Source organism: Anastrepha ludens, chromosome X, assembly GCF_028408465.1.
Source record: "Anastrepha ludens isolate Willacy chromosome X, idAnaLude1.1, whole genome shotgun sequence".
Classification (NCBI taxonomy): Eukaryota; Metazoa; Arthropoda; class Insecta; order Diptera; family Tephritidae; genus Anastrepha; species Anastrepha ludens.
In genome coordinates this window covers 26,937,549-27,081,727 of record NC_071503.1, presented here as the reverse complement: position 1 = coordinate 27,081,727, position 144,179 = coordinate 26,937,549, and the positions used below count along the sequence as shown (strand labels likewise).

Here is a 144,179-nt window from a genome sequence, read left to right as displayed (position 1 = left end):
GACTTAGATCCCAAAAAATTGAGCAGGAGAAAGTTTTCAAAAGAAGCATGTCAAATACTAATCTAACGTACATTTTTTTATTAATTGGATAATCCCATACATGAATTTATCTTCTATAAGAAAACAAATAGGAATGAATTTGAAATTTTAATAGTACGAAATGTCGAAGACGTAAACTTGTTTTAAGCTAACGGCGGTTTTTTTACATCATTAATATAGTGCAGAAGCAACGCACTTAACACACAGCAGCTAAACAATCACCATTTGCTACGACTATCGCCATTCTGTCACGCATTTAGCAGACATATTTACATTCATATGGATATGCGTATATGTGTATATGTTAAGTGAAAGTGATAGACCGAAATCTGGAGAATGTCCATTTTCAGCGGTGAATGTCAACATTCACATAGTCGATTGGTGTGTGTCCGAAATATTTACTAAATACCCTTATTTCTGACTTGCACCGATGTTGACATTCAACATACACTAATGGTGAATGTTGAATATGTTCGAGATTTACTTATATTTTCTTCTCCGTAGTTCAGTCGGCATAGAACGCCACAAGGATAACGTGACTTTTTCGCCTCTCTTTCTGAAAGGAATGACCAAGAATTTAAAATACACGGTACATTCTACATGAGAAAAGAAAATTATAGTACTAAAAAAATACTTACTTATGTGATTTAAATCTTATTTATTGCAACAACTTAAATATTATGATACTTTGAATTGCGCAAGAGTCCCTTGCTTTCACAACCACATTTATTTGTAGAACACTTCCTTTTGCAAGGGCAGCATCTATAGCCTTGTCCCCCGCTACTCGAATTAGCTGTAGCTGCTTCTCTCAGCGACATTTCTTAAAAAGAAATCTCATCTATGGAAAGTAACTTTTCTTTACAAATTACGAACTTATTACGTGTGTAAAGCTGCTTGAGGGTACCATTTTTATTTGCCAGTTTATATAAGTCGGAGTCTTCTATTCCAAGAACAACCGCTAAGACATTTCCGTTATCTGTAGGACCACGGTCGACATCAGGGACTTGTATTCGTGCATTATGACCAATAAATTGTTTTTGCAGTAGAAGATTTTCTTTCACGGCCGCTCTTTCTGTAGAAATCAACTCATGTTTTTCAGTCAGAATTTGATGTGAAGACGTTGTAGGTTGTAGGTCCTCTTCAATATTTTTCTTTGGAATATGGTTTTCGGTATGACCACCGCTCAATTTTTTTTATTAGCATTAACAGTTCCTTCAAGTTGTTCTTCGATTTCAGAAGTATAGGCAAATTCTTCAAGTTGTTCTTCAGTTTCAATATTTGCGATTTGTTCGACAGGCAAACAAGGCGACGCTATGTCTCTTTTTGCTTTAACGCCAAACATGGCTTCATAACGACTTTGGCGTATTCCTTCGTGGTATGTAGTGTTCTTGGCAAATTGAACAAAGACCATTTATGTATTTGTGTAGTTGTCGTTCATCCATGCAGTTAGCATATTCTATATATCCTGATTGGCCCTTTCAACTGAGCCTTGTGTTTGACTGTGACGAGGTTTTCCATGAACTATTTTAACACCTTTCCACACAGCGCATATTTCGGATATCACTTGATTACTAAATTCTCTGCCATTATCTGATTGCAATATTGCTGGTGCACCAAATGTTAAAGATATTGAAAGAACGTCATGCGCTACTTCTTCAGGTCTTTTAGTTTTCAAAGGTCGTAGCTGAACAAACTTAGTTAAATGATCTTGATACACCATTATGAACTTATATTCGCCATCTTTGTTGACTGCAGATCTATCAGAGCAACTTGACATCTTGAGTTTAATTCAGAACTAACCATTGGCTTCACAACAATACCATTCTTAGGTGCTCTGTGTTTCATTTGACACTGTTTGCATAAATTTAAATACAACATTACAACTTCATTTGTAATATTTTTGTATTTAACTTGCAACTCTTTAAGCATGCATGTTCTTCCTCCGTCTATTCTAGCGTGAGTTTCATATAATATAGTATACTGCACAATTCTTAATTGGCAACATAATACCGAATGTTCGTTTCCCCTGGTTTTAATGGTACAATGAACTTCTCTTCATCATTAATTTTTAAAACATCAAAACGTTTTAATCGTCTGTAATCCAAAGGTGTCTTGCATTTAATTTTAGCAGAAACCCCATCAGAAACTATTTAAGAATACTTTTCTTGCGAAAAATAAAAACAATTGTCTTCTCGTTTACCCGCCATTAATGCATTTAACTTTTCCAGAAAAAGATCGCGATTTACTGCGTTATCCATTTAGTATAAATTAAGGTATTGGAAGCGTTATCAAAGCTTGTATAAGACTGACACAGCCCGCCACTTGTTTTTTGACTCTTTTGTTTTGGACCTCTACTAGAGCATATCTGTGATTGTCGACACACACCGGAGAGGGTCCGAATGTACAACAATGTAATGAAATATTCGATCTTATCTGTTGACATTCACCGGTGAAAGTCCACATTCTCCAATTTCGGACATTCACGGTAACATATATACGAAGATGTCGGTACTTGGCAAGACAAAAACCACCAAAAACTTTCGTCTCTGCGTGAGAGAAGATGTGGTGGCCTCGTTCTATGAATAAATGAGCCTAGCTTTGAGAAATATGCGCTTTCGTTTATAAATGAAAAAGGTTTTGTTGTATTGAAGAACATTAAATGCTGCTTCTGCGCCTATGAAGGTATTTGGTTTTTGTAAGTACAATATTTGGAATATCAACTGGGGACGGTAAATTTCGTTGAATAAGTAATAAATAAAGGTCATATATTCTTATTAACCTTTATGGATTTATACAAATATTTATGTAAATGTATGTATATAAGTCACCAAATGCACCAAATCTTTGATCTCTTGATATATAAGATCCTCCTAGTTGGAGCATAGAACGTCTAATGGTAATGTATGGCAGTGATAAGGCTGTTTTTATTGTGCCTTAGCAGAGATTCTGTGCGTTTAGCATTGAGACTCGGCCACAGTTGAGGGGGGATTTTGCAGGTGGCTTCATTACGCCGTCTTTCGTTTGCTTTCCTTACGATTTCTTCTTTGTTAGGGTATACCTCTGTCATTGTCTGTGTACTCATTGGTCAATTTGGTGCCGAGTATCGCTAGTTCATCGGCTCTGCTGTTACCCTCAATGTCGCAATGGCCAGGAACCCATATTATCCTTAAGTGAAATGACTCAGCCATCTCGTTAAGAGATGTGCGGCATTTTATGGCTAGCTTGGAGGTTGCCAACTGCTGTTTGAGGGATCTTATTCCCGCCTGGCTGTCAGTGAAAATGCAGATATCATTTCCAGATATCGCATCACATTGTACCAGTGCCGGGGATTTCATTATTGCCATCAGTTCCGCCTGGATAACAATACAGTAGTTGGGGAGCTGAAAACTGAAGGAGATCCCCAGATGCTCGGAGTATACACCTCCGTCCACCCTGCCCTCGAGCTTTGAGCCATCTGTGTATACATGGATAGACTCGTCCCGTTCCAAATCTTCCCTTGGAGTAGGAGGGTCGTGAACTTTGTAATGGAAAGATTAGGCGGAAGTGCATAGTCCTCCAATCCGGGAAGCTCAGAAGTGCCAGCCAGGATTTTGCCGTGACCGTAGCCTTATTGCCGTACTACGCGCTATATATTTTGTCTGCAGATCTACCGACAGGAAAATTAATGTCGCATATAATGCTTTCGATGGTGTTGTTGACATCGCGCCAGTTATAAAAACAGATGCTAGTCCTTGAACCTTGTCAAGTTTTTTGATGTTCACACCCTTCTCAAGGGCATTTCAGCACATTACAACATCATAGTAAAGAATAGCGCTAACCACTGCTGTGTACAGCCAGTGAATCATTCTGGGTTCCAATCCCCATTTCTTTCCAATTAGCCTCTAGGTGTACAGCGTCATCATAGATTTGCGCACTCTATCTGCGACTGTGAGCTCCTAATTGAGGTTCCTATCCAGTACAAGTCATAGATATTTCACCTTTTCTGTTACTCTAAGTGGTTTCCCTCCTAGGAATACGTGTTTAAGAGCAGGTGTTTTATGTTTCCTGCTAAATAGTATCTCTTCTTAATTGGCGCTATAACCGCTTACGAGATTTCGGCCGAGCTCAACAAAGCGTTTCTCGCGTTTCTTTCTCGTGCTAACCGGCGCCAATTGGACACACCAAGTGAAGCCAAGTCCTTCTCCACCTGATCTTTCCAACGCAGAGGAGACCTTCCTCTTCCTCTACTACCACCAGCTGGTACCGCATCGAATACTTTCAGAGCCGGAGCGTTTGTATCCATTCGAACAACATAACCCAGCAAACGTAGCCGCTGCATCTTTATTCGCTGCGCTATGTCTATGTCGTCGTAAAGCTCATACAGCTCATCGTTCCATCGCCTGCGATATTCGCCGCTGCCAACGTGCAAAGGTCCAAAAATCTTACGCAGAATCTTTCTCTCAAACACTCCAAGCGTCGCTTCATCGGATGTTGTCATCGTCCACGCTTCTGTGCCATACGTTAGGACGGGCATGATGAGAGTCTTGTAGAGTGTTAGTTTTGTTCGTCGAGAGAGGACTTTACTGCTCAGTTGCCTACTTAGTCCAAAGTAGCACTTGTTGGCAAGAGAGATTCTACGTTGGATTTCAAGGCTGGCACTGATATCCGTGTTAATGCTGGTTCCTAAGTATACGAAGTCCTTAACAATCTCCAAATTATAACTGTCAACCGTGACGTGGGTGCCGATACGCGAATGCGCCGACTGTTTGTTTGAAGACAGGAGGTACCTCGTTTTGTCCTCGTTCACCACCAGACCCATTCGCTTTGCCTCTTTATCCAGTTTTGAGAAGGCAGAACTAACAGCGCGGTTGTTAAGGCCGATAATATTAATATCATCGGCATACGCCAACAATTGAACGCTCTTATAAAATATTGTGCCTGAGCGATTTGGTTCTGCGGCTCGTACGATACTCTCCAACATCAGGTTAAAGAAGTCACACGACAGCGAGTCACCCTGTCTGAAACCTCGTTTGGTATCAAACGGCTCGGAGAGGTCCTTCCCAATTCTGACGGCGCTGCTGGTGTTGAGCAACGTCATCTTGCGTAGCCGTATTAGTTTTGCGGGGATACTAAATTCAGACCTCGTTGCATCTAAGTAACTCCTTTCCGTACTGTCGAATGCAGCTTTGAAGTCGACGAAAAGATGGTGTGTGTCGATTCTCTTTTCATGGGTCTTTTCCAAGACTTGGCGTATTGTAAATATTTGGTCGATAAGGTCCAATCAGTTGGTTGACGATTGGCTTCAGCCTTTCACACAATACGCTCGCGAGATCCTTATAGGCGATATTGAGAAGACTAATCCCGCGGTAATTGGCATAGATTGCAGGATCGCCCTTCTTATGGAGTGCGCAAAGCACACTTAAACTCCAATCGGCAGGCATGCTTTCATCCGACCATATTTCGCATAGAAGCTGATACATGCACTTTACCAGCTCCTCACCGCCATGTTTGAATAGCTCAGCCGGCAGTCCGTCGGCGCCTGCGGCTTTGTTGTTCTTTAGACGCGTTATCGCTATTCTCACCTCGTCATGATCGGGTAGCGGAACGACAATTCCGTCGTCACTGATTGGGGTATCGGGATCTTCACATTCTCTGTGACATGCAAAGCTGTCACTATTTAATAGGTTCCAGAAGTGTTCCCTCCATAATTTAAGAATGCTCTGGATGTCAGTCACCAGATCCCGTCTTTGTTCTTACAGGAAAACGCAGCGGTCTAGAAACCTTCAGTAAGCCGCCGAACTTTCTGGTAGAATTTTCGGTCGTTGTTCCTATTGGCCAGCATCCCAAGCTCCTCGCACTCACGTATTTCGGCCTCTCGTTTCTTCGGTCGGATAATACGTCTCTCTTCCTTTCTTAGCTCTCTATAGCGATCCCACATGGCTCGCGTTGCGCCCGATCGCAACGGGGCTCTATAGTCCGATTTCTTCTTCGGCGCCGGTACGTAGAGAACGAAAAATGTTGCTCCATTGTTCGTGCATGCCGGTTTGTTGGGCTGTACTCTCTAAGAGCAGGAGTGAGAGTCGAGTGGCGAATCTTCTGGCTGTCTGTTGTGATTGCAACTTTTCGATGTCGAACATTCTTTGTGTAGTTAGATGTACGCTTTTCGCTGCACAGAGGCAGTTTGGCTGCAACAAGGTAATGATCCGAGTCGATGTTGGGTCCTCGGATCGTACGTACATCTAAAACACTAGAAGCGTGTCTACTATCTATTACAACATGATCGATTTGGTTTCGCGGTTTCCGATCAGGAGACAGCCAGATGGCTTGGTGTATTTTCTTATGCTGGGATCTGGGGCTGCAGACTACCATGTTCTGAGCCCCGGCGAAGTCGATCAGCCTCTGTCCGTTACCGGATGTTTCGTTGTGAAGGCTGAATTTTCCGACTATAGGACCAAAAATTCCTTCCTTGCCCACCCTGGAGTTGAAGTCGCCAACCACGATTTTTATGTCGGGGCGGGAGCAGCTCTCATAGGAACGTTCCAAGCGCTCATAGAAGGAATGGGGTTTAAGTGGCGGGTCTCAAACCCAGCGCACAACCAGCTATCCTGGAATATTTCGCCTTCTCACTTTAGCTCACTCCCAAACGGGGTTCGGAAGCTAACCAGAGGTTACTTGGGCTAATCCTGGGAGTTGTGAGCTGCTTGAACAATCTGCAAAAGAATCGTCCTGGCCACGCCCAAGTGAATGGCGATCAGTAACTTTCCCCACTTGCGTGGACTTCTACATATGGAACCATCCTAAAATAAATAGCATCAGATCCGTTTTTGCCGCTGTGAACTATAGGTTTAGTTCTGCTGTCTCCGTCCAGAGACAACTTGGAAAGTTTGTCTGCATTAGCAATTCCGGTGTTTCTTCACTACTAGTTGTCCAATTGGCATTCTCTTTTATGAGGTAGTTAAGGTTGCTAGGGCTCGTTGATAAAACTTTCCGGACTCTACTGGTCTAGGAAACACTTTCTATCTTTGACAGAAGTCTCTCCAAGACGTTGTTTTTGCTGCCCTTATGACATACTTATATCTACGTTGGCATTCTTTGTATCCATCCCAATTATTTCTCCTCGCTTTGTTATACATAGTTCGGCATTCCTTTCTAAGATCTGCTATATCAGTCCCTCTCCCGTCTTGTAAAATTTGCGCCCCTCGTTCATTGACACAAGTGATGCCTAGAATTTCCCTTCTCGTAGTTGTTACAAAGGTAGGGATATCACCTGTATTACTAATATAAAGATTATTGCACATAATGAATTCAAAAATGTACTCACCACGTGTGTTTGTGTCTGAACTGTCCCAGATATGATGATGTGCAGTACCATCTGCTCCCAGTATGAATGGGGTACCACATCTCGATGCTTTCTCAACTGCACCTCTTATGAGTGGTAATGGAGGAGGTTGCTTCGCGGCGTGTGCCATGTAAGAGGAGGCAAGCCATATCATCCTTCCGCAGGACTCCATCGATATGATGGCGTTATCCGCATCGCTAAATTGTATTAGTAAATAAACAATAATACATTTTTTTACTAGTATGCACCGCATGGGTATACCTTTGTCAGTGACATAGACCAATTTGTATTCTGGATTTGTTGTTCAAACCGCAAACCCGATCTTTTACGACCCATGGAAATTGGATAAGCACGATATCCTCTTCTCTTTCTGAGAGACGGAGGATGAGTGCGGGCTGAGGCCGCCTTACTGTGGTGAAGATTGATTTGTATAACCCTCACCATCGCTGGTATGTGTTATTGAACGGCAGCCAACCTCGGTTTGGTCAGCGTTCTCTTCATCGGATGTATCGGGGAGAGACTCCTCACCCTCCATAGCAGAGAGATCAGAGTCGATCGAAGAGTTCGCCAAACATGCCGCAGTTGTCTGTAACAACCTCGTTCGCCTCTACAGATGCAGTCGTATTTTCTGCGGAGGTGTTCTTGCTAGCTACATCCTGTCTGTACACATGGTGAGTCAGTATTGCAAGCCATAATTTATCTTCCATTTTCTGTGGGCGAGTGGGTCTAATGATTCCTCGTTTAGGACTATCACGGCTGGTCTTCCTTTGCCATCCACTTCGCCAATCTTTGCTACCTTCCAGATGTCCCTTCTACTTGTTTCGTGTCACACATCCTTTTTGTTGGCTTTTGCCAATGATGAAAATCAAAAATTTTAGATTTTTTCGCGGCCAAACGTCATGCACCCGACACGCACACATATAAGCTGGACAGCAAATGCATGAGCTGGTCGGCGTAGCTTTACTTAGGACGTTGGCTACGTACTCATTTTTGTGCGTCATTTTAATTTTTGAGAAAACCAAATATAATGACTGGTTCAGCTTGTCGTAGCATGTACAGAGAACGTAAATTCATAGAGAAGGTTCAGTCCTGGCCCGTTCCTCATTTTGGGCAGTAACAAAACAAGGGTAAGAAATTCAACTCAGAAACTACTTCACCACAAGTTAACAGTAAGAAATTAATTAATATGGCTGGCGGAGAGAAATGAGAGGGAGAGCGTCACACCCAAGTGTGAAAAAATGTAGTTTACATTCGCTTACATTTATTGCGTACATAATATATTTGTTCATTTGATATGTCCATATGATCTGTATGCAAGTTTACATATTAGATTTGTTCTTTGTGGTTTTTTTATGAAAATTGTAAGTATGCATGTTTATATATATGTATATTAGGTTTATATGAAAGTTGCGCCAAATATTGGAAAAAATGTATGACTGTATCAGATTTGATTTTGATTGGATAAATGTATGTTTACATATATATTACTAATTGTAAATTCGGTAAGGATGATCAAATCAAATTAATAATCGTCATAAGGAGATACGAAATGGGACGCTATACGCTTGAACAAAATTGGGAAATATTGAAAACCTATTTCCAAAGTGGTGAGCCTTCTTCTTCTTTTCTGATTTTCACATCGGTGGCTACGTCAAGAAGCAAAATTGTCGGATTTGGGGCTCAGAAAATCCACACGTTTCTGTAGAAAAGCAAATGCATCCACAACGAGTCACTGTTTGGTGCGGTTTTTGGTCTGGCGGCATCATCGGGCCATTTTTTTCCGAAAATGAGCGAGGAGCCGCGGTTACAGTAAATGGCGAGCATTACCGTGACATGCTCAACGAGTTGTTTCCAAAAATTGAAGAGGATGACATGGACGACATTTGGTTTCAACAGGACGGTGCAACTTGTCACACTGCCAAAGTTACACACGAACTTTTCGCTACCGTTTTTGAAAACCGAATAATCAGCCGAAATTCCGATATCAATTGGCTGCCTCGGAGCTGTGATTTAAGCCCGTTGGACTATTTTTTGTGGGAAGCCGTTAAGGACATATGCTATGCAAACCATCCAGAGACGATTGATGCTTTAAAACACGAAATCGAAGTTGCCATTCATGAAATTTGAGCCCAAACAATCAAAAATTTGCTTAAAAATTGGGTTGATCGAATGGCCTACTGTAAAGCCAGCCGTGGCAGTCATTTGAACGATATTATTTTCCATTCATAAATGACAATGTTCAATCTACAAAATAAAAAACAAAGTTTGAAAAAATATTGATTAGTTTTTTTTATAGCCGATTCAAAAAGCAAATTTTACATGGCCCACCCTATACAGATGTTTTGGTGCACTTTTTATCAATTTGAAAACTACATACGTAAAATAACATACTAATTAATTATTTACCTATTATCAAAGAACATTATATAATGGCTTTGAGATTTTCTGTATTATTGAAATGTCCGATACAGAACTCTTTTAGAAGCTACTTGCTGATTTTGTCTGCAACTTACCGTACGCTCAAGCGCACACTAGACGCACAGGCTCCGCGAGCACTATAAAAAGAAGTGGAAACAATTAAAGAAAGCCATTATAAGCAGCAAGGCAGCCATCTTTAAAGAACTGTGCCAGAATGTGGACGAAAACCCGTGGGGTGATGGCTACAAACTCGTTATGGCCAAGGTCAAAGGGGGTAGAGGACAGGCGCCAACATTCTTTTAGAAAAGATTGTACAGACACTCTTTCCAAAGCAAGACACGCAACCAAGCCAGACCCAGTTCCACGCAGCAGAAAATAGTGTCACAATCAGTGAAGCAGAGGTGATTTTGGCGACGGAAAGTTTCGGCAATGCTAAAGCTCCAGGACCTGACGGCATTCCGAACAAGGCGCTGAAGATCGCTATCAGGCGCAACGCAAAGCCATTTGCAGAACACTTCACCAAGTGTATAAATGAAGGCATGTTTCCGAAAGTATGTAAGAAGCAACAACTAGTCCTACTTCAGAAACCAAATAAACCAGCGGGTGACCCAAGTTCTTATCGGCCACTCTGCATGATAGATACTATGGGTAAAATCTTGGAGAAACTAATCTGCACGCGCCTGGAACAGCACCTGGAGAAAGTGCCGGCTGAACTGTCCGAACATCAGTTTGGTTTCCGAAAAGGTCGTTCAACCATCGATGCCGTCAGGAAGGTGACAAACATTGCAAGCAAGGCTATTGAGGGTGACAGGTGGATGCATGGTGATAAAGAATACTGTGCAGTTGTCACTCTGGATGTCAAGAACGCCTTCAACTCGGCATACTGGCCCCGTATTATAAAGGCTCTTGAAGAGAAAAAAATACAGATGAAGGTCCAAAGAGATATGCAGTGACGGGCGGAGCACAGCAGGGCTCTGTACTGTGCCCGATGCTATGGAATGTATTATATGATGGGGTACTGCAACTCCCAATGCCGAGGGAAGTGCAAATAATAGGATACGCAGACGACATTGCGTTGACCATAGTCGCCAAAATAATCCCTCAGATTCAGAGTATCTGCAGCGAGGCAACAACAAAGGTCAAACAATGGTTAACGGCGGTTAAACTCCAGCTAGCCGGGCAAAAACAGAAGCAGTTCTCATTACGAGTAGAAAAAAGTTAGAAACGACCACACTAAACATTGATGGGTTCAACGTCACAACACAGGCGGCACTACGATATTTGGGTGTAATGATCGATGCTCGACTAAGCTACAGGGAGCACATTAAAAAAGCATGCGGAAAGGCAGCCATGGTGACAGCGGCATTGTCAAGAATTATGGCCAACATCGGTGGTCCTACTCAGAGTAGAAGAGCGCTCCTGGCTAAAGTTACCCAGTCTACACTCATGTATGCAGCACCCATATGGGGTAAAGCCCTGATACAGAAAACATATGCGAAAAAGGCGGAAATAGTTTTTAGACTTATTTCCCTTAGAGTTGCCTGTGCTTTCAGGACAGTGTCGTTTGAAGCAGTATGTGTCATATCGGGTATCATGCCACCAGACATAATGTCCTCTGAACTGAGTAGAGTGTACGACAAAGCCAAAAGCCTAAACAGGCGATTAACGGCGGAAGAGCGTAAAGAAGAAAGACGGGGGAGCATAATTGCGTGGCAAAATCGCTGAAACCTAGCAACAAAAGGGAGATGGACCCATAAACTTATCAGAAGCGTGCAGGCTTGGGTTAAGAGAGGGCATGGTGACACAGATTACTACCTCACACAGTTCCTGACGGGGCATGGATGCTATAGAGAGTATCTCCAAAGACTCGGCCAAGAGGACGCAGCTGACTGCTCGTTCTGCGGCAACGGTAGTGAGAACGTGGAACATGTCTTCTTCTCCTGCCCGAGATACGCATCTGAAAGAAGGTGCATTGAAGAAATCATAAAAGAAAAAATAAAACCGGGCAACATTGTAGATCACATGTTGCAGTCGAAGTTGGTGTGGGCCAAGGTGAAAGAATGGTCCGCAAATGCGTTACAGGAACTGCGGAAGAAGGAATGGGAACGCAGTAAGGAAAGAAGATAAAGAAGTAATGAAGGGTAGACGGAGAGAGAAATATAAATGAAGAGCCATAATGGCTAGCTTGGCCCTGCAATGCAATGCTTAAACGGCGGTACCGCAGGGCAAACTAAAGCTACAGAGGTCGGAGTTAGGGTTTAGTATGTAGGTGTACTGTTTCGCAAGTCCAGTTTAAGTAGTAATACTGACTGTGCGTGGTCCCGAATGAGGTGCCCCATTAGCGATCAGTATGAATCGTGCATGCCGTCTGTATTGACGGTATCTATGTAAGATTCCCTCTTCGAATAAAAACAAAAAAAAAACACTAGACGCACAGCAGTTGCATATACATACATACAGTTTATTTCAGTATTGACTATTTTCGAATGGTCGTCTGTGATTTTTTCAATCTTAGTGAAAGGATTTTTTCATCGTTGAGAAAAATTGGCATATGGGCGGCTCGTTTTATGAATGAGAGTACTTGGCTCGCAAAAGTATGCGCTCGAACTTATCAATGAATTTTCTCATCATGTTGGCCTCCTTGCCGCGGGGATGTGGCTTAAGTGGTGATTTAACCCCCATATCATGAGGAATGTCATGTGATTTATGATTGTAGGTATTAACTCGCAATCGTGGTTTTACTTCTTCTTTGTTGACAAAAATTGATAATGTAGTCTTTTTCTTAGAACTAAAAGTCGTGTGTTTACGCTTACAGATGAGAAAAGAGAATAAACGAATTTATTACATAAAAACGCATGTAGTACATATTATATGAGTATGAGAATAAAACGATGCAATGAACACAGCGCACAATCAGCTGTTTGTGTGCCTAACACGTCCACTTTCATTGAACAGATTATCCATTTTCAAAAAATTAACAATTTTTCAAGAGTGACTTAAAATTATTGAAGTTTAAATTCTTTAGAGGCTTCGTGAAAATATCCGCCAGCTGTGTATTTGTTGAGCGTGAAGCCTTTGTTCTCATACACCTCTCTGATAAAATGAAATTTGGCCTCAATATGTTTGGTCCTCTTGTGTTATTGTGAACTCTTCACCAGTTTAATTGCGCTTTGCTTGTCCAAACAAAGTTCTGATATTGTGCGATTTCCGGACATTTCCTCCAATAAACGACGAACCCAAATTAATTCTTTTACCGGCTCACAAGCGGCCATGTACTCTGCTTCGGTTGTTGAGAGTGCAACTGTTTGCTGAATTTTTGATGACCACGAAATATCACCGCCGCATAACATGATTACATAACCTCCAGTTGATCACATTGTCCCCAAATCACCAACAAAATCCGAATCACTGAAGCAGGTCAAGGACAAATTATTAACTTTTTCGAATAAAATACCTTCACTGAAAGTACCTCGCAGATATCTGAAAATTCGATTTATCAAGACGAATGTTCACTGGTATAAGTGTCCAGAAAACGACTTGTATACGACACCGCATAAGCTAAGTCAGGCTGTGTCACTGACTGCTTTCTGTGTTTAAATTTGCACCTTCTGCTGGAGTTGTGACAGGCTTGGCGTCGAGCATTCCAACACTTTTGTTGCGTATGCTTTTTGTTGAATAAATATTTACCCAGATTTCCTGACAACTTCCACCCCAAGGTAAAATATCGACTCAAAAACTTAAATGTCGAAGTCTTTCGTGAGACGGTCGATCAGCTTACAAAATGCTTCTGCTGACTGCGCTGCTATGATGCCATCGTCCATATAAATTGCAAGAATTAATTTCGTACTGTTAAAACTCCCGATAAAAACGTATGGATCCTCTGCACTGACTTTTAGATTAGAAGTCTACAGCATCTGAGTAAATTTCGTATTCCAACACCTCGATGCCTGCTATAAGCCATAAAGACTTTTGTTCAGCTTACACACCTAGTCAGTTCCATCTTCGTAACCAGTAAGTTAATGCATATAAATCTCCTCATTTAGAGTACCGTAGAGCAACGCTGTCTTCACATCAAACTGCTTTAAAATCATGTCAAGCTCAACTGATATCGCAAGAATCATTCCAATTGACGTAAACTTGGCAACAGGGCTGAAAGTCTCGAAATATAACGTTCAATTTCCCCTTCTTTTCCACGCTTGACTTTGTAGACCCATTTGTAAGAAATCGCAGTTCTACCTGTAGGCAAACTTACCAGGGACCAGGCTTTGTTTGTTATTAACGATGTCAACTCCTCATCCATGGCACGCTTCCACTGCGCACAATGGTTACTAGACACTGCGTTCTCATAGCAATCTGGCTCATCAGCTTCAGCAACATACGCAAAGCTTAGTGCAACTTTACTTTCAATCTCTCTTCTTTGCGAACGTGTCATGATCTACATGGCTGCGGTTGATTAGTTGCATCTTCGTGCTCGTGATTGTCACAGCTGTCAGTTATGGTTTCTGGTTTGCCAGCATTCGTAGTTGGTTCTTCCACTGACGATTCTGCTTCAGCGTGTTCTTCGTGTACATATGCGGTGATTTGTAGGTTTCTTTGATTATAAAATCTCTTGATACTTAAATTTTTCTTTCATTAGGTATCCAAACCCTATAGCCCTTGCAGTTTTCCTCGTAGCCTACAAACACACCTTTCTCGGATTTCGCATTAAGCTTTCTTGGCTTTTTCTGTGGTATATGCACAAAAGCCTTCTATCCAAAAACTCGAAGTACAGACAAGTCAGTCGGTTTATTAGAGCACAATTCAAACGGTGATTTACCATCCACTTGACATTTACCACTCCGATTAAGAGAGTACAAGAGATTGTTCACTGCTTCTCCCCAGTATTTCAGGCTCAATTCTTTGGCGTGAATCATAGACCGTGCACTTTCGATAACTTTCCTCATGCCTCTTTCTGCGCGGTCATTGTGTTCTGGCGTATATGGTGTTGATTTTTGATGAACCACTTTTTTGCTATCAAATATTTCTGCCTCGTCTTTGTTGACGAACTCTAGTCCGCTATCGGAACGGATGCACTGTACTCGCTTTCCAGTTTCTACTTCAGCTTTATCCAAAAAACGTTCAACAACAATGCAAAATCTGCTTTTGACTTTATGCAATAGACACATCGATAATTTGAAAAATCATCTCAAAATAGCGACATATGGCGCGCACTACCATATGAAATCTCTTGCATAGGGCCGCATAAATCAGTGTGATCAAGCTCAGCTATCGATGCTGTTTACCGAATACACATCCCTCACAAAAAAAAAATCATTACTATTAAAAGAAGTACTTCGTTGAGTTAGTATGCTCTTCACATGGTCTTTAGCTTGACACATGCGTTCATGCCAAAGTTGCAGCGACTCAGATTTTGCACTAAAATTTGCCTCAGCTTCGAAGCCGTCATAACCATACTTTGCCTTGAATTTTGAAATAGCAAGCGTTGCCCTTCGCTATCAATGAGTAACCTTTATCTAAACATGCGTTGGATGAAAATAAATTCATTTTAATACCAGGTACATATAGCACATCAGCCAAGTACTTTGCGTTCCAGACGTTGCCATTCTAAGCTTCAACGTGTGGGATGTAGGGCAGATCGCCTACGCGTGGTTCACCCTGGGTAATGCCAAATGATCTGCGGCCTTAACGGCCTTTAGCCTGAACGGTGCCCACCCTGCATTCTCTTTGGCTACGCTTGCATTATCTGGATTTGATCGTTGATCCATGCGCTGGTGTTTGCGGCATTCTGCCACCTGAGTACGTTGGGGTGAAACTCAACCGAAATGGCTGGTGAGCCAATGCCGTGACTGCCCCCGTCCCTTTAAAACCCTGGCAGACCTTGGAGTACGTTCGAAACTCGTCGCCATTGGGTTGGTGGTGTAGGTGCGGTTGAGATGACTCCCGCTTTGCGTCCGATCTGGCTCTGAACGCATGCCTTTTAAGGGTATGCAACAACCCTAGCACGGCCTCCCTTCCTCGGCACAGATAACCGTGGGATCACTTAGGGACGACTACACGTTCGAGTCTTGGATAACGGCTCCGAGTGGGGACCCTTATAAAACATAAACAAAAACAAAAATCAAAACGCAATAATAAACCCAAAAACTTTAGGCGGCAGTGGGAATTCGGAGCCTTAAGGAAAGAGGGGTAGAACCGCCTTCTCTAACCAGCTCTAATCGAGGGGCAGCCTCGGGGGACAAAACAAGTAGGGGCGGAAGGGTGTCGGAGTCGACGCTCAAGGCGTCATCTGGGCGGAACTCTGGGAGGAGGTCGGAATCGACTTCGAGCACCATCCCAGTAAGGGGTTTTCCCCAAACTTTCCGGGGGTTTCGAGGACTTTTCTTTTGGGATCCCTCGTTAGGCCTAAACGGCAAGCAGGACACAGCAGGAAAGCCTTCTCTGACCAACGCATAGCCACTAAAATCCTGGTACGCTACGGCGGCCAAAATGCTTCACAGGTACCTGAGAAGTATTAAAGGGCGCTTGAGTGGGCCAGGATGGTACTTAGTGGGACAGAGAAAGGCCGGGCGGAAAGGGAGAGTGCGGTAGCGCAGCCAGTAGAATCGGCAATGAAGCGGCAACGCTCTCAAGAGGAGGAAATTCTCCAGTCGAAGAAACCGAGGACTGGGAGTGGTCCGCCGAAATATTTTAGCGAATTCGCTAAGCAGGAGGGATCCCTCAATCTGGGGGTGGTTGACAACAGCAGTGAAGACGGCGCCATTTCCAGGGATCCGTGGAAAGTAGTGAAATCCGCCGTCTCTGCGGTTTTTGTGAAAGTGGTAAGGGAACCTCCAACGTGCTGTGAGCGTTCCGGGTGACACCATGGTACCTTTAAGCGTATTGTGTGCGCCGATGAGCGGTCGGCCACAATGTACAGAGCGGCAGTAGCTCTGGTGGGGGAGGTCTGGAAGGGAGCCCGGCTGGAAGCTGTGGACAAAAAGCACCTACCTCTTCATCCGCGCGCCCGCGTCTGGCTCCCCTCTGAGCCCTCTGCTCCAGAGGATGTGGAAGAAATCCTCCGTTATTGCAACCCCAAACTTCTTACGCACAACTGGAGTGTAGTCAAGGTGGAGAAGTCCGAGAGACATTTCCGGCAAGCGCTGATTCTGCTAAATGCAGAGTCCCTCGGGCCTCTCGCTGCTACTGAATGAAACATCACCTATGGTTTCGAAAAGGTAGTCCTGCAGGTTTACCAGACCGACGCCAGGTGGTATGTCTCTGCAACTCCGGTAGCGTTGGGAGGGTATCAGCCCACGGTAGAGGAAGCTCCCGTGGAGATGGATGTGGAACCTGTCATGTCGGATGGGGGCAGTGCTGACGATGCCCCCTCTCTAGCGGGTCAGTCTTCAGTATCAGGCAACTGTTCGACAGGGCGGAGGAGGAGGGGCTTTTGGCCTCGGATAGTGGGGATGCTGACCTCAGGATGTTGGAGGAGGTAATCGAAGATGAAGATTCTTCAGATAAATCTGCAGCACTCTAAGGCAGCTTCTTCTTCTTCTTAATTGGCGCTATAACCGCTTTCGCGATTTTGGCCGAGTTTAACAAAGCGCGCCAGTCGTTTCTTTCTCGTGCTAACCGGTGCCAATTGGACACACCAAGTGAAGCCAAGTCCTTCTCCACCTGATCTTTCCAACGCAGAGGAGGCCTTCCTCTTCCTCTGCTATCACCAGCTGGTACCGCATCGAATACTTTCAAAGCCGGAGCGTTTGTATCCATTCGAACAACATGACCCAGCAAACGTAGCCGCTGGATCTTTATTCGCTGCGCTATGTCTATGTCGTCGTAAAGCTCATACAGCTCATTGTTCCGTCGCCTGCGATATTCGCCGCTGCCAACGTGCAAAGGTCCAAAAATCTTACGCAGAATCTTTCTCTCGAACACTCCAAGCGTCGCTTCATCTGATGTTGTCATCGTCCAAGCTTCTGCGCCATACGTTAGGACGGGCATGATGATAGTCTTGTAGAGTGTTAGTTTTGTTCATCGAGAGAGGACTTTACTGCTCAGTTGCCTACTTAGTCCAAAGTAGCACTTGTTGGCAAGAGAGATTCTACGTTGGATTTCAAGGCTGACATTATTATCGGTGTTAATCTTCTTCTTCTTAATTGGCGCTATAACCGCTTACGCGATTTTGGCCGAGTTTAACAAAGCGCGCCAGTCGTTTCTTTCTCGTGCTAACCGGCGCCAATTGGACACACCAAGTGAAGCCAAGTCCTTCTCCACCTGATCTTTCCAACGCAGAGGAGGCCTTCCTCTTCCTCTACTACCACCAGCTGGTACCGCATCGAATACTTTCAAAGCCGGAGCGTTTGTATCCATTCGGACGACATGACCCAGCCAACGAAGCCGCTGGATCTTTATTCGCTGCGCTATGTCTATGTCGTCGTAAAGCTCATACAGCTCATCGTTCCATCGTCTGCGGTATTCGCCGTTGCCAACGTGCAAAGGTCCAAAAATCTTACGCAGAATCTTTCTCTCGAACACTCCAAGCGTCGCTTCATTGGATGTTGTCATCGTCCACGCTTCTGCGCCATACGTTAGGACGGGCATGATGAGAGTCTTGTAGAGTGTTAGTTTTGTTCGTCGAGAGAGGACTTTACTGCTCAGTTGCCTACTTAGTCCAAAGTAGCACTTGTTGGCAAGAGAGATTCTACGTTGGATTTCAAGGCTGACATTGTTATCGGTGTTAATGCTGGTTCCTAAATAAACGAAGTCTTTTACAACCTCAAAATTATAACTGTCAACAGTGACGTGGGGGCCGATACGCGAGTGCGCCGACTGTTTGTTTGAAGACAGGAGGTACTTCGTTTTGTCCTCGTTCACCACCAGACCCATTCGCTTTGCCTCTTTATCCAGTTTGGAGAAGGCAGAACTCACAGCGCGGTTGTTAAGGCCGATGATGTCAATATCATCGGCATACGCCAACAATTGTACGCTCTTATAAAATATTGTGCCTGAGCGATTAAGTTCTGCGGCTCGTACGATGCTCTCCAACATCAGGTTAAAGAAGTCACACGACAGCGAGTCACCCTGTCTGAAACCTCGTTTGGTATCAAACGGCTCGGAGAGGTCCTTCCCAATTCTGACGGTGCTGCTGGTGTTGAGCAACGTCATCTTACACAGCCGTATTAGTTTTGCGGGGATACCAAATTCAGACATAGCGGCATACAGGTAACTCCTTTCCGTACTGTCGAATGCAGCTTTGAAGTCGACGAAAAGATGGTGTGTGTCGATTCTCTTTTCATGGGTCTTTTCCAAGATTTGGCGTATTGTGAATATTTGGTCGATGGTAGACTTTCCAGGTCTGAAGCCACACTGATAAGGTCCAATCAGTTGGTTGACGGTGGGCTTCAGCCTTTCACACAATACGCTCGCTAGGACCTTATAGGCGATATTTAGAAGACTAATCCCGCGGTATTTGGCACAAATTGCAGGATCGCCCTTCTTATGGATTGGGCAGAGCACACTTAAATTCCAATCGGCAGGCATGCTTTCATCCGACCATATTTTGCATAGGAGTTGATGCATGCACCTTACCAGCTCCTCGCCGCCATGTTTGAATAGCTCAGCCGGCAGTCCGTCGGCGCCTGCGGCTTTGTTGTTCTTTAGCCGTGATATTGCTATTCTCACCTCGTCATGGTCGGGTAACGGAACGACAATTCCGTCGTCAACGATTGGGGTATCGGGATCTTCACATTCTCTATGACATGCGCAGCTGTCCCCGTTTAACAGGTTCGAGAAGTGTTCCCTCCATAATTTAAGATTGCTCTGTACGTCAGTCACCAGATCGCCGTCTTTGTCTTACAGGAAAACGCCCTGGTCTTAAAACCTTCTGTAAGCCGCCGAGCTTTCTGCTAGAATTTTCGGTCGTTGATCCTATTGGCCAGCATCTCAAGCTCCTCGCACTCACGTATTTCGGCCTCTCGTTTCTTCTGTCAGATAATTGCGCCCGACCGCAGCGTGGCTCTATAGGCGAAATTCCTCGTCGTATCAATTGTTTTTTCGGGCTCGCCGGAATCCGATTTCTTCTTCGACGGCGGTACGTAGAGAACGAAAAATGTTGCTCCATTGTTCGTGCATGCCGGTTTGTTGGGCAGTACTCTCTGAAAGCAAGAGTTAGAGTCGAGTGGCTAATCTTCTGGCTGTCTGTTGTGATTGCAACTTTTCGATGTCGAACATTCTTTGCGTAGTTAGATGCACGTTTTTTGCTGCACAGAAGCGTGTGCGCAGTTTGGCTGCAACAAGGTAATGATCCGAGTCGATGTTGGGTCATCGGATCGTACGTACATCTAATACACTAGAAGCGTGTCTTCCATCTATCACAACATGATCGATCTGGTTTCGTGTTTTTCGATGAGGAGACAGCCAAGGGGCTTGGTGAATCTTCTTATGCTGGAATCTGGAGCTGCAGACTACCATGTTTGGGCTTTGATGCGGATTGTTGCGAGACGCTCGTCCACCGGAGTGAACGACAGTACTTGGCGAAGAAGTCTCTCTCCCACAACAAATCCAAAATCGAATTTGCGCTCCTTTACATGACAGCTAGTAAACGTTACAAGGTCCTACTCTTTTCTTACCTTGTCCCGTCCATCGCATCTCTTGAATGGCAGTGATGTCAGCCTTTACTCTCACGAGGTTATCAACCAGCCGGGCAGTGGCACCTTCCCCATTGAGGGACCGGACATTCCAGGTGCCTGCCCTCAAATCTTAATCCTTATTTCGTTTACAGTGGTCGTCATCAGTATAGGAAGGTCTCATCCGAGGCTTTTTTAAACTTTTCATTGGGGGAGATTTTTAAGCGGTGGGTCCCAAACCCAACGCACAACCAGCTATCCTGGAATGTTTCGCCTTCTCACGTTAGCTCACTCCCGAACGGGTGTTCGGAAGCTACCCAGAGGATACGTGGGCTAATCCCGGCCGTTGTGAGCTGCTTGAACCATATGCAGAAGAATCGTCCTGGCCATTCCCAAGTGAATGACGATCAGTAACTTTCCCCACTTGCGTGGACTTCTACACATGGAACCAGCTTCTACTAACTTAATAATCCAACTTGAGCAAGGTGGAGTTAACGTAGTCCTGATCCAAGAGCCGTGGCTAAGCAGTAACGGTATATCTGGTATTAGGACGAAAAATTACTTACTGGTGGTTCAAAGTGGTGCAGGTAAACCAAGATTCCGTATACTCATCAGAAAAGAACTAAAAGCCTGGAGAGCACTACCGGGAGACTCTGGCTGATGTCAGCCTATATGGCGCACGATGACGAGGTGGAGCCACTTCCGATGCTGTTAAAGGAGGCCCTAGCTGAGGCGAGGCGTAGAAAGATTGCCGTCTTTATCGGAACCGATGGAAATTCCAATCACACTTGTTGGGGAAGTTCGGATATTAATTCAAGAGGTGAGTTACTTTTTGATTTTATTTTAAGCGAAGACCTGGTTATTTGCAATAGAGGTAGACCTCACCTTGGCCTCTTCTACACTAATGTGTCGAATATCTGATTGGAAGGTGCTCAACGCTCATTCTTTTTCGGATCACAGATACATCCAGTTTTCTCTGAATGGAACCAAACCGAATAGATCCTCCTACAGGAATCTTAGGAGCACGGACCTTCACTACAGAAACCTGCAGGTTTTCCTTCCGGAAGCACCGCAAGGAAGTGCGGCTCTCGGAAGAATCTATAGATGTACTGGTGGAGACATTCAGCTCTGCGTGTAACAGAGCTCTCGAGAACGCTTGTCCACTGAGACCGCCCCCCAAAAAGGAAAAGCTGCCTTGGTGGACAACCGAGCTCGCGGAAATCAGGGCTTGATGTAGGCGGCTCTTTAATAAAGCCAGAAGAATTAAGTCTCCCTCGGGATGGGAACTGTATAAAGTAGGACTAGGAATTTATAAATCCGAAATAAGGAAGGCGAAGCGAGACTCATGGAGTAGATTCTGCCAAAGCGTGGAAGGCTGTCATAACTCCACGAGATTCAGACGTATTCTCTCGAGGGGTTCCACACCTATGGGGTACCTAAAAAACGGCTCGAGGTGCTGGACGATGAGCAGCGAGGAGTCACTTAGGTTACTTCTTATCGCCCATTTTCCGACAAGTCCGGACTCGCTTAATATCGGCTGGAATAGGATGCATAGCACTCCACACACCCACCCGACGCCTGGCTTGGGCGATTGACTCTTTCGGGCCCTTCAAGTTACCTGGGCCCGATGGCATTATACCGAGCTGCATAGATAGGGGCTACATACCTAGGTCTTGGAGGACTGTGAGAACTACTTTCATACCCAAGGCAGGTAAGATCTCACACGTATCCCTTAAAGTCAGATCTGCTTTGCATACTTTTGTTAAGGACATCGAGGTGTCCCTACATCAGAAGGAGTTCACTGTAGGCGCCTTGCTCGACATTGAGGGGGCTTTTAATAATGTCCTCCCGGAGGCAAACACCAGGTCGCTGGGTAAACTAGTAGTCGGAACCGCACTTATAAGGCTTATCCACATGATGCTTAGCGATAGAACGGTCGTGGCAGAATGGGGCGACACCTCTTTCCGACGGCAAGTGAACAGACGCATTCCGCAAGGCGGTGTTCTCTCGCCACTATTCTGGATTGCCGTACTTAACGGTCTGCTGGAGGGGCTGGAGAAGTGGGGCGGTAAGGTGATTGCCTACGCGGATGACGTTGCACTTATTGTCAGAGGCAAGTTTTTAGATACTTTGATGGAACTGATGCAGAATTATCTGAATCTAGTTATGAATTGGATCGCAAATTGCGGCCTTTCGATAAATCTTCTGAAGACTGAGCTCGTCTTATTTACGAGGAAATACAAAATACCTAGACGATTTCTCCCCTCAATAGCGGGCGCTCCATTGGTGCTCTCTGACAAGATGAAGTACCTGGGACTCATCCTTGACAGTGGTCTTACGTGGAAACCACACATTGATGAGAGAGTTAGGAAGTCAACAGTCGCCTTGTATGATTGCAGGGCCGCTATGGGCAAAAGATGGGGCCTCTCGCCTAAAGCCACTTTTTGGCTTTGTAACACGATTATAAAAAAAATCTTGCTATACGCAGTCCTTGTCTGGTGGAACTCGCTAGAAAGCATGGTATCAGTTAAGAGGCGTGACCTAGTACAAAGGTCTGCCCTCATTGGAATCAGTGGGGCACTCCGTACCACTCCTACTCAGCGCTTAACGCTATGCTAAATGTGGCACCCGTAGACATTATAGGAAAACCCACCGCTGCACGCGCCGCAATCAGACTAAGGTGTTCGGGCCATAGGCTAGACTTGAGTTACGGACACTCTAGCATCCTTAAAAATTTTTAGTCCATCCCATGGTGCTGGATCACTGTACACCCACGCTAGGTCCGAGCGGACCGTTTTCTACTCATATTCTCTCAAGGGATGAGTGGGCGGGGTGCAACATTTGGCGGCAAGGCATGCCAAACATGTTCCCGGATGGCTCGAAGTTGGACGGAAAGGTTTGTGGGAGAGCATTCTGTGAGGAGCTTCCCATCAAACTTAAATTTAGGCTTCCGGACCACTGTAGGTTTTTCCAAGCGTAGGTATACGCAATTAAGGAAGCGGTGGACTGGTTGCTCACCTCGGTTATTACCGTTAAGGAAGTACATATATACCCCGATAACCAAGCGGCAATTAGGGCCTTGGGCTCGTCCCTTGAGAACCTGTGGTCTACTCCTGGAAAGATGGGCCTCGAGTCAACTCAGCGAGCGCTGGGCTAGTGCGCAAACGTGCAAGGTAGCGAGATCCTTCTGGCCACGGGTAGATCGGGGACGCTCGAGGGATCTCATAAGGCTACCAAACCCCAGCTCTCGAATTTGGTGGGTATCCTTACCGGACACTGTCCGCTAGGTGTTCATGCCGCGAAACTTGGGATTGCCTCAAGTCCGTTCTGTAGAAGCTGTCTTGAGGACGAGGTGGAATCGTCTCAACACCTTCTTCTCAGCAGCCCTGCTCTCGTTTACAAAGATTTAGACATCTGGGCTCTCTTTTTTTCGCTATGCCTGCGGATATAGCGGGTCTAAATATCATAAATTTGGTGAAGTTCATCAGTAGCTTGTTGGGGCTAATTACGAACGCAAATCAGCCACCGTCTAACTCATTGAGCTCACTGAGAGCTAAAAAAGGAAGAGAGACGTATTATCCGACAAAAGAAACGGCAGGCCGAAATACGTGAGCGCGAGGAGCTTGAAATGCTGGCCAATAGGAACAACGCTCGAAAATTCTACCAGAAAGTTCGGCGGCTTACAGAAAGCTTTAAGACCGGGGCGTTTTCCTGAAAGAGCAAAGACGGCGATTTGGTGACTGACGTACAGAGCAATCTTAAATTATGGGGGGAACACTTCTCGAATCTATTAAACAGTGACAGCTGCGCATGTCACAGAGAATGTGAAGATCCCTATACCCCAATCGTTGACGACGGAATTGTCGTTCCGCTACCCGATCATGACGAGGTGAGAATAGCAATAACGCGGCTAAAGAACAACAAAGCCGACGGAATGCCGGCTGAGCTATTCAAACATGGCGGTGAGGAGCTGGTAAGGTGCATACATCAGCTTCTATGCAAAATATGGTCGGATGAAAGCATGCCTGCCGATTGGAATTTAAGTGTGCTCTGCCCAATCCATAAGAAGGGCGATCATGCAATTTGTGCCAATTACCGCGGGACTAGTCCTCTAAATATCGCCTATAAGGTTCTAGCGAGCGTATTGTGTGAAAGGCTGAAGCCCACCGTCAACCAACTGATTGGACCTTATCAGTGTGTCTTCAGACCTGGAAAGTCTACCATCGACCAAATATGCACAATACACCAAATCTTGGAAACTAGGGAAGGAGAATCGACACACACCATCTTTTCGTCGATTTCAAAGCTGCTTAGATGTCGCGATGTCTGAATTTAGTATCCCCGCAAAACTAATACGGCTATGCAAAATAACGTTGTTCAACACCAGCAGCGCCGTCAGAATTGGGAAGGACCTCTCCGAGCCGTTTGATACCAAACGAGGCTTCAGACAGGGTGACTCGCTGTCGCGTGACTTCTTTAACGTGATGTTGGAGAGTATCGAACGAGCCGCAGAGCTTAATCGCTCACGCACAATATTTTATATGAGCGTTCAAGTGTTGGCGAATGAAGATGATGTTGACATGATCGGCCTTAACAACCGCGCTGTTAGTTCTACCTTCTCCAAACTGAAAAAAGAGGCGAAGCAAATGGGTCTAGTGGTGAACGAGGACAAAACGAAGTACCTCCTGTCTTCAAACAAACAGTCGTCGGACTCGCGTATCGGCACCCACGTCACTGTTGACAGTAATAATTTTGAGGTTGTAAAAGACTTAGTGTCTTTGGGAACCAGCATTAACACCGATAACAATGTCAGCCTTGAAATCCAACGCAGAATATCTCTTGCCAACAAGTGCTTTTTTGGACTAAGTAGGCAACTGAGCAGTAAAGTCCTCTCTCGACGAACAAAACTAACACTCTACAAGACTCTCATCATGCCCGTCCTAACGTATGGCGCAGAAGCTTGGACGATGGCAACATCCAATGAAGCGACGCTTGGAGTGTTTGAGAGAAAGATTCTGCGTAAGATTTTTGGACCTTTGCACGTTGGCAACTCGAATATCGTAGGCGATGGAACGATGAGCTGTATGAGCTTTACGACGACGTAGACATAGCGCAGCGAATGAAGATGCAGCGGCTACGCCGACTGGGTTATGTTGTGCGAATGGATACAAACGCTCCGGTTCTGAAAGTATTCGATGCGTAAGCGGTTATAGCGTCAGTTAGGAAGAGAAGAAGAAGAATCAGCCACCGTGGGCCTCGTAAAATGCATGGTCATCATCGTCGCTAATCCCAAGGCTTCCTTTCACCTCTCCCATGTATGGCATCACAACGGACGAATTTTCAATATTTGTCCAAGTGTGCCCTAAGCTAGGGCAGCCATCTAACCTAACCTAAGCTTCAACGTGAATATATATCCTACAATATGCTTGCACCATGGAACCATCCGCAATGCGAACATCGTTTGGAGTATCAATCTTGACATAATCATGAAACCATACTTTGCGATAAGGCATGTGATCGCTAGCACCAGAGTACATATACCAACGGCTCTCACGTGATGTGCTTGATTGCACAAACATAACCTCACTATCAAAAGCATTACCACGTGCTAATTTTTTACCGTTTTCTTTATTTGGACAGTCTCGCTTGAAATGACCAAATTTTTTGCAAAGGAAACATTTTCCTTTCTTCTTATTGTCGCCTTTACCTCTAACTTGATTAGCTACGAACGCTCCTTGTGTATTTGGCTGCACACCCAATCTAGATTCTTCCGAGCACATGCTTGCTGATAGCATTTTCAACGTGCGGCTCTTTTTCTCTGTTGCTTCCAACGCCGGAAAGAAATGATTATATGGCTCCGACAATATCATTAGAATTTTCGTTACCAGCATATTCTGTGAGATTTTTGCCCCCAGATCTTCTAAATGCCTTGCAATCTGCCGCAGCTTCGCCATATGCATTGCAATGCTTGCTCCTTTTACGTTTTAAAAAATTGGTGTTGTAGCAAATGAATTGATGTATCCGACTTTTGGTCGTAAACGCTCTCCAGCGTAGCAAACATAGCAGCAGCAGTCTCACAGTTTATAACATACATCAGCGGTCCTTCGCCCATTGAAACCACTAGAATGATCTACTCCTTTGCATCATCTTTTATCCACTGTTTTCTAGGTTCACCATCAGCGTCAGGTTGCGTTACAGCCCCACTTACAAGTTCCCATAGGCCACCAGCTCTCAGCACCACCTTTATCTGGAACTTCCATAAGGTCTAACGGTCCTTCAATTGCTTCCATATTAAGCACCACAATATTCCAAGAAAATTTCAGTTTTACATACTTCTCACGCATTGGGCACGCGCTGGGCTCATAACCTCTAGTCTTTTTCTTAGAATTTAAAGTCGCGTGTTTACTCTTACAGATGAGAAAAGAGAATGAACGAATTTATTATATAAAAACGGATGTACATATAAGTATGATAATGAAATGATGCAATGAATGCAGCACAAAACAAGCTGTTTGTGTGCCTAACAAATAAGCCGCGCCGCTTCAAGTAATTTTTAATTTTCATAATCCTAGATTCACTCAACTTTGCAATTTTTAGGATCCTGTTTTGTCGGAAATTATTCAACAATACATCATACATTATTTTGCTACGGCGGCTGAAAAAACAATGTCTGCCGTTCGGAGTCAGCTTAAAACTTTAGATTCCGCCATTTGTGGAACGACATCGAGACACACGCCACATATAGGAGGCGGCGCTCGGCCAAAAACCCAAAAAAGGTGCCAATTATATATGCATATATATATATATATATAATGTCCGAGATTGTGTCTTATTAAAATATTGTTGAAATATTAAGTCTCTTACAATAACTCCTCCGAGTCAAATACAAGTCTCAAATTAATGTTCACGTAGTTGCTTCACTTTATTTCCAACACCTTAGTTTACATGCACACGTTAACCTTAAGACTGGAAGCAGACATGCTCCATCAGGTGCTCAAAGGTCGCTGGTGAGTTACAGAATCCGAAAGGCATTACAGAAACTGGAACTGACTGCCTGCAATACTTCTGTGGTAAAATCCTTGAGGGAGATAACTCATGCAGTAAATTTGTCTGCAGTACTCCAGAGATTTTGCTGTTGCTGTTATTTCGGACAATTGTTGAGGACGAATTGTAGTTCACAGAAGCTGCATCGGCTTCAGCTTCAATCGTTTTCAATTGCGCCCTCATATGTGTCTTCACAGGATCTACCTCAACCTCAATCACTTGTAATTGCCACATCATATGTGTTTTCTCAGCTTCTAACTTGGATATACGTGTATCCTGTTTTTCGAGTTGCGCATCTGACTTTAGTGACAACTCGGTTGACATTTGTGATATCTGAAATGACATTTCGGCCGATATTTGTGGCGTCTGTGATATTCGTGATGCCGTTTGCAAAGACCGCGACGATATTTCTGATGATATTTGCGAGGACATCTGCGATAATGCAACCATAATCCCTCCCATGTCTATAGCTGGTGAAGATCATGTAAGTTCTGCCTTCTCTTTCATTTTGGTCGATGACTCCTCAGCCGAGTATACATGTGCCTAATAACTATCGTAATTTCTAGATCTGGCAACTCGTATCTTTTGGCGAGTTCTGTTGTCGCAGCAGCTTACTAGTCAACAGTCGTCTTCGTCTAACTCATCAAGCGGTATGCCCAGAAAACGTGCACTGTCTCGCTATCTACATACTATTGCCATCAAAGCTAATTCATATTCTTGTTTTGGCATCTCGTTCGGTTATCCTGCCGGTCGGTTCTTGAAGGTTGTTCGTACGCATCATTACGTTAACTTAATTTTGTTTAAACAGTGTCTACAATATTTAGTGGCAGTTTTGTATAATGAAGGAAAATAAGAACTAGTGATCCAGTTATGTAAATTCCAAAAATTGCCAATTTTTCGGAACTATTTATTTTAAGCCTTTCTTTTGGAGTATTAATATATATGTATTTAGTTATTATTATTTAATGTATATTATATATTCGACCCGAAACGCGCCCATTGATAATTTTTGATACATTTTCACAGCGCGTTGTAAGCTAGTTAATTATTATTTCAAATAATGATAAAAATATATGTGAGTACATTTATTATATTAAAATTTGGTGAAGATAGAGTTTTACGAACATATAACTTTAAAACTATTTATAACCGAATAGTTAGCGACCGCCGTAACCGAAAGGCTTTATATGCGACTAGCATTCGGGTGTTTATAGGTTCGAACCTCCGTATATGAAACAGTAAATAATCTAAAAAATATTATCTAATAGTGGTCGCCCCTCGGCAGGCAATGACAAACCTCAGGCTGCTATAAAAACGCTCCTCCTAAATGACAACTGTGGTTTTCTTCATTTGTTGAACAATAGAAAGACGTGGTGGGCCATATTCATATTTTTGTTTTCATTTGCAGGCATCCGGCAACACCATACTTTTGTCATTCCAATCTTCTTCTTATTTGCGTTTAAAATTGCAAAGTGATTCTATGGAAAAATGCATTTGCATTTAATTTTAATGAAAATAATTCGAATATAAATATAAAAGTAAGTAAAAACAAGCGTGTGAGTGTATATTTAGCGAATTTTAGTGAAGTGTTAATATATATATAGTGTAACGTGCCAAATTATGGCGACGTTCCCGAAGGCACTTTGAAGGCAAATAATTACGAAATTATTATTTCCCGAATAATTTGGAGTTGTAAAAATTGTTCCTTAACACCCCCCTAACATCTCCACCAATTTTCATTAATAAAGACATTATAGTTCGCCAAAAATTGTCCAATATACATCATTGCGAGTCCTAGCCGAAAATTTCTGATATATCTCATAAAAAAGCCAGGGGCGTATCTTATAAATAGCCATCCACACACCACATACTGCAGAAATATGTTTGACGCTCATTTAACATTGAAAACAAAACATCAAAAGGCCACACATGGCAGAAATTGCAGTAAGTATGCATATTTCGTCAGAAAGTTGAGCGTGTAAGAGCAGCTTAATGTGAGCGTAATTCCGAATTGGCCAACCTGAAAATAGCCTAACTTTCAGTGCTGTGAGGTTCTACTTTACCTTTCTTTAGGTGTCTTATAGTACGTTATTTCCAGTTCGTTGCTTAAAAGCAGTTCGGCAAAATTTTAGTCTAAATTTAAGCGTTCGTATTATTTCTGCGGTATATGAAATTTTACTTCTCGAATATAGGTCAAAAGATGTTTGGTAAATCCAACCAATCTACGATATAGATTATAAATTCTACATCCATACATTCCGAAGTATAGCAATTTCTTGTTACCACAAAATTTTGGTACACATATGTTCGGCATTATTTATTATTCGGAACTAAAAAAGTTACAAAATGATTGTCACCGTCAAAAACTTGCAGCAACAGACGTTCACAATTGAGTTCGATCCTGAAAGGACGGTAAGCGTACAATATTACATGTTTTATGCATAGTAACACAGTAGTTCTTATAACTGCTACACTTTCCCTTGCGGCCGCAATGCATTTCGTTGGAATTGGCGGGGCACCACCACTCCCATTGCAAAGATCAAGGACCCACCATTCTAACAGAAAATCGCAGTCCATGGGACCCATGGGAACCGCCAGGAAAACGTAAAAAAAAATTGTGTCAAAGCTTTCCATTACTACCACGATATATTTGAATGGCTGGCGGTGGGGGAGGGGGCGTGGCACCGCCCACTACGCCCATTAGAAAGAGTAAGGTCACACCATTATAACTGTGAAAGTCCCAACTTCTTAGGGTCCCCCAGGAGAAGTTTAAAAATTAGGTTTTTTTCTGACCGCATTTGCAGTTTGTACTGAAATACAGTTGAAGAGAAATGTATACAGCAGTCGTCAACCCAGCAAGCATTTAACTTAGGTTTTGAAATTTATTTATTTAGTTTTTACGGTCTTAAAACCTAATTTATACAGTTATGTGCTTATATGCTAAGTAGTATGAATGAATCGTAAAAGTTATGAGTGCCGCTGGCGAAAATTTAGGCTAAAAATTGTCCGATTTTGCACTATTTCACTATAAAAATATTTTTTGTAACATATGTGTATGTATATTTGAAATCATGAAAGCGCCGCAGGCGAAAATTTGGATTAAAAATCGCGCGATTTTTATTCCAAATTTTCAGTATTTGTAAAAATAATTGTTTTTGTAACATGTATGTATATTTTAAAGCAAAAACGCCCCGCAGGCGAAAATTTGGACTAAAATATTCCAAATTTTCAGTATTTCTAAAAATACATAACATAAAAAACATACGTTCATTTTAAAACAAAAATCCTGTAATTTTTTTATTCCAAATTTCCCTTTTTATGAAAAGATTATCGCGATTTTTTAGTCCGAATTCTCAATGCGTTTGAAAATATGGTTTTATCGAAAGCCAAAGGTCAATTCAAATATTTTAAAAAACCACAAAAGTTCCATCGAACGTCAACTTGTTTGGGTTTTTTCTTATTTCGCTTTATTCTTTTCTCACTATTGCACTATTGCAAAAATAGCTTTACATCAATATTTCAATTAATGAAGAGTGTTTATAAGTGAATATTCTTATTTTTCGGTGTTTGTATATTAATATAGTTAAGTAAACTAAGCGTCTGTAAAAGGGCATTTCTGCGAGCTTATGCAAAAAATAAGCATTTTTAACGTTAAATTATGCTATTAATTCCTACTGGTAATTTATATTTTTCTATTGGGTATTGAAATAGGATTTTAAAAATAGTAGTAGTAAAAATAATTCGGTTGGTGCGTGATTACCATTCGGAAATCACAGAGAGTACGTTGGATCGAATCTCGGTGAAACACCAAAATTAAGAAAAACAGTTTTCTAATAGTGGTCGCCCCTCGGCAGGCAATGGCAAACCTGCGATTGTATTTCTGCCATGAAAAAGCTCCTCATAAAAATATCTGCCGTTCGGAGTCGGCTTAAAACTATAGGTCCCTCCATTTGTGGAACAACATCAAGACTCACACCACAAATAGGAGGAGGAGCTCGGCCAAACACCCGAAAAGGGTGTACGCGCCAATTATATACATATATAATATATATATGCAAAGTGTAAATGCTTTGTGGATAAACCAGCTTCTATTGAGGCATTGGAAGCCAACATTACTAAAGTCATTCACGAGATACCGAGTTGAATCCCTTTAAATACTACTCGGACCTATATTAAATGGAAGGCTTTATTTAGGCAAAGAAAATAAATACAGGACAATATTTATATAGTGCAATGTAATTATTTTGAGTATTTATTTATTCCAATTTATTAAATAGTTACATTTATCATATAACAGTAAGAATTTGTACAGATACTTATTTGTGTTACCATTTAGAAACCTGCCGAATACGATGAATTTGCGTAAATGATGTGATACGTGAAATAACGGGCGATTTATTAGCTATTATCTTTTGAAACAGTTGGTTTAAACAGCTGACGCACGTTTCGAATCTTGTTTCACTTTCAAACTTCTTCAGTTTGGTCTATAATTTAACCATGAATCGTCTTACAAACTAACAACGATTGCAAGTCATTGAATTTTATTATAAAAATGCGTGTTCTGTTAAGAAAGTTTATCGCGCGCTTCTTCCATTTTATGGTCAGTTTAATCGACCCACTGAAGCGGCTACTCGAGCTATTGTGACTAAATTTAGAACCAAATTTACATTATTGGATATCAAACCACCAACTCGCTTACGTAGAGTGCGAACTGAAGAAAATATCGCAGCTGTATCGGCCAGTGTTACTGATGACCATCAATTATCGATTCGTCGCCGTTCGCAGCAATTGGGCCTCTTTTACTCGACAAGTGGAAGATTTTGCGAAAGGATTTAGGTGTGAAGCCTTTCAAAATACAGCTGGTGCAAGAATTGAAGCCGAACGACCTACCGCAACGCAGAATTTTTGGTGAATGGGCTCTTAGATAGAAGATCCACTTTTTTATCGAAAAATTGTGTTCAGCGACGAAGCTCATTTTTGGATCAATGGGTACGTAAATAAGCAGAATTGTCGATTTTGGAGTGAAGATCAGCCAGAAGAATTGCAAGAGCTACCAATGTATTCAGAAAAGGTCACAGTTTGGTGCTGTTTATGGGCTGGAGGTATCATTGGACCGTACTTCTTCAAAGATGCTGCGAATCGTAACGTAACTGTGAATGGTGAGCGCTACCGTGAAATGATATCCAACTTTCTTGCCCAAAATGCAAGAGCTTCACTTGCATGACATGTGGTTTCAGCAAGACGGTGCCACATGCCACACAGCACGCGTAACAATGGACTTGTTGAGAGGCGAGATCGGTGAACATATTATTTCACGTTCGGGACCTGTCAATTGGCCTCCCAGATCGTGCGATATAACGCCTTTAGATTATTTTTTGTGCTGCTATGTTAAAGATCATGTCTATTCAGACAAGCCTGCTTCAATTAACGCATTGGAATACAACATTCAAGCATTTATAAATGAGATACCGGCCGAAACATTGGAAAGAATATGCCAAAATTGGACTAAGCGGATGGACCATTTGAAGCGCAGTCGCGGTCAACATTTGCATGAAATAATCTTCAAACATTAAATTATATGGACTGTGTGTTTGTTTGAAAAACTTTCCTATAGCTCTTAAAAAATCACCCTTTATATGTATATATATATATACCGTCAGCGTTAAAATAAAGTGTACACCACATATTGTTAAAATTTGACTTTGTTTACTTATTTTTTAATTTCAATTATTTGTTTATAAAAATACGGTTCGTACTAAAATAAAATCCATATAAACTAAGGTTTCGAAATTAACACAAAATTTATAAAAATTCTGCAAATGTTCAGCAAAATTTAACAATTTTTACTAGGAATTTATAGAAAAATTTCAGGTAAGCAGGTTTGTAGATTATTGAATTTTGGCAGCCGGTTCTACGTTACCGGAATGACTCGGGTTTTTCCCGATCAAGGGCTGCCGCCCCAGTACACTAGCCCTGTCTAGTGTATCGTATATCACCCCACCCCTTACGTCACAGGAGCAAACTCTCGCAGCAAACCTGCTCTAAATGCTTCTCCTCAGGGCTGGAGTCGAATCCAACCCTGGGCCAGAAGTATTCTACTGCTGCGTCTGCCATCAACGGCTCCACCCGAACTCCACCTCGGTTAGGTGCAATAAGTGCAACGGGTGGAGCCACCTTAAGACCTGCTCAGGCCTTAAGTCGCACAGGGAGTGGTCCACACGGTATGTGGCCACGTGTTGCTCCCGCCAACAGGCGTCTGATGCCTCCACGGCTACCACACCCCCTGATAGGCCGGCACTACCAACCGCCACCACAACCCACAACTCCACGGTGAAGAGCCTATCGGAGCAACACAACTCCCCTTCAACCCCTCCTATCCCTTCCTGCTCCAACCCCAGTGCGGGGACAAACCAGCAGCTCCTGGTCCCCCGTACAGTCTGTTCCGTGTGTCAGACCGTAATACCTCGGAATCTGGTATCAGTCCAATGCAATTCCTGCAGTGGCTGGTGCCATTTTCGGAGATGTTCCTTCCTGCGCACCACCCGTGAGTGGACAACTGCCTACGTTGCCCCCTGCTGCAGAGCTCTGCACCCACTACCGCCCCCGGAGGCGCGGCCGCCCACCACCATCAGGCCGCAACAATCACAGTGGATTGCGCGGCAGGTCCAACGTAGACAACCCCACGCGTCCCTCACCCCCCGGATTACACTGACCTCACCGAGAAGCTTCAAGCTTCTCCAGTTTAACTGCAACGGACTTACGAGTAAGGTCGACGAGATAGTCGACTTCATGAGTCGGCACAGTATCAAAATAGCTGCGGTCCAGGAAACAAAGTTGCACGCTAGGTCATCTCTGATCACCAGGGATGGCTATAACGTGCACAGACACGATCGCGAGCGAGGCAATGGTGGTGGCCTAGCGTTCATAGTCCACCACACAGTGCAGTATCGTCTCATCGATGAAGGAAGCGACCGCAGGGACATCACCTTAGAATGTCAAGGCATAGCTGTCCGGTCAGGCGATTCCGAGCTCGAAATATTTAACATATATATACCCCCTGTAACCTGCTGCCCGGCAGGATATCACCCTGATATAGGTGCGCTCATCAGAGGTGAAAACCGATTGGTTGTAGGTGACTTTAATGCGCATCACGATCTTTGGCATTCAAGCCTGCCAAATGATCGTAGGGGACAGCAATTGGCAGAGCAGATAGACGACTCGACATTCAGCACTGTAAACGACGACGCCCCCACCAGGGTAGTGGGCAATTGCAGCAGCTCGCCTGACCTAACAATTGCTAGCGCTGGTCTGATAAATAGCATAACGTGGCGACCTATGCTATCGCTTGCATCAGACCACTTGCCCATTATCGTCTCGATTGAGAGACCTGCCGACTTCGTTTCCGCGAATCACCGGTCCTATTTTAACTTTAAAAAAGCTAATTGGGCCGACTTCGCGGAATTCACCGAGGACACCTTCGCCGCTCTTCCCATCCCCACTGATGTGCACGTAGGCGAACGCGCATTCCGCAAGGTGCTCACAGCTGCTGCGGCTCGCTTCATCCCAGCTGGATGCTATAAGGACATCCGTCCTCATTTCCCAGCAGAAGCAGCCAGTTTAGCAAACGAGCGTGACCACCTACGCCAGGCCGATCCCGGGGATCCCCGCATAAGGGATCTCAATTTGGAGATCCGGCAACTGGTAAATCAACACAAGCGGACTAAATGGGTTGAGCACCTGAAGACTTGTAACCTCACCTCCGGAGTGAGTAAGCTCTGGTTCACCGTTAGGTCCCTGTCGAACCCGACGAAACACAACGACAAGGTGGCTATCACCTTCAACGGTTGTACTTCGTCGGACCCGAAGAGATGCGCGAGCTATTTTAGCCGGCTGTTTACACTGCATCCTCCGGGCGACAGAACAAACGTCGTGTTACCAGAAGGCTGCACAAACTGACGAACGACAGTGCGCCACTTACTTTCTCCGGTGATGAGGTTCAGGGGGCCATCAACAAGTCGAAATCATCGAAAGCCATTGGCCCTGACGGACTAAACGCGCTGATGCTGAAGCATTTGGGACCCCTGGGAGTAGGATACCTCACAAGGGTCTTCAATTTGTCTCTGGCCACTCTCATCATCCCTGACAAGTGGAAAGCCGGGAGAGTGGTCCCACTATTGAAACCTGGGAAACCCGCCAACCAAGGGGAGTCTTATCGGCCGATAACTCTCCTTTCCCCAGTAGTGAAGACACTTGAAGCCCTCCTACTCCCACTCTACACGACACACCTGGCCCCAGCCCCACATCAGCACGGATTCCGACGAGTGCACAGCACCACCACGGCACTCACCGCCATAAACGCCCAGATAAATCGCGGGCTTAACCAAAACCGCCCCTGCGAGAGGACTGTCCTAGTAGCGCTGGACCTAAAGAAGGCTTTCGATACAGTCAGCTATTCCACGCTACTAGATGATATATATCAGTCGACACTCCCGCCAGGGCTGAAGAGGTGGTCCGCGAACTACCTGAGCGGTCGGCACTCGTCAGTGATTTTTCGAGATCAAATGTCAAAGCAGAGGAAGATTAAGCAAGGCGTACCGCAGGGTGGTGTCCTTTCACCCTTGCTTTTTAACTTCTACATCTCGAAGCTCCCCCAACCACCAGCGGGAGTTTCCCTGATCTCATACGCTGACGATTGCACGATAATGGCGTCGGGCAATGACATCGATGGCCTGTGTTCCAAAGTGAACAACTACCTCACCGACCTTTCTCGCTTTTTCACTGCGAGGAATCTCCAACTTTCCCCCACCAAGTCCACGGCGACCCTATTCACCACCTGGACAAAGGAGGTCAAGCTGTCCCTTAAGGTAAAAGTCGACGACACACCAATTCCGCCTGTGAATAACCCCAAAATTTTGGTTGTAACCTTTGACAGCTTGCTCTCCTTCTCTGCACATACAACCGCAATTGCCACTAAAGTCCAAAATCGCAACAAGGTCCTCAAATCGCTGGCCGGCAGCACTTGGGGCAAAGACAAAGAACTGTTGCTTTCGACATTCAAGGCAATTGGCCGGCCGGTTCTAAACTATGCTGCGCCTGTCTGGTCGCCTGGAACTAGTGATTCGCAGTGGACAAAGCTTCAGTCATGTCAAAATACCGCCATTCGGACAGCGACCGGGTGCCTCCTGATGTCACCCATACAACACCTACACAACGAGGCACAAATGCTCCCAGTTGCGGAGCACAACAAATTGCTCAGCAAGCAGTTCCTGCTGGGGTGTTACCGCAGGTTTCACCCCTGCAGACACCTGCTTGAGCCTGAGCCGCCTCCCAGGCACGTCAGGAGACACCTTCTCAACTACGCTGACGAACTCCAGGACAAAACTGACCGAAACCTACCGGACCGGACAGTATTTAGACAGTCAATAAACGACATTCACCGGGAGACCGTTACCACCTTCATGAACTCCCGTCCTGTGAATGCCGTAATCGGAGTCCAACCACCACCTATTGCAGATGAAGAGCTCCAGCTTCCCCGTGAGACTCGTGTAACATTGGCACAATTACGTTCTGGATATTGTAGCAGGTTAAACTCCTACTTATCCAGAATCGACCCCGACATACCAAATACATGTCCGGCATGTGAAGGTACCCCGCACGACACTAACCACCTCTTCACATGCCCCCTCAATCAGACTCATCTAACCCCCCTCTCCCTCTGGACCCAACCTGTCGAAACAGCATGTTTCCTGGGCCTACCCCTAGATGAGCTAGACGAAGACGACCGATGATATACTTACACTGACAGGGCAAACTATGCTGTTAAAACAACAACAACAACAATTATTGAATTTTGGTATAATAAAGTGCAAGTTGTAAGTACATTCAAAATTACACTGTTTTTTGACAATTCTTTTTAGGAAGCGGTCTAGCGCATTTTCTCTATTCGACACAATTTTCTTATATGGAAAAAACATCCTATACCGTCAGCAAAATTTTCGTTTCCACGGCAGTCGGTTCTACGTTACCGAAACGACCCGGCTTTATATCCGGCCAAGGACTGTCACTCCAGCAGCATTCCCTGCATGTAAGTATGGGGAATGTGTATGCTGCTACAACAAGCAAAATTTTTATACATTTTGTGTTAATTCCGAAACCTTAGTTTATATGGGTTTTATTTTAGTACGAACCATATTTTTATAACAAATAATTGAAATTATAAAATAAGTAAACAAATAGTCAAATCTTAACAATATGTGGTGTACACTTTATTTTGACGCTGACTGTATATAATAATAATAATTTAGGCTAGGTATCCTACTGATCGATCTTTCGCTTATTTTGTGAGAAATATTACGAATTTTTCAATGAAACTCACAGGAGGTGTTGATTTAGTGCTTATTTTGCTAAAACGAGGACCAACACTATTCAGTTAATAATAGTTTTTACGTTATTTGTTTGTAAAAGTTGTCTTTTACCTTCACCAAATTTTGGTATAAAAAGGGCACTTATAACATTTATTTTATTCATAGTTAAAACTTTTTATGGCTAGGACTCCTCATTGCCCGTCACTTGTTTTGTGAGAAATATTACGAATTTTCCAATGACACTCACAGGAGATGTTGATTAAGTGATTATTTGGCTAGAATTTAGTATAATGTCTATCGCTTTGGAAAAAACGGTAAAAAGGGGGTGATAGAGGGGTGTATCCACATCTTAAAACTGAAAACAGAACCTGCCGGAGGCTTATAGTTTTTAAGTAATTTAATGTTAAAGTTCTATAATTTAGCGAAAAGTTGGTGTTGCCATACACCTGAAATGAAAACGAAGTTCGCACGCAGGGATGTTCAGTGGAAGGTTCATTGTAAAACTGCAGTATTTTTTGCTGTAATTTAAAGTTGAGAAATAATTTTGAAAATAAAAACATACAACTCATTTAAACTTAAAAACAATGATATTAAGCGTATCACAAAAAATAATAAAGTAATTAAAATTAAATTAAATTAATTAACACAGTATTTTTGCGTGGAACTCCTTATCGCGTAGGCGGCCTTCGGCCGCGCTTCAAAAAACTAACCCTCATCAGTCCAACTCCGGCTACGCAATCCACAGTATTTTTGCGTAGAACTCCTTTTCGTGTGGGCGGCCTTCGGCCGCGCTTCAAAAAAATAACCCTCATCAGTCCAACTCCGGCTACGCAATCCACAGTATTTTTGCGTAGAACTCCTTTTCGCGTGGGCGGCCTTCGGCCGCGCTTCAAAAAAATAACCCTCATCAGTCCAACTCCGGCTACGCAATCCACAGTATTTTTGCGTAGAACTCCTTTTCGCGTGGGCGGCCTTCGGCCGCGCTTCACAAAAATAACCCTCATCAGTCCAACTCCGGCTACGCAATCCACAGTATTTTTTCGTAGAACTCCTTTACGCGTGGGCGGCCTTCGGCCGCGCTTCAAAAAAATAACCCTCATCAGTCCAACTCCGGCTACGCAATCCACAGTATTTTTGCGTAGAACTCCTTTTCGCGTGGGCGGCCTTCGGCCGCGCTCCAAAAAAATAACCCTCATCAGTCCAACTCCGGCTACGCAATCCACAGTATTTTTGCGTAGAACTCCTTTTCGCGTGGGCGGCCTTCGGCCGCGCTTCAAAAAAATAACCCTCATCAGTCCAACTCCGGCTACGCAATCCACAATATTTTTGCGTAAAACTCCTTTCTGTGTTAAAACCATTGAACCCAAAATTAAAACGTCATATGCGTGTATGTAGTAAGGAGGCACAATAACCCCGACCCCCATGATTAAGACTAAACTCAAGAACTTAATATATTTTTTGTTTTCATTTGCAGGCATCCGGCAACACCATACTGTTGGCATTCCAATCTTCTTATTCGCGCTTAAAATTGGAATGTGATTGCATAGGCAAATGTATTTGCATTTAATTTTAATAAATAGATATAATTAGAATATTAGCATAAAAATCGGTAAAAACACGCGTGTGAGTGTATATTTGGTGATTTATAGTGAAATGTTAAAAAATATAGAGTGTAATGTGGCAAATTATAGTGATGTTCCCAAGGGCATTTTGATTAAAAAATTATTATTTCCCGATTAATTTAAAGTTATAAAGAGTGTTCCTTAACACCTCACTAACATCTCCACCAAGTTTCATTAAAAAAAACATTATAGTTTGCCAGAAATTCCAAAATAGACATTGTTCTAAATTCCAGCCGATTATTTTGATAAAGCTAGCACCAACACTATTCAGTCAATAATAGTTTTTAAGTTATTTGTTAATAAATTTTGTCTTTTACCTTCACCAAATTTTGATACAATAAGTGCGCTTATCACATTTATTTTAATAATTATTAAAACATACACACACGTTTCTAACACTTCTTATTGATATATACCATAAATTAACAATTTAAATTGCATTTTTAAGTTGCAAACTTCAAATATGCCAGCCAAATTAACAATAAATAAAAAGCATCGCTGAAATGGAGTGCTGCCAGAAGTAAAGAAAACAATGTGAACCGCGACTTAAAACGAAGCAACATAGGAATATAATTTCCTCACACTCTTCTGTTAGAATAATGAGGTGATTTTCGCCTGCAGCGCATTATTATGTTTTATTATTATTATTATCCCACGCCACTCTCCCCCCCGCATACCGCGCGAGGCGGGGTCCATTTTCACCGAGCACGACGGCAGTTTCTTGCTGCAAGTCGTGTCGGCACTTTTTTTTTTTGTGTTATGTTTTGTATTATTTTATTAATATTTATGTCAGTGTTTATTTATTTATGTCAATGTTTTTCTAATAATGTTGCATGTTTTTAAAATGACTGCTTTTTGTATCTTATGATGTATAATTGGGTTGATGTTGAGTTCTTTTAAGTTTTTAATAAATGTTTTGTGGAGTATTCCAGTTGCTGAAATCACAAATGGAATTGTTTTTACAGTTTTTTGTTTCCATATTCGTTTTATTTCTTGCGTTAGTTCACTATATTTTTCAATTTTTTCTACATATTTTCTGTGTATGTTGGTATCATTTGGGGTGCTGATTTCTATGAAGTATGTTATTTTGTTTATTTTATTTATTAAAGTAATATCCGGTCTATTGCTTATTACAGTTTTATCGGTGTGTATTGTAGTGTCCCCGTATTATTATTATTATTATTATTTTATTTATTTTTAATATATAGTAACTTATAGATATGTATATATGCTGTGGGATACACAAACTTTTTTTTATTACCATCTAGTGCGTAGACGAATAAATCAGAAGGTTTTCCGACGCGAGCCACATAGAGCTGTCCATGTGAGAAGCATGGATTCTCCAAATTTAATCCACACACGTGTAACGATTGTCCTTGTGCTTTGTTAATAGTCATTGCGAAAGCGAGTCGCAACAGGAACTGTAAACGTTTCAATTCGAATGGCATATCTGTCGGGGGGGTCATTGGGATACGTGGCAACAGTACGTCTTCACCTTTGAATTTTCCGGTCAAAACTGTTGCCTCGCTAACATTGTTCATCATTTTCTTGACTGAGAGTCTGGTTCCGTTTCAAAGTCGTGGTGGATTTATGTTTCGAAGAAGAATGCCTGGCAAATCAAGCGAATTCAAGAATTCAGTTGGATAGTTGACAACCTCGTCTTGATTCTCCACAGTATCGATGGACTTATATGTTGTTTTTGTTTGTTAACAGTAATAGTAGCCCCGCCAGTGTCGGGAATATCACCTGTCATATTCGTCTAGCTCATCTAGGGGTAGGCCCAGGAAACATGCTCTTTCGACGGAATGGGTCCAGAAGGAGAGGGGTGTTAGATGAGTCGGTTTTAGGGGGCATGTGAAAAGGTGGTTAGTGTCGTGCGGGGTGCCTTCACGTGCCGGACATATGTTTGGTATGTCGGGGTCGATTCTGGATAGGTAGGAGTTTAACCTGCTACAATATCCAGAACGTAATTGTGCCAGTGTTACACGTGTCTCACAAGGAAGCTGGAGCTGTTGTTGTTGTTGTTGTTGTTAACAGCATAGGTAGCCCTGTCAGTGTAGGTATATCATCGTTCGTCTTCGTCTAGCTCATCTAAGGGTAGGCCCAGGAAACATGCTGTTTCGACAGGTTGGGTCCAGAGGGAGAGGGGGGTTAGATGAGTCGGTTTGAGGGGGCATGTGAAGAGGTGGTTAGTGTCGTGCGGGGTACCTTCACATGCCGGACATGTGTTTGGTATGTCGGGGTCGATTCTGGATATGTAGGAGTTTAACCTGCTACAGTATCCAGAACGTAGTTGTGCCAGTGTTACACGGGTCTCACGGGGAAGCTGGAGCTCTTCATCTGCGATAGGTGGGGGTTGGACTCCGATTACGGCATTCGCAGGACGGGAGTTCAAGAAGGTGGTAACGGTCTCCCGGTGAATGTCGTTTATAGACTGTCTAAATACTGTCCGGTCCAGTAGGTTACGGTCAGTCTTGTCCTGGATTTCGCCAGCGTAGTCAAAGAGGTGTCTCCTGACGTGCCTGGGAGGCGGCTCGGGCTCAAGCAGGTGTCTGCAGGGATGAGACCTACGGTAACATCCGAGCAGGAACTGCTTGCTGAGCAGTTTGTTGTGCTCCGCAACTGGGAGCATTTGTGCCTCGTTATGAAGGTGTTGGATAGGTGACATCAGGAGGCACCCGGTCGCTGTCCGAATGGCGGTATTTTGACAGGGCTGTAGCTTAGTAAACTGCGAATCACTAGTTCCAGGCGACCAGACAGGCGCAGCATAGTTAAGAACCGGCCGGCCGATTGCCTTAAATGTCGAAAGCAACAGTTCTTTGTCTTTGCCCCAAGTGCTGCCGGCCAGCGATTTGAGGACCTTGTTGCGATTTTGGACTTTAGTGGCAATTGCGGTTGTATGCGCAGAGAAGGAGAGCAAGCTGTCAAAGGTTACACCCAAAATTTTGGGGTTATTCACAGGCGGAATTGGTGTGTCGTCGACTTTTACCTTAAGGGACAGCTTGACCTCCTTTGTCCAGGTGGTGAATAGGGTCGCCGTGGACTTGGTGGGATAAAGTTGGAGATTCCTCGCAGTGAAAAAGCGAGAAAGGTCGGTGAGGTAGTTGTTCACTTTGGAACACAGGCCATCGATGTCATTGCCCGACGCCATTATCGTGCAATCGTCAGCGTATGAGATCAGGGAAACTCCCGCTGGTGGTTGGGGGAGCTTCGAGATGTAGAAGTTAAAAAGCAAGGGTGAAAGGACACCACCCTGCGGTACGCCTTGCTTAATCTTCCTCTGCTTTGACATTTGATCTCGAAAAATCACTGACGAGTGCCGACCGCTCAGGTAGTTCGCGGACCACCTCTTCAGCCCTGGCGGGAGTGTCGACTGATATATATCATCTAGTAGCGTGGAATAGCTGACTGTATCGAAAGCCTTCTTTAGGTCCAGCGCTACTAGGACAGTCCTCTCGCAGGGGCGGTTTTGGTTAAGCCCGCGATTTATCTGGGCGTTTATGGCGGTGAGTGCAGTGGTGGTGCTGTGCACTCGTCGGAAACCGTGCTGATGTGGGGCTGGGGCCAGGTGTTTCGTGTAGAGTGGGAGTAGGAGGACTTCAAGTGTCTTCACTACTGGGGAAAGGAGAGTTATCGGCCGATAAGACTCCCCTTGGTTGGCGGGTTTCCCAGGTTTCAGTAGTGGGACCACTCTCCCTGCTTTCCACTTGTCAGGGATGATGAGAGTGGCCATGGACAGATTGAAAACCCTTTTGAGAAATCCTACTCCCAGGGGTCCCAAATGCTTCAGCATCAGCGCGTTTAAACCGTCAGGGCCAATGGCTTTCGATGATTTCGACTTGTTGATGGCCCCCTGACTCATCACCGGAGAAAGTAAGTGGCGCACTGTCGTTCGTCAGTTTGTGCAGCCTTCTGGTAACACGACGCTTGGTTCTGCTAAAATAGCTCGCGCATCTCTTCGGGTCCGACGAAGTACAACCGTTGAAGGTGATAGCCACCTTGTCGTTGTGCTTCGTCGGGTTCGACAGGGACCTAACGGTGGGCCAGAGCTTACTCACACCAGAGGTGAGGTTATAGGTCTTCAAGTGCTCAACCCATTTAGTCCGCTTGTGTTGATCTACCAGTTGCCGGATCTCCAAATTGAGATCCCTTATGCGGGGATCCCCGGGATCGGCATGGCGTAGGTGATCACGCTCGTTTGCCAAGCTGGCTGCTTCGGCTGGGATGTCCTTAAGCTTCCAGCTGCGATGAAGCGAGCCGCAGCAGCTGTGAGCACCTTGCGGCATGCGCGTTCGCCTACGCGCACATCGTTGGGGATGGGAAGAGCGGCGAAGGTGTCCTGGGTGAATTCCGTGATGCCGGCCCAATTAGCTTTTTTAAAGTTAAAATAGGACCGGTGGTTCGCGGAAACAAAGTCGGCAGGTCTCTCGATCGAGACTATAATGGGCAAGTGGTCTGATACAAGCGATAGCATAGGTCGCCACGTTATGCTATTTATCAGACCCGCGCTAGCTATTGTTATGTCAGGCGAGCTGCTACAATTGCCCACTACCCTAGTGGGGCTTCGTCGTTCACAGTGCTAAATGTCGAATCGTCTATTTGCTCTGCCAATTGCTGTCCCCTACGAGCATTTGGCTGGCTTGAATGCCAAAGATCGTGATGCGCATTAAAGTCACCTACAACCAATCGGTTTTCACCTCTGATGAGGCACCGATATCAGGGTGATATCCTGCCGGGCAGCAGGTGACAGGGGGTATATATATGTTAAATATTTCGAGCTCGGAATCGCCTGACCGAACAGCTATGCCTTGACATTCTAATGTGCTTTCCCTGCGTTCGATCCCTTCATCAATGAGACGATACTGCACTGTATGGTGCACGCTAGGCCACCACTATTGTCTCGCTCGCGATCGTGTCTGTGCACGTTATAGCCATCCCTGGTGATCAGGGAGGACCTAGCGTGCAGCTTAGTTTCCTGGACCGCAGCTATCTTGATACTGTGCCGGCTCATGAAGTCAACTATCTCGTCGACCTTGCTGGTGAGTCCGTTACAGTTAAATTGAAGAAGCTTGAAACTTCTCGGTGAGGTCTGTGTAATTCGGGGGTGAGGGACGCATGGGGTTGCCTACGTTGGGGCTGGTGTGGAATCCGCTGTTGTTGTTGCGGCCTGCTGATGGTGGGCGTCCGCGCCACAGGTGGCGGTTGCGGGTGCAGGGCTCTACAGGGGGCAACGTAGTCAGTTGTCCACTCACGGGTGGTGCGCAGACCGGAACATCTCCGAAAATGGCACCAGCCATTGTAAGAATTGCACTTGACTGATGTCAGATTCCGAGGTATTACGGCCTGACACACGGAACAGACTGTGCCGGGGACCAAGAGCTGCTGGTTTGTAAGGAGGTAAGGGGATGGGTTAAGTCAGGGGAGTAGTGTTGCTCGGATAGGCTTCTTACCGTAGAGGTACTGGTTGTTGTGGCGGTTGGTAGTGCCGGCCTATCAGGGGGGGTAGTAGACGTGGAGGCATCAGACGCCTGCTGGCGGGATCAACACGAGGCCACATACCGTGTGGACCGCTCCCTGTGTGCCTTAAGGCCTGAACAGGTCTTGAGATGGCTCCACCCGTTGCACTTGTTGCAGCTAACCGAGGTGGAGTTCGGGTGGAGCCGTTTATGGCAGACGCAGCAATAGAATACTTCTGGCCCAGGGTTGGGTTCAACTCCAGCCCTGAGGAGAAGTATTTGGAGCAAGGTTGCTGCGAGGAGTTGCTCCTGTGACGTAAGGGGTGGGGTGATATACTTTTCACTAGACAGGGCTAGTATACTGGGGCGGCAGCCCTTGGTCGGACCCGAGTCATTTCGGTAACGTAGAACCTGCGGCGCTTTCTTTTTTTTAATAAAACATTACGACGACAGCAACGACGAGGTAAACATGTGTTTTCGGCTACTCAGTGTTTTTTATTATAAATAATTGATAAATTGTGCAGTATTTTCTGCAATTCTGTATCTATTGTGATTTTGCGTGCTACCTGTCGTAACTAACACCTGTATCTATTTTTCTACACTCTGTTCCTGTAATTATGAGACCAAAAAAGTTAAACGTAGAAGTGGCATACTGTGGCAAGTGCTCTGCAATTGTCCGCGAGGGAACATCTAGTATTCAATGCACAGGTTGTCGTCTCTGGTTTCACCATAAATGTACCAATCTCTCAACCGCTTATTTTAGGAATCTGGCAAACCGTATTAAGAAAGGTGGAGCAGCCTGGCATTGCCACCCGTGCGAAAGTGAGGTTAGCGTCCGCACGTTCGACGATTTATTAGAGGAGGACGACAAACGGGATCCGATGAGCAATCTGGATAGTCTGCTGGATAAACACTTTGTGCGTTTCACCAAACAGTATGAGCAAAAATTTGAGACTTTTAGGACCGAAATTACAAACAATCTGGCAGACATCAGAGCAGAGGTTAGTAAGCTGTCCCCACAAAATGTTAACCTCTCCAATAAATGCTCTAAAATTGATGACAAGTTAACGTTAGTCGAGAATAAGATTAACTCCCATGTAATCTCACCGGCATCCAATGAGGCAGTCTTCCTAGAGCTGAGCGAACGTAAACGTCGCGAGGCTAATGTCATTGTGTTCAACGTCCCTGAATCATCTAAAGCAACTGGAAAAGATCGGCTGGAGGATAATAGGTCAGGTCCGTCATCTATCCTGCCACCAGAGTTATCTTGTGGCTGAACTGGCCTAAAACTTCGTAGACTGGGACGTCACACACGAGGTCGTTCCTGTCCACTACTTGTAGTGACCCCAACTGATGGTAACACCACGATATCTTTCAAACCGGATCTCACTCCAACACAGCAGGAATATCTTAAAAGCTTACGCTCTGAGGTTGCCTCTCTTGAGAAGAATGGTGATTTGAGCAAGACAATAAAATATGTGAATGGCATACCGAAAATAGTAGCAAAGAATTTTCGTTCGATCAGAGAGGAGGAGGAAAGTGACAAATCTTACCGTCTACTACCAGAATGTCCGCAGTCTACGCACAGAACTCTGCGAATTTCTCAAAGCCACGTCAATTAGTCACTAGGATATCATCTGCATCATCGAAACTTGGCTCCAGCCCGCTATACATGATGGTGAGGTGCTGGACCCCACTTACAACTTTTATCGCAGAGATCGTAACCAGGCAACGAGTGTTTGTGAGCGTGGTGGAGGTGTGCTCATAGTTACAAAATGGCACATTCAAGTATAATCGATTCAAATGAAGGAGAACAATATTGAGGAATTCTTTATTAAAATTAAGATTAACAATGACAACCTTATTTTAGGCTGTGTATATATACCGCCACATACCATGTACGAAGCCTGTCACACGCACTTATCTGCTATCTCTTTTCTTTCCGATAGCTTCCAGAATGCCAGTCTATTGGTCCTTGGTAACTTCAGCATGGCAAGTAGCTCACCCAGAAATGAATGCACGAGATTGTTATACGGCAGCTATTCTACATCCGGATGCAAGCAATGCAATCATGTATTCAATGAACAGGGAAACTTACTCGACCTTTGCTTCAGCAACACCGACACAATCCCGTATGGTACTGTTGCTTTGGTTCCTGAGGATAAGTATCACCCGGCCCTAGCCTGTCAGCTCAACTTCCAGCCTAGCTTAGCACCGGTCGGTGTCCCTAAATATGCTTTCAAGAAGGCGGACTATGCCAGCTTGAATGTCTTTTTTTATGAGAACCTGAAAAAAGCAGCGCACACACAGTATAAAACACAGAAAACCAGGCGAAACTACACACCCTTCAATAACCTGAGACAATAGTGCAAAAATCTGCATCAAGTGCTATAATGTGTATGTTGATAAGGTAGAAAGCCTTCTGGAATTATATCAAAGATAAGAAGCGAGGAAAGAGTGACATTCCAGCATCCATGGTCTGGGATAATCAATCAGCATCAAGTGGCGTGGAGATCAGTAACTTATTTGCACAGTTCTTTATAAGCATATATGCATCGGTGTCTGACGATAGCTTAACCCTGGCACACACACACGCAATCGGCAAACTTAAATGACTTTGAGGTTACCTTTGTACACCTCTGTACACCGCTGATACACATTTTCCAATCGTCTCTGCAGTGTGGTGTTTTTCCTACAGACCGAAAACTCTCGTACGTCAGCCCCATTCATAAAGAAGGTCCAAAGAATACAGTCACGAATTATCGGCCAATCTGAATTCAGTCGGCCTTGGCTAAACTTTTTGAAAAGCTGATCTTACCGCAACTCTCTGCTGCTTTTGGTCCAATCATCACCACAAGACAGCATGATTTTATTGGTAGCCGTTCAGCGTCAACTAACCTTTTCGCCTACACTAAATATCTACTGAACTCACTGAATACTAACACCTGTGTTCATAGCATCTATACTGACTTCAGTAAAGCGTTCGATCGAGTTGACCATGACATCCTGCGAAGCAAGCTCAGGAAATATGGCGTATGCGACAAAGCATTAGACTGCCTTAGGTCATATCTAGCTGGTAGACCTATCCTATCCTATGAATATGCGGCTAACTCTGGTGTTCCGCAAGGTCCTTACCTCGGTCCGATTTTATTCAGCATATTCGTCAATGATATTGGTAACAACTTCAACTCGGAACACCTACTCTTGGCGGACGATCTAAAAGTTTATCGATCAATTACTAGTGTGCTGGATAGTCATCTACTACAACAGGACGTCGATAATCTCTCTGACTGGTGCACAAGGAACAAACTGTATCTCAGCTTTAAAAAGTGTGCTGTGATGTCCTTCTCGAGATCGCGCACTCCCTTACCTGCAGTGTAGACACTCAATGGTGTTAAAATAAGGAAGGTGGATGACATGTTGTTGTTATTGTTGTAGCAGTATCTTCGCCCTGTCAGTGTAGTGTAATTACCGGTCGTCTTCGTCTAGCTCATCTAACGGTAGGCCCAGGAAACTGGCTGTTTCGACGGGTAGGGTCCAGAGGGAGAGAGGTGTTAGATGAGTGGGTTTGATGGGGCATGTGAAGAGGTGGTTAGTGTCGTGCGGGGTGCCTTCACATGCTGGACATATGTTTAGTATGTCGGGGTCGATTGTGGATATGTAGGAGTTTAACCTGCTACAGTATCCAGAACGTAATTGTGGCAAGGTTACGCGGGACTCTCGGGGAAGCTGGAGCTCTTCGTCTGTGATAGGTGGTGGTTGGACTCCGATAACGGCATTCGGGGGTCGGGACCTTAAGAAGGTGGTAATGGTCTCCCGATGTATGTCGTTAATGGCCTGTCTGTACACTGTCTGATCCTGGAGTGGTCTGTCAGTTTTGTCCTGGATCTCGTCCACGTAGTTGAGGAAGTGTCTCCTGATGTGTCTGGGAGGTGGCTCAGGCTCGAGCAGGTGTCTGCATGGGTGAGGCCTACGGTGACACCCATGCAGAAACTGCTTGCCGAGCATTTTGTTGTGCTCCTTAACAGGGAGCATGTGGGCCTCGACATGCAAGTGTTGAATAGGGGACATCAGGAGACATCCTGTCGCGGTCCTGGTGGCAGTATTCTGGCAGGTCTGGAGCTTCGTCCACTGCGTATCACTGGTTTCAGGCGACCAGACGGGCGCGGCATAGTTAAGAACCGGTCGGCCTATAGCTTTGAAAGTCGATAGCAACATTTCTTTGTCTTTGCCCCAAGTGCTGCCGGCGAGCGACTTGAGGACCTTGTTGCGATTTTTGTATCTGGAAATTACTTCCTTAATAGTTTGCTTATGTTCAAAGTATATTGTTGCGATCAGCAAACAGTTCCTGCTTGGATGTTACCGCAGGTCTCATCCCTGCAGACACCTGCTTGAGCCCGAGCCGCCTCCTAGGCACGTCAGGAGACACCTCCTAGACCACGCTGACGAAATCCAGGACAAAACTGACCGTAACCTACTGGACCGGACAGTATTTAGACAGTCAATAAACGACATCCACCTTCTTGAACTCCCGTCCTGTGAATGCCGTAATCGGAATCCAACCACCACCTATTGCAGACAAAGAGCTCCAGCTTCCCCGTGAGACTCGTGTAACACTGGCACAATTACGTTCTGGATACTGTAGCAGATTAAATTCCTACATATCCAGAATCGACCCCGACATGCCAAACACATGTCCGGCATGTGAAGGTACCCCGGATGACACTAACCACCTTTTCACATGCCCCCTTAAACCGACTCATCTAACCCCCCTCTCCCTCTGGACCCAACCTGTCGAAACAACATGTTTCCTGGGCCTACTCCTAGATGAGCTAGACGAAGACGACCGATGATATGCCTACACTGACAGGGCTACCTATGCTGTTAACAACAACAACAACAGGACCTTGTTGCGGTTCTGTACTCTCGTTGCAATAGCGGCTGTGTGCGCTGAGAAGGAGAGCAAGCTGTCAAAGGTGACTCCCAAAATTTTGGGGTTATTAACCGTCGGTATTGGGGTATCATCGACGTGCACCTGAAGTGGCAGCTTGACCTCCTTTGTCCAGGTGGTAAAAAGGGTCGCCGTGGATTTAGTGGGAGAAAGTTTTAAGTTTCTCGCAGTTAAGAAGCGAGAAAGGTGGGCGAGGTAGTCGTTTACTTTAGAGCATAGGCCATCAATGTCATTGCCCGACGCCATTATCGTGCAGTCGTCGGCATATGAGACCAGTGAGACTCCCTCTGGTGGCTGGGGGAGTTTCGAAATATAGAAATTAAAAAGCAAGGGAGAAAGGACACCACCCTGCGGTACTCCTTGCTTAATTTTTCTCTGTTTTGAGGTTTGGTCTCGAAATATTACCGACGAGTGACGACCACTCAGGTAGGTCGCGGTCCACCTCGTCAGCCTGGCGGGAGTGTCGACTGTAAAATGTCATCTAGTAGCGTGGCGTGGCTGACTGTATCGAAAGCCTTTTGTAGGTCCAACGCTACTAGGACAGTCCTCTCGCAGGGACGGTTTGGGTTTAGTCCGCGGTTTACCTGGGTGTTTATGACGGTGAGTGCCGTGGTGGTGCTGTGCACTCTTCGGAAACCATGCTGGTGTGAGGCTGGAGTCAGGTGTTCAGTGAGGAGTGGGAGTAGAAGGGCTTCAAGCGTCTTCACTAGGAGAGTTATCGGACGATAAGACTCCCCTTCGTTGGCGGATTTCCCAGGCTTCAGTAATGGGACCACTCTCCCAAATTTCCACTTATTAGGAATGATGAGAGTGGCCATAGACAGGTTGAAGACCTTTGTGAGGCATTCTACTCCCAATGGACCCAGCTTGTTCAACATCAGCATGTTTAGTCTGTCGGGGCCAATGCCTTTTGATGGTTTCATATGTTTGATGGGCCCCCTGAACCTCGTCGCTGGTGAAAGCAAGCGGTGCACTGTTGTATGGCAGTTTGTGCAACCGTCTGGTGGCCCAACGTTTAGATCTGTCGACCGGAGGATGCAGTATAAATTGCCGGCTAAAATAGCTCGCGCATCTCTTCGGGTCCGACGAAGTACAACCGTTGAAAGTGATATCCACCTTGTCGTTGTGCTTCGTCGGGTTCGACAGGGACCTTACGGTGGACCAGAGCTTGCTCACACCACAGGTGAAGTTACAGGACTTCAGATGCTCTACCCATTTGGTCCGCTTATATTGGCCAGTTGCCGGATCTCCGAATTGAGATCCTTTATACGAGGATCCCCGGGATCGGCCTGGCGTAGGCGATCACGCTCGTTTGCCATAACGGCTGGGAAGTTGGGACGTAATTCCCGGATCCGTCCAGCAGGTATGAAGCGAGCCGCGGCGGCTGTAATCGCCTTGCGGAATGCGCGTTAGCCTGAGCGCACATCGGTGGGAGTGGGTAGGGCTGCGAAGATGTCCTCAGTAAATTCCGCGAATCTGGTCCAATCAGCTTTGTTAAAGTCGATGTATGACCGGTGATCCGCGGAAACAAAGTCGGCAGGTCTCTCGATCGAGATGATAATGGGCAAGTGGTCTGATGCAAGCGATAGCATAGGTCGCCAGGTTACGCTATTTATCAGGCCAGCGCTAGCAATTGTTATATCAGGCGAGCTGCTACAATTGCCCACTACCCTAGTGGGGGCGTCGTCGTTTACAGTGCTGAACGTCGAATCGTCTATCTGCTCTGCCAATAGCTGTCCCCTACGAGGTGGATGACATCAAAGACCTCGGTGTCACGATTGACACCAAACTAACTTTCCACAAGCACATAGACGGAATATAATATATGTAGTGAAAATTTGGAATTAGAAATTGGGCGATTTTTGATTCCAAATTTTCAGTGCGGCGCTAGTTTTTTTTTCTTCTTACTCGCCGTATCCATGCTGGATGTTAGCGATTGCATACAAACGTGATTATTATCTGAGTCGTACGGTTGTCAGGTCATGTTATTAATGATGTCATTATATTTTTGTCTGTTTCTTGCTGCCGCGAGACCTGTCCACTCTTTGATGTTGTCTAGCCATGTCATTTTCTTCCTACCAATTCCTCTTTGTCCTCCAATTTTTCCTTGCATCAGCAGTCTTAAAATATCATACTTGTCACCTCTTGTTATGTGTCCGAAATAAGCTACTTTTATCCTTTTTAACACACTTTTATTAGCTCGGGTTGTATGTATGTAACGGAATCTTTGAGCTTAATTTTCACTGGCTTCTAAAAATCTGATCGACTTGAAATTTTGCACACCTATCAAGGACCGATGACAATGCAATAATTTGATAAAAGTTTTCCATTATCCTTATTAGGATTGGCAATAATAATATTTAATATTTTCTTTTTTTACCTGTGGGCAGAAAGTAAGGTGAATTGGGTTGTAAAATGAAAAATCTTTGTTTATTCTTGTAAATTAATTTCATCCCCTTCAAAATAATCCCCTCTCGATGAAATACACTTATGCCAACGATTTTTCCAATCCCGGAAACATGCCAAATAGTCCATTTCCGGTATAGCCATCAGCACCTTCTTCGATTCAGCTTTTATCTCCTCAATCGACTCGAAACGCGTTCCCCGGAGTGGTCTCTTGAGTTTTGGGAATAGCCAGAAGTCACACGGAGCCAAATCAGGCGAATACGGTGGTTGCGGAACGATATGCGTGGAATTTTTGGCGAAATGATCACGAAGAACGAGTGCAATGTGAGAAGGTGCATTATGGTGATGCAAAAACCAAAAGTTTTCGGGTTGTTCTTGACTCTCTTTGAAGTCTTTGTACCACTTATAAAAATTTTTCTGCGAGATGGTCGAATCACCAAATGCCTTCTGCAACATTCTAAACGTTTCCGCAGCCGAAATTTCATTCCGCAAACAAAATTTGATGGCACTTCTCTGCTCAATCAAATCAGACATTATAAAAATCGAAAAATGCACTCTTGGTCGTTTGGTAAACACAAGCGTAAATATATTAATGATAATGACATTCACATGAAAGTTGGCCCAGATGTTATTAACAGTGCTGCCAACTCATGAAAAAAAAACTAGAGCGAAATTTTAATCCCGCGAACTTTGACAAATAAATGCACCTTACTTTTTGCCCACAGTAGTAGATCTTCTGTAGAAGAGTAAGAAAGACAGAGCTAACGCGCGGTTTGCGCATGCCTGCACTCTCCGAGTTACTCTTTCGAATTCGAACTTGCTCGGGCACGCGGCACTGCAGTACGAATAGAAGGCTAAAACGTTTTCAGGGTAGTTGCATTCTCACTTTGTATAGTCTTTACACATGCGTAGATACTATTTACAAGTCTCATACACGCAAATTTACTCTATTCAATGTTCATATAAGATGAAATAATTTTCATATAAGATGTAATTTTGTTAATTACAATAAAATAATCAAAACATAAATTTTGAAATTATTTTACGCAACAAAATTTTGGCAAATAAAGAAGGAATTTATCATTACCATAATTTCATTTTTAAAATTTTATCGATTAAAGTACAATTCACAACAAAAATGAACTAAAAAAACCAAACTGGAACTCTACATCTCGTTTTGATTGTGTCAATATAATCCACGGTCTCCTTTTTCTGTGCTGAGAGTATCTATTCTGTGTCAAGGCCAATGCTGGCCTTTCTTTGGACATATAGTCGGTAAAGAAGAAATTAAATATAACACAATTAAATCGGACTATAAATCACTGACTAAATGAAAACAATAATTTTCATTCAGAAAAACAAGGCTCGACCTTCAATCAATGTTCTATATGGGAAAAAGTATGTAACATATTGATTATGTCAGCATATTTTGTTGTTACCTCTCCGTTTCAGGAGTGGGGTAGCCGTTTCTCAGGCTCCCTCCACGAAACAAGTTCTTCATCCCAATTACTTCTTTATCACGGCCGATAACTGCATAGCTTTAGACTCACAGTCGATAAGAAAGGAATTAAATATAACACGAATATATCGAATCATTAATTCACTGACTGCAATGATAACAATAATTTTCATTCATAATAACAAATAGTTTAAAAAAAAAGAACTAAAAAGCACGCTTTTTTGCTAATCGAACTAAAAAGTAGAAAATAAAAAATAGTTTAAAAAAACTAAAAAACACGCTTTTATTGCTAATCGAACTAAAAAGTAGAAAATAAATTTTAATGACAAAGGGACCTATAATGAAGTAATAGCAAATCGAACGATCAGTCATAGTCAACTACCTCAGAACAGAATTATAACAAAAATTAAGATACAAATAGAACATTTCAAATTAGAGTTAAAAGCGTGGGATGCTTGATATAGTAAATATTACAATCATTCTATTGGCAACTACCTATGTACAGAGGGTTATGAAAGTGAAGCAAAATGCATCCCATTCCAGCTTATTCTCAACATTTTTCTGTAGCACCACATTTCGAAAGATTCTAGTCGATGTATGCTTACGAGTTTCAATGTCTAGGCCTCGCATCCATATAAGAGTGTTGACCGTACATAACATTTAAAAAAAACCTTGTCTCACTCCTCTGTAGGTTTTAGACTCTCTTGTGGTGCTGTCTCCGAATCTAATTTCTGCAGTCTGATTCTAATATAAATTTTGTATACATTTGACGTCATAAAGGCTTTCTAGTAGTCTATGAAACACTTGCAGACTTTTGTGTAAGCATTTGAAGGCCGCCGTAGCCGAATGGGTTGGTGCGTGACTACCATTCGGAATTCATAGAGAGAACGTAGGTTCGAATCTCGGTGAAACACTAAAATTAAGAAAAACATTTTTCTAATAGTGGTCGCCCCTCGGCAGGCAATGGCAAACCTGCGAATGTATTTCTGCCATGAAAAGGCTCCTCATAAAAATATCTGCCGTTCGGAGTCGGCTTGAAACTATAGGTCCCTCCATTTGTGAAACAACATCGAGACGCACGCCACAAATAGGAGGAGGAGCTCGGCCAAACACCCGAAAAGGGTGTACGCGCCAATTATATATATATATAAGATAAAGGCCGGCGGGCCAATTAAAAGGTCAAAAAAATCGATTTTTTTTCCTGAAATCAATAGCTTAGATATTCAAGAACATGAGACACAAATTTTCAGAGTTAAATTCCAAGTATTTGCAGAGCTACAGAGCCGAGCGTAGTGCGGCGTCGAGCAACCGTGCGCTTATTGTTGTAGTTTGAAGCGCGTTTTCTCGGCTTTTCATTTTCACGATTTTACCTAATTTATGTACACGATTGCAAAAAACTAAACGAGCTATTTATTTCATTCAAAATGCGTTATCTTCAGTATTGTTTTCTCTTCTATGTGAACTAAAAAAAAACATCCAAAAACTTTTTTTAAGCGACTTTTTTTACCCAGTTGAAGAGTTTTTTTTTTCCTTGAAAAACCACTTTTTTTTCTACCTTCCCCAAAAATTCGAATTTTACGTGTTTCTCCCAATTTTCTTAGTTCACATCGAAGATAATTACATCAAAATTAATAATCTTTTTTTTGTTTTCAGATGAAAATTGCAAGTTGTATCTTGTACAGAAGTTGGATACTTCAGTGGCAAGGCGCTCTGGGAATCTATTTTTAGTTCAAATATATATTAAACTATCCCCAAAACTTCATTTGGCTAATTGTTTTTTTTCTCATCCTACAACGCTTCGCGAAAGCTACTGAATTTAGGACATCTAATTGGCCCGCCGGCCTAAATGCAAAACAATGCAAGGATTATCGGCTAATAAGTCTAATAAGCCATACGCTAAAATTTTTTCTAAAAATCATTCAAAACAGAATTCATCAGAAATGCGAGGCCGCTATAGGAACAACACAATTTGGCTTTAAGAAAGGGTTAGGGACCAGAGAAACAATGTTTAGCCTTCAAATATATATGTATAATATATACTAGTATGTAACCCCCGAAAATCGGGTGGGCTTTTTTCCCACGGAAAGTAAACAGCATATGTGACACTTTTATATATTAAAAGTTATGATGATTAGAAAAGTGTATATTTTTATTCATATGTAATATGTAAGAACTTATGCATATAACGTTTTTTGTCTCTCTCTCCTCATTTTTTAAAACTATTTAAAATTTTGAGTTTTGCAAAAAGGATCAAACGCACACAAAATTTTTAAATACATACATACGTTTATATATTGTAGTTCAATTGTACCATATATGAACGAAAACAAAAGTGGATGCTTCTACCAATCATATCCAATACGTGACGTTTCAAACATTTATCACTTACTTACCTGCTCTATTCCTCCACTTAAAATAGGAACTCTTCTACGATTTCTTCTTGGTCGTTCTCTAGGCATATTTTAAAATTAAATATGGATGTACTTTTTTCTTAAAATAAATTCTATTTCGCGTCTGTCCAAAACTCTTTCTAATTTGCACTGTTACCGTTGTTTTAAGTGAATTGACAAATTTCAAGTCAATTGTCAATTCATACCAATTATTGCGATCACAACAAAATTTTGAAAAAAATTCGCAGCACCCGTTGGGACTATGTTCATGAATACATATTTATTAGTAAAGAGAACAAAACAAAACAATTAAAGAGTTCTTTGCCCATACAATGCTGTGCTCATTAGAAAGACAGCTAAACAAAGCAAACGTACTCGTATTTTTGTGTGTCATCTCGCTTTGCATAGACATCGCTGTTATCAATATGAAAATTTTGATAACTTTACACGCAAATATTTCATGAACAAATTAACCAATTTTAATTTTTATAATTTTCCGGAAATATGCTCATCAAAACCTTTCTTTTGATATATGTATAATATATTTCATATCTGTACATATTGTAGTTTAGTCAGAATAAGCGCCATGTTTTAAAATAATATTATAGATGTTTTAAAATAATACTATAGATACTAGAGAAGAAGATAGAAGAAGAAGATTATTGCCATCACAACAAAATTCTGAAAAAAATTCGCAGCACCCGTTGGGACTATGTTCATGAATACATATGTATTTATTACTAAGGATAACAAAACAAAACAATTATTGAGAATCCAAATGTATACAATGCTGTGCTCATTAGAAAGGGAGCTAAACAAAGCAAACGTACTCATATACATATATACGTATATTTGTGTGTCAACCCGCTTTGCATAGACATCGCTGTTATCAATATGAAAATTTTGATAACTTTACAGGCAAATATTTCATGAACAAATTAACCAATTTTAATTTTTATAATTTTCCGGAAATATGCTCATGAAAACCTTTCTTTTGATATATATTTCATATCTGTACGTGTTGTAGTTTAGTCAGAATAAGCGCCATGTTTTAAAATAATACTATAGAATATATATGAATTCTGTTGTGAATGATTTTTAGAAAAAATTTTAGCGTATGGCTTATTAGACTTATTAGCCGACAATCTTTGCATTGTTTTGCATTTATCTTTTTTGGTATCACAATAAACGTGGATTTTCACTATGAGCTTGGATATTCAGCAGTTTCATATATGTGGTTCAACACTTTCATTAGGGTTGGCATTCCACTGTCATTTATAAGTTTGAGAATATTAGCTGAGATTTCGTCACAGCCAGTTGCTTTTTTTGGTTTTGATAATTTTATCGCGTATATTATTTATCATCTGTTGAGTCGTGTATGCTAATATTTACATCTCTTGAATCGTATTTGAATAATTCATGGAGCTATTGTACCAAAATATTGTGTTTTTCGTTTTCGTCTGTTATAACTTTGTCGTTTGTAGCGTATAATGTATTAATTGCATTGTATCTTCTCAGGTTACATATTTCCTTTAGTTTTCTGTCTAAGTTAAAACTATCAGGTAACTTTTCCAATCGCTCTATATACACACATTGTTGTTGTTGTTGTTGTAGCAGCATAAACATTCCCCATATTTACTTACGGGGATTGCTGCTGGAGTGACAGTCCTTGGCCGGATATAAATCTTGGTCGTTTCGGTAACATAGAACCGACTGTCGTGGAAACGGTACATATACACACATTGTCTTCCCATCCATTGATTTCTTGCGTCTCTTAGTTTGTCCTTGTGTTTTTTTTTCGTTTATATTCGTCAATGTTTAGGCTCCGATATTTCCTTCTCTCATTCATCAAGTTCAGAATTTCATCATTCATCCAATTTTCTTTTGCTATATTAATTTTTGTTCCTAGTGTATTATATTAGTTGTCAGTATTGTTATCTTGTCAGCAGTATTATTCCAGCATTCAATCGGATTTTTACCAGTATTGCAACTTGTCAATAATTCATTTAGCTGGTTTTGGAAATCATTTCTAATATCGTCGTTTTCCAATTTTTGTAATCGATATGTGATTTTTTTTGTTTTGTTTTCCGTGATGTTAATCGAGTTCGTATCGTTGCCGGCAATAAATTATGATCAGAAGGAACGTCTGCGCCTGGTAGTGTTTTAGCACGTATCATAGATGATTTAAATCTTTTGTTAATCAAGATGTAGTCAATTTGATTACGTTTTATATTTCCCATTTCATCTTGTGGTGGTTTCCATGTGTACAGCCGTCTCTCTGGTAATTTATAATAGATGTTACCAATGATTTTTCTTCTTGACAAAATTGCACTAGTCTATTTCCTCTTTCATTTCTGTCGCCTAGACCGAATTTTCCAGTCACATTTGTTGTTTCCCCTTTTCCTACTTTTGCATTGAAGTCGCCCATATTTATACCATGTTTCTTAGTCATCATTAGAATTTTTTTTAAGGTCATTATGAAAACATTCAATCTCGACATCAGAACAGTCAGCATTGGGAGTATATACTTTAATTTACTTTATTTAAATCAACTGGATTTGTTTTCAATTTTAGGATTGCCATCCTGTCAGAGTATGGAATAAATTCGCTAACTTTCCCCCAATGCTTTTTCGTGATCATAATGCCTACTCCTCTTCTATGTCTTGAGGAGTCATTTCCTTAGTAATAAAAGTGTACGCCTTTTTTTATGCAGCCGTTTGATTGCCACCATGTTTCGCTTATACCGAGAAAGTCTAGTTTCAGTCTGTTAAATTCACAGATTGTGTTATCTAATTTACCTGTTTCGTATAAACTTCGTACATTCCATGTCGCAATATTTAAGTTCCTTAAGTGATTCATAATATTTTTACTCCTATTATTTGTGTGTTGTTTGTTTGTAATTGTCATGGGAGAGTGTACCTTCAGTGGTTTCCCCGTTGCCTTCTGAAGGATTATTCATTTGAATAGTTTTTGACTGCTAATATAATATCCTATAATTTTTTGTTTTTTCGTTAAATGTCTTATATCCATCCATCCATCCAATACTGACTTTTTTAATTTTTAGGGGGCTCGAGAAATGTTCTTCAATCACTTCCAGTATGGCATTGTAATATGTTTTATTATTTTTTTGGACCGCTTATTGTTTCAAGACCTTTATTTCACCTTGCTCCAAACATTTGTTTTGTTCTTCAAACATTCTAGTAAATCTTCATTGTTCTGTTCGAAAGCCATACCTGTTATCATCAGTTTTGGGTTAAACTTAATCTCATATTTGTCACTTATATTTTTTTCCATTATTTATTTAATTTTATTTTTTTAATATTATCTCTTTCCTCATTTTTCACACTATTTATTATCATAGTCCCATTTTGACCTGTTTTTGTGTCAGCGATGTTTAGCTCTTTAGGGTTAATTTTATTATTCAAGTATTGTTTTGTTTTATTACTTGTTTGTTTTGTTTTTGGTTTTATTATAATAGGCACACATTTTTCAATTCTGGTATATCCTTTGTTTTGTTTGGGTCATTGTTGAGTTTTAACATGTTTGCATATGTGTTTTTGCTTTTTTCCACTACCAATGTTTTGATTTCTTTACATAGTTTTTCACTCTATTTACCCGCAGTTTCAGTTTGCTCATTTCATTTGTTCCGCTACCTTTCTTACTTTTGTTATTTCTTCAACATTTTGTTAAATTTTTATACTCGCCGTCATTTTGGACTATGCTGATGGTCCGTTTGTTTACTTTTTGCGCCGTATGTATGATATAAAATTTTGATTTTGATATCACTACTTTAATTATCTTTATCGCAGAGCGATTCGAAAACACGTCCGTCTTTCCCGATAATTAACTATATATTTGCTTATTGTACTAAAATATCGGTGCAGAGAATTGTACAGTATGTCAAGAGTGAGCTTTAACATCGAAAATAAATTCCATTTTTCGACTTCAATTGAAAAAAAGTAGCACTCTTTAATTTATCTTTGACTTCTTTTTTGTACTAATTCATACATATTCACAACATTTAAAGACAATTAATAAAAAAAACTTAAGACTTTTGGGAAAACAACTAAAGCAACAAAAACAGCATTATTTTTACACTTTCAATAAACTGTTTTTACATTTTGCCTTTTCAATTTCTTTAGAGTGTGTTGCGCGATTAACTTCGATTTACCGTTATCTCTGCTTTGTAATGATCACTATAATGCTTTCGTTTTATCATTCAATGAAAAATGTTTGCCTTATTTGGACTTCAAATTTGAATACTGAGCTTTTAAAATGCCTGGCAAAAGGTTACCCTTTGATTGGTATTATGGAATTATTATATTATATTTACCACATGGGTAAAAAGGCTCAGGAATTGTATGAAATGTTTTCGGTAATACGACAGAAAGTGTATAATGTTATAAATCGAGCAGACAAAGAGGGAAGATTAGAGCAAAAGCGTGCAGGTGGGTCTACAACTAAAATTACTAAAAATAAACAAAATTTTAAATTTAACAAGATAAAGATCCAAAACATAGGAAGCATAATGTGCAGATGTGGCTTTTCTACAATTGCGATAAAGTTATAAATACACCAGTATGGAGTCCCGACATAAACGTCACTAAAAACTTTTGAGCCTTTTTGAAGCAAAGAGTAGCTAAAAGACATCCAAAGAATGCAGCAGCATTAAAAACCAGTGTTGCCAACGCCAATAAATCTGAGTCGCTAGGGCCAATATTAAAAGTCGCTAACTCCTAAATTTCATTCTGAGAGCTGCATAAGAGGCCAGCTGCGGACTTAAAATTTTTAGATAAATAATAATTAAACCAGTAATACCAACTCTACTGAAGTTTAAGATCAACGGAAGTTAGTTTCAATCTCCTGAAATACTTTTTTTGTTTTATTACTATTCGATAAATCTACTAAATGTGCTAACGCTTTGTTAATTTGTGTCTGAAAAACATTTGTGTTTTAAAATATCGTTGGAAAGCATGAGTGATTTAAGAAATGTTGAAAAAGTTATTTACGAAGTTGATCCAGTACTGGATTCATATGGAAATTTGAAAATTTATAAAATTAATAATATTAACTATTACGCTTTTATAATAAAACCAGGAAAATTATACAAAAATTTACTATTTTATTATTAATTAAAGTCTTGAAATGGATTTATAAAATATATTTAAACATAGTAAAGAAAAAGTGGCATAAAAAAGCTACGCTTTAAGGGGGAACACCACTGTGACAGCCAAAGAAATAAGTGATTTTTTTAGGGGAAAAATGAGGGAATTTGTGGATCGGATTTTTTTTATTTTATTAGGTGTCCATTAACCCTAGAACACACACCCGGGTACAAATGTATCCACTTCAACTTTGAAGTGTTGTAAGTTTTGAACCGCTATACCTCTATACCGCCAACTTCGGATCTAGGAAGATTATTTAGTTTTGAGTTCAAATTCAAAATTTGAACCAGATCGGACCATTGGTTCAGGAGCTACAGCCTTCCAAACACATTATATACGTAAACACACACCCAGGATACGTTTGTACCCCAATAGTAAAAATCCTCATAATAATCAAAAAAAAACATTTTTTATATTATTTTTTTATTTGAAAAATTAAAAATATTCATTTCACACATTATATGACTTTTATTATAAAAATGCATCTTATATCTAAGGAAAATCATGGCAAATAGAGCAATTTGTTGATGTGACCGAATGTTCAAGACACATTGGCTTCTTACATTTGGCGCACAGCTTTCTGGTTTTTCTACGGCGTTTTTCCTCTTGTGCGTAACATAAATAGCAAGATCCGGACACAGGTTTTGGCGTGCGCGCTGCGGCAGATGTTGATGCTGCTGTTGACACCATTGATTCCAGCGGTCTGTTGAAATATGCTTCAATAGCAATTTTAGTCGAACAATTTCGCGTCACTTGACGATTTATGGCTCTGGCTTCAATAATGGGCATACACAATGCTTCAGCCAAGCTGCGCAGGATCTGCTTACGCTTGTTGTTTGTTCTCCAAGGCAACATAGGGTTATTCAAATCGTAGACAATGTAGGCTGCAAGAGCTGTAATGTCCAACATGTTGAAGAACATCGCTAGTGGCCATCGTTTTGTTTGTCTTTGTGTTGGATATTCCGCAAACATTTGGTCCATTCGATCAACACCACCTTTGGTACGATTATAATATTCAATTATTTCAGGTTTCCCACTGTCAGCTATTTCAGCATCATTATGCATGGTCGAAAGCAAAATTACTGCTTTATTTTTTTTGGGAACATAAGAGCACATTGTCACATTATTTTTGAAGCCAAATGTCATTGAACCAATTGTCCTGTTTTTTTTTCTGCTTCATTTCTTGAGGAATATATGATTTGTTTTTGCGCAAAGTTCCAACGATCGTGAGTTTCCAGGTGAGAAGCAGTTCTGCAACTGGCAAGGTCGTAAAAAAATTGTCCATTGTAATGTTTCGGCCACTTCCTTGGTATTTGGCAGACAAATCCTTCACCACTCGTTCGCCTTGGCTCGTTTCCCTACCAGTTTCTGCTTGGCCAGTATATATTTGTCCATGCAGTGGATGCATTTGTGGCATCGCAAATCCACCAAACCTTGACACCATATTTAGCAGGTTTTGACGGTATGTACTGCGTAAACCGTGTACGTCCACGGTAAGGAAATAATTGTTCATCAATCGTCAAGCATGAGCTGGGCTTGTAATGTGCAGCAAGATTATTGTTCATCATCGTCCACAACTCACTGATCGGTGCTGCTTTATCAGTTAGTAAGCGTGTTGCACGAGTGTTTTTATCGTCAAATCTTAGGAACCGCAATATCGAACAGAAACGGTTGACTCCCATTGTGGCGCGATATAAAGGATAGTTTTTGACGCTCCATAAATCTCGAACATGTTCTCCATTGCTATGGTTCGCACCAGTCATAATAAGTATGCCAAAAAATGCATACAGCTCTGTTATTGACACAGGCGTCCATGTCTTAGGAGTTGTGTTTGGATGCGCATTGTTGTAAGCATTATAAGTTTCTTTTGCTAACTTATTTGTGTGGCGCATAATTATATCAGCCATTTCAACGTTCATGAAACATTTGAATGTTTGCTCTATTGACAACATTTCAGTGCATCTAGCTGGTCCAGAACGTTCTCTTATAATATTTTGTCTGAGTACCTGACGACTTACATTTGGTTCTTTCATCCACTCAGTACCATCACGTGCAACAAATTTTTCGCCACTAGCAGGTAATTCATTATTTTCTTCTACTTCTTCTTCGTCATCGTCTTCTTCATCATCCTCATAGTCCGCATAATCAGGTAATACTTCTGCGTCATTGAATTGAATTTCTTCATCTTCTGAGTCAAAGTCATAGGGAGCGTCATCGTCACAAATTTCATCAAATAAAGATTGTATATATGATTCTCGCTGTTCCTCAGTTAGCCTGCATAATAATAAAAATTAGTATATGTTTACATTGTTGCTTATTTTACATTTTTTACATTCTATATGCTGCACTTGATAAATATTCGTTTCTTCTTGAAGTCATTTCGTATCCAGTTGTTTATAGTTTCAGTTATATTTATTTTCACTTATATTTTCACTTCTTACACTTTTGAGCACCAAAACAATAATGAAAATATCAACAGGCAGCATTTATAACAACACCTCGTGTGAAAACAACCCTTGCAGCTGCATATAAAATACAAAAACCAGTTATACCAGTGTATTTGCTACCTACGTACCCATACCTTGCGCGACCTTTTTGCACATATCTTTTGAACCAGGTAGAATATTTCAATGAAATAAAAACCAAAATGTGTATTCGTTGTTACTCTACAAGTATATTATTATAAATTATATTATTTTGTTTTGCATTTATCAGGACAACAACAAAAACAAAAATCCACTGTTGCATGTCCTGACTTTATTTGCCCATATCGCTGGAACCAGTAGGAATATTCGAATGAAACAAAAGACAAAATACTTGTTATATATTAAAATATACATTTAAAAAAAAAATCATATAAATCGGTTGAATAAGCATTAAAAAAATCGCAAAATAAGGTCCCGGGTACAAACGTATCCCGGGTGTGTGTTTACGTGGTATTTTCTGGGTGTGGTCGCATCGATTACCCAAAAACGGATCATCTGGAATTAAAAATTGAAATTCCTGTTAATTTGTATAAATGTAGTTATCGTTGTACGTACGGAATTTCGAAAATTTTCATTTGAAAAAAAATGGCGACGGATTGCGTTATTTTATCTATAATCAGTAAATTGTTACTCTAGAGTATGGAAGGTAAAATGCATTCGCGGGTAATCAAATTGACAGAAAAGTATCTATTGCCTAAAACGGTTTTGATTTGCTCTCCAAAAGTCGCCAGATAAGTCGCTAAATCATTTTTGTCGTCAAAACTTTTTTTTTTGTCGCCAAGACTCAAGCAAAGTCGCTAAATTGGCAACACTGTTAAAAACCGCAATAATGGAGGAATGGCAGAATATCATGAATGTATACGACATAAACAAATTGGTTCATTCCATGAAAAAGCGTGTGCAAAATGTTATTGAGGCTAACGGTTATCATACCTTAATATTTGGTATTACTATTATTACTTTAAAAATTACGTATTCATTATGTATTTAATAAAAAAAGCCTGTTTTGAAGTTTGTAAAAGCAGTTTATTGACAGTGTCGAAATAATGTGTTAATTGTTTTTGTTTCTTTAGTTGTTGTTTCCCCAACGAATTTGAGGTTTTTTTTTTATTAATTCCCTTTAAATACTGTGAATAAATGTGAATCAATACAAAACAGGGGTTGGCTTTTCATTTCTACCACGGTAAAGTTGTTTATAATGTCTAAGTACATTGTGTAAAATAAGTACCCGGAATTTAAAAAAAAAAACACACATTTTTTCATATTATTCATCATTATTTGTTGGATCGCCTTCAAAATAGGCTCCTTTTGAGCCGATACAAATATTCCAACGAACAACCCAGTCATCCATGGCCCGCTGGTAGGCCGGCGCCGGGATGGCCTTCAGCTCCTTTAGCGAATTTTTTTTAATGTCTTCAATCGACTCAAAACGCCTTCCCCGAAGACGATTGCTGACTGGTTTGCATATCGTACTCGTAGACCCATGTCTCATCACCAGTCATTATGCGTTTCATGAACGTAGGGTCCGTATTAGCTCGGGAAACCATGTCTTCAGAGACCTCCTTCCGATGCTCTTTTTGCAAAAAATTGAGCTCTTTCGGAACAAGCCGAGCGGCGACGCGGTGCATGCCCAACACACCAGTCAAAATGTTCTGAGCGGTCATGTGAGAGATGTTAAGCTCACGACCGATCTCTCTGGTACTCAAACGACGATTTTCAAATATAATTTTCTTAATTTCTTCGACGTTTTCGTCGGTCGTAACGATCGATGGTCGTCCGGAGCGAGGCAAATCTTCTACCACTTCACGGCCCTCTTTGAACGTCTTGTACCACTCGTAGGTTTGTGTTTTGTGTGATAAACACGAGTCACCATAGGCTTCCCGCAACATATTTAATGTATTGGCACACGTAATTTTGTTCGCAACGCAAAATTTAATGCAAACCCTCTGCTCCACAAGTTTATCCATAGTAAAATTCGCCAAGTAAACAAAAGATCAACTCACTTTGACTGCAGAATAAAACACACTAAGTAATAGATCCCGTTCTAATAAGGCTTGTGCATTCAAGGACATGTGTACCAACATGAAAAAACCAAATTTGAAGTGTCAGGTATTCCCGGGAGAGTTTAAATTATAAATTCCGGGTACTTATTTTACACAATGTACGTGGACCGAATTTAAAAATTATAACACGCAAATGTAGTCACTATATCAGCCTTTTGATTTACTTTTTGATGTGCTTTTTATAAATTACAATTAAGAATTAAAAGCAATATTTAACGTTAAAAATTCTTCTTTTTTGCACAGGCTTGAAAAAATGACCTATTACAGACGCTTATTTTACTTAAATACAAACACAGAAAAGTAACAATATTAATTTATAAACACACTTTATTAATCGAAGATTCGGTTTAAAGCTATTTTTACTAAATAATACTACAAGTTCTATTAATACAAATGTTCTTCTAAACGTTTGTAATACCGTGCAGAATAAATGTGAGGAGGGAACTGTCAAACGAACGATGAGAGAGAGAAGAACACAGCGAAATAAGAAAAACCCAGTCAACCAAAAGGGAACAATTCTATTATATTTTTTAGTCAAATTTTAGCGTGCGGCGATATTTTGAATTCGAATATACATACATATTACAAACAAACAAAATATTTGTGCAAATACTGAAAATTTGGAATAAAAATCGCGCGATTTTTGGTCCAAATTTTCGCTTGCGGCGCTTTTTTGTTTCAAATATACATGCATACATGTTACAAAAAAAAATTTTTTATAAATAGTGAAATAGTGCAAAATCGCACAATTTTTAGCCCAAATTTTCGTCAGCGGCACTCACATATAAATGTTACGATAAAACAACATTTTCATATGAGCTATGAATTAAAAGACCTAAGTTAACTGCTTACTGGGCTGACGATTGCTGTATACAATTATCTTCAACTGCATTTCAGTACAAACTGCAAATGCGGTCGTAAAAAACCTAATTTTTAAACTTCTCCTGGGGATCCTATAGGGACCCTAAGAGATTGGGACTTTCACAGTTACAATGGTGGGACCTAGCTCTTTCTAATGGGCGTGGTGGGTGGTGCCACGCCTCCTACCCATCCGTTTCCATTGAAATATATCGTAGTAGTAAAAGAAAGTTCAGCTCAAAAAAGAAGTCAAAGATGAACTAGGAGTGGTATTTTTTCTATTGAAATCCAAAAATTTTATTTATTTTCAATGTCAAAACTCATTCTTGACATACTGAACCACGCATTTCTTAACCCAGCAAGCGCTTATGTAAGATTTTATAATACATAATATATAATATGTATATGTAAAAAAAAAGCTGGTATAAGCTAAAATTTGGACTAAAATTCATGGGAATGTTTATTCAAATTTTCACTATTTATGAAAATGTTGGCGGAAGAGTTGAGTATAATGCCGCGCGTTTAAAAAAAAGGACAATGGGGCAATAGACGCGTGTATCCCCATCCCAAGTTTTTTGTTTTTGTTTTGTAAAAGTTAATTTTTAAAGATAGGCTTAGAAAAAAATTTACAGAAATTGTAGAAAAATTACTGACTAATCATATCTCATAAAAGTTTAAAATGTTTTAGTTGTTTTTTTTACAATGAATTTCTTAATATTTTGCTTTCATTTCTTTGTATACGGATACTTTTTCCGGCCGTGTACTTTATTTTCGTTCGTATTTTTATTTTCATATGCCGGCATCCGGCAACACAATAGTATTGTCAATACTAGGTGGTACCGTAACGAATATTTTCGGAGCCGGGCGTTTGTATTCATTCGGACGACATGACCTTTCCAAGGAAGCTGTTGGACCTTTATTCGCTGCGCTAAGTTATGTAGTCGTAAAGCTCATACAGCTCTTTGTTTCATTGCCTGCGATACTCACCGTCGCCAACGGGTAAAAATTCAAAAATCTTCCGCAGAATATTTCTTTCAAACACTCCAAGTGACGCCTTATCGGCTTCGTTCAAGCTTCTGCGCCATATGTTAGGACGACACTTGTTGGCAAGTGATATTCTCGGTTGGATTTCAAGGCTAACATTGCACAAACTGACGAACGACAGTTCCCCACTTACTTGCTGCAGTGATGAAGCTCAGGGGGCCATCAACAAAACTAAAGCATGTAAAGCCATTGGCCCTGACGGACTGAACATACTGATGCTGAAGCACCTGGGGCCATTGGGAGTAGGATACCTCACAAAGGTTTTCAATTTGTCTATGGCCACTCTCATCATTCCAGACAAGTAGAAGGCAGGGAGAGTGGTCCCACTACTGAAACCTGGGAAACCCGCCAACCAAAGGGAATCTTATCGGCCAATAATTATCTTTTCCCCAGTAGTGAAGACACTTGAAGCCCTCCTACTCCCACCCTTCTCGAAACACCTGGCCCCAACCCCATATCAGCATGGATTCCGATGAGTGCACAGCACCACCACGGCACTCACCGTCATAAACGCCCATATAAATCGCGGTCTTAACCAAAACCGTCCCTGCGAGAGAACTGTCGTAGTAGCGTTGGGCTTGAAGAAGGCTTTCGATACTGTCAGCCATTCCACGCTACTAGATGGTATTTTTCAGTCGATACTCCCGCCAGGGTTGAACAGGTGGTCCGCAGACTTTATCCATATTTGTATGGGGAATGTTTGTGCTGCTACAACAACAACAAGGTGTTTCGCCAACTATCTGAGCGATCGTCACTCGTCAGTGATTTTTCGAAACCAAACTTCCAAACAGAGGAATATCAAACAAGGTGCTCCGCGGGGTAGTGTCCTTTCACCCTTGCTATTCAACTTCGATATATAGAAGCTCCCCCAACCACCAGCGGGAGTCTTCCTGGTCTCGCTGGTTCGCTGGCGACTGCGCGATAATGGCGTCGGGCAACGACAGCGATGGTTTGTGTTCCAAAGTTACCGTTTATCTCGACAGCCTTTCGCTTTTACACTGCGAGGTATCTCCAACTTCGCGCACTAATTCCACGGTAACCCCCGTTACTTTATCAGCTAGACAAAAAGGTCAAACTACAGCTTAAGAATCAATTCGATGACACACCAATCCCGACAGTAAACAACCCCAACATTTTGGGAGCTACCTTCAATAGTTTGCTCTCTGCTTCAACCCACACGACCGCAATGGCGACTTAAGTCCAAAACCGTAACAATGTCTTCAAATCGCTAGCCGGCAGTGCTTGGGGCAAAGCCAGAGAAAGGTTGCTGGCGACATTTAAAGCAATCGGGTACACGGTTCTAAACTACGCTGCGCCTCCATGGTCGCCTAGAACTTTTTTTTTTTTTTTTTATTATTATTTACATTGTAACTAGTTAATAAATTATAAACTAACGAACAATTTGGATTTAATTTTGTACAATACAACTAAATTTAAAAATACTCTGCATCAGGCTTGCAGGGAAATGGGCTACTGCGTGAGTTGGTGCGGTTTTTTTCGTTTCAGCCTTTCTTTCCATTTAACGGGGTCAATTAGGGCTGAGGCTTCGCTATTTACATGGTGGCGTAGTCTTTCCATATGAGACTTAGCGTTGATGTTGATCGAAGTGGCAACTGATTCGATGCCAAGGTCGCGTTCGATATCGGTGTTACGGACGTACCAAGGTGCATTAACAGCGCATCGTAGTACCTTATTTTGGAATCTTTGTATGGATTTTATGTTGGTTGAGCTTGAGCAGCCCCATAGCTGGATCCCATATGTCCAAATTGGTTTATGCACCTGCTTATATAAAAGAATTTTATTGTATAGGGATAAGGCTGATTGGTTGCTCATAAGCCAGTACATATTTCTAAATCTGATATCTAACTCTTCTCTTTTCTTTTTAACGTGAGCATTCCATCTAAGCTTGGTATCTAGTGTCATACCTAAGTATTTGGCGGTGTTGTGATGCGGGATTTGTACGCCGTTTATATGTAGTGGCAGATATTTGATTTTCTTCTGTGTGAAGTCTAAATGAACCGATTTTGTTTCGTTTAGTTTTATGCGCCATTTAATGGTCCACTCGGAGATTTTATTTAAATAAATTTGAAGGTTTTTGATTGAGTCAATCTGAGTTTCTCCTACCGATAAGATGGCTGTGTCGTCAGCAAAAGTTGCTGTGGAGCAATTTATGTCAATAGGTAGATCACACGTAAAAAGAATATAAAGAATGGGCCCCAGCACGCTGCCCTGTGGGACGCCAGCTTTAATTTCCTTAAGTTCGGAATATGTGTCTTCGTATTTTATTCGGAAAAAACGATCGGATAAGTACGATTTTAGAACATTAAAATATTGTATTGGTAGAAGCGCATTTATTTTGTTGAGGAGCCCAATGTGGCAAACTTTGTCAAAGGCTTTAGACACGTCGAGAAAGACAGCAGAGCACACCTTTTTTTCCTCAAAGGCGTTTTCAATGATGCGAGTAATTCTGTGCACTTGATCGATGGTAGAATGTTTTGTGCGAAAACCAAATTGATGCACTGGTATTATATTTCTTTGCTTAATAATTATGTTGAGACGTTTGGCTAAAAGCTTTTCCATCAGTTTTGATATAATTGGTAGGAGCGAGATCGGCCGATAAGATGTGACATCATGCGCTGGCTTCCCTGGTTTATTAAACATAATTATTTCAGCAGTTTTCCAATATATTGAGATATGGTGCAATTTGAATGTGGCGTTCATTATTTCAGTAAACCTAGATATCGTGCATTGAGGAAGTTGTTTTAAAATTTCAGCAGTAATAAGATCATACCCAGGCGCTTTTTTTGATTTTAGTTTATTTATTTCACCAAGCAATTCGGAATCCGTAACAAGGGGAATTTCGGCATCAGTTTCATAGGTAAGTGGCTGCATTCCGGCTATCCTCGACGTGTCATATGGCTTAAGATGCCCTCGAGGTACTCAGCAAAAACATTAGCTTTTTCTTTACTGCTTTTGGCCCAAGAACTGTCTTCTTTTTTGATTGGTGGGTACTGTGTTACTGGCTGTGAAAAGTTTTTTGTACATTTCCAGAGCGAGTAATCAGTGCTGCGTTCGTTCGATAAGCTCTTTAGATACGTACTCAGAGATCTGTTTTTAAAATCTTTTATTTTCCTGGAAATTTCTTTCGTAATTTTATTTAGTCGTTTGCTGCCATCGTCTTCGTATTTTGCGTTTTTCTGCGACCATATCTTTAATATCTTTGGTATATTTATGACCTGATGTGACAAACTTTTTTTCCGAAGTGCTACTCCAGGCTGCCAGTTGTATAAGGTTAGATAATCTTAATATTTCATCATCTAAATCGGAAGTGTTGGTAATTTCTACATTGTGATTATCCGCGGTTAAAACGTTCCTAAAATATTCCCAATCCGTATATTTATTTGTTAGCGTAAATGGCAATTTCTTGATAAGCGCATTTTCATATAATGTTAATAAAATTGGAGAATGATCCGAGTTCATATCCAACCCGCTTTCTATGCTGATATAATTAGCTGATATTTTTTTGGCAATGAAAAAATCGATTAGGTCGGGTATTTTTTGTGAATCCGTTGTTGGAGTCCCAGTAGAAAATGTTATACATCCAGTCTGTTGAAGAGCTTTGCATAATTCTCTACCTTTTGTAGTGGTTAATCTCGAGCCCCAGTGTGTGTGCTTCGCATTGAAGTCACCGCCCATTAAAAATCGGTTGTCGTGATTATTAATTAGCTCTATGTATTGGTCGCATTTGATCTGATGTTTTGGGGGACTATAGACTGCAGTGACTGATAAATTCCTATCACTCTCCACTGTTATGGTTATTGCTTGAAATTCAGGTATAGAGATGCTGCCTTCTTCGTAATGCTTTATATTGTTTCTTATAATAATAGCAACGCCTCCTCGTGCGGCGTTGTTTGGGTGAATTGAATGTTAGGTATTGTAGTTTTTGAATTTGATATATGACTGCTTGGTAAAGTGCGTCTCGGATATTAGGCAGATGTCGATTTTTTCGGTTTCTAAAATCATTTCCAGCTCGCTTTGATGTTTAAACAAGCCGTTTGCATTCCATTGCATTATTTTTAAAAATTTAGTCATTTTTATTCAACTATATTAGGTGTAGTGTTTTTTCGATCTTCTGCAATCTCTTTTCTAGTGCAGTCATATACTCGTTTTGTGTCGTTATTTTTTCCAATATTTGTTGTAGTATGTTAGCGTTTTCCGAGTGATTGTTTCCTTTTACTACCTGTGAGAATGTGGGTATTTTAAGTGGTGTAGTATTGTTTTGCAAAATTGGTTTGCTGGTAAGGTTATTTGGGTAGCTACCTATAATATTTTTATTTATATTTTTGCCTTGAGTACTATTTATATTATTTTTTATTTAGAGCCAGCTCGTTGATCACGTATCTTTTGTAGTTCTTTGGCAACAACACATCCCCTGTAGTTCGCAGGATGGGACTCACCACAATTGCAGCATTTTGGTTGTTGTTGTTCAAGCTTTGTGCATTCAATCGTTTTATGCTTCCCTGCGCATTTGACACACCTTGGTTGTTTGCCACAGTAGTTTTGCGTGTGCCCATACGCCTGGCATGATTTGCATTGCGGTATGAGTTTTGATTGCCTCACTGCTTCTATAGTAACAACAGAGTGTAAGATAGTTTTTACTTCATGTATTTTCTTAATGTTTCCACTGGAATCAAACGTAAGGAGAAACATATCTAAAGGTTCTTTAGTTTTCCATTTCAATTTATTGACTGCGCTGATGGCTTTAAGTCCTTGTTTTTGAAGATTTGATATTATTTCTCCTGGATCACTCGTATGATGCAAGTTCTTTACCATCACCTTAATCGGCCGGGCTTGCTTGTTTTCATATGTATACCAAGATAGGTTTTTATTGGTCAGCATTTTTGTCAGGTTTCTATAGTCATCAGGATCTGATGCATTGATTTTGTAAGTATTATTGTTTAGAAGTTTAATAAGAAACTCTTTTTTCATTTCCTTAGAACTTTTTCATTTCCTAGAACTAGCGACACGCAGTGCACAAAGTTTCAGACATGCCAAAACACTGCTATTCCGACAGCGAGGAGATGCCTCCTAATGCCCACTGTACAAAACCTACATCCCCATGCACAAATGCTTCCTGTAAAGGAGCAAAACAAACTGCGTAGCAAACAGTTTCTGCTAGGGTGCTACCACGTCACCTCTTCAACTACGGCGACGAGATCCATGACAAAACGAATCGACAATTTCTGGACCGGACACTGTTTGGACAGACAATAAACGAGATTCATCGGGAGACCCTTACCACCATTTTAATCTCCCGACCCTCGAATGCCGTAATCGGTGTCCAAACACCACCCACAGCAGATGAAGAGCGCCAACTACCCCGAGAGACCCGCGTAACCTTGTCGCAACTACGTTCTTGATACTGTAGCAGACTAAACTCCTACGTATCCAGAATCGACCCCGATACACCCAATATATGCCCGGCATGTGAAGACATCCTGTTCAACACTAACCACCTTTCCACATGCCCCATCAAACCCACTCATCTAACACTTCTTTCCCTCTGGATCCTACATGTCCACACAGTAAGTTTCCCGGGCCTACCGTTAGATGAGCTAGACTAAGACGACCGGTAACTACGTTTCACTAACAGTGTTTAGAAAGCTGCTACAACAACAAGGAAATGTTAGTTCCCCTACAAATATTTCAAGTTCTGATATTTTGAACATTGCAAAAATATAACTTGTGCAAATAGTGGAAGAGGCTTTTACCAATAACATTCAATTATAAGTAGAACTTACCGGTTTTGTAAAATATGTTTTTACTATAAACACTTTAAGTTTGTGAACTCTTGTTATTTGTTATAATTTTCTGTGAAAATAAATATGCAAATAAAGGGAACTATTTTGGAAAATATGTGTCGAAAAATTGTAATTTTGAAGCTAAAAAAACGTATTATTATTTGGATTCTTACCACAACATCATCGTTACAATAACCACAGGATTTTTGGCTCCTCCTTCCAGCCGGTTAATTTATTAATCCTATGAACTGCATCCTCTCGCAACATATGCAAAACCTTAATCAATTAAGGATTTCGGATTCTCCTCGCAACATTTATTGCCGCAACATTATTGATCGTTCGAGCCGGTCACTCCGCTTTCCTATTGCATATACACTTGCCAGAAAAAGTATCCGTACGCAAAGAAATGAAAGCAATATATTAAGAAATTTATTGTAAAAAAAAACTAAAACATTTTTAACTTTTATGTCAAATGTTCTGTACAGTATGCCGCGCAAATATACAATAGAACTGTGGACCTAGCCAGCTGACCGTACGTGGAAAACGAACCATATTGCAATCAGTGAAAAATAATCCTCGAATTACGGCTTCTTAAATATGTTAAAACATTTCCAATTCATTTGGCCGTGCATGTGCACAACGATACTGTACGTAAAATACTTAAAAAAGATGAGTATCGAGGACGTGTTGCACGTAGAAAACTATACATATCCGAAATCAGTAGAAAAAACGCATGGATTTTGCAACCGAGTTAAGAAGCTTCCAGAATTTTGGGGACGTTTTCTATTTTCTGATGAAAGCAAATATTGCATATTTGGCATTAAACGAAAAAGAAAATCTTGTACCAACTGTGAAGCATGGCTGTGGGAGGTCTGAGCTAGATTTTTCGTAAAATCACAGTTTGGGAAGCGAGGTCGTGTATGTTTCAACTGCTTAAGCTCAGGTCACTATAAAGATCGGTGTCACAGTGTTTCCACTTGCTGCGAGTGAGAACACTGTCATCAAACCCTGTCGCATAGTGCCGTGTCTTCAATGACCGTTACCGCAGTGGATCATTACGACAGCAACGCGTCCAATCCGCCCATCCCGGTCGAAGAAGTTGTGCTGTTATACACCACATTAGTGAAGTGACGCGACTGTTCCGGTAATTGGCAGCCTGCGTCAGCGTTCTGTAGTGCGTTTAAAAAGTTCGCAAATCGCTGAGGCTTTAATAAGGATATGACATCAGACAACGGTATTAATTTCGTTGGAGCCGAAAAGGAGTTGCGCGCCAAATTTCAACAGTGCTTGACTGTTACCCAAGTTCGCTCTTCCTTTGCGAATTCGAATATCGAATGGGGCTTTCATCCACCGGCTGCACTTCATATGGGAGGTAGGTTACTGGAAGGCTGGAGTCAAACGTGTCAAGTATCACTTAAAACGTGTATTGGAAGAAGTTCTACTGTCATACGAAGAGCTCAAAATACTGCTGACTGAATTAGAAGCTTGCCTAAACTCTCGCCCGCTCTGCCATACCTCTGCAGCTGCTTGTGAGAAGTTTTTTTCTAATAGCGTTCGCCCCTCGGCAGGTAATGGCAAACTTCCGAGTGTATTTCTGCCATGAAAAAGCTCCTCATACAAAATATCTGCGGTTCGGAGTCGGCTTGAAACTATGGGTCCTTCCATTTGTGGAACAACATCAAGACGCGCCCCACAAATAAGAGGAGGAAAAGTCTTTTCGTATTTCTAATCGAACCTCAACTCTTTTTTTTTATATTTATAATGACCTTTATTAAAGCAAATACCATTTTGGTCGACCACCTTTTGCCATTTTTCTTCTAGAGAAATTATTCCATCAGTGTAAAACGTTTGTGGTTTCTCGGCGAAAAACTGCGACAAGTAATTTTCACAGGCTTCTCTTGATGGAAGACGACGCCCTTTCTGCTGATCAGTTCTGGCCGTTTTCTTCGATTGCTTGCTTCAATGTCATCAGTTGTTGACAGTAAAGTGTAGAATCAATCGGTCGAGCAGGCTGGAGCAGCTCATAGTGGATGATTCCTTTCCAATCCCACCAAACACACAGCATAACTTTTCGAGGCGTCAATCCTGGCTTTGCGACCATTTTTTGAGCATTACCTCCCTTGCACCATGATCCTTTTCGCACATTATTGTCGTATTTGATCCACTTTTCGTCTCCTGTTACCATTCGCGTCAGAAATGGTTCGATTTCATTTCGTTTCAGCAAAGAATCGCAGATGTTAATTCGGTCCATTAAATTTTTCACAGACAATTCATGTGGTACCCAAACATCGAGCTTCTTTTTGTAACCAGCCTTTTTTAAGTGGTTCAAAACCGTTTGATGATGAATGTTTAGTGCCTTGGCGATGTCATGGCAGCTTATTTTCCATAGTTTCATCGACTTTTTCAACAATAGGTCGACCGGAGCGAGGTGCATGTCAAAAATTAAATACCAACAAATTAGTACTCTTTATTTACTTAGAAATATCCGTTATGTAATGAGAGAGAAAAGCTCAACACAGTAAAAATCTAAGCTCATACCTTGTATTACCTTTTATAACGATTTAAAAATATAGTAAGAATCTGACCGCCGAGACTATTCGAACTCGGGACGAAAATAGCGTGTTTTATTTAATATTTTTTCACATGGTGCCGAAACCAGGGACGACAGTTGTGTAATCAGATTTTCACTAGCGTGCGGTTTGTTTTAAATACTATAAATTACAAGCGAAAAGACATAGTAAAAACTATAAATTTGAAAGTGAAATTCGTGAGTCCAGCGAAAAGCGTGTAGAAATGGAAGCGGTGTATCGGTCTACGTGCCGAGCACAAGTCACTAAATTGTGCAACAGCGTAAGCGAATATTTAAAATCGTTTAAAAATGCTAAATTGGCAGACCATAGCGATCCATCAAGTGTCGAGTCCGAGCTGATTGTTTTATTAGTAATGCTCAAAAACGCGCATTCAAATCTAAAAGTCGCCGATGAAGCCATGAAAGTCTTTGTCAGACAAGACAATTTTGCAAAGGAATGCGATACCATAATTGAATATGATGATAAGGCGGTAACCACTTTAGCTCTGTTGGAGCATTTTATTCGGGTTAATTTCAAAACACCTGCTGAAGCATCAAATAACTCCTACTAAGGCGCAGGGCAGGATGTAGCGACGGAGGGAAATAGTGGCTATAGTGGTATAAAACTTAAGTCCTTTGAGTTAAAATAGTTTGATGGAAACTTCGAACAAGTAACGGAACAGAAAATGATCAGCTAAATAAATTTCTGAAATTTTTAAAGACCGAAATAGAAGCCTTAGAAAAGGCGCAAATGTCTGAGCGAGACAAAAAATTTTATATGAAGGAAAAAAGAGAAACACGGTTTCGAGATGGAGGTACTGCAGCGGGACTCTTCGTAGGCAACAGCCAGCAATGTGTTATTTGCAAAACAAATACGCATACCACGAAAAGCTGTAAGGGCGACGTACCTGTCGAAGAGAAGAAGCTTATATTGAGAAAAGAGGGTAGATGCTTTCGATGTACAAACCGTAACCATAATTCCAAATATTGTAATGCACAATAGGTGAAATGCGACAGATGTAATGGTAGACATATATCAGCAATGTGCGAGCGACAACAACGAAATGACAAAGCGCGAAACGAGAATCAACCAAAAAGTAAACATAACGGGGAGTCTACAGAAATATCGAATGCAGCGGACGCAACAACATTAAATGCAATTGAATTAAAAGATCCTGGTATTTTTCTCCAAACCGCAAAAGCAATAATTAGCGAAGTGGATAGCGGTCATAGCGTAATGTCCAGAATTATTATGGATAATGGGAGTCAAAGAACCTATATAAGCGAATAATTGGCGGAGGAGCTTAATCTTCCCACCTGTGGTTTTGAGAACGTTCAAATTATTGCATTTGGTGACAAAAAAGCAAAAAAGACAGTTCAATTGAAAAGCGTAGAAATTTCATTACGGAGCCGATATAATGATAAAGTGCAAAAAATAAAAGCGATTGTTGTACCTACTATCTGTGCTAAGATTTTGCCAGTGCCCAAATTTAAAAACAAGCAGTTTAGAAACATCAAAATAGAATTAGCAGATTGTGAAATAGACAAGGAGAAATTAGTTGACGGCATTAATGTTTTGATTGGGCAAGACTATTACTATATTTAACTACGGTGAAATTTAACGGCTTCAAGAAAATTTAGTTGCCATAAAAACATTCTTCGGATGGACTATTCAAGGCAGTTGTGGTAAGAAATGTAATAAGGTAGCGTGCAATTGTGTAGAGAGTGTAGAAAAGTCAAGTGAAGAATATTTTGATATTGAAAAATTTTGGAGTTTAGAGTCTATTAGCATCAAGAGCTGTCAACTACAACAGAGTAATCCCTTAGAAGGAACAGTGTTTAAAATCAGTGAAGTGAATGGCCGTTACGTAGTAGGTTTGCCTTGGAAAAATTTAAACGAAAAATTGAATAGCAATAGAGAAATCGAAGAACAGAGATTGTACAGTTTGACAAATAAATTGTTAAGGGACAATAATAAACTCATTGAATATGATATAGCGCTTAGGGGTTTAGTACAAAACGGCATAGCGTAACAGGTAAACGACTCAATCAGTGAAATAGTGTACTATATGCCCCACAAACCGGTTCATCGTGATGACAAAATCACTACAAAAACGCGAATAGTTTTTGACGCATCCTTAAGCGAACCAGGTGTCTTATCTTTAAATGATCACTTGAATGCGGGTGACAATCTCGTAGCAGATTTGCTGAAAACTCTTTTAAGATCCCGTTCACATAAAATAGCGATAACTGCGGACATTGAAAAGGCTTTTCTTTAGATCGGGGTCGCGGAAAATAATCGAGACGCACTCCGATTTTTATGGTACGAGCGTACCCTAATGTGTAAAATTCGACTGCCCAAAATCGTTGAATACCGTATGAGCAGGGTAACGTTTGGTGTAACCTCCAGTCCGTTATTGCTGGCAGCTACACTCCGCCATCATTTAAAAACTTCTCAGCAAGAGTATGGAGTTATTTGCGATAAACTAAAACAATGCTTTTATGTAGACGACTGTAGCGAGCAAAGTTTAGAGGAAGCGAAGTTAACGTATTTAAAATCAAAAGAAATTATGGCCAAAGCAAGGTTTAATCTTCGGAAATGGAACACAAATGATCCTGAGCTTAGCGCATTTTTCCTGACTTATAACAACGAACAAGCAATTAGCCAAAAGGTACTTGGCATAAATTGGACTACAGCTAACGATGAGATTATCGTCAGCATTGAGAGCATTAGCGAGTATTTGGTGAATTTGAGACCAACGAAAAGGAATGTAATGAAAGCTATGGCGAAAATTTATGTCCCTTTGGGAATGCTAGGCCCATAGGACTGTTCGAATAAAACTCATTCTTCAAAATATTTGGAAAGAGAACTTGGAATGTGACGAAGCTCTAAGTGGTGATAATATGAATGATTTTCAACACTGACAAGAAGAAATAAAAGCTCTGCATAACTTTAACATGAGACGATGTTTAGCAACAGAAAGTGACTCTCAGTACGAAGTTCACATATTTGCCGACGCCAGTCCGAAAGCGTATGGTGTTGTTGCCTACGTGCGCCAACTAACAGCGGCCGGTATCATTACAACAAATTTCATTTGTTCTAAGAACAGAGTAAGCCCGATGGAGAAAAGTAAAAAACAGAGTGAACTGACATTGCCTAAGTTAGAATTAACAGCAGCGTTAACAGCAGCGAGATTAAAAATATTTTTAGTAGAAGAACTCGACTTCGAAGTGCACAGCGTCACCTTATGGAGCGATTCAGCGATAGCTCTCAACTGGATTAATGGGCAAGGAAGACAAATACCCTATGTAAAAGTGAGAGTTAGCGAGATAAATAACATAACGAACATTCATGATTGGAAGCATTGCCGGGGCAGAAATAATCCAGCGGACCTCCTTACCAGAGGTATAAAAGCAAAAGCATTAGTGGAATCAGATCTGTGAAAGTTTGGTCCTGAATGGTTAGTTGAAGGGGAGTTGAATTGGCCTTTGGAGTATATTTTAGAAAAATCAATGAGCCTGGTCGCCGAATCTAAAGACAACAACAAGGAAAGCATTATCGAAACTGTTATTAAACTTGAAAATTAGAGTGAGTTGAAGCGGCTTTTGCGAGTTACAGCGTTTGTTTTCCGATTTGTTAAAAATGTTAAACATAGCGTAATAAATAAAAGAAAACATTTATCAAAACCGTTCAGCGTAATTAACGAAATAACTGCGCACGAGTTAAGGGGTTATACGCAGTTATGAAGCAAATAAAAGACGGGTTGTCAAGGATTTATCCTGAAGAAACTTCAGAATATTTTAATTTGAAAATTTTTGGCGGTTATAAAAGCATCCTTCAAGAACGTAACAAAATTTTTTATTTATGAAAATGTTGATTATAGAGCGCGCTACAGGCGATTTCTGGAACCTCCTTTAAAAAAAGACGATTTACGGTGTACATCGTAACTCAGGATTGGATTATCTGAAATCAAAAAACCAAACAAATTTTGTTAATATATTAGATTATCTAGTAATTAATCGTTCGGCTAATCAAAATAGTGAATTTTCACAAAATGGCAGCTTTTAAAAGAAATGATTTCGATTTTTACGTTAAAATTTGGCCGTAAATTGATTATAAAACGGAAAATAAGTATCAGATTTACAAAAGGAACGATTAATTACTAGAAAATGTATCTTTAAAGATTGAGTTAAAACGGTTGACCGATCAAACAAGCCGTTTTCGAGATATCGTGTACACCGACTTGAAAAATGCCGTTTTGAAAAAAACACGTTTAAAGTTTCAATACCGGTTGAACCTACCTTAAAACGTGCCGAGGCATCTCTACATATTTAGGTATAACTCCGAAAGTATTGTTTAGATCTACTTCAAATTTCGTGCGTATACTTTTGAATATATGTACATTACAAAAATGCAATAAAAAAAATCGATTTTTTTGAAAGTCATAACTGCGTATAACCCCTTAAGCAAAGCAGAGTCATATTGGATCAGATATGTGCAACGAAATTATTATAATAGAGAAGTTGTTGCTTTAGAAAGTCAGCGTTCAATTCCTGCTGATTCAAAAATTTTGTTGTTGAATCCAGTTTTAGTCGATGGTATTTTGAGGCTTACTAGCAGGTTACCACCTGAGTTATACGGTAATTATAATCCAATAATACTACCAAAACGTTCACATTTAAGCAGTTTACTTGTTTAGGAAGCGTATAAGCAAACGATGCATGGATGCATAAATACGGTCTTAGCCCATTTACGACAAACATTTTGGTTAGTACAAGCGCGTCAGCTCATAAGAGCTTGCCTCCATAAATGTGTTATCTGCGGACGAGAAGTGGACAGAATTGTCACGCGAACGAGTGGAAACAAACAGACCATTTATGACTATTGAAGTCGACTTTGCTGGGCCACTATATGTTAAAGAAGAGACTGAAATTTACATCATGTTAATAACGTGTGCTGCATGTAGAGCAGTTCATTTGGAACTCGTCAGAGACTTGACAACTAACAACTGTATAAATGCATTACGGCGGTTTATAGCGAGACGTGGTGCACCAGCAACTATAATGTCAGATAATGCCAAGACATTTAAACGAGCGGATTTTGAGTTAAGAAAACTAAACGATCTTTTGAATAATAGCGAGGTTCAGCGGTTAGTAGCGCATGAAAGCATCAACTGGAAGTTTATACCTGAAAGAGCAGCGTGGAGGAGCGGTTTTTGGGAACGCCTAATAAAAATTGTTAAAGATTGTCTGAAGGCGGCCATAGGAAAAGCGAATTTTTCCGAAGACGAATTGACAACGCTACTAACTGAAGTGGAAAGTGTGGTCAATGCAAGACCATTGACTTACATAAGCAGCGATCACAACGATTTGGAGCCTTTGACTCCAGCACATTTTTTAACTAACTTTAAACCTCTTTTACTTCAAACAGATTACAAAAGCGATGGCTCATCCTTGGCGAAGTCGTGGCAGCAGTGACAAGCTATAATAAAGAGGTATACGAAGAGATGGTGCACAGAATATTTAAGCGCACTCCGTACCATACATCACAATAGAGGCGGTCCAACCCGTAGTGTTAAGGTCGGGGACGCTGTCCTAGTACACGATGATAATAAGCCTCGGTTCCAGTGGAAGCTAGCGGTTGTGCAGCAAACATATCAAGGAAGGAGATGGTCGCGTTAGGGCTGGCGATATCCGGCTGCGCGATCAAAAGATTTTGAAGCGCCCAATTCAGTTATTATATCCTTTAGAAATAGCGTGTTCTATGTCCGGTGCGGAGGATGTCAAAAATTAAACACCAACAAATTAGTACTCTTTATTTGCTTAGAAATATCCGTTATTTAATGAGAGAGAAAAGCTCAATACAGTAAAATTCTAAGCTCATACCTTGTATTACCTTTTAAAACGATTTAAAAATATAGTAAGAATCTGACCGCCGAGACTGTTCGAACTCGGGACGAAAATAGCGTGTTTTATTTAATATTTTTTCACAGTGCATCTTTCACATCGAAATTTCCAGAACGGAAGCGAGCGAACCATTGTTGTGCTACACGAACACACCGTAAACTTCTCAAATTTCATTGGTGCTTATCATTATCAAACGCCCCTTCTATAACCAAAAATATGTCCATGGCGTCGTTCCTCCTGTCGATTGTATGCTCTATCCTAGCAACAAGATTTTGCAGTGCCGCCTCGCAGGATTTTCTGTTTCGATAGGCATGCTGAAATGGAGAGAGTGGGTGAACCTTCAGCGACTTCTGATGCATATGCAATTCCAGTAGCTGTTCGAGACTTTTCAGCATTAAAATAAGTCATGCTGATCGGTCTAAAGCTTTTGGGGCTGGTTTAGTCATCTCTCCCAACCTTTTTGATGAAGGCGACCCTCACCATACTCCAAGAGCGTTGCATGTATATAAGTCAGTGGCAGGCATGCAGCGAAGAATTTTTTCAGGGCTACAGTCACGGACTCCATGCCTTCCTTCCGCATAGCAGGATAAATGCCATCTGGTCCGGGGGCTTGTAGCCGCCAAAACATTCGATGGCAAATGGAATGACGGCTTCATTCACCACAGATATGGCAACGTACCAGTCATGCCGTTGCCGGCTGATACTTATCTGATTACCAGGAAAGTGAGATTCCATCAGCAAGCTGAATGTCTCACTTTGCTTCCCCGTGAAGGAGCCATCAGATTTTCTAAGTGACCCCAGCTTTGCAGCTGGGTTCCTTTTCAAGATCCTAGCCAATTTCGCCGTGTGACTCAGAGATTCAACATCGCTGCAGAATTCCCTATATGAGGCTCTTTTCGATTCCCGAATAAGCCTCTTGTAGTTCTTCTGAACATCACGGTATCGCTCCCAGTCCTCAGCAAGGTTAGTCTTGAGGGCCCGGTTTAGAAGTTTTCTCGACTCACGCCTCAACATCTGGAGCTCACGATTCCACCAAGGAACGGTAGTCCGGTTAGGGAGAGGTCGAATTGGACAGGCTGACCCAAAACATTCAGTTGGGGCAGCGTTGAGTTTCTCAACAGCCGCCTCAATGGCCTGTTCTTTTCGAAGTCTTGGTGGCGCAACGTCAAGGTCTCGCAACGCCTCCCTGAACTTCTGCGAGTCTGTTTTTCTGGGGTGTCTAGAGGGCAATGGCATTTGTGCCTCCTCGCACTGAAACTCAATGTACCTGTGGTCCGAGCACGAATCTTCGGCAAGGACTCTCCAGTTCTTGATTGACCACCCAAGTTTTGAGTTTGATAGGGTGAGATCAATCACCTCCTGCCTTCTAGCTGTTACAAACGTTGGCTGTGAGCCCTTGTTATGTATGTCTAGGCAAGAGGACGCGCTAAATTCGAATAGTCGACAGCCCCGTCCATTGCACTTGTATGCTGGGCAGTAGCCTTGCAACATAGGATGAGTGGCTTTCCCGGGTGGTAGCCCTTTCAGAGCATCATAAGGAAAATAAGCAGATGCAATCACAAACTTCGACCATCCGCGTCTACCTCTGTAACACACCTCAGCCGCTACCAGGTCTTGGCAACAGAAGTGCTCAAGACCCGTACAGTGAGATGGGATGATACTATAAGACCGGTCCCAGGTCTACTCGAACTACTGTCATATAATAACGTGGCCCCTTTCAACGCACTTAAGCCACAGAGGCGGCCCCTAAAGACCCAGGGCTCTTGTACTGTTATTATGTGGGGTAATGTGTGCAGCTGGGTAAGCCTTCTACTTAGTAGTGCAGTAGCGGCTTTGGAATGCTACAAGTTAAGCTGTGTCACCGTCAAGGACAGTAGCTACAGGAACCGTCCGAGCCAATCGTCTAGGATAGACATGGAAGGTGACAATCCCAAAGAAGAGACTCAGACGGTTCCTGTACCGAGAGCCCATGACATCAACACTGGCCTCATCCTCTCGCACCACAAGAGAAGCCCCTTTCTTTCCCCTCTCGGTTGCTACGCTTGGTGTGGGAGAGGACTCGCCAAAGCCTCGTGTTGATGCCCGGATTCTGGGCACGCAGGCAGGACAGGACATCCGCTGTAGACAGATCGGGATCCGGAAAGAGCAGATGGGCTTCCTGAGGGATACGGTCTCCTCGCTGTAGGCTGCGGAACGAGTGGTCCCTATGGGGGGGCACGTTATTACCATGGCGCTGGTCCATTTGAAGTTGGCCAGAGACGCGCACGTTACGCTTATGGTGCCGTCCTTTGTCTCATGCCCTTCGCGTTAGCTTCAGGACCGGAGGCAACAACCTGACGCATCAGCCGGCTTTTGCAGTATTTAATTTCTGCATCAGTCAGCTGATGGTCAGGCGCCAGTTTTCCGATCACGGCCACCGTTCGTGGGTCAGTAGCCTTCTCGCTATAGAATGGCTTGGCCACACCCTTGGATGTGCTCGGACGAAGGCCCAGCTCGCCACTGACGAAATTTTCGCCGGGCAGACAGCTGAGTTGAAGTTGTTGTCGAGGCGGCGGTCAGATCGTGGCTTAGGAGAACCATCATCCGCCACATAGACCGGCGCCGAGATGACGCTCGTACTTTGCGGGGGTCGTGGCGCTGACAACAGCTTCAGGGCAAGAAGGTTTGCTGCTTTCAGCCACCGTTTTCCTCCGCTTACGTCGAAAGCGGGACGGTTTGGGAGCGCCCGGGCCCACCGAGGGCTCGGCGGTTTCTGTGGGTGTCACTTCCGCCGACCGAGGTCTTTTAAAAGACACAGACGCAGTGGGCCGATAGAGCCAAATGAGGATTTCTCCCGCCGGAGCTTCGCCAACCGCATTCTCCTTTCCCTCCTCGTCTTACTTTTCAGTTTCCCACCTTCTTTGGAAGGTCGTGCCGCCACCACAGTGACCTCACAACTCAGGCCCCCCCGAAACTGGGAAACGTTTTTCAGTCTCTGAAGAAGAGGGGATTGCGATAGCAACCCCGTCTCCTCCAGGATGCGCTCACGCTCATACAGCTGAGAGACTTGCGTAATGATTGGGGCCTCCAAAATATATGCCCCTGCTGCCAAAGCGGGTGGGGGGCCATTTGTGTGGGTTCCGCCTGGAGTAATCAATCCGTCGTTTTCTATTACCTTTATCGGTTTTTGTTCGGGACTCTTCCCTAGCCAGTTTGGTTCGCGGATGACTCTCTGGTTCTATACCAACTTTGAGTCCTCCCACGAGTGTTGAAACCTAACCCAACTGGGAAGGCCACTATTGTGATGCCATTGCTTCCCTATCCACCACCTGGGACTCGTCCGATGGGAGATCAGGCAACTCCACGCGGAATGCGAAGAGCTTACTGCTTTTGTGAAAGTTGTTTTCTCTATAAACACTTTAATGCTTGTCAACTCCTTATTTGTGATAATTTAAATAAAATAAATAGGGTTTGATTGAAAATAAACTAATAGATAAACTATTGTTTTAAAGGTATTTAATTGTACCAAAATATTTATGCTTTAAATAAAAATACTTCCAATAAGCTCTTTTTCTTTGATAAGAAATATTAAATATACATAGATGCATACAGTAACTCCCAAACAAAGTGTTCCAGTCCACTATTATCTTTTACCATATTTACTACATTGCTCGTGTACAATTGTTTATTCGTTAATTGTTTAAGTAAATATATTTGTTGACACCCCCTTAAGGGGGGAAGCTGGTCTAGAATTTTGAAAAAATCGAAAAATTTGTTTTTGTCTTAAAAGGTGCTTTAGGGTCTTAGAAATAATATACCAAATGAGGGATGCCAGCAAAAATGTCTAAATGCCCAAATTTTTCATTCGACGGCAGTGCCTCGCAGGTATGCCCCGAACGCTACTTACAACTTTAAACGCGTTTTTCTCGAAATCACTTTTTTTAAACTGGCCGAAGACATAACTCGAACAAATCTTTACCGATTCTTACGAAATTTTGACAATACATTCGAAATACCTTTCTCCGGAGACGTACGTAGGATTTTTTATTTATATTACATAGTTTTTTTTTTAATCAACAATTTTATGTCGTTCTTTATAGTGAAAATTGTAACTTTTTGTTCAAACGTGCACCATTTCGCGAAAAAACAAAATATCGAAAAAATCCTACGTACGTCTCTTTCTGTTGTTATATAGAAACTAAAAAAATTTTATTTTTTGATCCAGGACAAAAATTAAGGAGTTTACGTCTTCGGCAATGGACCCACTAGAAAAAAAGGCGCCTTAGGAGAACTGCTGGACAGCGGCCATTTTGAAATTAATTCAGACGAAAAATTTTGTATTTGTACCATGAAAGCTATATTATTAAACCTATTTCACAGATTTTCGATTGATTCCTTTGTTGAGTCAAAATAAATTCATAAAATATGCCCATTTTTTGCGCTCTAGACCAGCTTCCCCCCTTAATAAACTACCAACATCATGCACGCACACTCACAAATGACTTTCCTCACGTTAAAGCCACAACACAACCCGAAAAGCTGTTTCTGAAAATATCAAAAGCTATGACAGTTTTTTAAATAAGCACAGAAAAGTTAATTTAATGCAATTTATTTAATGAACAAAAAGCTAGAATAAAATGTGAGCTCAAAATTTAAAAAATGGAGTTTAATTTAACAAGTCGCAAATACAAGGAAATCAAGGATTCGACTTGATATTGACTTTTAAATTAAAGTTCATTCTATAACAATAACCATATAAATTCTAGTTTCAACTTTGTGCAAGTTAAAAAACATCTCAAATTTTCACAAAATTCTTAAATTTTTTAACAAAATTATTAGAAACTTTTCGTGTATATAGGGTTTTGTAGCCATGCAACTATACTCGCACTTGCTCGCTTGCCTTTCCTTTCTCCATTTTTTCACACATAAATTGTCAGTGAAAAGAAAATTTTCATATGACAATATTGTGACGCGAATCCAAGGTGTAATGAAAACAGGGAAAAGACTTTTAATTTCGCATTTACGCAGAACGAGAATCGACCCCAGGTATAGCGTAAATAATAGTGGTGATAACAAATATCCGTGCTTCGCTCCTGTATCTATCCTTTCCTAATCAGACACTTCTTGTCCTGTCCACACAGCCGGTTTGGTAAATATTTTCGACAAAATTAAATACTTTGGTAGATATTCCCATTTGACGTAGGAAATATTGCAAAGACATTCTGGGATCTCTAGCAAAACCCACTTTGAAATGAAATGCGCAAAATAGGCATATAATTATTTGTTTTCGTTGAATTTTGAGTGTACAATGACGCCAAATAATAAATATTGTCCACTTTTCAAACGTTTTTTTCTGAAACCGGCTTGAAACTCCGTTAATATGTTATACTTTTCGATCCAATTTGAGAACTTTTCCTTTATTATTCCCAGCAGCACCTTTATGAATAAAATTTCTCTATAGTTTCTGATTAAATTTGGATCACTTCTCTTGGATTTGGGAAAAATTATTGTGCTTAGAATTGTCTCATCTAGTTTTCCATTTTCTGCAATCACATTATATAACTTTGTCAGCTTTTGTAGGAATTTCTGTGTGGCATTTTGTAGTAATTCATATGTCTAGGAGCTTTGTTTGTTTTGGTATTTTTCACAACTTCCATAATGGTTATTTCCTTGTCAAAATAATCATCTGGGTCCCAATCATGTGCATTATGAATGTCTTTTGTTTATTGCGGTTGATTTAACATAGCTTAGAAATCTATTTTAAACTCTGGCGCTGAGATTTCCGCTCCTACTTGAAAGAAAGCTCATCCTATTTCCCTAAACTCCACAATTATTTCGGTTGATGCTCTCTCAATTTTGGCAAACTTTCTCCCTTGCATCTTCGCATATGTATTTATGTATCTGCTTCGCGCGTAAGTATTTTTTTTTTTTGAGTTATATTATTTGATTTTCTAAACTCGTTCAAATACTCGAATGAGGGACCTGCATTATAGCATTCAATGCATATTTCGAGAAAATTGTTTCCTTTAGTGCTTAGTAGAGTATCTTTCGATTTTCTCGTTCCCGTATCTGCGGCAAACATCTAACGGTTGCTGACCATCATCACCTATCCTTACGTTCATTTCGCCCCTTATGAAAAGATATTTCTCCTTGCTTTCTTTTAAATACCTTGATGCTTCTTCGTGCTAATCTGCCCTTCGGATATATAGAGGTATGAACGAGAAAAAATCGTTTATGTTGATTCTTATAACTATACTCTGTTTTTATTTATAATCTTATACTGGGTTCCTCTTTTCTTAAATTCCATTGGCTCTTCCAAATTTGTTGTTACGGGTTGCTGGCTTCCAAAAGATATCGAAACCCATGAAGTATTTATTAGCCTGATTGATTTTTTCGTCAGCTAAATGTGATTATCAGTGCGAAAATATCGTGATTTCGAATGTAGTCAAAGAATTCTGTAAAGATATATTTGTTTTGTTGTGTTGTATGTTATTATATTAAGCTTGAGGTTATTGCATTTTATTAATTTATTTAAATTTGCGGTCTCGTTCGTATTTGCTTCACCATTTTTATTACACACGCTTATTACATATACGCTTTTAGTTTTCTACATAAATTTTAGATAATTTCGAATCGGCCAGCCGTTTGCCTTAAATTTCGTCAGTAATGTTTTTGATGACCGTTTTTGATTCGTTCACTTTTGAAGCTATTAGTGTCATTGCCGCACGCAGAGTTCGTATATAGCTTTACTTGGTAAACTCAGGACTTAAGGGTTTCTCGAGTAACGAACGACGAGAAATGAGGTGCAATGAACTCGACGTTTTCATTCTAAATTTTTCATCCGTATTGTTTGGAAAGTAAATTAAATGAATTAAAAAGAATTTTTGTATTGAACAAAAAGTGCGGGGATGCTCTTATCCATAGTGAATTATAAACTCAATTACTTTAGTTTGGTTAGCTGAAAAATATGAATATTTTTTAATTAAGGCTTTTTTCATCTACAGTGTTTACGCAATTTATTCGTACATCCTGTGTAGTTCGTAAAAAGCTTCAGTTTTGCGCAAAATATTTGTTGTGACAATATATTTCTTTTGGGTCCCTGTAAGCATGTTACATTCCTAATGAGTTGCCGCAAACAAAACTCCCGTCATTTCAACTCGCACTGAAGGGTCCGAAAGAAAGCAGGCAGGTCTAGCAGATGCTGCAAAACAGTTATTGGTACATTTTCAGTTCAAGATATTGTTGCTGCAAAAGTATGATAACAGTAAAAAATGTTTGTGTTTTGCTAATATAGCTGAAAACGAAATATGAATGGTTTTTCTTGGTTTTTGTCGTCGATACGTACAGATTTTTCGATTTTAAGTCTGAGAATACAGGGTTTGATTGAAAAGTACTGAGCCTTCCCGCGCGGAGCGTCTGCCAAGGGATCAACCGAATCGGCTGGTGGGGGGAAAATGATCGTTGCACCTTCCCCTTCCACTAGAAACCGGTCCCAGTTCGCTGTCAACAGCGGTGCAGTCAACATCGCTCCGCTCGTGAAAGCTGTTTTAAAAGTGTGTTAGGATTTTGCAGTGGCAAAAATGCAGCGATCGTTGGAGCAACGTTACTCGATCAAATTTTGCGTAAAGCTAAACAAAACGAGTACCGAAGCCATTGGGCTACTGAAGGAGGCTTACAGGGACCAATCTCTGTCCAGTGCCCAGGTAAAACGGTGGCACAAGTCGTTCAAGGAAGGCCGGGATGACGTCCAAGACGAACGGCGATCTGGAGCTGGAGAGCCTTCGACGACGCAAACAGACGAAGATGTGAACCGGGCTCGTGAATTTTTGAACATTGACCGTCGTGCTAGTCTACGTGAGATCAGTGAAGGGTTAAATTTAACTTATTGCAATGTGCGGGAAATCGGGGCCGGAAATCTTGAACCTCGTCAACAATTGGACCCTTCCCCACCCTCCCTACAGCCCAGACCTGTCCCCTCCGGACTTCTTGTTTCCGCGCCTGAAAAGAAAGCTGAAGGGGAGGCGTTTTGACTCCATCGAGGCGATCCAAAAAACTGTGACAGCCGAATTGAACGCGATTCCGGCGGATGAGTTTAAAAAATGTTTCATGCAGTGGAAGGACCGCTACCAGCGGTGTATTGACGCTCAAGGGTCCTATTTTGAAGAATATTAGTTATATAAGCCAAAAGGTTTAATAAAACTGCTTAAAAAAAATAAGGCTCATTGCTTTTCAATCAAACCCTGTATATACTATACATTCTCCAACACCACATTCCATTTTGGAGGATAGACTGTAGTGTCCAAGTTGTTAAGTGAGAATCTCTTACTTCGTCCCACCCGAGATGGAATGAGAGTAGCAAAGTTTCTATTGAATGTTACCGTCGGGATGATATAATCAGTCCTCTCCAAGGTATACTGGGTGTGTCGCAGTAATAGACTGGCATGGCCAAACGTTTTTTCTTTCCAGCGACCCGCTTTATTTAACCTAAATGCACTCATGGTTGCCATAATCCCTAGGACATTGTCTGATTATACCGACTGTTATTGCACAGGCTGATCTTTGTATTCTGCCTATTTTCACCCGTTCTTCTATGTTTAATTTCCGGCTATGTTTGGAGTTCAGAATTACCCCTAAGTACTTTGCACTGGCTGAAAGTGAGAGAGTTTGTCCTTTAATATTTGGTAGAGTAAAATTTGGACCTTATATCTGGTGGTAAATAGCATAAGGTCTGTTATACGCTCGTTTAAACTTAGGCCACAGCCTGTGGCTCAAGAGTTAAACTCGCCTAGCACCCTTTGAATGATCCCACTGATCATATTGGGACACAGTCCTGATGCCATTAGCACCACATCATCAGCGTACGCAACCTCTTTTACCCCACCTCCATTAAGTTCTATTAAGATTTTGCTAATCACACATCCAAGTGGAGATAGGGAGCTAATACTCCCCCCTGTGGAGTACCCTTGCGGACTCTCTTAGTTATGTTGATATTACCCATACGAGCTCTGATTATCCTAGTTTCTAACACAGATATGAACCAACTGCTGATACAATTTTCCACCCCTAAATCTATTAACGCCCGTTGGACAGCATCAGTGCTAAAGTTGCCATGGTATACTGTTTGTTTCCTAAAGACCCCTTATTGTTCGGATTACCTCATGAAGCGCTGTCTCCGTAGATTTTTCTTTGAGGTAAGCGGGTTGTGCAATTGATATATTAGAGTTCTCCAACGAGCTTCTAATGTGTATGACTAAGAGCCATTCAAAGTATTTAAAAGGAAGGACGAAAGACTAATTGGCCTAAAGTCCTTCGCTGATTCATGTCCCTTTCTACCTACCTTTGGTATGAAGACGGCTCTGACAAGTTTCCAGCTAAGTTTATATACGCTTTGAAAACTTCCTTTAAAATACTATCAAGAGTTTCCTGTAACTTCTCAGGACCTGCAGATTTGAAAGGTGAACATTTTTTGAATGCCCATGCAACTTTCTCTTTTGTGACTATTACATCGGTAATATGCTGTGAATCATAGCGGCTCTGCCGGTTTCCTCCAACATCGCTATCGTGAGCGCTACATCCCGGAAATGGAGTGTTTAGAAGAAGTTCTAGAGATTCTTCTGCCGTAGAAATCAGAGTACCATCTGGCCTCTTGACGCAAGTAGCCATTCAATGATCTTTGGACAAAATACGGCTGAACCTCGCGGAATCTTTCCAGCTCCCTTTCTTGGCGGCCCTAATTTCCTTCTTGTACTGTCTCCGCCTTTCTCTGTACAGTTGCCAATTACCTGTTGAGTAGCTGAGATTAAAATCTGATCTGACTTCTTTAATAAAACATGACGTTTTTCCAATTAATTCTTAATGGGTTTCGATACGGTGTCTGACAATTTTTGAGTTAGTTGTTGGTGGCTTGGCCTGCTTGACTCTCCGTAAAAATACGTGGTTCTGATAGTTGTTGCGGATGATTCCAGATTATCTTGCAAGCTTCCGTTATCCCGAGAACCTCTGTTTGAAAGATGCTATTCCAGTTCGCCAGAGGAAGGACTTGGAAACTTCGAGGTCTTTCGAATATACACCCGCGCCAATGCCGCTATCCATCTTGGATCTAGCGGTGTAAAATGCAGTGTATCTTTCCATTCCGTGGGAAACATTACCTTGAAATCTAGTCTGAAGTCTAGGGTAGGGGTAATGTAAGTCTGATGGATTGCCGTTTACATTCAGTGCCTCTGCTGGACACGATTTCATAACTCCAGTTATTTCTGCGCAGGCTGCTCGTTGTACTCTATTTAACTGTCTAACGTTTTACTGTTTGCAGGCCACCATACCAATCCTCCGTATGTCAAAATCGATCTTACAGTGGCTTAGGCTTAGGCTTTAAATCTTTTCTCCATTGTGCCTCCATCTAGGAGTATTGCTTCATCTCAGTTTTGGATCTAACACTACTAGATACGTCGCTCTGAAAGCGGAATTTCAACCCCATTGATTGACAGTAGTCTAAACCTATGCTCTGAGTACCGTCTTAACCACGTCAATCTTTCCCAACTCTTGGAAGAAAGCCAAAATCATACCTATTAAGAAAGCGAATGGAGACTACCGCCCGATTGCAATACTGCCGTTCTTATCCAAAGTTCTTGAGCGTATTATGCATCGCCAAATAAACACGTTTTTGAATAGCAACGCCTTGGTGAACACATTGCAGTCGGGGTTTAGATGTAGTAGGAGCTGCACCACAGCACTCTTAAAAGTGTCTGATGACATAAGGCTCAACATTGACAAAAAGCATGTGACCTTTCTAACTCTACTTGACCATTCAAAGGCATTTGACTCCGTAGACCATAAGCTCTTAATTCTGAAGCTTAAAAACTTATTTAGCTTTTCAACGTCGGCCTTGACTCTTATAGAAACGTATCTTAGTGACCGATTACAAGCCGTATGTAGTGATAATACCATGCCAAACTTTCTCCCTGTAACCAGAGGTGTACCTCAAGGCTCTATCCTTGGCCCTCTTTTATTTGTCTTGTACATTAACGATTTGTTCGGTGTGATTAAATATAGTGATGTCCATGTATATGCTGATGACGTTCAATTATATGTTAGTTGTCCCATTAGCTGTATTGATATTTGCATAAGTAATATGAATTCTGACTTGAGCCTCACAAGCAAGTGGGCTTCTGAAAATGGGTTAATTCTTAATCCTGATAAGTCCCAATGCATCGTTATTTACAAAAAATATATCAAGCTCGATGGCTATACACAAGTCAACATCAACTTGCAGAAAAGCGTCGGCATTGCCGACTTCTCTTGCACCTACATCAAATCGTACACGTGAATGGAAAACCGTAACTAGAGCTAATAAGAAAAAGCTTAAGCAACCTTTAGTTATTGGTTCAAACCAAAATAGTGAATTAAGTGTAGTTCCTAACATGAAGTGGCTGCACATATCGTCCTTCTCAAACACTGTGACAGCTGCCGATATTGTTGATTATGTTGCGAAACATGCAGAAATTGACCGCAAATTTCTTTCCTGCTATATGCTTATCAAAAAGGATACCCTCGTAAAGGATTTCAAGAAAATCAACTTTAAGCTAGGCGTATCTGAATTTTCCTATGATAAGCTTTTAAATGCGGATATATGGCCTACGAACGTAAAAATTCGGCCATTCACTTTTTTTCAAAAAGACGTCACTCCACCTCTAATTCCGTAACTTCTGCAGCTAACTCCATCGCTAGTAATAAGTTATTAAAATTGTATTTTCAAAATATATCTGGACTTCGGACTAAATGCTCCACGGTATATATGAAAAGTTCTTTCTTAGTTCTTATTCGTTGAATCTTGGCTGAATGAAAATTTCTTCGACTGTGAAATTTTTGACCTCAATTTGTACGATGTTTTTCCTCCGGTGTCCCACAGGGAAGTATTCTAGGACCCCTCCTCTTTATACTCTTTATTAACGATATTGGTTCTTGCTTTTCATTTGCAGAACACTTGTTGTATGCTGATGATCTTAAAATATTTGCGGTGATTAACAGTGTTAGGGACTCTGAAAAGTTGCAAACCGACTTGCACAATGTCCGGAACTGGTGCTATTTAAACCATCTGTCACTAAATATTAGCAAATGCTTTCACGTAAAATATGCTAAATCAAACAACACTTTGCATACTTCGTATAATATTGCTGGCTTACCTTTGCAATCCGTTGAGGAAATTAAAGACTTAGGCGTTATTTTCGACTCTAAGCTGAATTTCACCAGCCATGTTAACCACGTCATAAGACGATCATATGCGATGCTAGCATTCGTTCGCCGAAATTGTTCTGCATTTACCAACCCACACACTCTCAAAACATTGTATTGTGCTTTTGTTAGATCAAGATTAGAGTATGCCGCTATTATTTGGAGACCGTACCAAATAGGTCTGTCTAATCGGATTGAGAGAGTGCAGAAAGTCTTTCTTCGTTTTGCGCTCCGATCTTTAAACTTTTCTGAACCTGTACCATCGTACCGCTCTCGATGTTTACTAATTGACTTAAAACCACTTGATAGCAGACGGTCTATTCTATCGTGCTCATTTATTATTCGTATTATTTCTGGATCTATTGATTGTCCTTCCCTCTTAAGTAAAATTCAATTTAATATACCCAATATGAGGCTCCGACAGTACGAAACCTTTAAAATTGGCTTCTCGAGAACCAACTATGGGATGAATGCTCCGATTCCTAGGGCATGTTCAGATTTAAATATGTTTTTCAATTCTTCTGGTGCTGATTTTACATGGCCGTATGGCATCTTAGTCAATCATCTTAAATCGTTCTTTTCTTAGTAACTAATAAACTATTGTACATTAGCTTAATATAGTCTGTAAGAATGTATCCATTCAAAGACAATAAATAAAAAAATAAATAAAAAAAAAAAAAAAAAAATAAATAAATGGCGCTGTGATTAAATATGTGGACAATGTTAAAAATCTAGGGGTTACATTTAATAGAACTTTGACATGGAGCAACCACATCTTTACTGTCATAGGCAAAGTTTATGGTATGCTCCGAAATTTATGGACAACTCAATATTTTACACCAGTAAACACTCGACTGCTACTAGCTAAAACGTATTTGTTACCAACGTTACTGTATGGTTGTGAGTTATATACTCCTTGTGATAGTGTGTGTCGTAGTAAGCTTAATGTTGTGTATAACAACATTGCTAGATACGTGTACTGTAAAAAACGTTATGACCATATTTCAGTATTTGCGAAAAAATTTGCTTCCGTATCCTTTTACGACTTGCTTAGGTTTAAATGTTTAGTTTTACTCCACAAGATCATAAACACTCAGAAACCCAGATACCTGAAAGATCGACTTATGCCTTCAAAGTCCTGCCGTTCGTTAAACTTAGTCCCGATGAAATGCAGTTGTTTGGTGACTGAACGTCAATACTTTGTGTTCTCTGTCCGTCTTTGGAATACCTTACCTTACAAAATTAAACGTATAAAAGAAAGCTCGTGTTTCAAAAATAAATTGCTTCGCTATCTTGCCGAAAATTGCTGAATGTACTTTAAATCTCTTCCTATTAATCCCTACTCCTGCTACTACTATTTTTACCTTACTTTCCTTTTAATACTTTCTCCAACTTATACTTCTTTGCTACTATCTGTAATTTTAATTTTAATTTTAATTTTGATTTTACTGTTAATCCTTTTATGTAAACTATTCTTAAGGTCAATCATTGTAAAAATAACCTATGGTTGTATGTTTTGACTTTAATAATAAATAAATAAATAAAATAAATAAACTGTGGTGTCTTGCTTTTATTTGTAAACAAAATTAACTGGGTTTTGCTTGGGGTAACCTCAAGACCACTGTTTGTAGCCCATTTACTTAGCTTTCCCAGAGCTCTTTCTAGCATTTCACTAATAGTAGAAGTAAATAGGCCCGTTGTTAAGATCTCGACGTCGTCTGCGTTCACGACTAATTTCACTCCCCCTCTGTTGAGTGGCAGTAAAACTTTGTTTAACGACAACAGCCCTAAATATGGGAGGAGATCGGGTGGAGTACCTCTGTTCACAATTTGGGTGAACGTAGCATCTCCGCTTGATGCTAGAATATTTCTGTTTTGAAGCATATATCGAATCCTTATCCTCACGCAATCATTGAACTCGAAAGTTGCTAGCGGATCGATTACGGTTTCGACTGATATATTGTTAAAGGCACCTTCTATATCTAAGAAAGCCGCCATGATGAATTGTTTTTGATACAGAAATTATTCAATGTTCCCAATCACCTCCTGAAGAGCTTTTTGGATGTGCGCTTATACGAAGTGCTGCCCTTTCGAAAGTATGTCCGCCTGTGCTATAGATCTAATGTATGTATCTGAGATTCTTTCTAGTGTTTTAAGGAGGAAGAAGGTAAGAATAGTCGCTCGAAAATGCTTCGATACTTCATGTTTCTTCTTACCCACCTTGGGCATGCATACTACTTATCTGGACCAAATGATTTATATGGTTAAAAACTGTTTATTGAAAAGACAATCTGCTCTGTATATACTATTCAATCTATCATGCCTTCTTAGGCCTCTGGACAGTCTTGGTTCTTGGCATGTCGTAGGGCTTAGACAGCTCAGATTCTCAGCCTTGCGGATTCTCTAGAGCTTTCTATTGCCAAGACTTATCCTTAGCTTTCTTTAGTGCTTTTTTATTTATTTTCCGTTCTTCCGACGTTCTGTTCCGGTTGACGAAAACCGGTATATACCATTCGTTAAAAACTGACCATAATTTTTCTCTAAGCTTCCTCAATTCACCGTTCCACCACGGTGGAGATTTGTTCTTGGCACTGATTTTTGTGGACTTCTTGAAGGTCTTATTCAGGGCACCCTCCAACACGCTTACCTTCTCGTCCAAATCGGCCGTCGAGTGTATTCCCTCCCCAAGTTTACAACCTCTTAGTTTGTGATTCGAGATTCTAACTATATAGTTCATTCCAGTTTGTTCTTCTCGTATTTCTGAACATGGAGGCAGATCCTCCACTGCCTTGGAGGTTGAAGAGTATAAAACAGTGATCAGACATTCATATTCTATCTGATACCATCCAACTCTCCACGGACACACTATGGCTCTCTGTCAACAGCGTAAGATCCAGGACTTCCTCCTAACCTTGAAATCTCTTCGGCATGTATGCCGAAACCAAAACGAACATATGTAAGCATTTATACCTTTTTTGACAAAAATTCATGATTTAGGAGTACTTGGCTCTTTTCTATAGAAAAGATTGTACGCACTGTTGTTGAGCCCCATGATTTTACCATGCTGTTGTTGTTGTTGTTGTAGCAGTGCCTTTGCCCTGTCAGTGTAGTGTATTCACCGGTCGTGTTCGTCTAGCTCCTCTAACGGTAGGCCCAAGCTAGCTATTTTGACGGGTTGGGTCCCAAGGGACAGAGGTGTTAGATGAGTGGGCTTGATGGGGTATGTGAAAAGGTGATTAGTGTCGTGCGGGGTGCCTTCACATGCCGGACATAGGTTAAGTATGTCGGGGTCGATTCTGGATAAGTAGGAGTTTAACCTGCTACAGTATCCAGAACGTAATTGTGCCAAGGTTACGCGACACTCTTGGGGAAGCTGGAGCTCTTCGTCTGCAATTGGTGGTGGTTGGATTCCGATAACGGCATTCGGGGGACGGGAGCTTAAGAAGGTGGTAAGGGTCTCCCGATGAATGTCGTTTATGGCCTGTCTGTACTCGGTCTGATCCTAGAGTGGTCTGTCTGTCTGTTTTGTCCTGGATCTCGTCCACGTAGTTGAGGAAGTGTCTCCTGATGTGCCTGGTAGGTGGCTCAGGCTCGAGCAGGTGTCTGCATGGGTGAGGCCTACGGTGACACCCTAGCAGAAACTGCTTGCTGAGCAGTTTGTTATGCTCTTTCACAGGAAGCATATGAGCCTCGTCGTGCAGGTGTTGCATGGGGGACATTAGGAAACATCCTGTCGCGGCCCTAATTGCAGTATTTTGGCAGGTCTGGATCTTCGTCCACTGCGTATCACTGGTTCCAGGAGACCAGACAGGCGCATCATAGTTAAGAACCGGTCGGCCTACTGCTTTGAAAGTCGACAGTTGCATTTCTTTGTCTTTGCCCCAAGTGCTGCCGGCAAGCGACTTGAGGACCTTGTTGCGATTCTGTACTCTCGTTGCAATAGCGGTTGTATGCGCTGAGAAGGAGAGCAAGCTGTCAAAGGTGACTCCCAATATTCTGGGGCTATTTACCGTCGGTATTGGGGTATCATCAACGTGTACCTGAAGTTGCAGCTTGACCTCCTTTGTCCAGGTGGTAAAAAGGGTTCCCGTGGATTTAGTGGGAGAAAGTTGTAGGTTTCTTGCAGTGAAGAAGCGAGTGCATAGGCCATCAATGTCATTGCCCGACGCCATTATCGTGCAGTCGTCGGCGTACGAGACCAGTGAGACTCCCTCTGGTGGCTGGGGGAGTTTCGAAATGTAAAAATTAAAAAGCAAGGGTGAAAGGACACCACCCTGCGGAACTCCCTGCTTTATTTTTCTCTGTTTTGACGTTTGGTCTCGAAATATCACCGACGAGTGACGACCACTCAGGTAGTTCGCGGTCCACCTTTTCAGGCCTGGTGGGAGTGTCGACTGTAAAATGTCATCTAGTAGCGTCGCGTGGCTGACTGTATCGAAAGCCTTTTGTAAATCCAACGCTACTAGGACAGTCCTCTCGCAGGGGAGGTTTTAGTTTAGTCCGCGGTTTACCTGGGTGTTTATGACGGTGAGTGCCGTGGTGGTGCTGTGCACTCTTCGGAAACCATGCTGGTGTGAGGCTGGAGTCAGGTGTTCAGTAAGGAGTTTGAGTAGAAGGGCTTCCAGAGTCTTCACTACTGGGGAAAGGAGAGTTTTGGGACGATAGGACTCCCCTTGGTTGACGGGTTTCCCAGGTTTCAATAGTGGGACCACTCTCCCTAATTTCCACTTATCAGGAATGATGAGAGTGGCCATAGACAGGTTGAGGACCTTGGTGAGACATTCTACTCCCAGTGGACCCAACTTTTTCAGCATCGGCATGTTTAGTCCGTCAGGGCCAATGGCTTTAGATGGTTTCATATGTTTAATGGCCCCCTGAACCCCTTCGCTGGAGAAAGCAAGCGGTGCACTGTTGTATGGCAGTTTGTGCAACCATCTGGTGGTACAACGTTTGGATCTGTCTACCGGAGAATGCAGTATAAATTGCCGGCTAAAGTAGCTCGCGCATCTCTTCGGAGCCGACGAAGTACGACCGTTGAAGGTGATATCCATCTTGTCGTTGTGCTTCGTCGGGTTCTACAAGGACCTCACGGTGGACCAGAGCTTGCTCACACCAGAGGTGAAGTTGCAGGACTTCAGATGCTCTACCCATTTGGTCCGCTTATGTCGGGTTACCAGTTGCCGGATCTCCGAATTGAGATCCTTTATTCGAGGATCCCCGGGATCGGCCTGGCGTAGGCGATCACGCTCGTTCGCCAGAACAGCTGCTTCAGCTGGGAAATTGGGACGTAAGTCCTGGATCCGTCCAGCGGGTATGAAGGGAGCCGCGGCGGCTGTGATCGCCTTGCGGAATGCGCGTTCGCCTGCGCGCACATCGGTGGGAGTGGGTAGGGCTGCGAAGATGTCCTCAGTAAATTCCGCGAATCTGGTCCAATCAGCTTTGTTAAAGTTGATGTTCCGGTGATCCGCGGAAACAAAGTCGGTTGTTCTCGATCGAGATGATAATGGGTCGCCAGGTTATGCTATTTATCAGACCTGCGCTAGCAATTGTTATGTCAGGCGAGCTGCTGCAATCGCCCACTACCCTAGTGGGGGCGTCGTCGTTTACAGTGCTGAACGTCGAATCGTCTATCTGCTCTGCCAATAACTGTCCCCTACGATCATTTGGCAGGCTTGAATGCCAAAGATCGTGATGCGCGCTAAAGTCACCTACTACCAATCGGTTTTCTTCCCTGATGAGCGCACCAATATCAGGGAGATATCCTGCCGGGCAGCAGGTGACGGGGGGTATGTAAGTATTATATATTTCGAGCTCGGCATCGCCTGACCGGACAGCTATACCTTGACATTCTAAGGTGCTGTCCCTGCGGTCGATGCTTTCATCGATGAGACGATACTGCACTGAATGGTGGACAATGTACGCTAGACCACCACCGTTGTCTCGCTCGCGGTCCTTTCTATGCACATTGTAGCCGTCCCCCCTGGTAATCAGGGGGAGCTAGCGTGCAGTTTTGTCTCTTGGACCGCAGCTATCTTGATACCATACCGGCTCATGAAGTCGACCATTTCGTCAATCTTGCTCGTGAGTCCGTTGCAGTTCAGTTGTAATAGCTTGAAGCTTCGCGGGAGTATAGTCGTAACTCGGGAGGTGAGGGATGCGTGGCCTGACGTTGACTAGCGGTGCGCCACTGGGGGCGGTTGCGGGTGCAGAGCTCTGCAGCAGGGGGCAACGAAGTCGCGTGTCCACTCACGGGTGGTGTGCAGGCCGGAGCACCTCCGAAAATGGCACCAGCCACTATAAGAATTGCATTGGACAATTGTCAAGTTCCGAGGAACTACGGTCTGACACACGGACCAGACTGTGCGGGTGACCAAGAGCTGCTGGTTTGTCCCCGCACTGGGGTAGGAGCAGTAGGGTTGTGGGTCAGTGAGGGAGTTGTGTTGCACGTGGGGGCTCCTTACCATTGAGGTGTTGTTAGTGGCGGCAGTTTGACGTGCCGGCACTTGAGGGCGGGAGCAACTCCCTGTGAGCCTTAAGGCCTGAGCAGGTCTTAAGATGGCACCACCCATTGCACTTATTCCTCCTAACCGAGGTGGAGTTCGGGTGGAGCCGTTTGTGGCAAATGCAGCAGTAAAATACTTCTGATCCGGGGTTGGGTTCGACGCCAGCCCGGAAGAGAAGTATTTGGAGCAAACGTGCTGCAATGGATTGCTCCTGTCACGAAAGATTGGGGGTGGGATACGGTACACTAGACAGGGCTAGTTTACTGGGGCGGCAGCCCTTGGTCAGGAAAAACCCGAGTCATTCCGGTAACGTAGAACCGGCTGCCATGGGAATGCTTTTCCAGGGCTCTTTTATGAGAGTAATATGTTTATCCTCCTTGCTGAGAAGGATATCTAATCTGCTAGTGGCTGCTTCGAATGTTTCAGGTTAATCTGCACGAACCTTAACATGCTTGTTGTCGCTGATTCGCGAAGTCGAACTCATGTGTGTCGTCTGCTATTCTGGAGCTTTAACGCCGGAATCGAATTCAGGAACTTCTTACAGCACATTGATTGAAAACTTTTTGCGGCCAATAGCGGAGCAGTATCCTAATTTGTGGTATCAACAAGATGGAGCAACTGCGCATTCTGCTAGTCGAACTAAGGACCTGCTGCGTAGTAGTAGTAGGTCTTATTTGGCCCACCCTGCATGTCGCAGAATAGGCTTACTTGCCCATTGTACCGATTCCACAATAAGAGCTAAGTATGAGCATTGTACGTGTGTGTATATTTTTCGGGGGCGCCATATTTCTGCAAGTATAAGCAGCGATTTAGTGATGGCTTTGAGCAAGGCACTCGAAGGTAGCGCGTCACAGTGGTTATCCCAAGCATGCTTTGAAGGCATCACTTGGACGCAGTTTAAGAAGCTGTTTATTGGACGGTTTGTTGGGATTGAGACTGGTGCAGCTGTTGTACTGAACGTATCTAATGGCCGACCAAAAACTGGAGAAGGTCTCGCTGAGTATGGAACTCGCATCGTAACGCTGCTAATGTCAAAATAGCAGTTTCCGTAACATTGGCACACATGGCTCAACTTGATAGTAAATTGTCACGTTGGATTTTTACCAACAATGTTAAAACCCGTAATGAGCTCCAACAACAACTACAAGCATACGCTTTTAAGACGCGTAGTTCAGATGGCGATGCGAACACTACTTTTGAGCAGAAGAAGCCCAAGTTCCAGAATCAGATGAAGTGCAACTTATGTGGAAAGGCCGGTCACAAATACGCCGATTGTCGAGCTAGACTGGAGCAGGGTAGGAACACTGGAAAAATCGCAACGGAAGCAGTACGTATGGAGCAAAGGAGCGGCCTAGTGTGAAATGCTTTAAGTGTGACGAAATTGTACATTTTGCATCAGCTTGTCCAAAAAGTCGATCAGGTAGAAACGGCAAAGTCCACGAGAAATTTGTTGAAATTTGAACAGTAGCTCCCCATCAGGAATGATAAATCTGCCCGGTGAGTCCGTTCCATTCTGTTTTGACTCCGGGGCTAAATGTTCCTTGGTCAAGGAGAGCATCGCTAATAAATTCAAAGGAAAACGAATCAATAATATTATAAAACTTAACGGTATTGGTAATGACTCCATATGTATTGTAGAACACATCAAGTTTTATCTAATATAAATATTGAACACTATTGTTTTGAGATTTTTTTGCATGTTGTTATGGATAAGTTTTTAAGTTCTGATGTGCTGATTGGCCATGCAATTCTTGGCCAGGGCTTCGGTGTTTCAATGGACGCTGCTAAGTTTCAAATTTATAAAACAAGAGTTGAATTTTGTAAATTCAACAGAATACGAAAATATTATAAGTTCCACTACCCAAATTAATGAATCTGATAAAGTGGCACTGACTCACATTTTAAATTTATATTCTGATTCGTTTATTGATGGAATTCCAAAGACACGTGTCTCCACAGGACAGTTGGAAATAAGACTAATCGCCCCACAAAAGACGGTACAACGACGCCCATACAGACTAGGTGAGGATGAGAAAAACCGGGTGCGACAAAAAACTGACGAATTACTGCAATCAAATTTAATACGGTCAAGTGGTTCACCTTGGTTAAAAAGAAAAATGGCACCGATCGTCTTTGTGTTGATTATCGTATGTGGAACGATAATATAGTGGCAGACAAATATCCGTTGCCTCTACTATCGGATCAAATTGCTAGACTCCGCGGTGCAAGATATTTCTCATGTGTAGATATGGGAAGCGGGTTTTACCAAATCCCAGTACACGTGGATTCGATGGAGTGAACTGCATTTGTAACGCCTGAAGGGCAATATGAGTTTTTGACTATGCCTCTTTGTCTAAAAAATGCACCGTCTGTCTTCCAGCGGGCTATAATAAAAGCATTGGGAACATTAGCGAATACTTTTGCCATCGTATACATCGATGATGTTTTGATTATAGCAGAAACCAAAGAAGAAGACCGTTCCCACGACAGTCGGTTCTACGTTACCGGAACGACCCGGATTTATATCCGGCCAAGGACTGTTACTTCAGCAGCATTCCCCATATATATGTATGGGGAATGTTTATGTTGCTACAACAACAACAACAACAACAACCGGGGCAGTTTGTGCTAGAAACTTTAAGTAAAGCTCGATTTTCCTTTAATATAACCAAATGTTCCTTTCTCAAAACTAGTATTGAGTACCTTGGGTTTGAAAGTAGTCACGGAGAAATGAGGCCAAACCCTCGTAAAATTCAGGCATTAATGGAGTGACCACCGCTGCAATCTGTGACACAGTTAAGGCAATCTATCGGTTTGTCTTCCTACTTCCGGCAATTCGTTCCCAATTTTTCCGAGATATTTAAACCCTTGCACCACCTTACGTCAAAGAAAAATTCAAATTTCGTTTGGAAATCAGAGCATGAGCAAATATGATTAAAAATAATATCGATACTAACACAAGCTCCAGTATTAATCATATTCGATCCTAAGTTCTCAATAGAGTTGCATACAGATGCGAGTTCAATTGGCTATGGAGCAATATTGTTGCATAAAATTGACAATAAGTCTCATGTAGTTGAATATTTCAGCAAATGTACATCGCCCGCTGAATCTAGATACCATTCGTATGAATTACAGACATTAGCCGTAGTTAACAGTATCAAAAATTTACGTAATTATTTGCAGGGACGTAAATTTGTTGTTTATACGGTCTGTAATTCTTCGAAATCAAGTCGTACTCCCAGAGTACATTGATAGTTGGCGTTTCTACAATCATTTGACTTTGATTTAGAGTATAGGAAAGGCAAACAAATGGCGCACGTCGTCTTTCTATCACGAAATTCAGTGCCAGAAAAAAATAGAAACGTAATCAAAGTATCAAAAATGCGAATTAATTTGACGGAGGTAACCGATAATTGGTTGGTATCAGAACAACAGCGCAACTGAAATACTAGACATATTAACGAAACTCAAAAATAATGAACTCTCCGAAAATTTAGAATATTGCGAAAATGAATATTGCACAGAAAAATACAGCGAAATGGTAAAACAAAATGCTTACCGATAATCCCAAGGAGTTTTAGATGTGCAGTCATAAATATAAAAATATATCAAAATACGTGCGACGATTTGTAGACAATTGCACCACCTGTAAAGTATTATTTCAAAGCCACCTGTAGGAAAGGTTCAAGCGGAGCTGCATCCAATTCCCAAGATAGAAATTCCGTGGCACACCATACATATTGATATAACTGGTAAACTGAGCGGGAAAAACGATTTGAAAGAGTACGTCATAGTACTAATAGATGCTTTTACAAAGTTTGTGTATTTTTACCACACCTTGAATATAGATACTGAAAGTTGTATCAAGGCAGTAAAATCAGTTGTGAGAATATTCGGTTTGCCCACAAGGATAATCGCGGATCAAGGTCGCTGTTTTGCGAGTTCAGGTTTTCGCGAATTCTGTTCATCTCAAAAGATTAATTTGCATTTAATTGCAACAGGGGCCAGTAGGGCCAATGGCCACGTTGAACGTGTAACGAGTACACTCAAAAATATGTTGACGGCCGTAGAAACCAGTCAAAGATCGTTGCAAGATGCGTTGGCTATGAATTGCACGGCAAATCGAGTAACAAAGTATAGTTCCTGAGAATTACTAATTCGCAAGGGTGTTAGACCTTTTGTTTTCCTGCCAATAATCGAAGAAGATGACAATGACATAGATAGGGATAATTTAAGAAAACAGGCTAAACGAAATATGGAAGAAAACGCACGATATGATAAATACAGGTTCGATAAAAATAAAGCAACAATTATTAAACATAACGTAGGTGATCATGTATTACTTAAAAACGAAGACCGTCACCAAACTAAACTAGATCCAAAATTTTAAGTTCCATTTGAAATAATTGAAGTATTAGGTGGAGACCGCCTTTCTAAAGATCTATTGTGTATATCTAAGATTCTTTCTAGTGTTTTAAGGAGGAAGGAAAGGAGGTGAGACTATTCGGTGCAAAGTACTTCGCTACCTCATATTATATTTTTTCTTTCTTACCTTGGGTATGTCGAAGGCATGCTTTGAAGAGGCGTAGGAGTCAGATCTCCATGTGCTTCTGAAGCTTTTGAAGTATAATTCGCATGATGCCATCTGCACCCTCTGATTTATATGGTTCAAAACTGTTTATTGAAAAGGCAATCTTCTCTGTATCTACTATTCAATCTATCTTGCCTTCTGAGGGCTTCTGGATAGTCTTGGCTCTTGGCATGTCGTAGGGTGTGCACCCGGGAAAGTGGCATTTAATTAACGTTTCTAGTGGCCTCACTTCTAATGAAGATAGGGGTCTTTAGACAGCTCAGGCTCTCAGCCTTGCGGATTCTCTAGAATTTTCTATTGAAGAGCAATAAAATTGGCAAGACTCAGCTTTATCTTTCTTTAGTGCTTTTTTGCATTTTATCGGTTTCTCATGGTACGGCTGACGAACACCGGTCATATAACATTCGTTAAAAACTGACCTTAATTTGTCTCTAAGCTTTCTAAATTCATCGTTCTACCCCTTTGAAGATTTGTTTTTGAAGGAACCTTAGCATCATTGTTGTTGTCGGTGATGTTCACGTTCAGCAGCTGACCCGCGAAGTCGACTTCCTCTGTGTCGTCTTCCTGTGGGTTCGCCTCGCCTCGGAATATCTTCATGTGATGACATATCTTCATTCGGATGACAAAGCGAATTTTGTTGTCGGCCTTGAACAATTCCTGCAGTGATTCTTCCCTTATGGTCAAAAGGAGTGGACAAGAGGATTTCTTGGCTTCTTCTACCTTTATTAGCTGCCACTCATTGATAGCTGGTATCTGCTATTTATTCTGCAGCTTGATACACCAAAGTAGTTTTTCGCCTGGTTCGTCCATCGGCGGCAACCAAATGCGAGCTCTGAGTCTTTCCGGGATATCACTCGCCGGGATGTGCTTGAGCTTCAAGCCGTATACCCTGCCGCTTAGCTTAGCAACACTATTAGCGGAGAAATCCAGAGGAAAGTGGTGTGCGCATTTTATTACCTTATACCCTTTAAAGATTTCTGATGAATCAAGGCATTACCACATCGATCTCCAACCGATTTTGCTGAACTGACTGCAGTATTTTGGTATTCTGATCTATGATCACCACCTGTAGATGGTCTCTTGCGACCTCGCTGAAGTGCCTAGTGATTGCTAGAGCTTGTTGCGCATCCCCGTTTTTAGGCCTCTTCCGCGGAGCCGGCATGCGTAGCGAGGGCACTTAATACTACCAACCTTGCCCGGGCGGCGGAGGGGACTGTTTGCGACTGGTTCGTTTGGCATTACCAGCCATGCAGCTCTCGGCACGGGTACCTCGACACCTTAGTTTAATGTGCTGTACCAATCTTGGTCTTGTACCCTTACTGAACTGTTTTCAGACAGTAAAGTAACATCCATCACTTCCGCCCATCCCCTTAAGTACTTCGTACTAGGAAAAGTGAATGTGGGAGTATTACCTCAGTTACATACCGTCAGGTTAGTATCTATGTATATAAAAATTCAGCCGTTTTTCGCGTTGTGATGAACTTTACGGTGAATGGCTCAACCGATTTTAACCAAACTTTGCCACATTGAAGAGACACATGTGGAGAAGGTTTGTAACTATGTTTGGTTAAAATCTCCTTTACTTCTTCGTCAACACACAGTATACACGAGGCAGCGTTCTTTTAACGCATGTGGTTGTTATTGTAAACGGTTGCATGGAGCGGACATTTTACTCACATGTGTACAAGTTAACGCAGCATTATTTACTAAATTAAATTAAATTTTCATTCCATTACATACATTTCAATGGAATGCAAACATACATACATATACATATATTCATACAGCAGTGGTTGCACGCCTGCATTCGCATAGAATAGAAACATACAAATTAGCAGGCACAGCTGTAGCTGACCGCCTGCAATAATTAATCGTAACACAATGCTGCTGTGACTAACTTAACACTTTGCTTAAATACTTCTTCTTTACACACTTCGGGATAACCGAAGTAAAACCATTAGCTCAACAAACCTGAACAGGTCGTCGCTAAAAAAGTACTTAAGCAAGGCCGTTTTCTTAGAAGATTACCAAAGGTTATCAGTAATAGTGCATAGTGAAAGTAAGTGTTAAAACTAACAAGAAAGTGTTTTATTTGGTAAAGTGTTCAAGTGAAGCAGTTTCCAGGCATCAACCAAAGAGATAAAAAAAGTGCGTCAGAAATATTTAAGAGAAGAGATTGTTTTCACATTTTCCAACGATATTTTCACGAAAAATTTACAAAATGTATATTAATTTTGCAAATGATTGATAACAAGTGAAACAGTGAATAAATGGTGTGAAAAATGCACACAACAGAAATCGGCAAAAATAATTAATATTTTAGAAGTTTTTACTTAAGATATTTAAGAAAAGAGATTGTTTTCACACTTTCCGTAGATATTTTCACGAAAAATTTCAAAAATATATGTTATTTTTTTATTATTCCCATTTCTGTTCTGCGTAATTTTCATTTCAACGCGTGCTTACAGTTCAATTATATTTTTAAAAGATGGCGCTAACAGTATGTTAATTTGAATTCCAGTTTAAAAACAAGAAAAGTAGCAATCAAGAGCTCAGAGTGACATAAAGAAGACCACTTTGATTCGGTAAAAGAAATGCCAAGAGGACGTAATAAGTGAGGAAAGTCATGCTGATAGATTAAGTCAAAAAAGAGATCGTACTAGGTCACGTTCTCAAAATCGGCCAATAAATATCAATTCTGTAAATTTGAATGGTGCAGCATTTCAATAAAATCCACAACTTGATTATTCTTCTCACAAATACGTTGTCATTGGAAGTATGGATAAAATTTGCGGATTTTGTCAAGCATTGAAATTCAAAACTGAAACACCAGGCATGTGTTGCTCTGCAAGAAAAGTTCGTTTACCAGACATACAATATCCGCCCGAACCATTAGCAAACATTTTCTTGACAAAATTTCCACATATAATTCATGTTTTCAAATGACATCTTTTGGTGCTGGAAAAATTATCACCGATAACTTCATGCCAACGTTCAAGATAATACATAAACTTCAACGTTCAACAACATTCGCTGACACATCTAATGAATCATTAGATTTTATGGACACAAATTATGGCTTTTTTCAGATTCAAGGGCAAGCATATCACTTAATAGGTTCATTACTACCACTACCCGATCAAGAGTCAAAATTTTTGCAAATTTATTTCATTAATGACAACGATGATGAACTTGAAGCACGGTGTGCATTTTCCTGAAATATAAACAGAGTCATTATGAGAGAGTTACAAGATTTATTACACACACACAATGTTTTGGTGCAAAGTTTTAAAACATCAATCGAAAGATTGTCATCTGATAATCATAAAATTAAAATTGATGCAAATAAAACGCCTGCCGGCGAACATCGTGGAAGATACAATCCACCAACTTCTAGCAACGATGTTGCAATTGTTATATCTGGAGATGAATTACAACCAAGAGATATTGTTTTGCAAAGAAGAAATGATACACTGCAACGTGTTAATGAAACGCATCGAAAATATGATGCATTACAATATCCTCTTATGTTCTGTCGTGGTGAAGATGGTTATTCGATTGATATAAAACAAATAAATCCAGCAAATGGTCAAGAAACAAAAAATGAATCATTATGCATACAGAATTGTTGTCGTTAATTTTGGACGGCGGTCGCACTGCACATTCTGCATTAAAGTTAGCATTAAATATGCAAGTAAATGAAGAACCAACTTGCAACATTTCTAAAAATTCTGAAATGGGAAAGGTTTTACAAACATGTAAAATTATTGTATGGGATGAATGTACGATGGCTCATAAAAAATCTCTGGAAGCCTTAAATAGAACACTGAAAGATTTTCGAAATAACACAAACATATTTGGTGGTGCACTAATTCTATTGGCCGGTGATTTTCGACAAACTTTGCCTGTTATACCCAAATCAACAGCAGCTGATGAATTGAGAGCGTACCTTAAATCTTCTAATCTGTGGAGATATGTTCAAAAACTCACATTAACTACTAATGTTCGTGTGCAGTTACAGAATGATCCAACAGCTCCTGAATTTTCCGAACATTTGTTGCAAATTGGAAATGGACGAAAGCCAATTGATAAGAATACAGGCATGATGACACTTCCAACTAATTTTTGTACCGTAACAGAATCAAGAGTACAATTAGTGCAAAATGTATTCCCAAATATTGCACAAAACTATCGAAATCAAGATTGGCTAAGCGAGAGAGCTATATTCTGCCAAAAATGTCGATTTCAATGAAATCAATGCCAGTATTTTGACTCAAATTCCAGGTGAAGTTGTCACCTATAAATCAATTGATTCAATCACTAATCCCGACGATGTAGTGAATTATCCAATTGAATTTTTGAATTCACTTAATTTGCCTGGCTTGCCACCACATCGTTTGCAATTGAAAGTCGGCGCAGTGATCATTATGTTGTGATATATCAATCAGCCGAAACTATGCAATGGGACAAGATTAGCAGTGAAACGTACAATGAACAATGTAATTGAAGCAACAATTTTGAAAGGCAAATTTAAAGGTGAAGATGTTTTGATTCCGCGCATCCCAATGATTTCAACAGATTTGCCTTTTGATTTTAAGCGACTTCAATTTCCCATTTGCCTTGCTTTTGCTATTACAATCAATAAGTCTCAAGGTCAAACACTTCAATTATGTGGAATTGACCTAGGTAGGTAGGTAGGTAGGGTGGTTGTCGTAAGACACATTTAGACCTTCGGCAGGTCCATTGTGATACCACTGGAGCTTATCCTTACTCTACGTGTTCCCTTTCAAACCATCCGGTTGCTTTAATAAACGAGCAGAGCTTCGTTAGTTTTAGATGGGCTATATCCGCTACATCGGTTAGAAATGCTGTATCGAGGGTGCGCAGCCTTCTCCTAGCTAGGCTTTCACACTCACATAAAAGGTGTCTGACTGTTTCCTCTTCTTCTGTATTTAGACAGCTTCTACAGAAATCGAAGTAAGGTAGTCCTAACCTTCTAGCGTGGCTGCCTATTAAACAATGACCTGTTAATACACCTATCATTTTTCTTATAGATTCTCTGTTGAATCTTAGCAAGATCTTCGATCGACCGCTGTTCCAGTTCGGCCATGTCTGTCTGCTTAGTTCGCATGTTGTGAGGTTTTGCCAGATTGTATTTACCTTTTTGATGGTTTCCCTGTCTATAAGTAATTTACAAGTGGCTATGGGCATGGGTATCAGCGCCTTATCCGGTTCGAGATCGAGCGTTGTACCGGTTCTTGCAAGTTCATCCGCCTTACAATTTCCTGCAATGTTCCTGTGGCCTGGTACCCAGATAAGGTGCACCTTGTAGCACTTAGATACGTCATCTAGTAGGTTAAAACATTCTAGAACTGTTTTTGATGAGTGCGTTTTTGATTCCAGCGCTTTTATTGCTGCTTGACTGTCCGAGTAAATGAAGCCTTCATTTGTGGATAATACTCTCGTTTTTATTTCTTTAAGCCCCTCTTTTATGGCAGTGACTTCCGCCTGGAATACACTGCAATGATCAGGTAAGCGAAATGATTGGCATACTCCGAGTTTGTCGGAGTAGACCCCTCCACCTACTTTGTTATCTAGTTTTGAGCCATCTGTGTAGATGTTTAAGTCATTTATCTTAACAATGAGCCCGTTATCCCATTCCTCTTTGGAAGGAAATACTGTGACGAAGGATTTATTAAAATTGATGTCCTTGGTCCTACAGAAATCCGTTGTGTTGGGAATGCAGGGGAATTGTTCTAAAATTGAGGAGTGTCCTCTTTGGTTCGTTCTGAGTAGGCCGATTTCTCTTAGCCTGAGAGTTGCTTAGGCAGCTGTTTGCTTACCGTACTGCTCTATTGGTAAAATGTTAAGCATGATATTTAGTGCATCTGTGGGTGTGGTTCTGAGGGCCCCGCAGATGCAAAGACTGGCCATTCTTTGTACGTGTGCCATGGTTCTTTTAATGTACAATTTATCTAAAGCTGGCCACCATACTAATATGCCATATGTTAGGATAGGTCTGACAATTGCCGTGTAAAGCCAGTATACTATAGATGGGGAGAGACCCCAACTTAGTCCTATCAGCTGTTTACAAGAGTATAGTGCTATTGTCGCCCTTTTTACTCTATCTTCGACATTTGCCTTCCATGTTAGCTTTCGGTCTACTATTAGACCTAAGTAGCGGGCCTCATCACTAAATGACAGTGCCGTTCCACCTAGAGTCGGAGGAGTTATATTTGGCATTTTGTGTTTCCTGGTAAATAGGATGAGTTCAGTTTTATTGGGGTTGACGCTTAGCCCATTTGCTTTTGACCAGTTTTCAACCATATTTAGTAAATCCTGCATTCTTCTATGAGTGTATTGGGGAATTTCCCCCTTACTACCATTGCAACATCTCTCCTCTAGGCTCTTTAGCAATGAGTTTAGTGCCAGCACCCATAGGAGAGGGGACAGCACACCGCCTTGAGGTGTTCCTCTGCTAACTTTTTTCTTGATCTCTGAGGCCCCTAGGGTTGCGATCACAAATCTGCTCAAGAGCATGTTTTTGATGAACTCAACCAGAGCGCCAGAGATCCCGAAATCCGTCAGTGCCTTTATTATGGTATCCGGTAGGATGTTGTTGAATGCGCCCTCGATATCTAGAAAGGCTACCAGTGTGAATTCTTTATTATACATTGACTTCTCGATTTCTGTAACAAGTGAGTTAAGTGCTGTTTCAGTTGATTTCCCTTTACAGTACGCATGTTGTGAGATGCTGAGCTTATTAGGGCTGATGTTAGCCCTAATATGCTCTTCTAAAATTCTTTCTAATGTTTTTAGCAGAAAGGAGGATAGGCTTATTGGCCTGAAATCCTTAGGTGTTGTGTGTGAACTTTTTCCCGCTTTAGGGATAAAGACCACTTTTACCTCTTTCCATATTGATGGGACACTTTTCAGTTTCAGAGCGGCCTTAAATATGGCCGTCAACCACTCCATGATGTAGTTGAGTGAATGTTGTATTTGGGCCGGGAATAATCCATCTGGGCCCGGTGATTTAAATGGTTTGAACGTGTTCACTGCCCAGGTTATCCTAGTTTCAGTGATTATTTCTTCAATGCCAGAGTTTGGGCTTTCTGTACCATTGTCGATTACTACGTTAGATGATTCGTTGCTGGGGAAGTGTAGCAACTTCAAAGTTTCGTCACTCGAAGTAGTCCAACTCCTGTCCGGTTTTTGGAGGTACCCGGTGGGATTGTGTTTTTTTGAGAGGATTTTGCGCAGTCTGGAAGCCTCTGTGGTTCCTTCGATTTCTCCACAGAACGTTCTCCAACCAGACCTTTTCGCTTTCCTAACTTCTTTTTTGTAAATTTTTAGTTTACTGTAGTAGCAGTCCCAGTCTTTACTCTCTCGTGTCGCTTTCGCTCTATTAAACTGTTTTCTGCTGTCGTTTCTTAATGTAGACAGGTCTTCTGACCACCAGGGCGGCTTTTTCTTCCCCTTATACCTAGTTAAAGGGCAAGCCTTGTTTAGCGCAGCTCTACAGACCTCCGTAAGGGTTTGTACGTGTTCGTTCAATGATTCTCTGTCTTCAATAGTAATATTTTGGGAATTTGGAAGTCTTTCCTTAAGTTCCCGTTTATATATATGCCAGTTGGTCTTTTTCAAGTTCCTGTTGGCGGGTGGAGCCCGTGGGTTGTTTCCCCCAAATTTTATTTCTATGTAGCGATGATCGGAGTAAGAGTGTTCATTCAGAACCCTCCACTGCGTCATCTTTCCGTAAAGGGTTTGACATGCTAGCGTAATATCAAGAACTTCTTGTCTATTGCGCGTAATAAATGTAGGTTCGTTGCCTTTGTTACACACTAAAAGCTTACTACATATAATATAATTAAAGAGAGACTCACCTCGTTCGTTTGTATCCGAGCTCCCCCATATGGTATGGTGGGCATTGGCATCACCTCCTAGTACTAGTTTGCGGTTGTGAGCTTTGCAGTCTTCCACAAGGCTTCTTATTAGCGGCGACGGCAGTGGACCTGTGTCGTCTCCGGCAAAATAGAACGAGGTTAGCCAGGTGTTGCTTCCGCTCACTTCCCAGCTAACCGTCGTAGTATCTGCGTTACTGAAATTTTGAATCATAAATATATTAAGATGTACTTTTGCCATTATGCATGCTCTTTTAGTACCTTCACAATTGGTCTTATATACTTTATAACCTGATGTCCTCAGACCGCAGATTTCGCCATTCCGTACCCAGGGTTCCTGGATGAGGACTACATCCGGCTGATCTTCTGCCATACGATCCAGGAGGGCAAGGCAGGCTTCTTTACAGTGGTGTAGGTTTATCTGTAGAAGATACATCAGCTGTTAACGTTATGTCGGGGTGTTCTTTGCTTTCGCATAAAAGTTTCCTTTCGGAATACTTACGCTGTTGTGTGGGATACTTACCCTCCCGTTCGAAGTACAACCTCCCTAAGCCCATTTCTGAGCCTGAGGAGGCGTATTCTTCTTCGGTGGGCTGGTCGTCTTCGCTCATTATCTCGGTTTCGCTCATGGGTTCCAGTTCCCTCATGGGCTTTTCGCTTTCCTTCGTGGCGAGGAACTCAATTGCATCCGTGTCGGTTTTATAAATGTGGAGCTTCACCTTTACAAAACCGTATCTCAGTTGCCCGTCGCATTTCGCTAACGGTTCAATTGAGTTCTCTGTGAGGAGCAGGAGAGCCTGCATGGTGGCGCGCTTCTGCTCTTTCGATTCATCCGCGCTGTTTTGGTTGGTAATAGTTTTGACGTACCTCCACTCCTGCGTTGGGATATCCGGATTGCAGACCCGGATGAGCTTCATAATCTCTGCCGGGTCTTCGACGGTTGAAGGTAACCAAACCCTTGCTCGCGGCCTGGACGGAATATCCTTCCTGTCCACGACCACTAGCTTGGCATTTGGGTACACTTCGCCGACTTTGGAGATGGCCTCTTTATACAGTTGAACCGATCTCTCATCGTCGCATGCTATACTTTTTATCTGGCCTTGGTGCCAGCCTAAGTCTTCGCACGCAGGCGGGGGGCCGGGGTTCTCCAGAATAACCTTCAGTGCCACTTTCGTTAGCTCGGCCTCGATCCATTTCCACTGGGCCTTGGGGATCATACCTTCCGGGTGGTTCTCGTCCAGGACTCCTATGATAAGACGGTCTTTTGCAACTTCCGCAAATGATCTTCTGGGCGTCACGCCCATTGATTTGTGCCTTTTTGCGTTTGGCTTATTATCCTCCAAGGACCGCTGTCGTTTTGGAGCCGATTGTGTTGGTTTGAAGTCGGGGTTGAGATCAGGAATGATCGCTTTTGCTCTATCAATCGCCTCTTTCAACTCCTGTGACATTTCACCTTCCTTTGGGTGAGTTTCGTGCACCCTCCTTAGGAGCCTAGCTGCGTTTCTGCGATCCTTGTAGCTCGCTTTCGCTGGGTCTACCACCCTCACAAGCGGCCATCCTTCGGTACCGGAGCTAGCAGTAGCATTACTTCCGGTCGGGACCGTTTTTGGGGGCTGAATCGCAGTTGACTGCCGGGCTAGTGCCCCCCTACTTGTACTTGGACCTGTGTCCAGTTCTGAGTGCGTGTCAGCTGTCCTCGATTTCGCTGGGGCTGTCACTGTATGTTTGGATCGACTTATTAAGCCTATGGATGGCGTTTTCTTTGAGCTCGGTGCGACCGTTGCTCTTGTTGTGGAACTGTTTGTTCCTGTCGGTCTTTTCGAAGGAGGACCGATCTCCTTTTTTTTATTTATTTTTGAAAAGTCTGCTTGCATATTTGGACCCACGAGTGTCGGAGAAAGGATGTCCGCCCGTGCATAGCTCCGAACTACACGGGTAAGGCTAGTTATTACGGAGGGCGCCAGTTATCCGTAAGCTCCGTTCGAGACTTGGTTATTTGTTAGAAGGGCCCCAAGCCTGACAGATTCTCGGCACGGGTCGCATCACACCTTAATCCAGCCCTTCACCCCCGACCACGTTAAGAGTACTTTGGGGAGTGCTGTACTATTGAGGAGTATCGAACCCAACCCATAGTACCCTTAACTTAGCTAAGTACCTCCTGTAAATAGGAAAACTGTGGTACTTATTACCAGCTGGCACCCTCGGGGAGGGTTCAGTGGAGGATTTCGCCAGCCCGGAATTGACCTAACTTATCCATGCTTTGGACATGGGCAACTGTATGTAGGATGTTCTCGAGTAGAGAAACCATCGTTACTTTATATTTATACACCGCATGAAAATAAAACCAAAAATTGTGTGTATCAGAAGGCTTTAGAATAAGTTGTTAGTTTACAATCATTAGAGTAAGTCACTAAAATAAATAAAACATTGTTATTAGAATAAGTCACAAAATAATGGCTGAGCATGAATTAAATGATGCAACAAGAAAAAACAAAGAACACTTTTCATTTATATTTTTCTTTCACCCAGCGAAGCGGGTGAGGGTCCGCTAGTTAATAATAAAATCATAAAGGACTCACCTCGATCGTTTGTCTCCGAGCTGGCCCATAGAGAGTGCCTCGCGTTGGCGTCGCATCCGAGTAGCAGGGTTTTGTTCTTGGATTCGAGAACCAGCCGAAGAACTTCCGCGGGCGGTGCTATCCGATCATATGCCATGTAGATGGAAGCAAGTATTATGCCGACACCTCAACAGCCGTCACATCCTGTGAACTATATAATGGTATTAAAAATGAATTCAAATATTTTTTAGCTACAATACAAGATTTGGGATTGTCTTGAATCCGTTTGTAGAACAGGTTGTGGTTATTTCCAGAAAGCCCCTTTCACCTCGGTGGTCTGCACCGAGGATTCCTGGATTAATGCGATGTCGACTTCCTAGTCATCCATCCAAACATTGTGGTTATGAGCTTGCAGGCATTGTATCAGCTGTTTGGCTTCGAACTCCATGTTCGGCATCTAGATGCGAGCTCTCGGCCGTCGTTGGATCTCCCTGGCCGGGATTAGTTTGAGCCTCAAACCTTCCCATTCCTTCTGGATCTTGCCAACAACTGTTTGCAGAAAATCAAGTGAGAGCTGATCATCGCATTTAATCACCCTGTATCCGCGGACCACCTCCATTGAGTTAAATCCTGGCAATTGACCCTCCTAGCTTCCCATGACCTGATCAACGACAATACGATACAGTCGAACCTCAATTTCGGACCACTTCTCCAAAGCAGCTTTACCGCGATTCGTTATTTCGTCTACCAACGCAGTTTGCAGGAGGTCCCGTGCCACCTCATTAAATATCTGCTTGGCTGGTTTGGCCATTGAAGCAGTGTGCACCGACACTGTGCTTTTTCGAGGTTTTATTGCTTTCGTCTTGTGAACGATTGTGTTTCACGGCTTCTGTCTTCTGGGTGGCCTGGAACGCCAGGTACTTGTCGACCACCTTTTGGCACCTTGCTTTATCGGCCGCGATTTTTGGATGAGTTTTACCTCGGCCTCATTTTTGCTTATTCTGCCGAGAATACCTTTGGTTGAGCTCATATCTTGACAGGCCTGTTTTTAGATTTCGCTGCTTGGCATCAGCGGATGTGGATGGTTGATTTAAAGTTGATGGTGTGCTGTGGCCCATAGGTTTGTCATCAGCTGTCTCTTGACTGAAGGCCAAGAGTTCGTCCTCGGAGGAAGTTCCCAACTTATACAAAATATACAAAAATATTATTGGGCTGATGAAGATAAACATATTCTTGCTTTGTATGGGAAACTATAACTTTAACTTCACGTTTATACTTTATATAGGTATTCCAATTGAAGGAGAAAATCTGTGACGAGCGCGGATCCGATTATGTTGTAGGAAAACAAAAGCTCATATATGCTGGTTGGTTCAATAAAACTTATCAACTAACTCAGTAAAGCATTGAAGTGCTTTTTTTCTGTTAACTAGGTGTAATACTTGATGACAAACGCACCATAGCATCATACAACATAGATGAAAAGAAATTTGTTGTGGTAATGATTAAACGCGATATTGGAAATTATGTACAAAAACCAGACGAGGGCGGTGCATCCACATCTACTCCAATATCATTAATCACTGATAATGAAACTGTAAAAGAAAACCCGAAGGAACGTAATATCTCTGTGAAAGATGAATCCAAGCATAAATTCGTAGGTAATAGAAGCTCAGACCAGGATAAAAAATCTGTGGAGAATGGAGGTAGGAATATTAACAAGAAGGTTGCTGTTTTAGGCTCTACTGGAAACAATGCAAGCGTTTTAGCGAAGGGATCTGGTGCATTTCTTTCTGGAACCACTGTTGGCTCTGATAGTTCCGAAACTAGTCAAAGCTCTTTCTCGAGCGGTGATATTGCTGGTTTTCTCTCAAATACATCCCTACAATCACGAGCTGAATCAAATTTACTCATGGGAGAAGAATATAATCGCACAGTTGCATCAATGATTGAAATGGGCTATTCTCGTACAATGGTCTTAAGCGCTATGGCAGCTAGTTACAACAATCCAGAAAGGGCAGTAGAATACTTAATTAGTGGATTACCAGAGGTTTCAGACGGATTCAATGCAACCACAGCAGCTGTTGGGGAAGATAATCCAGACAATAGTGCTGCGGGTGATGGGGAAACACCTCGCACGAATAGTGATGGCGGTGAGGATGTCGAACCGCCAAACCATATTTGCAGCATTGATGACAGCTTGAGTTCCCGTGACGGGGAATACGGTCAACACTCTTCGGAAAGCCATAATGCATCATTAGGTAATGTGTTGCGTCCTGCCCATGAAAGTAAATCAGACCAATTTGTTAGAATTATTTTAATTATCTCACATTTTGTTATCTTTATAGATCCATTTCGGTTTTTACGCAATCAACCTCAGTTCTTACTGATGCGCTCGTTAGTGTATGAGAATCCCGATTCATTACATTCACTGCTTCAGCAAGTAATAAATATTATTAATCTATCTAACGCTGTGTTTTAAATTGTATAATATGAGTTTAGATTGGGCGGACTAATCCTCCTCTGCTTCAACTGATATCGGAAAACCAAGAAGCTTTTTTAAGCATGCTTAACCGATCAAGGGAACGGCAAACTGGTACTAACCGCCAAAATCCTCCTCCTGACATGACAGAAAGGGGTGCACAGCTGGCAGCTGGTGGTGATGGTTGGCATATACGACCTCTTGATACAACTCAAGGAGCAGGTGGTGATGCCCCTGCTCCACAACAACGCCCTGGAGAAAGTGGCGATGCAAGGTCGCATACCTTATCAAATCACATTCGACCACCTCGTTCAGATACAGCAGCAGAACACCGTGCTGCCATTGCTGAAGCCTTCATGCGCGAAAGAGCTGCTGCTGCAGCTGCAGTAGCGGAATTACTTGCTACTGCTTCGGCCGCGGTCGGACGTGATCCGAATGAAGACTGTGGCAGTGCTACAAATACAACAGCTACTAATAATGTGTCTGACTCAGGCATTTCGGAGAATGGTTCTGTTCGTCTAACACAGCATGACAAAGAAGCGGTTGAGCGTGTAAGGTTTAGTTCTTAACTAAAAGAAAATACTGTTCATTAATTGATATCTATTTGCAGCTTACATCTCTTGGATTCCCTGAAGGTCTGGTATTGCAAGCGTATTTTGCGTGCGATAAAGATGAGCAGTTGGCCGCTAATTTTTTGATATCTTCAACATTTGATGATTAAAAAATTGATTGATCTTTATAAACCGTATCTACATAATTAATGCGATATAAACAATTCAACTGCCAATTATAATTCATTGTATTTTCTTTCATCAAATTAATGCGATAAATATTTTAGTTACCAACTTAAATTCAATGTATTTGCTTGCTAAAAAGAAACAATTAGTCGAGATGTCTTAATCTTAAAATAGTTAAAAAATTACTTTTGTTCACGGAAGATTTTGTATAACATACATTTTTGTACATCGTACAGTGTTTATGTTTTGAATTCTGTTACATTGGCGAAAACAAAAATATGTGACAACTGGAATAACTTATACAGATAAAGTTGTTCAAGCAGAATATAACTATCTAACTAAATTTATCTGATTTGGATACACGTGTCGTATTTGCTAGAATATATGATGTGTAAGGTATTTAAACTGCCATCTTAAATTTAATTTCGAGTTGTTTTGATGCCGAAGGTTTCAAGTCGAGGTGTTTTGATGACGAAAGCATACTGTAAAGTCTTCTAGTAAGACTTGAGATTACATCCTATCTAAAAATTAGAAACAAAATTATTTTTACATTCAACATAAAACGTACATGCGTTTACAACGTAAAATATGTATCAAATAGAGTAGTTTATGGGCCTGAAATGGTTAAAGCAGACTTCAACTATTTAACTGAATTTATTTGATTTGGATATACGTATCGTATTTATTAGAATATATAAATATAAAAATATATATTATTATTAGTATATTTTTACGGAAATGACAATGTAAATAACTGTCGTTTCTTAATGCTAAGGGTCCAAGAAACCGGCTTTTGTATTGACTTTGATTATATTTCGGTAATACCGTGGAATAACGTCACACTGAATTAGCTTAAATTGCTCAATTGGTCGAGAAAAGGATGTGTTTGCCACACTCAATAATTACAGCGATATTGTGACACTCTTTGAAGGGTTGTTGTTTATATTCATCTGATTTGCTGCTGCCGAATTTCAGAAATTATTTCATACATAATTTTAAACAACACGAATTTAATAAAGGTAATATCAGTACAATAACGATTGAATGAAAGATTGCGACCTTCGACTTCGTCGTCAAGTCAGCGTTGCGGGATATATAAACAAAAGGAATCGACATTACTCTTTTGGGAAGAGGAAGCGAAAGCAATGGAAACTGCCAAATCCAAGAATTTATAAACAATTACATGCATTCTCCAGCCACGGCGCCATCGGCAAAACAAAAGCAAAAATTCTCTTTCAGGTATAGTTATAATTGGTGGTTTTACAATTTAGCACGCGGTACCTCATTTTCATCAGTTCGTTGAGTTGAAAAATCTTAAATTTAAAAATTACAATAGACGCTTCGATTTGCTAGGCATTAGCAAGTTGCGAATAGAAGAAGCAACTGGCATAAATCAACATACTCGGTTCAATAAGTTTTGCGGTTCGATTAGACAAACACAATTTTATGGTTTGAAATACACTTTATTATTCATTATATTCTCCCTGAACATGAATACAGTTGTTCCAACGAGATTCCAATACATGAGTTTCATCCCTGAAATGAGAATCTGGAAAGACCGTTTCCACAGCTGTTATCTGGCAACAGATGGAAGCTGCTAGGGGTCAAATCTTGTGAATACATTGGATGCTCCAATAATTCGAATTTTAGTTCATTGGTTTTATCCATTGACAAGATGCTCTTGTGACACGGTGCAATGTTGTTTCGCATGCCAAAAAACTGATGCTAACCCCTTGTTGGCCGATTTCTGGGCATGAAACCGTTTCTCGGTCGAAGAATTAAGTTCACACCACTCTTTAGCCTCTGTTTTTTGGTTTGGGATCTCGGTGTTAGGTCCAAGTCGCATCCATCGTGATGAATCGACACTCAAAACCCTCTTTACCCTTTCGAAAACGCGAATGTTGCTCAGAAAGCCGCATTCGAATGTGTTTTTGTTTCATTGTTTGCGAATGCGGTACTCATTGTGCATACAGCTTTCTGAAACTCAATACTTGAATCAAAATATACCTTACCAATGAGATGCGTATGTCTTCTACTAAATCTCTTTCAGTCCCTAGACGATTTTCCAATGCGATGTCCTGCATTTTTTTACGATTTCTGGTGTTGGTGCTGTTTGTGGACGTCCTCCACGTGGATCGCCTTTAAGGCTTGTACGATTACTTTTAAATTCAGTAACCCATCGTTCTACTGGATTAATTGATGGCGAAAAGTCCTTATACACTATCAACATTTTTTCATAAATTTCCTTGCTTTTAAACCCTCCAAAAATAAAAATTCAATCACTGCAAAAATGCTGTGACAGGTCGATACTAAATATCTTGTAAACAAGGAATGAATTGATAGATTGAAATGAAACTTCACATGCGTTCATATAATACCTCAAATACCTAGAAGTGTGCTAGGTATAAATTTACCCAGCCTGAGTAAGCGGTCAGGTACTAACATATGATGCTGGAAGAAGAGGAGGTAGAGAGTCTGAACGACTCCATTACTATTGTCTTTGAATGTAGCTGTCTTGAAGTCATGTGTTTGCACACCCATCCTCTGGGCGTGTCTATCTATTAGGCAATGCCCCGTTATCACTGAGATTAATGTGCTAAGACTGTGTTTATTTTGGCTTAGCAGAGATTCTGTGCGTTTAGCATTTAGAGTCGGCCACAGTTGATGGGCGATTTTGCAGATTGCTCATTGCACCATCTTTCGTTTGCTTCCTTTACACTTTCTTCAAGGATGAGTAGCTTACATGTTTGTAAGGGTATCCCTATATCGTTATCTATGTACTCATCAGTGAATTAAGTGCCGAGTCTCGCTAGTTCATCGGCTCTACAGTTACCCTCAATGTCGCGATGGCCAGGAACGAATGTTACACATCTCTTAACGAGATGGGTGAGTCATTTCATGGCTACCTTGGAGGTTGTCGACTGTTTTGTGAGGGATTTTATCGCCGCTTGGCTATCAGTGAAAATGAAGATATCATTTACGGATATCGCATAACACTATCAGTGTCGCGGCCTTTATTATTGCCATCAGTTCAGCCTGAAAGACATTACAGTAGTCGGGGAGCCGCAAACTGAAGGAAATCCCCAGATGTTTGCAATATACACCTACGCCCACCCTGCCCTCGAGCTTTGAGCCAACTGTGTATACATGGATGGACTCGCCCTGTCTCACATCGTCTCATTCCCACTCTTTCCTTGAGGGTAGGAGTGTCGTAAACGATGTAACGGTAACTATAGGCGGGAGTGCATAGTCCACTAGTCCGGGAAGCCCGTGACCATAATCTGTGTTGGACCACTTATTTAGAGTGTTCAGCCTTATTGCCAGCTCTACCGGAAGGGAGTTTAGTGTCGCATATAATGCTTTTGATGGTGTGGTTGACATGGCGCCGGTTATCAGAACAGATGCTAATCTTTGCACCTTGTCAAGCTTTTTGATGTTCACACCCTTCTGAAGGGGATCCCACCATATTACAATACCATAGTAGAGAATTGGCCTAACCACTGCTGTGTAGAGCCAATGTATCATTCTGGGTTCCAACCCCCATTTCTTCCCAATACGCCTTCCCCAGAAGTACATTGCGGTCATAGCTTTGCGTGCTCTGTCTGCGACTGTGAGCCTCCAATTTAGCTTCCTAACAAGTACAAGTCCTAGATATTTTGCCCTTTCTGTGGTGCCAGGTGGTTTCCCTCCTAGGAATATTTGCTGCTCTTCAAGGTGTTTTATGTTTCCTACTAAACAGTATCAAATCCGTTTTTTCCGTATTTACTTCTAGTCCTCGACTTTTACACCAAAGTGATAATCTGTTGAGAGATCTTTGTTGGAGATCAGTTAATGCTGGAAGGTGTTTCCCCGAGATTGCTTTTACAATACGAGTAACATCGGCAAATGATATTATTTTACCTCCCATTTTTTCAAGTTCTTGTCGAAGATTATTGACAGTTAGGTTCCACGGAAGTGGAGATATTACGTTACCCTGGGGTGTCCCCCTGATCGGAAATTTTTTAATGGATGCGTCACCCAAATTTGCGCTTATCGTTCGCCCAGTTAGCATTCGTTCTATAGTGACTAGTGCACTGCTTACTCCCATTTCCGTTAGCGAAGTGGTAATTGCTTCCGGATATATATTATTGAAAGCATCCTTGATATCTAGAAAGGCAGCGAGGGTATATTCTTTGTAGTGAAGTGATTTCTCGACTGTGTGAACGAGCTCGTGGAGCGCTGTTTCCACTGATTTGCTTGTGCTGTATGCATGTTGGGAAGTTGATAGCTTGTCGCTAATCCTTCCTTTGGGATGCACATCTAGCAACCGCTCTAAAGATTTTAACAAAAAGGATGATAGGCTAATTGGCCTGAAGTGCTTCGGTTTCGTATGTGTGGTTTTCCCTGCTTTGGGATTGAATACCACTTTTACTTCTGCCCATTTCTTGGGGATATAGTGAAAACGTGTCGCTGCCTCAAAAATTAAGACCAGTGTAGGTGCAATCATTTCTTTTGTGTGTTGCAAATCAGCGGGGATGATTCCATCAGGTCCCGGTGATTTGTAATGTTTGAAGCTGCCAATGGCAAATTTTATGTTATCCTTCGTTATAAAATCTATTGGGGATTCTTCTAGTGAACTATAGGGTGGGTTCTACTGTCATCGTTGCAGAGACAACCTGGAAAGTGCGTCAGCATTAGTGATTCTAGTGTTTCTTCACTGCTGGTTTTCCAATTGCCATTCTTTTTTATAAGATAGCAAGGGTTGCTGGGACTTCTTGATATCACTTTCCGGAGTCTACTGGTCTCCGAAACACTTTCTATCTTTTGACAGAAGTCTCTCCAAGACGCCGTTTTTGCTGCCCTTATGGTTCTCCTCGCTTCGTTATACATAGTTCTGCATTCCCTTCTAAGGTTTGCTATATCAGTGGACCACCATGGAGGTTTCGGTTTCCCTCTTCTCGTTCTCTGAAGACATGCTGCCTTCGCAGCTTGTTGAAATGCTGAAGTCAGCTCATCAACTACTGAGTTGAGCTGTGACTCGGAGTTAATTTGGTATGTCGCGGCAGGGAGATTTCTAGATAATGTGGCTTCAAACATCTCCCAGTTTGTGCGTCTGCGGTTTGTAACCGGCTTACATTGTTTAGTTTGCAATGAAATACTGTACATTAAGTACCTATGATCTCAGAAGGAGTTGACTGTAGACACTCTCCAGTCTTTTAAAATTTGGGCTCCTCGTTCATTGACACTCGTGAAGTCTAGAACTTCATTTCTCGTAGTTGTTACAAAAGCAGGGGTATCACCTATGTTATTAATATAAAGATTGTTGCACATAATGAATTTAAAGATGTAATCACCACGTGCGTTTGTGTCTGAACTGCCCCAGATATGATAATGTGCATTAGCATCTGCTCCCAGTATGAATGGGGGCCACATCTCGATGCTTTATGAACTGCATCTCTCAGAGTGGTGATGGAGGAGGTAGCTCCGCGTCGTGTGCCATTTAAGAGGAGGCAAGCCATATCGTCCTTCCGCAGGACTCCACCGATATGATGACGTTATCCGCATCGCTAAATTGTATTAGTAAATTCAGGGTTGGCCATATTCAACGGACCCATTTGGCAACCCTGTATCTTTTGACAGAGGCTTCAGATCGCTTAATGACATACCGCGTTGGAAGCGTCAGTCCAAGCAGATTTTTACCATGGAACAGTATCAGCCACGCGAGCGCTCCGAAATTGTTGAAATTTACATTCAATAAAAGAAGTCAATTGTGAAAACTTAACGTGCGTATAAAAAATTAAATAATGTGAAAAGTGCGCCTTCTAAGAACACCATTAAACGTTTGTACGAAAGGTTTTCGACTGGGGATGCTCATTCTAATCCAAAGAGGCCAAATCAAAACCGACCAAGGCGATCGTTGAGACGTCGCCAAGGAATCGCCGTTCTCAGCAGTTGGGCATTGCTCGGAACACTTTACAACGAATTATCCGCATTGATTTGCATTTATTCCCGTATAAGATTCAATTGACGCAAACATTATTGCCTGCGAACTTAATAAAAACATATGGGTCCGTCGAATATGACCCAGACCTGGGTTTACCTTTAACCAGTGAAACCAATTTGTATTCTCTACTGCTCGAACCGCAAACCCGATCTTTTACGACCCATGGTTCTTGGATGAGCACGATATCCTCTTCTCTTTCTGCGAGACGGAGGACGAGTGCGGCTGAGGCCGCCTTACTGTGGTGAAGATTGATTTGTACAATTCTCACCATCGCTTCTGTTCATTATTGAACTAACCACGGTTTGGTCTGCGTTCTCTTCATCGGATGTAGGGGAGAGAGACTCCTCATCCTCTATAGCAGAGAGATCGGAGTATTCCCCCTCCATGCCCTCTAAGGTAACCCTTTCGAAGAGTTCGCCTACCATGCCGGAGTTGGAAATCACCTCATCGTTGTCTGTGACAACCTCGTTCGCTTCCGCAGATGAAGTCATATTTTCTGCGGAGGTGCTCTTGCTAGCCCCATCCTGTCTGTAGACATGGAGATTCAGCGCTTGGAAGTGGATCCAAAGATTCCTCATTGAGGATTATCACGGCCAGTCTCCTCTTGCCATCCACTTCGCCAACCTTTGCTACCTTCCAGTCGCTGGTAGGTAGTTAGGGGTTGCCTAGCTTTATCAGGTCCAGGACTTCCTCTGGATCAGAATGGAAGTCTGGTATCCACGCTCTAGATCTTGGCCGGTTAGGGATGTCTTCTCGGCGGACCACATCAAGGAGGGCCCCCGGCCAAGGTTCCCCTATGCGATTAATCGCTAGGGTGTATAGGTCCACGGAACGTTGATTAGCGCACCTTATTGGTTTGACGCGGGATTTAAACTATCCCGCATCCGAGCAACTGGGTGGAGGTCCTGGATTTTCTTTCAGGATGTCCCTGTACACTTTTCAAAAACTCCTGTTTATTAAGTCCCAGTTTGCTTGAGAGATCGCACCATCATGGGAACTGCGATCAATCACCGCCCGTATATGGCTTCCTTTCGCTACTTCCGCGGAAGTCCTGTTCGTCGTGACATTAGTGACCTGAGTGGCGGAGACCTTGATTCGTTTGGCTTCAGCCGATGTCCCTTCACTCGATCGCGTGCGCTTGCCCCATGCGGAGTCTATTTTGGCCTTCTCCCGGTGTTCGGTAATGGAGGCTTCAGCACTCGCCTTGGAGTCTGACTGTTCCTCCGTCAGATCCTCTTCTCTAATGTCCTTCAGTCTCTCCAGGATTCTGAAGGCCGATCGCCTGGTATAATAGGACCTTTCTGACGCACTTATATGCTTCCGGGGGTGCGTACTACCCGCGGCAGTGATTGTGCCAGACGGGCAGACATCAGAAGTCATTGGCTGAGCCATGTGGTCCGATGCTGCCGACATTGGTGCGGGTGTTTCTCCTTTCGGAGTTCCCGTGCCACCTGGAGTGACGAGGACAACAAGGTCTGCTTGTCTTCTGACAGGGCAGCTCTTGCTTCCCAAGGATTTTGTTGCGAGGGGGGGTCTACTGATGGCACCAGACGTAGATGATATGTCATCCTCAACTTGTCTTATGACAGGGTTGCGATTGTTGCCAGTAAGAGGTATCGCTGCCGTAGGGGCAGTCCCTGAAGGGACGGAGCGGGAGTTGGGCCTGCGTGGCCACAAGATTTACTCCGCTTTTTTATTGAAAGACCTGACCTTCCTGAGGGATTTGGTCTTGCTTTTGGGCTGCCGTGGTTGTCCGCACTGCTCGACGTGGCGGGCCTATCGGACTAAATTTTTATTAGGAGGGAAAGGGGAAATGTCGACCATGGCAGTCCCTTCTCTTGAGGTGACCCAGTTTCAGAGGGGCGCCGTTAAAATACAGCCGGATACCCCTGGCTACACCTGGTGCCCATCCATTGGGCACGGTGACGCGTAACACCCTGGATTAGGAGGGTACAGGAGAGGGGTTGATGGGATACCAGGTTAGGGACTAACAGTGGGATGGTCGTCGGTACGGTAATCTCCGCAAGGTGATTGACTGGCCTCCGCCGTTTTCCGGATTGTTTGCTAGCCAATACCCATGTGGAGCTTCCCTCTTAGTTCGTGGTGGGTTAACCCTCATGATATGGGGGCTAAACCAGCACTTAAGCCTCATCCCCGTGGCAAGGATACCAATTTGATGAGGAAACTTCATTAAACATCGCTTTAATCAGTAAATAGAGTAAGATTTCAGTCTTTCTTTACCAATCACAAGGCGCATAGGAAAGGTATATTTTCAGGTAAGCAATGAAGTTACTTTTTTTTAGCTTTTCGTAATCAAATTTTGCTGGCTCCAGCTCCAGTTGCTGCTTTTTCCTTTCCTTTATTTATACGTACAAATTCATCTTTCAGCTGTGTTACTGCATTTGCGACAGATTTATTAGTTGTCTCAATGGCTCTATACAGAGGTTGCTGGCAGTCTCCTTTTCTAATTTGAATGAGATCATCCAATTTCTCGTTTATTTCCAACTTTATTTCATTATCCTCGTCTAGAAATTTCTTCAAACTTTCCCCAGTACTTTCCTTTCTTTGTCTTTTAGGAGTGGTGTTTAGTGGAGACATTTGCCGCTTCGGTAATGTGCTTGATGTAGATGACATTTCATCGTCACTTTCATTTGGCAGACCAAGCGAATTGCCAGCCACACCTTCTACAGACTTTGCTATTGCACAGATAATCACTATAGACTCTTCTGTTTGAGTTAGTTGATGTTTTGAAAATGGACCATTGGACCACCAGTTGATCGACATTCAGCGTTATTTTGCGCGAGCTTTTTTTTTACCTCGCCCTTCCAATCTGCCCACGTCTATATAAGAAAAAATGTAATTAAAAGACACATTTAAGTTTGTAGTACAAATAATCGTTTACCTTTTTTTACCCATTCGCATCCTTTTGAGGTGGACCCACTCTGTTAAGAAATTCTGCTATCATCTGCCAAAGAGCTTTAACATTTGGTTTATCCCGCTTTCTGAAGCCCTTTGCAAAATCGGGATATTTTTCTATAAATTCTAGATATTAAAATAGTAGATTGCGTTAAATTTGTATGTTTCCCCCTAGTTAGAATGAAAATATAAATAACTACATTAATATCTATTTTTATAAAACAAAACACCATTTACTCAAATTCCTACAACTGAAAGAAAAATAAACAAATGAAATCCACCAGCTGTTAGCCGCTTGGTTTGTTTCCGATAGCAAAACCAATATAATTGGATCCTGTGACATCTAAATCCGACACAAGTCCATTGGAACATAAAATCTATAACATTGGATTTCATGATAATTTTTTTATCGATTTCAAATCCGACTCCGGCAACAATTGGATTCCATGGCAGCCCTGATTAAAGCAAAGGGGGCTAGTTTCGGAAAGTTCTGCGAGAAAATTACCTCAACCCCCGTTGCAGTTAGGCTCCATAAAGTTATGGTTTAGGAGAGAGTGGATATGAAACGAGGTATTAAAAAGAAAAATTTTTTTTTTTTTTTTGTTTTTTTTTTTTTTTGTTTGTATTGCAACTAGTTCATAAATATTTACATATGACTAACAAGCAACTTAATTATGATAACATTACACAATTTTCACTCTACATGACATAAAGCATTTCTATGGAGGTATGAGATCGCTAGGTTGCGTCTGAGCCTTCTTATTAATCCGTTGGTTTCAATTAAATTAAGTGCTTCTTCATTGATGTGGTTTAATAGTCTTTCTTTGTGGGCAACTGCAATCTTTGCGATTTCAGTGTTAACGGAGTTTATTTTACGGTCCCGCTCAATGTCGGAACTTCTGCAGTACCATGGTGCTTTGACAATGCACCTAAGGACCTTATTTTGGAAGTGTTGGATTTCGTTTTTCGTACTTTGACTGGCGCACCCCCATAGCTGCGTACCATAACTCCATACTGGCCTTAGTATCTGCTTGTAAATTAACAGCTTGTTTTCTATCGGGAGAGCTGATCTGCTACCCATGAGCCATTGCATGTTTTGGAGTTTGATGTCCAATTCTTGCCTCTTTTTCTTGACATGCTCTTTCCATCGAAGTTTGCAGTCAAGTGTCATACCTAGGTACTTCGCATAGTTTGAGTATGGGACTTGTTGATCATCTATGTATAGTGGTATATGTTGTATTTTAGTGTTTGTGAAAACTACGTGTACAGATTTTGTTTGGTTAAGTTTAATTTTCCATGTATTAGTCCACTGGCAGATCTTATTTAACGCGGTTTGTAATGTGGCTGTCGATTCGTTTTCAGTTTTACCAACTGCAATCAAGGCGGTGTCATCTGCAAACGTTGCTGTGACGTAATTAGGATCAGACGGGAGGTCATGTGTAAAGATAAGGTACAGCAGAGGCCCAAGAACGCTGCCTTGAGGTACTCCTGCATTTATTTGTCGAAGACTTGAATAAGCATCATCTTGCTTGACTTGAAAATAGCGAACTGATAAGTACGACTCCAAGATTTCGTAGTATTGCTTAGGAAGTATTGATTTTAGTTTAAAAAGCAAACCTGTGTGACAAACTTTATCGAATGGCTTTGCCACATCGAGGAATACGCCAGAACATACTTTTTTATTTTCGTGTCCTTTTTCTATTTTCGTGTCCTTTTTCTATTTTGTGCGTGATCCTGTGTACCTGGTCGATTGTAGAATGTTTACTTCGAAAACCAAACTGATGTGTTGGAATTATTTTTTTTCGTTCTATTATTTTATTGAGTCTTTTAATCAACAGCTATTCAAACAGCTTTGAGATCACTGTTAGGAGTGATATAGGTCTATACGATGAAACTTCGTGTCCAGGTTTGCCTGGTTTTTGGAGCATAATAACCTCCGCAGTTTTCCAGAGAATAGGAATGTAATAAAACCTAAAAGATGCATTCATTATGCTAGTGAGAATTTGGATGCTTTTAGGGGGAAGCTGCTTGAGTATTTCTGCAGGGATTATATCGAAACCAGGGGATTTTTTATTTTTTAGCATTTTAATTTCTCTTTTTAGTTCGGCGTTCGTGACTCGTGGAATTTCTTCAAACTCTTGGAGCACGGATGTAGACAGGCTTTCGGATTTTGCCTCATGAGGTGTAAAAATATCAGCTAGATAATCTGCATATAGTTCTGCTTTCTGGGAATTGTTATTAGCCCATTTTCCTTCTTTTATCTTGAGTGGAGGACAGTGCATTTGTGGCCTTTTTAAGTACTGTGTGCATTTCCATAAAGAGTAATCCACACGACGATCGTTGGACAATGAATGCAAGTAACGAGAAAACCCATCATTTTTAAACTTCTTTATTTTCCGACTGAGGTTTTTGGTCATTTTGTTTAGCCTAGTTTTATCTATTGGTGGTCGTGTTTGATGCCACTTACTGCGAAGTTTTCTCTTTACTTAAATAAGATCTCTGATGTCCTTTGGGTATTGAGTAATGACTGCGGTTTTTTTAACAGTTGGAGTACTTTTCCATGCGGCAAGTTGCACATTGGACGTAAAATTTTGAACTTCACTATCTAATTGTTCCTCATTAACTATTTGTGCTGCATTATTTTTGTAATTTTGTAGAATTTTCTTGAAGTAATGCCAATCTGTGAATCGGTTACTCAATTTGTCCTTATGTTCTTTAAAAATGATATGCTCGCTGAGAGATAAAAATATTGGTGAGTGATCCGAGTTTAGATAATCACTATCTTCAATTTCTAGAAAGTTTCGAGATATTTTGTTAACTATAAAGAAATCGATTAGGTCAGGCATTTTTTTGGAATCAGTTGGCCAGTACGTTGGTTTGCATGTTGTGATCGCATCACATCCAGCAAGTTGCATTGCCTTATGTAATTCTCTTACTTTCGTTGTAGTTAGTCTTGAACCCCAGTATACGTTTTTAGCGTTAAAGTCTCCATCCATGATGAATCTATTTTTATATCTTTTTAATAGTTTATAATATTGTTCACATTTGATCTGGTATCTTGGGGGGCTGTATAGTGCGATAAGCGAAAGGGGGTTTTGATCTTATTAATGGTTACTGCTGTAACTTGGAGCTCATCATCAGAAACTTTTTCTTCTTCGAAGTGCTTGATGCAGCTTTTTATTATTATTGCACTACCACCTCGGGCACAATTGCTTGGATGAATCACATGATAGGTTTCATAGTTTTTAATTTTTATGTATGATTGCGTTGTGAAATGCGTTTGAGATATCATACAGACATCAACATTTTCCGAATTGAGTACAATCTCCAACTCATTTTTGTGCTTTAGTAGTCCATTCGAGTTCCACAAAAGTATTTTTAGGGTTTTAGACATGGTTAGATTCGGATAAGAATATCTCAAGTTTAGATAAGCGTATTTCCAGTGCTTTATTGAAATCCATTTGCTCATTTAGTTTCTGTAGTATCTGTGCTAGTGCATCTCCAGAGTAAGCAGTATTAGTAGTGTTTTGTTTTAGAACATGTGCGTAAGTAAGTTGTTGTGGGGTCTGTTTTTTTAATGTATAATTGCAAGCCATTGATTTCTCAGAATTTTCTTCATTAATTTGGTTGGATTTCGTTGTATAGGGAGCTGAAAGTTCTTTTTTTTTCCTGTCCAACTTTTGACTGCGCATTTTTTGTAGTTCTTTTAGTACTACACACCCTCTATAACTGGCTGGATGGGCTTCTCCGCAGTAACATGCATTTTTGTTTTTCTTTTTCGGGTTTATTGCAGTCAATGCTTTTATGTTTTCCTGCACACTTAACACATCTTGGCTGTTTACCACAATAGTTTTGTGTATGACCGTAGGAATCACATAGTTTGCATTGTGGTATCAAATTTGATGATTTTACAGGTTCGATCGAGACAACTGAGTTTAAAATAGTTTTAATTTCGTATATCTTTTTTACATTTTCCATGGAGTCGAATGTTAACAGAAACATATCTAAAGGCTCCTTGATTTTCCATTTTAGTTTATTGTGAGCACTTAGTGCATTAAGACCTTGTTTTCTTAAATCTTCTATGATTGCTTTGGCTTCACAGGAATGGTGTAGTTTTTTAACTACGACTTTAATTGGCCGCGTTTGTTTGTTTTCAAAACTGTACCAGGAAATATTTTTAGTGGAAAAAATTTTTGATAATTTTCTATAGTCTTCAATTGAAAAGGTGTTGACTTTATATACTCCATTATTCAAGAGTTTTATCGTAAAATTTTCTTTCGACTCAGTTTTTGTTAATGTATATAACTGTTGGTAATTACAATCCCCAGATACCATAATAGGTGGTGGGCGAGTGTTTCCTTTAATTGGTTTAGACGGCAAGAGGTCTTCATCATTTGCTTTAGAAAGTTCCGGAGATGACTCTGCCTTTCTCTTCTTTGCTGGTCTCTTCTTCAAAATCCAGTCGGTTTCGCGAGTAAGTTCTTCCTCATCAGTTGAGAAGTGTGCTATATCACTCGTTTGGAAATCATTTGATTGGACCGATTTAAGTTTTGAATTTTCAGCTTTTAGTTCGATTATTTCTTTTGAAAGGTTTTTACACATTTCTTCCATTTTTTCTAATTTTTTGGTGAGTTCATTAATAGTGGCTCGATTTTGTGACGTATTTCCACCGCCTGGTGGAGGCGTTCTTTGTAAACTCATTTTTATCTAAATGGCAGCCCTATTCCAATTGGCGTCGATAATGCAGTTTGATAATATTTACAGATTTGATAGCGCATAGATGGCGCACCACACCAGTAATTTATTTTGATTTACAAGAACAGCTGGTGACCGCTCTCCTTGTTATGCCGAAAATGTTTCTGTTTGTTTGTTTGTTTTTGTATTTGTTTTGGTTTTTGTATTTTACCTATCTATTTGGTTCTTTGCTGATCACCGCTCCCAATATGATGTCCAGGACGACTCTCCAATCGCTGGCACCTAGTCAAAAGATAGATGTGTGCCACATGCGATGAGGTAGAAAGAGCAAGCGTCTTGTCACACATTTTCTGGGAGCCGTAACTTAGATCTCCCGACTCAGTTGTACTGGAAACTGGCTAAACAAATTTTTATTCAGCAATCTATAAAATGGGTAGTACCACGGCACGGTGAGGAGCTAATTACACCACACCTAGTTGGGATAATGCGAGACAGTCTTGCGCTGGGATACATACCAACAGTGTGAAAAAAGCACAAGTGGTTTCCATACCAAAAGTAGGAAAAGTCCTTCAGACCAATCAGTCTCACCTTTGTATTAAAAACAATTGAGAAGATTATCGATAATGAAATCAGATGAAACACTCTCATTTAGGGGTATGCCGGGCACTAGAAAAGAGAAACAATAGACAGACAAGGATAGCCGAAACCGCCACAGGGGACAGTACTATCCACCTAAAAACAATTGAGGTGTGCCCACAGGGAGGAGTCTTATCACCCCTACTGTGAAGCCTAGTGTAGACGACATCCTTCACTTCTTGACAAGCAACGGCATCCGCTTTCAGGGATATGCGGGTGAGGTTGTAATTACGAATGACGTGAGGCGGGTTCGAGATCACTCTTTGCGATATACTGGAAATATTTTGAAACCTGACAAAAAAGATGGTGTGCTGGGGTAGCTCTTGGCCTAAATCCGTCGAAAACAGCCACCACCCCTTTCACCAGGAAAAGAGCCTTACCAGGAATGAAAGAGATCAGTATAGACGGAGCTGCTATTGATTTGGTCAGCGAAGTTAAATATCTTGCTCTTGTCTTGGATGCCAAGCTTAACTGGAAAAGGAAGACTGACGCATTCTTGTCCAAGGCAACAAAGGCTCTCATGATCTGCAAACGTCTAGGAGTAAAAGTTTGTTGCTGTAACAACACATACATCATGACAATAAGACCAATGGTGACACATGGAGCGGTTGCTTGGGTATCGAGAATCACTCTCTCGTGGGAACAAAGTAACGGACGCATTGGCGAGAGAGGTTGCGGCCTCGCCTTTGATAGGATCCGAGCCCTAACATGTCATGGGATAACACACCATCAAGGAGAATCCCAGGAGTGAAGAGCTAGGGCTGTTGTTGTTGTTGTTGTTGTTGTAGCAGTATCTTCGCACTGTCAGTGTAGTGTAATCACCGGTCATCTTCGTCTAGCTCATCTAACGGTAGGCCCAGGAAACTAGCTTTTTCGACGGGTTGGGTCCAGAGGGAGAGAGGTGTTAGATGAGTGGGTTTGATGGGGCATGTGAAAAGGTAGTTAGTGTCGTGCGGGGTGCCTTCACATGCCGGACATATGTTTAGTATGTCGGGGTCGATTCTGGATAAGTAGGAGTTTAACAGAGTTTTCCAGAACGTAATTGTGCCAAGGTTACGCGACACTGCTCCTTTACAGGAATCATGTGAGCCTCGTCACGCAGGTGTTGAATTGGGGACATCAGGAGACATCCTGTCGCGGTCCTAATATCAGTATTTTGGCAGGTCTGGAGCTTCGTCCACTGCGTATCACTGGTTCCGGGCGACCAGACAGGCGCAGCATAGTTAAGAACCGGTCGGCCTATTGCTTTGAAAGTCGACAGCAACATTTCTTTGTCTTTGCCCCAAGTGCTGCCGGCGAGCGACTTGAGGACCTTCTTGCGATTCTCTACTCTCGTTGCAATAGCGGTTGTGTGCGCGGAGAAGGAGAGCAAGCTATCAAAGGTGACTCCCAATATTCTGGGGTTATTTACCGTCGGTATTGGGGTATCATCGACGTGTACCTGAAGTTGCAGCTTGACCTCCTTTGTCCAGGTGGTAAAAAGGGTCGCCGTGGATTTAGTGGGAGAAAGTTTTAGGTTTCTCGCAGTGAAGAAGCGAGGAAGGCGGGCGAGGTAGTCGTTTACTTTTGTGCATAGGTATGAGACCAGTGAAACTCCCTCTGGTGGCTGGGGGAGTTTCGAAATGTATAAATTAAAAAGCAAGGGAGAAAGGACACCACCCTGCGGAACTCCCTGCTTTATTTTTCTCTGTTTTGACGTTTGGTCTCGAAATATCACCGACGAGTGACGACCACTCAGGTAGTTCACGGTCCACCTCTTCAGGCCTGGTGGGAGTGTCGACTGTAAAATGTCATCTAGTAGCGTCGCGTGGCTGACTGTATCGAAAGCCTTTTGTAAATCCAACGCTACTAGGACAGTCCTCTCGCAGGGGAGGTTTTAGTTCAGTCCGCGGTTTACCTGGGTGTTTATGACGGTGAGTGCCGTGGTGGTGCTGTGCACTTTTCGGAAACCATGCTGGTGTGAGGCTGGAGTCAGGTGTTCAGTGAGGAGTGGGAGTAGAAGGGCTTCCAGAGTCTTCACTACTGGGGAAAGGAGAGTTATCGGATGATAAGACTCCCCTTGGTTGACGGGCTTCCCTGGCTTCAGTAGTGGGACCACTCTCCCAAATTTCCACTTATTAGGAATGATGAGAGTGGCCATAGACAGGTTGAAGACCTTGGTGAGGAATTCTACTCCCAATGGACCCAACTTTTTCAATATCAGCATGTTTAGTCCGTCAGGGCCAATGCCTTTAGATGGTTTCATATGTTTGATGGCCCCCTGAACCTCGTCGCTGGAAAAAGCAAGCGGTGCACTGTTGTATGGCAGTTTGTGCAACCATCTGGTGGTACAACGTTTGGATCTGTCGACCGGAAGATGCAGTGTAAATTGCCGACTAAAGTAGCTCGCGCATCTCTTCGGATCCGACGAAGTACGACCGTTGAAGGCGATATCCATCTTGTCGTTGTGCTGCGTCGGGTTCGACAGGGACCTTACGGTGGACCAGAGCTTGCTCACACCAGAGGTGAAGTTGCAGGACTTCAGATGCCGGGTTATCAGTTGCCGGATCTCCGAATTGAAGTCCTTTATTCGAGGATTTCCGGGGTCGGCCTGGCGTAGGCGATCACGCTCGTTCGCCAGAACAGCTGCTTCAGCTGGGAAATTGGGACGTAAGTCCTGAATCCGTCCAGCGGGTATGAAGCGAGCCGCGGCGGCTGTGGTCGCCTTGCAGAATGCGCGTTCGCCTGCGCGCACATCGGTGGGAGTGGGTAGGGCTGCGAAGATGTCCTCAGTAAATTCTGCGAATCTGGTCCAATCAGCTTTGTTAAAGTTGATGTAAGACCGGTGATCCGCGGAAACAAAGTCGGCAGGTTTCTCGATCGAGATAATAATGGGCAAGTGGTCTGATGCAAGCGATAGCATAGGTCGCCAGGTTATGTTATTTATCAGACCTGCGCTAGCAATTGTTATGTCAGGCGAGCTGCTGCAATCGCCCACTACCCTAGTGGGGGCGTCGTCGTTTACAGTGCTGAACGGTTTTTTTTGTTTTTTGTTTATTGTTTTTTATCCGAAGGGGGAATCTTACATAAATACCGTCAATACAGACGGCATGCACGATTCATACTGATCGCTAAGGGTGCACCTCATTCGGGACCACGCACAGTCAGTATTACTACTTAAACTGGACTTGCGAAACAGTACACCTACGTTCTAAAACCTAACTCCGACCTCTGTAGCTTTAGTTTGCCCTGCGGTACCGCCGTTTAAGCATTGCATTGCAGGGCCAAGCTAGCCATTATGGCTCTTCATTTATATTTCTCTCTCCGTCTACCCTTCATTACTTCTTTGTCTTCTTTCCTTACTGCGTTCCCATTCCTTCTTCCGCAGTTCCTGTAACGCATTTGCGGACCATTCTTTCACCTTGGCCCACACCAACTTCGACTGCAACATGTGATCTACAATGTTGCCCGGTTTTATTTTTTCTTTTATGATTTCTTCAATGCACCTTCTTTCAGATGCGTATCTCGGGCAGGAGAAGAAGACATGTTCCACGTTCTCACTACCGTTGCCGCAGAACGAGCAGTCAGCTGCGTCCTCTTGGCCGAGTCTTTGGAGATACTCTCTATAGCATCCATGCCCCGTCAGGAACTGTGTGAGGTAGTAATCTGTGTCACCATGTCCTTTCTCAACCCAAGCCTGTATCCTTCTGATAAGTTTATGCGCCCATCTCCCTTTTGTTGCTAGGTCCCAGCGATTTTGCTACGCAATTATGCTCCCCCGTCTTTCTTCTTTACGCTCTTCCGCCGTTAATCGCCTGTTTTGGCTTTTGGCTTTGTCGTACACTCTACCCAGTTCAGAGGACATTATGTCTGGTGGCATGATACCCGATATGACACATACTGCTTCAAACGACACTGTCCTGAAAGCACAGGCAACTCTAAGGGAAATAAGTCTAAAAACTATTTCCGCCTTTTTCGCATATGTTTTCTGTATCAGGGCTTTACCCCATATGGGTGCTGCATACATGAGTGTAGACTGGGTAACTTTAGCCAGGAGCGCTCTTCTACTCTGAGTAGGACCACCGATGGTGGTCATAATTCTTGACAGTGCCGCCGTCACCATGGCTGCCTTTCCGCATGCTTTTTTAATGTGCTCCCTGTAGCTTAGTCGAGCATCGATCATTACACCCAAATATCGTAGTGCCGCCTGTGCTGTGACGTTGAGCCCATCAATGTTTAGTGTGGTCGTTTCTAACTTTTTTCTACTCGTAATGAGAACTGCTTCTGTTTTTTGCCCGGCTAGCTGGAGTTTAACCGCCGTTAACCATTGCTTGATCTTTGCTGTTGCCTCGCTGTAGATACTCTGAATCTGAGGGATTGTTTTGGCGACTATGGTCAACGCAATGTCGTCTGCGTATCCTATTATTTGCACTTCCCTCGGCATTGGGAGTTGCAGTACCCCATCATATAATACATTCCATAGCATCGGGCCCAGTACAGAACCCTGCGGTACTCCGCCCGTCACTGCATATCTCTTTGGGCCTTCATCTGTATTGTACAGAAGTACTCTTTCCGACAGATAACTGTTTATAACCCGTACTAAGTATGCTGGCGTTTTTTTCTCTTCAATAGCCTTTATAATATGGGGCCAGTATGCCGAGTTGAAGGCGTTCTTGACATCCAGTGTGACAACTGCACAGTATTCTTTATCACCATGCATCCACCTGTCACCCTCAATAGCCTTACTTGCAATGTTTGTCACCCTCCTGACGGCATCGATGGTTGAACGACCTTTTCGGAAACCAAACTGATGTTCGGATAGTTCAGCCGGCACTTTCTCCAGGTGCTGTTCCAGGCGCGTGCAGATTAGTTTCTCCAAGATTTTACCCATAGTATATTATCTATCATGCAGAGTGGGCGATAAGAACTTGGTTCACCCGCTGGCTTATTTGGTTTCTGAAGTAGGACTAGTTGTTGCTTCTTCCATACTTTCGGAAACATGCCTTCATTTATACACTTGGTGAAGTGTTCTGCAAATGGCTTTGCGTTGCGCCTGACAGCGATCTTCAGCGCCTTGTTCGGAATGCCGTCAGGTCCTGGAGCTTTAGCATTGCCGAAACTTTCCGTCGCCAAAATCACCTCTGCTTCACTGATTGTGACACTATTTTCTGCTGCGTGGAACTGGGTCTGGCTTGGTTGCATGTCTTGCTTTGGAAACAGTGTCTGTACAATCTTTTCTAAAAGAATGGGGCAAGTTGGCGCCTGTCCTCTACCTCCTTTGACCTTGGCCATAACGAGTTTGTAGCCATCACCCCACGGGTTTTCGCCCACATTCTGGCACAGTTCCTTAAAGCTGGCTGCCTTGCTGCTTTTAATGGCTTTCTTTAATTGTTTCCGCTTCTTTTTATAGTTCTCGCGGAGCCTGTAGTGTTCTGCCAGCCCATAACTCCTTTGGGAAAGGCGCCTTCCTTTTTTGCATTCGCTTGTTAGGGTGCTGATCTGCTCGTTCCACCAGTATACAGGCTTTCTGGGAGCGCTCTGTCTTTTCCTGCACATAGCGGTATCGCAAGCTCTGCTGACATGTTTTACTAGCAGCTCCGCCTGTAGTTCCACATCGTTGGTGCTAGTTGGGTTCTTCTCTAGCATGATTTGGAACATTTCTTCATCAGGCGTCTCCACCCTCCAACCCTTATTCTGTTTTTTCTGTACGTCTTTTTTTCCATGCGAAAAGTCCACCTTAATGGCAAGGTGGCCACTGCCTGTGTAAAAATCACTCACTTGCCAGCTTGCTGATCGTACTAGAGCCCTGCTGGCGTAAGTTATGTCAATTATTGATGCACGACCATTCACTTCGAAGGTGTTTTTTCCCCCAGTGCTTAGCAGAACCACATCAAGCAGTGAGAATGCCTTAATCAAGGCATCCCCCCTTTTATTGGTGTATCTGCTACCCCATTCCAAGGCCCACGCATTGAAATCACCCGCAATCACGTTTGGTGTGGTACCACGAGCGTTTTGCACAAGTTCATCCAGTAGGTTTTCGAACTCTACTTCCGTCAGTTTCGGTGGTGCGTAGCAACTGTAGAAATATATGCCACATATTTTTGCTCGGGTATAGTAATCACTGTGGGTGTGCGGTTTGTCCTGCAGGGTATTTCCTCCACAGGCCCAAATAGCAGCTTTACTTTTCCTGTCCGAGACCCACGTTCCGGCGTTTAGGTTTTTATGCTGGTCGCTGACTAGCACAACATCCACCTTATTTTCGTATACCCTTTGTTTTAAGAGCTCTTGTGCAGCCTCGCAATGGTTTAGATTGATCTGCTCAATCCTCATTTCTTCGTTTTAATATACGCCGCTTGATACAGGGGACATTTTCTGTTTCCAATCTGATGGCTTGTATCTTCTCTTCCTTTTCTTTTACAAGCTCCGCAGAAGGGCTTTTTCTCGCATAATTTCGCTTGGTGACCCTTTTCTCCACATTTGAGACAGTTCTGGCTTCTGTCGTCTTCGTTTGTACACGTCCTCGCTAGGTGTCCATACTCCAGGCATCTGTAGCATCTCCTTAAGTCAGGCGTTTTTTTCTTATTCGGCATACCGCCCAACCGATTTTGAGTTTTTGCTTCTCAAGCAGTCGCCTTGCGTCCAGTGCTGGTAGGCTTATCACAGCTGTTTGCGTGCCTGCATACGCCGCTCTAACGCTTTTTATTGCGTTTTCACTAAATAGGTTAAGCTCGTTAACTTGCGTTCGTATAGCCTCACCTATGTCCTCTTTGGTTGTGATTTCATCTAAATCACGGATCTCCACCAACATCTCGTGGGTTAGGACCTTGATTTGCGCCTGGTCACCTAGCACCTTGCCAATCTTCTTCTGGTATACTCCTGTATTGGCCATCTGCTCTTTTTTCAATTGAAGCAGGATTTCTCCTTTGGCCGTCTTTCTGATGCGTGTAACGTTTTCGCCGAGTTCTTGCAGGGCATCATCTTTTTTAACCACCCTGAGAATGTCACTGTACGTCATTGTTCCGGCACGCGCAATGACAATCACATCCGGCCTCGGGGGTGGTTTATTTGTCACTTTCTTCTTGGCTGGTTTGCGCTTGACACTCATCCAGCCTTTTTCCATATCCCCGTTTGTCCTCTTGGCATTACTCTCTCCTTTGGCTTTTTTGTCTGCACTTGCTGACACTTTGTGTTCTTCTTCGTGTGTGGTCTTGCTTTTTTTGGGTGGCGTTTTTCTACCCGGCTGCTTATCGTCGCGTGGTTTTTTCGCCGTTCCTTCAGTCGTTACACTTCCAAGAATGTTTCGCTTGGCTTCTTTGCTTTTCGCTTCTTCCTGAGCTCTCGAGTGTAGCTTAGTGATCTTTTCGAGGAGTTCCCTTATATGGTTGTTAATCGAGCGTTGCGGTAGACGCATTGCTTCTGTCAACTTTCCAATCGTCTCACCAAGAAGCGTTAAGGTATCATTACTCGATTGTGCTGCTTTTTCATTGCTTTCTTGCAACGCAGGTGGCGACGATTTTGCTCTCTCAGGCCTTTCTACACTGAGCGTCTTGATAGGACTCCGTCCCAGTTTTGGTGCGCGCTTAAAGGGATCAGCCCCCATTGTTATACGGCCTTTGGGGGTCTTGTACTCCTCAGTTAGGTCCACTAGTAGATCACTCGATCCACTTGCACCTGGTACCTTTCTGTTAGCCTCTTCCAGGCTTTCATTTCCGCTGCCCATAATGGCACCATAAATGTTACTGCTGTTGTTAGTTGTATTTCTCATATATTTTTCCATTCTTTTTTTGTTTACCAGCTCATCGTGTGTAGGGGGGCGGGCCGAAACAAACAGGATCGGGTATACCCTTGGGGACGGTGCCCCTACCCCAGTTCCCTGAGGCCTGTTCTTCGCTTTACCGGTCCCGGAAAACACGGACGGACCGGAGCTCACCCGGGGCAACACATACTACTACCTCTGCGTCCAATACACACTCCCTGACTAGGGCCCGAAGGGGCTGGTCACTGATACACCCCGCAGCTAACACCTCGGCAGAGCAAGCTCACATCACTCCCTTCACTTCAACAACAGAGATGGTTCTTGAAGTGATGAGAGACTCCCAGTGCGCCACGGCATATACCGGTCAGTTAGCAGATGCACCTAACATGGTGAACAGACGCTGACCAGGAAGCCGTCCACTATGGAAACCGCCGCGCCTGGATTTTTTTTTGTTGTGCTGGCTGTCATTTAGCCACATCCTCCGCTTCTGGCCGCTCATTGTCGGGGATTGCTTATTCGTTTAAACTTATTTCGCAACTAACCTGCTACTACAGGCCTTCCGGCTATCCGCAACCTGCCGACCCCCACGGTAGTTTAGAGCCCAGCTTAGTCGCTCAACCCGGCGGAAAGAACAACAACCGTGCCAGTGCTGAACGTCGAATCGTCTATCTGCTCTGCCAATAACTGTCCCCTACGACCATTTGGCAGGCTTGAATGCCAAAGATCGTGATGCGCGCTAAAGTCACCTACTACCAATCGGTTTTCTCCCCTGATGAGCGCACCAATATCAGGGAGATATCCCGCCGGGCAGCAGGTGACAGAGGGTACGTAAATATTATATATTTCGAGCTCGGCATCGCCTGACCGGACAGCTATACCTTGACATTCTAAGGTGCTGACCCTGCGGTCGATGCCTTCATCGATGAGACGATACTGCACTGAATGGTGGACTATGAACGCTAGGCCACCACCGTTGTCTCGCTCGCGGTCCTTTCTATGCACATTGTAGCCGTCCCTGGTAATCAGGGGGGAGAAAGCGTGCAGTTTTGTCTCTTGGACCGCAGCTATCTTGATACCATACCGGCTCATGAAGTCGACTATTTCGTCAACCTTGTTCGTGAGTTCGCTGCAGTTCTGTTGTAATAGCTTGAAGCTTCGCGAGAGTATAGTCCTAACTCGGGAGGTGAGGGATGCGTGATGTTGTCTACGTTAGTCCTGCTGTGCGTTCCGCAAAATTGGTTGTGTCCTGATATTGACTGGTGGCCGCGCCACTGGGGGCGGTTGCGGTTGCAGTGCTCTGCAGCAGGGGGCAACGAAGGCGTGTGTCCACTCACGGGTGGTGTGCCGGCCGGAGCACCTCCGAAAATGGCACCAGCCACTACAAGAATTGCATTGGACAATTGTCAAGTTCCGAGGAACTACGGTCTGACACACGGACCAGACTGTGCGGGTGACCAAGAGCTGCTGGTTTGTCCCCGCACTGGGGTAGGAGCAGTAGGGTTGTGGGTCAGTGAGGGAGTTGTGTTGCACGCGGGGGCTCCTTACCATTGAGGTGTTGTTGGTGGCGGCACTTTGACGTGCCGGCACGAGGGCAGTATCGCCGTTGAGGCAGGGGCCGCTTGAGAGCGGGAGCAACACGCGGCCACAGACCTTGTGGACCACTCCCTGTGAGCCTTATGGCCTGAGCAGGTCTTAAGATGGCACCACCCGTTGCACTTATTCCACCTACCCGAGGTGGAGTTCGGGTGGAGCCGTTTGTGGCAAATGCAGCAGTAAAATACTTCTGATCCGGGGTTGGGTTCGACGCCAGCCCGGAAGAGAAGTATTTGGAGCAAACGTGCTGCAATGGATTGCTCCTGCCACGAAAGATTGGGGGCAGGATACGGTACACTAGACAGGGCTAGTTTACTGGGGCGGCAGCCCTTTGTCGGGAAAAACCCGAGTCATTCCGGTAACGTAGAACCGGCTGCTATGGGAATGTAAAGGCTACGGTTGGTTTGCTGGCACCAAATTATGGGGCTACGCCAGGCAAAATCCTTACATACATACAAACATAATTAGCGCGTACACCCTTTTTGGGTGTTTGGCCGACCTCCTCCTCCTATTTGTGGTGTGCGTCTTGATGTTGTTCCACAAATGAAGGGACCTACATTTTCAAGTCGATTCCGAACGGCAGATATTTTTATGAGGAGCTTTTTCGTGGCAGAAATACACTCGGAAGTTTGCCATTGTCTGTCGAGTGGCGACCGATATTAGAAAAATGGTTTTCTTAATTTTGGTGTTTCGTCGAGATTCGAGCCGACGTTCTCTGTACAGATTCATCTTTCAGTTGTGTTACTGCATTTGCGACAGATTTATCAGTTTTATCAATGGCTCTATACACTCGCCAGAGGTTGCTGGCAGTCTCCTTTTCTAATTTTAATGAGATCATCCAATTTCTCGTTTATTTCCAAGTTTCTTTCATTATCCTCGTCTAGAAATTTCTTCAAACGTTCCCCGGTATTTTCCTTTCTTTGTCTTTTAGGAGTGGTGTTTAGTGGAGACATTTGCCGCTTTGGTAATGTGCTTGATGTAGACGGCATTTCATTGTCACTTTCATTTGGCAGACCAAGCAAATTGCCAGCCACACCTTCTACAGACTTTGCTATTGCACAGATAAGCACTATAGACACTTCTGTTTGAGCTAGTTGATGTTTTGAAAATGGACCATTGGACCACCAGTTGATCGACATTCAGCGTTATTTTGCGCGAGCTTTTTTTTTACCTCGCTCTTCCAATCTGTCCGCGTCTATATAAGAAAAAATGTAATTAAAAGACACATTTAAGTTTTTAGTACAAATAAGCGTTTACCCTTTTTCACCCCTTCGCAGCCTTTTGAAGTGGACCCACTCTGTTAAGAGATTCTGCTAGCATCTGCCAAAGATCTTTAACATTTGGTTTATCCCGCTTTCTGAAGCGCTTTGCAATATCGGGATATTTTTCTATAAATTCTAGATATTAAAATAGTAGATTGCGTTGAATATTTAAGTTTCCCCCTAGTTAGAATGAAAATATAACTACATTAATATTTATTTTTATAAAACAAAACACCATTTAATCACATTCCTACAACTGCAAGCAAAATAACTAATAAGCAAATGAAATCCACCAGCTGTTAGCCGCTTGGTTTGTTTCCGATAGCAAAACCTATATATAGGCCGCACGGAATCCCTTACCGCAGTCCCTTACCGTGCACGAAAACTCACCCCCGAGAACAACTGCGTTC

At 42.1% G+C, this 144,179-nt stretch overlaps 2 protein-coding genes across 4 annotated transcripts; one reads left to right on the top strand and one right to left on the bottom strand.

Annotated features, from left to right (window-relative positions):
• The first annotated feature begins 29,477 nt into the window (after positions 1–29,477).
• LOC128869475 (UV excision repair protein RAD23 homolog A) lies at positions 29,478–119,005 on the top strand. Of its 3 annotated transcripts, XM_054112024.1 has the most exons (7): positions 29,479–29,841; positions 117,019–117,097; positions 117,164–117,391; positions 117,470–118,018; positions 118,079–118,173; positions 118,233–118,763; positions 118,823–119,005. In XM_054112024.1, exons 1-7 carry the CDS (start codon positions 29,776–29,778, stop codon positions 118,931–118,933), a joined length of 1,659 nt encoding a protein of 552 aa, XP_053967999.1. In that variant the 5' UTR covers positions 29,479–29,775; the 3' UTR covers positions 118,934–119,005. The 3 variants fall into 3 exon arrangements, with proteins under 3 accessions (XP_053967997.1, XP_053967999.1, XP_053967998.1); XM_054112022.1 differs by having other exon boundaries at positions 29,478–29,841; positions 117,164–118,018; XM_054112023.1 differs by having other exon boundaries at positions 29,480–29,841; positions 117,164–117,991.
• An 8,240-nt stretch (positions 119,006–127,245) lies between these two features.
• On the bottom strand, positions 127,246–128,030 carry LOC128869847 (uncharacterized). The gene is made up of 2 exons (XM_054112449.1): positions 127,835–128,030; positions 127,246–127,772 (listed from the first exon to the last, which is right to left on the bottom strand). Exon 2 carries the CDS (start codon positions 127,714–127,716, stop codon positions 127,246–127,248), a length of 471 nt encoding a protein of 156 aa, XP_053968424.1. The 5' UTR covers positions 127,717–127,772; positions 127,835–128,030.
• Between the last annotated feature and the right edge of the window lie 16,149 nt (positions 128,031–144,179).

Coding starts and splice junctions, on each gene's coding strand:
- LOC128869847 (XM_054112449.1), bottom strand. CDS start 127,716: ATGTCGATCAACTGGTGGTCCAATGGTCCATTTTCAAAACATCAACTA.
- LOC128869475 (XM_054112022.1), top strand. CDS start 29,776: ATGATTGTCACCGTCAAAAACTTGCAGCAACAGACGTTCACAATTGAG. Junction 29,842..117,018: donor AGTTCGATCCTGAAAGGACG/GTAAGCGTACAA, acceptor TACTTTATATAG/GTATTCCAATTGAAGGAGAA. Junction 118,019..118,078: donor GTTGCGTCCTGCCCATGAAA/GTAAATCAGACC, acceptor TTATCTTTATAG/ATCCATTTCGGTTTTTACGC.